The sequence below is a fragment of the Melospiza melodia genome, chromosome 1 (genome assembly GCF_035770615.1).
Source record: "Melospiza melodia melodia isolate bMelMel2 chromosome 1, bMelMel2.pri, whole genome shotgun sequence".
Classification (NCBI taxonomy): Eukaryota; Metazoa; Chordata; class Aves; order Passeriformes; family Passerellidae; genus Melospiza; species Melospiza melodia.
The window spans coordinates 51,424,042-51,568,220 of record NC_086194.1 but is presented as its reverse complement, the minus strand read 5'-3'; the positions used below and the strand labels follow the sequence as shown (position 1 = coordinate 51,568,220).

Here is a 144,179-nt window from a genome sequence, read left to right as displayed (position 1 = left end):
TTTGCCAAAATACTTGTACTGTTCACTAGATTAAGAAATGTCTGGGTGACCAGGCCAAGGCAGTGATGGTGAATGGATTTACTTCCAGTAAATGATCCACCATAACAGCACACATCACTGGGGTTCCCCAGAGCTCAGTATTAAGGCCATTTCTGTTCCTTCACCAGTGATGAGGGGATTGAGTAAACCCTCAGGCAGTTTGCAGATTGTTGTTTATCTGCTTGGGGGTTAGGAAGGCTCTGCAGAGGGAACTGCACAGGCTGCATTGGTGGGTTGAGGCTGACTATTTGAGATTCAACAAGAAACCTCCTGCACTTCGGTCACAACAACCCCAGGCAGTGCCACCGGCTGGGACAGAGTGGCTGCAAAGCTGCCTGGCAGAAAAGGACCCGGGGATGCTGGCTGACAGCAGCTGAACATGAGCCAGTGTGTGCCCAGGTGGCTAAGAAGGCCGTCCTGGACTGGACCAAAAATAATGTGGCCAGCAGTGATAGTTCCCTGTAGTCAGCACCGATAAGGCCACACCTCAAATCCTGTGTTCAGTTTTGGCGCCCTTGTTGCAAGAAAGATGTTGAGGTGCTGGAGTGTGTCCAGGGAAGGGGAATGGAGTTGGTGAAGGGTCTGGAGCACAAGTCCTGTGAGGAGCAGCTGAGTGAGCTGAGGGTGTTTGGGGAAAATGGAGGCTCATGGAGACCTTACTGATCCTCACAACCACCTGGAAGGAAGCTATAGTAAGGTGGAAGTCCATCTCTTCCAAGTAACAAGTGATACAGTACAAGAGGAAGCAGGCTCAAGTTACACCAGGTTTAGGTTAGATATTAGGAAAACTTCACTGAAAGGATTATGTTTTTAATGTGTAATTAGGATGATCACCCAAATATGAAAATTAAGGAAATTTTGATTAGCATGAGAGCCTATTTTTTCTGACTGTTGCATATCAAAGTACTGGTAAGATATGTTCTCTGGATGATTTAAGAAATGGATGAGCTTTGCATCTGTAGTAAATGTTTTTAAAGTTTAAAGTAGGTGTTAGATGTTTTATGCATGCCTGTTGCAAACATGAGCTAATTAGAAGCTTTGGCAGAGCAGTTTGTATCCATCACTCAGATAAGGAGCTATGTTATTTAACAGACTACCTGTGCATACCTACAACATATAAGTATTTCTTTCTTGATGCCCTAACAGGTGGAAAGATTGATGACTTTCTGTTTAACATAATATTAAGCAGTTTGACAATTTAAATGTTTCTTCTTATTCATCACAATAATATTTGCAATCAACCCGTATACTCACCAGTTCCACAGCCTTGCTTTAGTTTCCAGACATGAACCTTAGCCTATAACAGTAAGCAAATGGGCAGTCTTTTTGCTAGTCTTAGACAAAAGCTGTGGGCCTAATTAATTTCTCATTACCTTTCTTTTTGTCCAGTTCTGTTCAGGGTCTCAGCATTTGATCCTTGCAGTTCACATCCAGAAGCATAGATAAAAGTTGTGAAGAATGTAGTAGCACTTTCGGATTATGTGACAGTATTGCTGCTAATCCCATGAGAAAGTGAAACTTGTCTCTGCACTCTTATTTGGATATCTCCAAGCCATTCATAAGCTTAGAAACAGCAGAACAAGTAGTAAGATTCAGGATTATTGCTGTCTTTTGCTACAGACTTTGGTAAATATCATATGAGTAAGGTGGGATTTTAAATTTGTTTTGGCTTGTTGGTTGGTTTTGTTGTTGCTTTTCAGTGATTTTTTAATAATGAAGATGGTGATATTTTATCATAACTGTTGTGAGGCCAAGGTATTTGTGAATATTTCCCGTCTGTTACCAGTTATTACTTAGAATGTGCTATTAGTTAGATGTGCTATTTAAGGAAAACTTCAAAGGACAGTTTGTGAGACAACAGCTTACTGCCAGAGTTTTTGCAGAACTAAAGAAGGGCCAGTCTTCTTCTCCATTCAAATTGAAGCACAAAGAAAAATTATTACATGTTTTCCACAACTGTGAATTTTTCCCTCTGGAAATCTGTTCCCTTCCATTATCACTCATGTTAATGCACAGCAATGGACTCCTGTTCTTGATCTAAGTACATACATGTTTATGTGATATGCCATCTTACTTTGCTCTTCAATACAGGCCTATCCCCTGGGAGGAGAGGAAAACAGAAATGTTCATTTGATGCCTGCCTAAGAGCAGGTCATCATGGTTCACAGTATGACACAGACTTCTGCCTAGAGCTGAGTTCACACACTGATATGACAGTGGAGGTTGGTGGCCACAGTTTACAGCAGGATAGATTACAACCAGACAGGATTTCTCCTTGGAAAAGTTAACACATCCAATCTTATCAGCTCAATATAATTATTTTCTCTGCACCTAGTCACAAGCCATAGGATTCTTTGTCCACAGTGTGTTAATAAGGTTTTTTCATCTTTGTATGGAGTTGGCCATCCTAAAGTCCTTCCAAAATAGTTGGACACTGAAGGCACTTGAGTAGAACAGCATTTCTGTAGCTGAAATGGACAGACCCCCTTCTAATAATAATAGAGAATGAATTCTCTCTACATCTGGACAACAATTATTTAGTTAGGACTTCTCTCTTTCAGCTTTCACTTTTTACGAACCCTTCTACCCTCGTATTGTGACAATTATCTAAAATCTACTGCAGTGGCACTCACATTTGTGTTATGAGCTACTTTTCAGGTGCTCCTTTAAGCACCTTGGTCCCTCCTTCTCCTCACATAAGCAGCAGAGTGCACATGTGACTGAAGTTTAAGCTCTAATATTCTTTCCCTCATTTGGGGTGTACATAAGGCTGTCAAAGGATTGAGTTGTAAAAGTCTTAGAAGTGGGTGTGTTGACATATTCTTGTCTCCTCTTGGAGGTCCCAAACCCTCTTTTTGGTCATATGATGGATGACATTTGAGGGATGACTGACATTAAAGAAAAATTGGAAAAAGGACATGTGGACCCTCACCGGAGAGAATGACAGATGGTGTTTGCCAGAAGAGTTCATATTTGAAGGTTTTTGAAGCATCTCTAAAAAAAAGAAGATGACAAGCTTATGGTATATACGAGAAAAATGATTTTTTCTGGTAGGTTAACCAAGTCTGTATCTTGCAAATGCCTGAATTAATTTAGTCTCCATTTATGGCAAATGTTTGTTGCCCTTCAGAGGAATTTATAATTGCCACAGCTAGTTCATGCAGTTGACAAGTGGGTGTACATACCTTGCATTTCAAATATAATAACAGTCTTTCAGGAGAGCTATTTTGGGAGCAGGTGATTTTGCATACCAATAATAAGAAAGGAAATTGCATGCACCGTTGAGACAGAGGAAAGAAGAAAGAAGCAAAATTGATAAGGGGTGCAGAATAATCTTCTTGTATGGTTGGATTCTGTCTGTAATGACACAGAATGTTTAATAAAGGGGCCTACAGCCATGTCAGACCTGCAAGGTTCTCTCAGTATCTTTATTTTATTAGTACTCATGATGCCCTGAAATGGTCTTTTGTGGGCTTTTGGAAGGGGCTTGGGCTGTGCTGGTTTACTGTGCACCAGTACCAGTAACAATGGAAAGATGACACCCTTTGTGTGTATTATTTTCTCTGCTATTATTTCCATACAGGTTTAAATAAGCTGATAGCTTTTACAATCTTAGGAATTAGCAGGGAGTCAAACACTATAGCTTTGTAAAATCTAAAGGCAAAGCTTTGGTGTAAGCCTTTACAGAAGTGAACAGTTTTAACTCATGCTGAAATAGACAGCTTTGTTTTGTTAATTTTGTCCATTCATCTACATAAATTTGGATTTTGAATATAGAGGATTCTGACTCCTTGGAAGAAAAGAGATTTTATCTGTCAGAGATGATCAAGTAATTCGCAGCAGAACTGACTTTACCACAGCCATCTTCTTAGCTTTTTCATGTATCACAATCTTTTGGTGTCTAAGTCTCTTCCCACATCTGCTGAGTGTTTCAGACATACTCATTTGAAATGTCCACTCCATGCCAAATTTTCTAAAATTAACTCCACCAATTACATTTACTCTTGTTTTCTGTTTGTTTTTCTTGTTCACAGTGATCCTTCTTTCTCACTCCAAACAATTACCTTGTAAATGAGCCCTTGTAGGTTGTTTGTTGGAAGGAGGAAAAGATAAAATAATTCAGATACAAAGTTTGTTGCAGTCCTAATTATCAGTCAGTCTTGATTACTGCTCGAGTACGTGTATGTACTCAGAGGAACAAGCAAGTTTTTATTCTCAGAAATGTTCAGCTAACTGCACAAAAAAAAACAAAAAAAAAAAAAAAACAACCAAGAAAACAAAAACAAAAAAAAAACAAACAAACAAACAAAAAAAACCTCTATTTTTTTACCTCTGGTAAAGAACTTAGTTCCTCGGGTTAAAGTTTATGACTGTCTCAGCTCTGGGAGACACTGCAGTGGGCAGCGATTTCTACAGTACCCAGATGTTCCTCTGAATAAAGGGATTTTTCAGTGGAAGAATTAGCCTGAAAAAGTTGTGCTGAATTCCCTCATCCATTTCGACACATTGGAGATCACTCGTGAGGGACCTGCTTCATTATTGCCATTAATGCTTTTCCAGTATAGTGCCACCACATCCAAGTCCCTTCCTAGGTTGCTGGTGGTGAACTGTGACTTCAGGGTGGGTATGGTCAGCTGGGGAAATGTGCAGATGGCTCTCTCCATCTCGTTTCTCTCTTTCTGGAGTGGGGTTTTCTTAAAAAGGGTTCTCTTTGTCATTCACTCTGGCATATTTATTGGCAAGTGTACTATTTCTACTTCAGAAGTAGTCAAAAACTGACAAATGTAATTCACCTGGATCCCTTTTAAGAAAGAGTAACTTTTATTTGCAGCCTGGCGAGTAAAGTTCTCTTACAACACTGAGGTAATGTTATAAAGTTTGTTTTCAAATGTGCATAGATTAGAGCAAACAGATGATTAGCCACAAAGCTTCTATTTGAAGAGTTGGAGGTAAAGGAAAAAGAAATATCTTTTTCTAAAAAGACAACAGGGAAAAAAATCAGGCCTATAAACACAGTGTGTGCACATATATGTCTGCATGCATTAAAGAATTTCTGCATTTGAGAGAAAGAAAACGCATACTGTGGTATCTTCCATCTGTAATCAGACAACCTGTTTAGAAAAGCATAAGATGGTAAAGCTCTATCAACACACCTGTATTACCTCTTGTCAAGGAGCCCCTTCTGTGGTATTCACTTATCTTTTATCTTCCTTAATATTCACTGTAAGAGGCCAGCTGGTCAATCTCTTCTCCAGATTTCAGTGTCTGTAATCCTGCTGAGTACCCAGCCTAAATTTTCCATTTCTTTATTTCCTGTTGTTACCACTGTGGGTTTTTATTGTCCTCTTCTTCCTTAAGCCGTGGCTGATGTCATGAGATCAAAAGCTCTGTGGCTGTTTGAGGGAAAAGTTAAGCAGTCTTGCAGAGAAAACCTTGTCATTGTGATCCACATGTAATTATTACTCTCCAGCCAGTGTCAAACTAAATGCAAAGTGCCCCTTTCATCTGAACTCTGACTGCTGATTCCTGATCACATCCCTACTGTTTTATTATGGGCAGATCTGTGGTGCTGCAGGCAGACATCTTAATAGAGTCAGGACTGGCATCAGTGGGAATCTGCCTGACAAAGTACTCCACAATTTCATAAAAAGCTGGGTATTTCCTGGCTACAGCAGAGTAATAGCAACTTTTCCATCAGGCCAGCAGGTAGGTGAGTTACCAATGTTTTGGAAGCCCTGGCCAATCCAGGGCATGACAAGATGCTGAACGACATCTGTATAATGCAAGAACCTCCAAACTGATCAAAACCAAATGTTCCTCTCGTCCAGAATCCTTCCCTTGACAGTGTCCAAAAATAATAAAAAAAAAATGTGGAAAAAGTGTAAGGAAAGGGTCAACCAAATGTGCTGCTTTGAGAAGACTCCTTTAGCCACCAACAAACTAGGGCAGATCAGGGATTGCAAACTGGGACAATTAATTAAATTTCAGTCTTCTGGGAATGTTCTTACTGGGGTAGGAACTTGTCACTGTTCAAGCACTCTGATAGATCAAGCATCTAAATGAAAATATTAACTGGTGTTTTAAATTGTAAACGAATTTAGAAATCAGAAAAACAATTTGACTTTCCATGCTAGCCCCCAAGGCTTCAACATTCTGGGACTAGATAAAAGTCATTCTGACAAGGAAATATATAAAGATTTAACATGCAAGTAAAAGGCAATAAAGTGGTCACTGACTATTTTGTTGATTTAATCTTTGCTTTGCCATTTTCTTCACTAGGAATTTAGGAATAGAACAAGGTGTGGAAAGATTTTTATGAGGAAGAAAACCTCATAAAGAAATGCAAACAAAAAGAGTTAACTCATATCTAATAATTTTCTTGAAGGTGGTTAGATTGGGGGAGTGTATTTCACATTACAGAAAATTGAGTCATAGATGCAATCAAGGGAAGGATTCTTTTAACCAAGCCTGTTATCTTGAATGGGACTGTTTATGCCTATAGAACTGAGTTTACAAAAAATCTTTGCTGATTTGAGTGCTTTAGAGAGGCATTTAAAGACAAAAAATATTGCAAATTTTGCAGATTTCTTATAAAAAATAGTATTAATATTACCATGGGCAGATACAAATTAGCGAGACAATCATAAAGATTGTAGGAAAATATTCCTAGAGTAGATAAAGTATAATAAATTCCAGTTCTTTAGGAGAATTTAATGGAATTTTTCATCAGTGTCCATTGTTAAAATTAATGGCTTATGCTGCTTACAATGAAATGTTATCTAGCAGTCAAATTTGGTTTTGATTCAGAACTGATTCCAGATAATTCTAATTTCCTAAATGACCTTTTTGTGAAGTATACTGCAGCTTCAAGATTAGAGATATTTTTCTAAATTTTGGTGGAATTTTTAGCAAGTTGCTAGCTTATTCTTGTCCTTCTCTCAAAATAAAAGAAAAAAGATAATAGACATAGTTCCAATATTTTGTATTGTATCTACTAAAATTTACTTACAAATAATTAATCAAAATTACATTAAATTCACTCATAAGATGTTATATTTTTCTCCATCTGAACAGTTGTACAAAAATGAAGGGCATTTTTTTCATAGTCTATTTCTTTAGAATTCCATATTCCATATTCCATATTCCACATTCCATATTCCATATTCCATAACTAATTTTTTTGTCAAAGCTCTTTTTTTATTTTGAGGGGATGGTGTTGTGTTATTGGTTTTTTCTTCCAACATAATTTGAAGCTTATAGAAAAAAAAATTGTTTCCCAAATGCAATATCACTCCAGTGTGTGTAAGGAAAATTCTGAGTTAGGAAGATTGAGGATAACTTCATCACTTGCTCAAAGAAAGAGTTTATTTGTCACAAAACCATCCTTCCACAGCAGTTGCATATTTGTAAATGGAATTGGATGCTTGGCTGCTATGTCTGTGCTTGGACACAGTGAAGTTTTTTAAGGCCATAGTTTTACCCTTTTGAGCTGCTTTTTCAAAAATGCCAGAACAGTGTTGACAAACAACGCAGAGCCACTGGTGATTTAGAAATGCTCTGTCACATTTCTTCTTTTCTGTTGCTAACATTATTTTCAGTTGAACATATTAACCGAAATGTCTGCTTCTGAGAAAATAGAACCAGTTTTTCTGATTTTCCTCTTGATTTATAAGATCTGCAATGAGTACTTTTCTTTGCATTAACCCTTAAACCACAGTCTTTAATTACATAGATGCTTCTTTCTTAAATCCATTTATTTATGAAGATGTTACTGTAACTCTTGTGGAAATAAATTTGATTTTGCATTGCTTTCATTTTCAGACAAAAATTCTTAAGGATTGCAGCATGTGATATCAGGAATCTGTATATCGTTGCCTTTGATATGTGTGCAAAACTGTGTAGTGCAACAATTCAAAACAAGAAGGAAAAAGCTGTGATTCCTTCTTTCCTAGAGGCTTTCCATCATTTATATTCACCAGCGAAAGGTTGGCATGCACCTCAAGGACTAATGATAATGAAAAATGTTGTATTAAAGACGAGAACTCTTTCATAACTTGCATACTAACACACTGAACTCATTACAGCTTGTCTTACTACAGCATGCTCTTTTATGTCTGCTGTAATGCACTTCATTTTCAAGAGACTGTGACGTGCAGTGATTCTGTAAACACTTTTTCTCTTCCTTACTTTCAAAAGCTGCCTTTGGTTGTCATAAACCACTCAGTTATTGGAAACAAATTAGGCACTAGGGTGTTCTGCAGTTTCTGACTAATATCGTGATCTGAAAAAATATATTTAAAATGTATCTGGGGCAAGTAATTGTTTTCCATTTTCCTAGAGCAGAGTACTGGCTATGCTGTAGCTCAGGAACTGCCAGCAACCTCAGCAGTTTTATTAAATAGTGAGTTGTTTGTGGCATTGGCTGTCCTTTTTTCTGGTTTTGGTAGGATGTGTTGCTGGTGTGCCATTCTAGACATTATCATGCTTTGAGTAGTCAATAATAACCATATATTTATAAAGTGTTTATAGATAAATTGTAATAATTAACTCTAAGTTGAAATTTGCAATGCCTTGGAAGGGAAAGGTGGTTTTGATTTGTTACATACTATTTCTATAATGTAGAAATGTGTGGCATGTTTCTATAAGGTGTGGCAACATCTCTGGGGGTAGACCTCCAATATTTGCTATGACCCCTTAATTTGCCATTCAGTAAACTGTTCAGTTATTTAATTTTTCTCCTTTAAAAAAGAAATCAAAAAAACAAAACACCAATATTAATATTCCAAGCTGCATTCACTACAAGTATCACAATGAGTAATTCTTTGCTCTCAATGTGCCTTCTATTTCCCAAGCTACTCCCACTGAACTCTTGACTCAATAAAATACATAAACACATTTGACTTTAAACCAATCTAAAATATAGAAAAATAATGGAAAGGTTGGAAATGAGCCTATGAATGTCTGTAACATGGCTCTCAAAATTTTTTTCTGCAATTGATTTTAAGTGACCTGTGTCAAAATCTGGATGAAAATGGAAAAATGTCATGCAGAGGGACAAAAAATAAATTGAATATTAGTTGCAGTTTTGCAAAGAGCTCTGCTTCAGTAACTATGAAATCAAATTGCTCTGATTAAGTCATAATAAAAGTATGTTTAAGATATGAAATCATTCCATTTCAGTTGTCCTAGAGGACTTGTCTGTGAGAAATATACTTTGCATTTGAATATGTATTTTTACATTTTGCATTGAGTATGTCCAACTTGATTCTTTATAGTTCTGTGAACTCTGTGTTCCATGCCTCTTTCAAAGATAACAGAGACGGCTTAAAAGAAACTCAGCTACTTGACATAGTGCTTTAATATAATATTATGATTGACCTAGACTGCTGTTCTCAGTAGGAAAGTGACTATAAATATGATATGATGAGTTTTCAGAGAGGCAAAAATAAAATTCAAATTTAAGTTAAATAAAAGCTTACGCTATGAGAAAGCCATCTTCAGAACACTGAAAACTAAGTCTTGTTTAGTCTAATCTTAAACTCTGCAGGTAAGGTAAACATAATTCACTTTTTATTCCTATAATTGAACAAGAAGAAATCTACTTAAACTAACAGTACATTTCAACATACTGCATCAGAAGATACTTGTAACCTGCTTCCATTTTAGATGTCATATCCCTGAGCAATAAAATAAATTTTCAAGAACAATTAAGAAGTCAACATCAGTTGAATGAATAGAGTAATGGCAATAAATATCACATTACTTCCATTCAACATTGAAAAAAAGAGAAGAAAACAGTCAATAAAATCAGTAAGAACCTGCTTACCTTTTAAGAAAGCTTGGAAGAGAAAATATGTAAATGACAAAAAATTATGTATTCTTTGTACTAAGTGGGTAGTTTTGGTTGTTTGTGGGGATTTTTGGGTTTTTGGTTTATTTTGGGTTGACTTGTTTGTTTGTTTGTTTGGGTTTTATTTGGAAATAAAGGCAAGGGGAATAGAATGATGGAAAGAATAATATGCTAGTAAAGAGAAAGATTAAGCTATATGCAGCTGAGGGTGAAGCTCTTTGGAGAGGGCTTTGGAAAGATGTGGTAGAAACTTTTAGCATTAAAAAAATGAAACAATTATGTTGCCATCAGTGTTAATGGTGGTATCAGAGATCTGCATGCACAGGTTACAGAACACTTCAGAAATATCTGTTGTTGATACTATTGCACGGTTCGTGGCAGTATTTTTATGTTACTCAATGTTATGTCACTTTGTAACATCAAACACACTGTAAATTCTAGTAAATTGTGAATTTGAAACCTGCCTGTTTTCTGAGCCCTATGCCAAGACCAAACTGCCAGACAAGGCTCACCTGGATTGAGGTAGGATAGAGTTGTTTCCTTCCCAGTAGTTGGTGCAGTAGTAGTTCTGTGGTTTGGATTTTGTACAATAGCATTAATAACACACTGAGGGTTTAGTGGGGACTGAGCAGTGCTTACCCTAAGTCAAGGAGTTTTCAGCAATCTGGGGGGAGCATAGACAGGACAACTGACCCAAATTAGCCAAAGTAGCATTCCATCCCACAGAACATCACATTTAGAATGAAAACTGGGGGGGAAACTGGCCAGGAGCCATCGATCCCTGCTAAGGGACAGGCTGGACATCCATCAGTAGGTGGTCAGTAATTGCATTGTACATGACGTGATTTTCTTGGGGTTTATTCTTTTTTCTCCCTCTCCTTTTCATTACAATAATAATTATTATATTTTAATTTTTCCAATTATGAAATTGTCCATCTCTAAACTCATGAGTTTTTTAGCTGTTTTTCTGAGTCACCTTGGACTAAAGAGGAGAGGGGCAATTGAGCAGCTGCATGGTGAGGCTAAGCCACAACACAGATAAAGAAGAGATAGGAGGAGAATAGTTATGGAAGGAGAGATCACTGAATGTAGACAATGCAATCTCTCAATATCATGTGAGGATTGCTGGGTCTGGTATGGTTGCCTTTCTCAGTCCTGTCTGAACATTGTTCAAACTGGCTCAAAAAAGCACTGCTGTCCTTTGCAAGCCTGAATTTAAGGAAAACCAGAGCATATGTCTGTTTACTGTAAAGTGCTCTGTGTCTACTCTGGGAACTCAGAAGCTGAACAGTTAGCAAGCAACCATATTTGTAGCATACCCTTGGAGGGAAAACTGCACATGGTAAACTGGTCAGCCATCCCAAGCCTTACTTTGACTTTGTGAAGGCAAGTTACATTGTACATAGTCAGTTACTGATGCCAAACTGACCTTTGGATAAGTCAAAGCTACAGTCAGCATATTAACATCAGGTTTTATTTTAAAAAAACCCAAAAGATTAGGCAAGTGAGAGAACTGTGGGTCCTGCCATTCACAAATATCTCCTTTTTAATGATATACTTTATATACTTCACTAGGCACATTTTTAAATTCTGAAAATTTCCATTAAATTTTGAGCTCAAACAGCAAACCAAGATAGGGATTTAATCCTTCAAACTCTGATGATATTTGCAGGTCTAGGTCCTGGACTGACTTCTTTTTTTACTTTATGGAAATTGAATGCAAATCTTATTTTATTCCATGGGCTACATACCAGTGACACATCAGAAATAGTTACGATTTTTCTTTTCATTAAGAAATAGAAAAATCAGAATCTGAATTTAAATGAAAATACTGAACCAGTTTTAGGTATTTCTTCATCAGAAAGTAAAACATAAAATTATATCTTCATGTAAATGTAAATTTCAACTTCACATTAATGAAAAGTAATTTTTTAGCTATATAAAAACTTGCATGAATTTAGTATGAATCCAGCAAGGACATTTTAACAAATATGATGTAAAGCTCTGGTGAAATACTGGGTTTGCTCTAAAACTCATCATAAAAGAGCTCCTCTGAAATGTACTCCACTCTTTATTATAAACAAGTATTTACATCCAAATTAGTCTAGATAGGTGAAAGTAATATTATTATACAGGAAAAGAAACGGTCAAGATGCACTCAATCCCTTGTGTTTTTTTAGGAAATATAAAAAGACAATGACAGAAATTCATTTACTTTGCTCTTATTAATGTTGGACGTGACTGAATCAAGGTAAGGTACAGAAATGTTCCATCATTTTATGTGTCATAAAGGCAGGGGAACATATTTTTGTTAAACAACTTTGCTGATTGGAAAAACAATCAAAAAATGAGAGTGTCGTGTAAGATTGAAAATAGTCTGAATTCAGAAGGATAAAGCTGAATAATTTGCAACTATGAGAAACAACAGGACTGAAAACAAAACTGGTAAAAATTATTTAAAGAATATGTTGCAATAAGGCAAGGCAGAAGCTGTGTCTTCAGAGCAGTCATAGTTTCTTAACTGGAAATATTGAGTCACTCAGAAGCTCAGACTCCCCCCACACACACCCCTCCCTGCTCCTGCTCCCCACAAAAAAAAAAAACCAAAACAACAAACCAGCAACCAAACACACTGGTGTCAAGCATAATATTCTTTGTTACCTTTTTAAAAAATCTGTTTTATAGAATAACTGTGCAAGTGTAATTTCAATTTTTTTCTTTCCCTTAACATAACTGTTGGAAACCTGACTTTATTTTTTAATAAAAGTTACTTTTTCATGTAATACCAGGCCTGGGAATGAGAACAGCCATGCAGGCAGAGATAGGGCTCAGGGGAAAAGAAAAGCTAACTGCATCAATTAGTGTTGCAAACACTAGTGGTTCCCTTATTTTGAATTATTTTTCAAGCATTTAGAGACACTTTAAAATTGCAAAGTTGGTAAAATATAATAATAAATAAAAAAAAAGGTTGTGTTGGTAATTCAGTGAAAGGTGTTTAAAACAACAGAAAAAAAATATTCCTTGGTTCAAGATTACACATAACCTGACATAATTTTATTGTATCAGCAAGTAATGATACAGAGACTTGCAGAGATCACAGAATCACAGAATATCTCAGTTTGAAAGGGATCATAAATTCCAATTTTCTACTCCTTACAAGACTACCTAACACTAAACCGCATGGCTAAGAACATCATCCAGGCACTCTGAGCTCTAAAAGACTTGGGGCCATGACCACTTTGCTGGGGAGCCTTTTCCAGAGACCAGTGACCCTCCCAGTGAAGAACCTTTATCAAATGTCCAATCTGAACTTCCCTTGATGCACTTCATTTCCTCCCCTCATGTCTTATTGTCAGTCACCCAACAGAGGAGATCATCATCCCCTACTCTGCCCCTTGAGGAAGTTGTAGACTATGGTGGGGTCACACCTCAGTTTTCATTTCTCCAAGCTTATCAAGCCAAGTGATCTCAGCTTCTTCTCCCAAGTCTTGCCCTCAAGACTTTTCATCATCTCAGTCGTGCTTTCTGGACACGCTTTGATGACCGATGTTCTCCTTATACCGTGGCACCCAAAACTTCTCCAGCACTCGAGCTGAGGCCTCCCCAGTGCAGAGCAAAGGGGACAATCCCTTCCCTTGCCTGGCTGGGATGCTGTGCCTGATGCACCCCAGAACAGGCTTGCCTCTCCTGGATGCCAGGGCACTGCTGACTTGTGTTCAACTTTCCATCAACCAGGACCCTCAGGTCCCTTTTCATGAGGCAGCTTCTCAGCCTGTTGTCACCCAGTTTGTATATATAACCCTGATTATTGCATCCAAGGTGTAGAATGTGGCACTTGCTCTTAAATTTCATATGGTTGGTGCTTGCCCAAGTCTCGAGTCTATAAAGGTGTCTCTAAGGCCTTTAAGAAGTCTCTTCTACCTTTAAGAAGTTCACAGCTCCTCCTACTTCACTATCATCAGCAAACTTACCTCCTGTTCACTTGACTCCTGCATCCAGATTATTTGTAAAACTATTAAAGAGCGCTGTCCCTAAAACTGAGCCTTGGGGAAGCCCACTGGGAGCCAGCCTGATGTAACCCCACTTACTATAATCCTTTGAGCATAATCTGACAGCCAATTGTTCACTCAATCTATTATGAATTTGTCTATGGACTAGTACATGACACGTTGTGCCCAGAAGTGTACTGTGGGAGACAGTATTCAAACCTTGCTAAAATCCCAGACCACCACATTTACCAGCTTTCTTTGGTCAGCTAGGTGGGTGTCCTCATCATAAAAGGAAATTAAGTTGGTTAAGCAGGACATCAAACTGTGCTGGAAATGGCACATGCTTGTGTTACCTCTTATCTGTTTTTCACAACTGCTTGTAACTTCCAGAAAAAGTTTCTCCATAATTTTACCAGGTACTGAAGTGAGACTTAAAGGCCTGTAATTATCAGGGTCTTCTTTTTTATCCTTTTTGAAAACTGGGACAAAATTTTCCAGCTTCCAGTTGACTAGAAAATCAAGGCATCCCAATACTTTTGAAAAATGATAGAGAGAAGTCCCAAAATGGCATCAGCCATCATCATTTTGGGATGACAAAACAAAAAAAATTAGAGGAATCATTTTGAAGATTATAATATTTTTAAGAGGATAATAATTTTTAAGAGTATAATATTTAGGAGTATAATACATCATTCCTCCAAGTCAGTGATCTGGAATACCTTTGCCTTGATAAACAATCCTGTATTTGGCTTCATGTAACAAAACATTTTGTGTTAAAAAGTGAAAAGCTTTCAGGAGTAGCAGTGATATACCACCCTGAAAGGCACTAGCAATTAGCTGGAGTAAGAACAAGGGATGTGTCAGATAAATGCAGAAAAAGACACAGCATTGTTAAACTTGCAACATCTCCATGAATGGACAAATGGCCTCTCTTTGACAAGAACTCAGTGCTATGGATACATGTGATGGCTTGATGTCAGCCAAATTCCAGTGCATCTATGAAAATAATTTATTCATTCTCTTTGGCTATAGTTAAGCAGAGAAGGGGGAAAGAATAGTCATGGGGTAAGATAAGGATTAGGAGAAAACATTTTAAGGGCAAAATAGGTTCAAAACTTTAAAAAGTATAAAGGAAAAAAAATTATTAACAGAATTAAAATAAGACAATGAGAACTAAAATAAGCCTTTAAAACACCTTTCCACCCCCTCCCAGTCCTTCTTTCCTTCCCACTGACAGCTCAGGGAGACAAAATATGGAGTTTTTAGTATTTGCTGCTGAAGGTTTTTCTTCAGTTCGCTTAAGGATAGGAATTTCTTTTGCTATGCCATGAAGTCTTCATATGAGAAACATTTCTCTGTGAACTTTTCCAACATGGTTTCAATTTTCATGGCTAACAGTCTGCCCAGAACCTGCTTGCAATGTGAAGTTCCTCCCGTGGCTTGCAGTCCTCCCACAACTGCTTTTCATGGGCCTCTCTGGGATGCAGTTTTTAAGGATGAGTGGCTCTAGTATAAAAACAAGGGTCATCTTCTTCCTCTGAAAGCAAGAGTTCTCTCTTTGTCTGTTCAAGCCACCAGATCACAGCACAAGTGCCTTTTTCTCATGGTCTGTGAGTGAATACTGCATACTCCCATGCACTTAATGAATTACAGGGAAACAGTTTGTTGTATTGTAGTCCTCACCATGGCTTGCAGAAGAATCTCAGCTCTGATGTGCCAATTCTCAGAGCTAACCAGATATTGGTTCTGCCAGGCACAGAGGAAGCTGCTAGCAGCTCTTCACAGGGAATTACTTGCATGGCTGATTTTTTTCCCCTCTTCACCAAAAATGAATCATTGCAAAACCAGCACAACATCAAATCATAACATTGCATTCATGATTATATGGTTGTGTTTTTTTCTTTTTGAAGAGGACCTTTTTTTTCCTTGTCATTGGATAAATTTCTCTATCAGGAAAAAATATTTTTTAAGATTATGTCAGTGCTGAGAGAGAGCACTAACAAAGTTGGAGTGACCCAAAAATATAAGCCATATAATTATATAAACATATTTAAGAGAGGTGAAAATATTTTAATTAGATTTTGAGCATATAATGGTTGACTTACTTTAAATTGGTGTACAATAAATTTTAAAGTATTTTGCTATTTACATTTTTAAGGAGACAACCTGTTTGAGGGAGAAGTTTTGGGGTAGTTGAATCAGTTTGAGATATGGGTTTATTTTTCTTTAGAAAAGAAAGTATGTATTTATTTTTTCCTTAAGTTAATATAAGCTCTAAGAAGGACATGATTACATTTACTAAAGAAAAACAAAAACCCAAAAAAACTCCATCAAAAACAAAAAAACCCACCCTTAACAACCTGAACAAACAAACAAAAGCAGCTTCATCATGGTGTTGCTAAGACATTGATTTAGTGAAGTAGACTCTCAGAATTGCAGTGTCTGTTAGTGTCACCTGGTGAAGTATGATTGTTCTTCTGATGCATCAGCTGTTAAGAAAATGCATGGTCATTCATATTCACAATGGAACTCATCCTCATCTTTTTGTTCTTCTCTTTCTCATTGGAAAAGTGCTATGATATTATATGTGTGCATGAGTGTAACTATCCTTAATCTAAAGAGTTCTATCACTTGAATTATTTAAGGAAAGAAAGAAAGAAAATGTGATAAATTTGAGAGTAGTTTTGTTTCTCAGACCATATCCTGTCTCTGAAATGCTGATGCAGATCAGTAGAACTACTCAGTGTGTAAAATAAAATATGCATATAAGAGTGAGGTCAGAAGTTAGTTGCAGCAGCAGATAAAACAAATACATTTGACTTTGTACTGAAGGGGACTAGGAGACAGTGCATTGGCATTTACAGTTTATCAAGGGAAAGTAATGGCCAGCTAAAATACAACCACTTTTTGCTGACTGTGTCAAAGGCTCAGATGCTGCAAGACTAGTTCTTATTTGGATATTTTTGGATATTTTCATCTCACTAGGGTGGAAATCTAGATGTGAAGTAGCAAATTAAATGTCTTCCTGAATTTGCGTTTTCAGCTTCTCGGAATCAGTGTAATGCTGGAAGTAAGAACTAATAATTTCATTTTTGTCGCTCTAGAGCCACAAGTCTGACTTAGATGTCTGTCTTAGGGTGTGAGTACCAGTGATAATTGGGTTGCACATTACACTCCCCTTTGTTTGCGATTTGGTTTATTTTAAGTTTCTTCTGCTATGTTGCATATGTTTACAAGTAAAGGATAATTAGTCTGTGGTTTGTTCTATAGATAATATCAGGATCAGGGATATGCTGGCACAACAGAAAACATTAGCAGCAGTGACATTTGCTTTTTGTGTTTACATATATATAGTGAAAATAAAGATGTTCTGATTTCACTATAGCTGGTATGGGCTGTCTAATAAAGAACATCAGCAGACAGAGCAAATCACCATTTCACTGATATATTAAGTAACATGCCTAGTCTTTGACATCATGGCACACAGCATAGTGCTTTTGAATAGTGAGTTAACCATTAGAATTACAGATGATTGAAAGAACATATTCTAGTAGTGCATATGGTCTTTCTCTCTGTTTACATACACACACGTGCATAAAGCAGTAAACTAGCTTTAAAAATTCCTGTTGTTCTCTTGTTGGAGTTTCAGGTTCAGTGGAAGTATAGACCCTCTGTGTCTTTGAGGCGGGATGTCACTAATCAGCTCATGTGTGCTCAGCTTCTGGGAAATATAGTAGATCCAGAGCTGATCCCTTTGGAGGGACCTGAGAGGGACATTTAATTCCTACACTGAATCCCTGTGACAATATATAAACATCCTGAAATAGTCACACCAGTGAATTTGGAAACCAAAAATTTGCAGTCATGACTTTGCCCTTTGGTTTAGGGCAAGTTATATTCCCAAAGGATCCAAGTTTTTTAAAGGTCCGTTAGCAATTATGTCTGTGGTTGTCATGTGCACTGCATTCTTTTTCTACCTTTCTTTCCTTGAGAAGTATGAGTTTAGTATTTTGAAATATATTTTGATTGGGGCCTTCTTTTTCCCTCCAGTGGAAATGCTGCTAAAGGGTGTTCAAGGCAAATGAAGAAAAAGGTTTCTTACAGTTACAGAAGACATTGAGGTTTATGATGGCCCTAATTTCTCAGGAGAAACTGTTTCATGGTTTTGAACCACCTACCTGCTGAATGTCCTGTCTTATACAGGTGAGCTATATCTTTATGGTAGAAGGTTCTACTGCATTGGAGGAGAAAGTTTATGACTGAGATCTTTATCTTGGGACTGCAGGTCATCTATTAGCTATGCTGGGCTTATGCCATGAAGCACTTTAAGCATAAAGAATACAGTTTGAGACTGGGTCATTTGGTCTATCCCATCACATTTTTCCTGTGTAGAAAAAGAGAAGAACAATTTTTATTACCTAGATTTTAAATTTGATTTGACATTCTCAGGAAAAAATTAGTATATGAATGCAGCATTATTGTATATTAACTTGTATTTAGAAGTTATTAAAAGCAGCAACTTGCAAAATACCCTAATGTTTGTTATAAACTTCAGACCTATGCATGTTCAAGGATATGCAAGCAAACAGGGTGCACCATAAGTCTCCTGTAGCACATACACACATATAAAGATACTACTATATAAAGCATATTAAAATTACTGCCTATTCTAGCAAACACCAGGTTCTGTTATGCTATGCTAAAAATGCAGAAGACAGAAATATTTTAGTGGTTTTTCATGCCTGCACTGACCATTGAAGATGTATATAGAGGACTTTTGTTCCAGAAGAAGTATTCAGGATGAATCAATAAATCCTAATGTCATCTATGCTGCTTTCTGCAGTCTCTCATTGCAAGGTTGTTAGACTTCTGCATTCCAGCCAACTAAATTAATATGAGCAGCCTTTTTTTTTTTTTTTTTTTGTCTGACGAAGGCTGGTAATCAACTTTGGGAACTCTGAGAACACAACATCCTCATACTGGTACTGAGATTTTTATTGGCTCTGAATATACTCATTTGCTTGACAGTATTAATTATTGCTTATCAGATAAAGGATAGAATTTGCCTTCCAGTGGAATTATTGCAAAGCTCCTCTGGTAAATAATTAAACTAATATAAATTACCATTCTACAGAGGAAAGAAGGAATCAGTCTCTCATTTTCTTACTGCATTTAGAAGTGAGTTTCTGAGTCTGTGGTGAAATAATGTTAAATTCCTGCTACAGAAAATATAAACTGAATTTATGGGCTGCTAAAGGGTGATCTGGTATAAACTGACTATGGCATCAACAGTGCAGAAAAGCTAACATAAAAAAAAAAAGAAAAGAAAAAGGATTTACTTCAACATATACACTTTATGCAGAATCAGGTATTGTCCAGAATCTTACCTCTAGCTTGATTCTGGAGAAGATATCACATGCCAGTTGTTGTCTCACAACTGGCATGAAGCCAGGATAAAACCAATGCCATGTACAGTGGCTGATTTGACATAAAATGCAACTGCATTCACATTCCTGAACTAGACTGAATGTTCACTCTCAAGTTATCAATGTGGTTAAATCAGATATCAGCCAGTGTGGGCCATAGACTGGAAAGGACCATTCTTTGGCAAGAATAAAAATATGGTTTCACTGCAAGTAAAACTTCCATGATCTCAATAGAATTATACTACTGTTTTTCAAAACCTCTCTCAAAGACTGCTGTAAAAATGTAATGCTATTTTTTAACCACTCTATCCATACTCCAGTCTAACATTTATTTGAGAATCCTAACCTTGAAGTTTAAAGAAGAGGGGGAAAAAGCCCGTGATGTTTACAGTCATTTCCTTCCCATCCCATAAGAAAAGTAAGCTTACTATGACACAGAGCAGAGGGCAAAGTCTGCAATACTACCTGTGCACACACCTATCAATTTCAGAATCTGAATTGCCATTCTCTTGCAAAGGCAATAAACACAGTAATATGTCTTGGATGAAAAGCAAGAAATAATAGGATTTGCTAGGTAGCAGACAAAATATCTGCCTAGAAAACATGCAATAGGGTAATCTCATTACCAAAGAACATTCAGGAAATTAAAACTAAAAATGTAATGTGAATACGTTTAAACTAAAGACTGCTAACCCCCCAAACATTTGTAGCAAGAGTAAAATGACAAATGACTGTGGCAGCATAATTCTCCTTTTTCAAAAAAGTAGTGGTTTCTAGTGTTCTGTCAATTCATTTTCAGCCACTTGATTAGATAAATCTTCTGCCTGCATCACACAAGTCCTGTACTAAAGGTACATATATTCTAGTGGCAAAGTTGTAGAGGGGGAAGAAAAGAAATCTGAATAAAAGAATGTGTGTCTGTGTAGCTTAACTGCCACACTAAAAGGGCTCATGTAGAAGTTTTTTTATGTTTTGTAAGGCATATTGTCTTTGTCCTTTATTGAACACTAGAAATACTAAAATAAATAAAATGCTTATGACAAGAGTACCAACCACTATTTGTCTATGAAATGGAGTATTAAAAATTGTTGTCTTTACAGATTTTTTCATTTTTCTTTGTTATGCTCCTGTAAACGGAAACTTATAGTTTGAGTAACAGATCTTTCTCTTCTTGAGCTCATGTTGTCCTTAAAAGAAATAAAAATTCTTAAAATATTTAGAAGCAATTGCTTCTGCTTCTCTGTTTTTCCTCTCTCATTTCTTCTGCCTTAAAAAATTGAATGGTTTTGAAATGATTGACAGTTTAAGACAACTTAAACTGTTCTATTACGTTTAATATGGATTTAAAATATTTCCACCAGGAGCGGTATCAATGTGCTGCTTATCACCTGAGTCTGGGTGAGTCAGCAGTGAGTGGCTGTCACCTGTGTTAAAATGCTGTCATGGAGCCAGGTGTGTTTTCACCATCCCATGGCTCCCTTTGTTTGTCAGGCACACTGACCACTTCTCACTGTGCCTCTGTATAGGAATATTACTATTCTTGGAGCAGGAGTTTGTCAGCAGTATCTGAAGTCTCAGCTCCTTTCAGCTGGACAATGAAGTCCTCAGCAGAAGGAAATTAGGCTCCTTTTGCCCCAGCCTGTTGAAATGCTGTGTTGCTGCTGCACTGCTCCAGCCCTTGGAGTTCCCACTCTAGAAACAGTGCATTGTATACACAGAGATATGTATATTTAAACACAGCAACTATAAGTGTTCTTACTCCAAATTTTAAAACAAATTTTTCCAGCTCTGTAATGAGCCCTGCTGTAATGTTCAGGAAAATGTTGGGGTTTTTTTCCCACTTGTAATTCTGCAGGATAAGTCTAGGAGGACAGTGCTTTCCTTTCCAGATAGCTATAGGTTGTTTCTTGAACTCAAAAGTGGTGTTGCACAGCAAAAAACTTTTCCAAGAGAATGATTCTTCTCTATCTTAGGTAGTACCTACTTCTCTTCTGCCCTTCTAATGTCATTTAGTCACCTGGCAATGAAAAGCTAGTTTTGGCTGAAGATGCTGCTTCAAAAATCTTCTGCCAAAACTGCAAAATCTGCTTGGTAGAAACATGTCAGATATATATGTCTAAGGGTGAATTTGCAGAAATGTGTTAGAGGACACAGCAAGAGCTGGCTAGCCTCTGCCTGTATCTCACTGTGTGTCATGGCAACAGAGCTGCACAATGTCTAGAAGGAGCATACCCTGGGCAAATACCTGTGATCAGTGTCTCACAGTGAACGGGCTGGATAAAGCTTTGAGCAATCTGGCCAGGTGGGAGGTGTCCCTGCCCATGGCAGGGGTTTGGGACTACATGATCCATTCCAGCCCCTTAGCATTCTGTGATTCTCAGAACTGGCTGTAAGAATTAACATGCTTATCAATTCAGAGTAATTTTGCCAGTAAATATCATTTCAATGGATCTTAATTGTCCAAGAGGGTGTACAGGAGAGCTGGCGATCACTCAAGTTATCCTGTGCAAGCTGTTAAAGACGCACAACACTTCAGGCAGCCCGGGAAACAAATATTTGGGGATTGTCATTTCAAACAACAGCAGTGACTAACAGTTCAAAGGAATGGATGACCTTAGGATTCAGCTGCTTATCCCAAGCATTTCTTGCTGTGAATTAAATTAAGCGGAAAGCAAATAGAAATACATAAATAAAAAATCCAGAAAAATGTAAGTAAAGGATGAATAGGGATGGGAAAATAAATAGAAAAGAAAGGAAACTCCATGCTTATGTCTGTCTAGCACATGAGTTATCTCTGAATTTTCCTGTTCTTGTGATGTGGCTATCAAGCTTCTATATGATTACGGCAATAATTTTGCACGTACTTCATAGTATTCCTAGCCAAGGAGCATTGCTCTCACTCAACCTTTAATTTTTCAGACTGTACCATGGGAATAGATCCTAAACCCAGGATATCTTACACTTTCCACAATTTTTGGAACATGATCTAAACTCAACTCTCTCCTCTTTAAATATATCCTTTCATTAACCGAGACATAAATTGTTTATTCCTTCTTGTAGGAGCTAATACCAGAGGCATGACAGTTTTCACCTAGCCAGACAGACAAGGTGATGATGTCATCTCGCCTAGTTTAGACATTTGAAATGATAGGAATTTGTAGAGATTTGTCTCTTAGATACCTTTGGGTTCCTTTGTGAAAGAAGAACAAAATACGTATTTCTGGGGAATGAGTCATTTGCTTTATTTTAGACATCTACACTCAGATGAATTACTCTATAGGAATACTACTTTCTTTTAAGTGAGCATAAAGGGAGCCCAAGGTGGCCAGATAAGAGGTAGACATCTGCATTATTGGTCAATAAATCCTTATTTTAACAAATTTAACAACCACTTTCCCGTGGTTGGTCAAGCTTTCAGGAACCTATTATAGCTGTACAGAGCACAGCATTCTTTCCTACAGGTCTGGGAAATGTTTAATCCCAAAGCAAATCTTTCCTACATGTGAGCTTCAGAGTTTATGCATGTGCACATTAATCCTAATTGTTCAAATTAAATGATCAAAAGCCTTGCATTCACTTAATGGCAGGGCTTTGTTTGTAAACAGGCCCAACAGTGACCTGAGTTATTGTCAGATGCTGTGCTGAAAAGCAGGGTGCATTTCAGCAGCTCTCTTGCTTCAGTCATTCAGTGCCTCTTTCTAACAATGGTTACTTTTACTCTTTCTGGAAATAAAGGTAGCACAGGTTTTGTCCTGCTTTTGGTCATTAGATTTGCACTTCAGATTTTTTCATGAAAAGAATCTGTGCACTTACATGTGGTAGCATCTGCTGTCTTGTTTTTAAAGTGTAAGTTGCAGTTGCAGCTGTTATCTATGCTGTGTTTTTAAATGTCATGTAAAATTTTATTTAGAAACAGAAACAGAAAGATGGTGGGCTGAAATGTCAGTACATGAGGAAGAAGCACAAGGAAAATATAACAGTAAACAATATTTTTTCATTATTAAAATAGCATTCACGTCTTATCTTGAGAAGAAATAATGAGAACTTAAAATATATATATACATATCCATATATCTATCTATATATCTATATCTATCTATATATCTATATCTATATCTATATCTATATTTATATCTATATCTATATCTATATCTATAGAGATTAGATACAGATATAGATATAGATTAGATGATGATATAAATGATGATAGATATAGATATAGATGATACAAATATAGATATATAGATATAGATAGATATAGATGACATATATAGATATCTTCAGTTATTTTTCCTTTTCCTTTTTTCTGGAAATATATTTTAAAAAATAAGTATATAAGAATATAACTTCTTCCTCAGATCATGTCTTACTTCATAGCTTGGGCATTTCAAAAATATCACATTCCTCTTCCTAGGATAATAGCTAAATCTAGGTTGGAAATTTCAAACCAGGTGGAAGAATTTTATATGAAATAAAGGTTTCTAAACAAGTTTAAAATGATAGAGAGAAATGTAAAGACAGTTTAGGAAAAAATAAACAAAATCAAAATTAATGCAGGCGTATTAAAATTAGTGGTGAAATAACAACTATTATCTGGGAGGGCGACTGGTTGTAGGAGTTGTCTTCCAAATCTAGGCTGACAAACATCTTCATCTCAAATCCATCATTCATGAACACATTCTTGCCTAGAAGTTATTACTCTGGATATCCTCCCCTTCCTTTTTCTTTGCCTGCTTTACGTACTGAGCATGACACGACGTGGTCTGGGATATCCCTTTGGTCATTGGGATCAGCTGTCCTGGCTGTGTCCCCTCCCAACTTCTTGTGCACTCCCAGTGCTGGTGGGGTGAGGAGCAGAAATGGCCTTGATGCTGTTCAAGCCCTGCTCAGCAGGAACTAAAAAAAGCCCTGAATTATAAACAATTTCCACAGCACAAATCCAAAACACAGCCCCATACTAGTTACTATGAAGAAAATGCCAGAACCAAGACAGTTTTCATAAACTTTGTTTATGTCTGAAATTATACCAAAGTCTTGTACAAAGAGCCTGAAATTTGGTATGACTTAAATAGCACTGCTCATAAAAGCATAAAGTATTTTTAATTCTGAGAAAGCATTTAATTATTGCAACAAAGAATTATAGTTTTGTCAAACATTTTACTATAATGCATTCAAATAATCATTTAGAGGTTAATTAGACAGATACCTGTGGTTAATCTTTGTTAGTCTGGAAAATGACAACAAATAATTTACAGTTATTTTAAGTTGAATACTTTAATCCATCAGAAAATTTTCCAGTATTATTGACCATTACTTTTATCATGAAAAAAATAATTTTAAATAAAACTAGTGTTTAAATGATGAAAGGAATTATATATTTTAGCATTTGAATTAACTTTGACTCTACTCTTTTACTGAAGGTCATAGAGTTTAATTGACATTGATGAAGTCTTATATTCAAGGGACCTATGGTTGACACTAATAATGACAAAATCTTCTTTCTGGAAGAAGAGGATTACTGCGGTAGACTTTAAATAACTCAGCATTTTCAGTGAGATGACCTTGTTGTTTGCATTATTCATGGTATTTCTGATGGTAAATATAAAGGAATATAAAGAAGAAGTGATGACAGTGAGATGCCCAGGTCTGACAAGTGTTTAAGGGAGTGAACACTCTAGATAAGTGTACTGAAATTTGCTATAGCTGCCCATTCTAGTTAGAGAAAATTTTTAGGAGTGTTTCAGAAGCTTTAAATATCTTGGGTTGGGATTTTGTTGTTGTTTTTTTCACCGTCTTTGTTATGTTCAAAACTTGCAAGAAATAGAACTTTGATAATGTGAAATGAAGAGATTAATTGAGTCAGTGGGAAGAAGAGATATATTTTCATGCTTGTGTGAACACACTTTGGTAAATAAATGACATGAATACACAAAATATGATAATTTAATTTTAGCTGCATTACCAGAACTTAGTATCATGACATCATGGACCCTATGAGAGAGACATAAAGGGAGGTGATAAAGTTTTACAGCATAAAACAGAAAGCAGTAAGGAAGATGGCAAAGATTCTGGGAAGGAACAACAGTGGTCAGTCTTGGGGACCCATCCTGTGCTTGTTCAGGATGTATTGTGGCAGAAGTGACAGAAATGTTCACCTGTGCATTCCTTGAGTGTGTATATCAGTAGCATATCACTTTACTGGGCTTTGTTTTAAAAACAGTGTGGGGGCTGAAGGATAGTGAACCATAAAGTATATTTTGTAAATCCGGGCTTCTTCTTACTCCTAGAATATTTAGTGTGTGCTGGAATACTTAGATATTGAAAGATTTTCAGGGTTTTCCCTATAGCCAGAATACCTAGACATATTAAGAAATATAAAATTTAAAAATTCAGACAGTAGCTAGATGCTAGCACTGTTTATTTAAGAAACCATCAGCCATAAAAGTCACATAAGTTATGAATATGAGCATCCATATGCTTAGATGCAAATTACTGCTCCTATTGTAAATGTCTCTCATGCTCTTATTCATGCAAATGAAGTCAAAGCGAGTTTCGTATTTGAATTAAGAGAGAGCTAAGAATATATCCTCTGGAACAAAGCCATCATCATCATCATCATCTTTACATTTTAAACTTATATGCTCATCTCCCAGAAGTAAACACACTGATTCACACTGTCTCCTTGGAGCCTAGAAGTTAAATTCTGGGCATGAGATCAAGCCCAATTCCTTACACAGCCCTATTGTTTGAAAAGTACCAGTGCTGAGTAGTCTTCAGCATAAAATCTCTGCCACCATTACCCCAGGTTCTCTGTTTTCTGTTCCTCTGTATCCCCTCTCCTCTCTGTTATCCATAGGCATAAGCAAATCTGGAGGAAAAACCAGACTTTTGGGGAAAGTGCTGTGTTTTGCTAGTGTGCAAGGAATCTGCACACTGCAGTTGTGTCCTGCTGTGGAAATAAAAGAGTATCATATGAAAGATACAGGTATAGGCTCTAAGTTCACTACAGATAGAGAGAAAAGCAAAGAATGCTGTTTGAGGATGACCTCACAGTTAACCCCAAGAAGCAATATAGATAGAACCTTAATCTGCACACTGCAAAAGTAATGGAGCTCACATTTTCAGGGGACATTCACTAGGACCTTCATTTTCCCAGTATGCTAGTATCTGTCAAATGAAACAATTGTGATTTTTCTGAACACCTTTAACAAATGAATCTCAGTTGTGTAAAAGAATGTTGCATTGCCATAACTGAAAGGAAACCTCAACAGATCAAATACTGGCAAATGTTGAGATGTTTCTGTACAATGACTTAATCTATAATTAAAACTTAGTATTAAATTGCAGAGGAAATTCTGAGTATGAAAGAAGCAATCTTCAAAATTGTAGGAATTCAATACCTAGTCTGTCAGACAGAGGCTGGCAAGGACTTTCTTCTTTATAGAAGAAAATGATGCATTAAGATGGGTATATAGATAGATGTAACGTTTTGAGGTTGCATTCATCCTATACTATTTCCTTGTCATGCTTAGTTTACCAGCAAGACTACACATTATTTTTCATTTTTTTCTGCTATTCTTAGCCCTGGAGGGTCAGACTACTTTATGAAAATCAAACTCTACTGTCTTCTTGGCTCTATCTATTGTCATTCTGAAATTGCCAACATGAAGACGACCCTGATCATACAGTTTTTATTATCAGGTTGTTGTTGTTTATAATTTATGAAGCAGAAGGATACTGGGTATTTTTTTTGTTTGTTTGTTTTCCTCTCCATAAGCTTCACTGATCCTGCAGGTTTGAGAACAATATTAATTTTGACTGGTAAGCTGAATAAACACAATTTTTGTCATAGGTGGAGAACACTTATCAACACCAGGGTGTCACTTTGAAGAAGTAACTTTTCTAACCTAATACTTTGAAGTTATCTTTCTTTTCCAATAGTAAATACAATACATTGTAAATCTCAGGGTTGATTCAGCCATTACTGTTTACAGGTTGTGACAGCAGCATGCTTCAATTTTGAGGCCAATAATTCTGCTTTGGTGAATACCTGCTCATTTTTTATTATGTCTTTTTAGCTTGTAAACCTTCTGTTTGGCTAACAGCTTCCTGAGCTGAAAATAATTGTCCCTTGAAATGTTCATTGTCAGGCACTATACCGACTTGGCAGGCAGAACAGCAGTGTGTTTGCACAGGAGATGCAAGTTTGGGGAAGACAGAATCCCCTCGACTCTTAAGCTGGCAGATGCTAAAGCACAGCTTTCTAGGAGAGGAATTATAGAGTGTTTTGAAAGGAGCTGTGAAATACTCACTCATTCTGGAGCCATAGTAATCTTTGGCTTGGGACTAGGCTGCAGATCTTTAGCCTGAGGTCTGAAGCTCTCTGGGTCCCTTAAAAGATCCTACAAATCTCTTACTAATACCCCACATACTCGGTTGACTCTTTAGAACACCCAGATGGATGTACTGGCCAAACTTTTTCATGAGCACATGGATTGGTGACAATCTCCTCCCCTTGATTAAAATGAGACTATGAAGTGTGACAGAGAGGGAACTCAGGAAAAGATGGGGTACCTCCACTGTGATAATTTAGCCTGCCTTTGGTGCCTTGATTTATCCCAGGTGCCTTGATTATCCCAGGAAGTTTTGGGGCCTGTTGCATGTTGCACAATACACTTGATATGCTCCTGATTTAGAGGGAAACATTGAAGACCTCTCAGGTATCACACAACTTATGTGCATTTGTGTTGCAGACAACTTTTATGGAAAATCCTTTCTTTAGGATTTTTCCTCCTGAGAAGCTGAGAGGCCTCAGGAACAAAAAGTAAACAATGATTATCTGCTGCTGTGGAATGCAACAGATGGATCCGTGCTTGGTGTCATGGGGTTGTTTCTAATTAATGGCCAATGAGAGTCCAGCTGGCTTGGACTCTCTGTCTGAGACAGAAGCTTTTGTTATCACTCCTTTCTATTCTTAGCTAGCCTTCTGATGAGAACCTTTTCTTCTATTCTTTTAGTATAGTTTTAATGTAATATATATCATAAAATAACAAATCAGGCCTTCTGAAACATGGAGTCAGATGCTTGTCCCTGGAGTCTGACTGGACTCAGTCTTGTCCCTCATCCAAGAGCCCCTGTGAACACCGTCACACATTTACAGAGAATTAATTTGTGGTGAGAAGGAGGGATGGCATCTTACTCACCTTTGCTGAGAGAAGAAAATATTTGATTCATCCATGTTCATTATCACAGCATGGACAAGGCTACACATGTACATCTACAAATAAAGGCACAGACAGGTTACAAATTCACTCAGCCATTTATCAGAGGTTTCCTGAGGAAGTGTGACTTCTCTCTGGGCCTGATTCTCTTGGGTAGCACTCCATGCTAAATGTAACCGCAGGGTAAGACTATATCAATATGGGAGATGATTGTCTCTACACAATATAGAGCGCAAACGAAATGAAGATACCAGTGTATGTACCCACACAGACAGAAAAAAATTGTGCCTCACAAAATGCTATTGTGGTAGGTTGGGTGGGAGGAAATTGAGTCTTTGTCTTTGGTAAGGCCACAGATACTCCCAGAGACACACAGAAGTGTCTGGGTGCCCTGAAGGCTCTGAAGGTCTCCAGAGCTCCAACACAATTCAGTGTTCAGTCAACCCAAATTTCATTCCCCAATAAAAATGCTTCTCCATGAAAGAGTGCATGATTCTAACTGAAGGAATCTTGATTAGTTACTTAATTAAGTATTTAATCTTCATCCATTGTGAAATGCTTATTTTTTTTTCTCTTTCAGGAATTGCATGTATAGCAGTTACCAGCCCATCTTAAACACAAAAATAACATAGCTTTCTGAAATGTTTGTATGGAGAGACCGTCTGATAATACATGCTACTGTGGACTGATTTTTTTTTCCCTTTTCTTACTTTTCTTACTAAATTGGTAGGGATAAGAGAGGGCATCTGATAATAGTATTTGGTTTGTATGGTGGATAGGAGTTTAAAAAAAACAGCAAGCATTTTTCCTTGAAGTCTAATTACTTGCTGCCAAATTGTTGCTGGACAGTCTGAATTGCCTCAGTTACCTGCCACCTCTTAGAACAGATGTTAGAGCTAAAATTTATAGATGCCTTTGACTGACCTGGAGAGCTATGGGGACTGAAGGCCAAACATTGGAAGGCAGTGAAATTTGTGGCTGCAGTACGGATATGTGATGATGTTGGATGAGTAGTGTTTATGCAGATTTCAACCCATATTCCCGTGGCCATTAGTCAAATTAACTTATCTGTATCTATGAATTTGACTCCAGTTAGGAACAAGACCGGCTAGAACTCAAGCTCACCTAACACATGGATGTGCTTCAGATCAACAGGGAGAGGTATAAATGAGTGCAAGGAAAGGGCAGCAAAGTAGTACAAAATTTGTCTCAGCTATCTCCTTATCTGTTAGTGGCAGGTAGAAGAAGACAGTGACTTTAGCATCATGGTTTCTTCAACTTGCACTCCTTTTTTTCCATCTTGGCTGCGTTGGTGGGAAAGTTTTCTCTTTTCTTTTGCACTTCTGAAAGTGGTATCTACATGCTACTTTTCTTCTATATCCACAAGTCCACCATTTGATAAAGAAAATGTTGCCTCACCTTAATAAAAGCTACCAAAACTGATATGGATAATGTAAAATCAGATGGTAAAAAGAAACTTTCTTTCTTTCTTTCTTTCTTTCTTTCTTTCTTTCTTTCTTTCTTTCTTTCTTTCTTTCTTTCTTTCTTTCTTTCTTTCTTTCTTTCTTTCTTTCTTTCTTTCTTTCTTTCTTTCTTTCTTTCTTTCTTTCTTTCTTTCTTTCTTTCTTTCTTTCTTTCCTTCTTTCTTTCCTTCTTCTATCTTCCTTCCTTCCTTCCTTCCTTCCTTCCTTCCTTCCTTCCTTCCTTCCTTCCTTCCTTCCTTCCTTCCTTCCTTCCTTCCTTCCTTCCTTCCTTCCTTCCTTCCTTCCTTCCTTCCTTCCTTCCTTCCTTCCTTCCTTCCTTCCTTTTCTTTCTTTCCTGATAAAGCCCCTGCTTTCTAACATCTGCAAAGCAAGCTGGTGTTACTGCAAAGGAATTTTATGTTTAGCAAGTGTGCATTTTATTTTTCAGCTTCAGTAAGCAAACCAATATTTCTGACACTGAAAAATGTGTCTTTAACATTGTTACCTTCCCTTCTAAATGTACAAGTTTGTTATAGCTATCTTCTCATTTTTTACATTGGCCTTCTTTGCCCTGGGTGGAAAAAAATAGAGCCAGTAATGACATGTATTATAAAGATTAATCAACCATAAAGACTATAATTGAACACACAAGTGTAGTCATTACTTGATTAATTACTTCAATAAAATAATCAGTCTTCTACATACATCAGAATAATATTCAGCAGTGACTAGAAGAAAATGTGCAGGGACCAGGATTGCCTACAATTCTTATATCAAGCAGAATTTTCTACCTTTCCTTCTGTTTGGTTGCAGAACCTGCTTTGATTTGAATGTTTAACTTGAATGAACTTGCTCTATTTCACAGTAGAATTTTGTCATCCTAACTTTGCCTTTAAAAAAAGATACTGAAACCTCTTATGCGAACTTTTATATTGAAAGTTATGTGGTGACCTTATAAGTCTATGTGAAAAAATAATTTCTATGGAGGTATGTAGAAAGCGTCACCCATGGGATTTAGGCTGAAGTTCACAGAAAAAAAATTGCTCAATCTCCCAGACTGAAAGTGCTATTCAGTGAGTAATTGTTGTATGCTGAAGTTTTTATTCCTAAAGTGTGTTTCCTAAACTGAAACATGGCAATTCATACTGTAGTACAGAAGTTCATCCATTGCTGCATCAGGAGAGCTCTACTGGATCTCAAGGTCATGAGAATGTGTTTTCCTGCAGCCTGTAAGGGGGAAAGGTAGACCAAGACTGCATATTTACTAAAAATGTCATGATGTAAATCTAGCTCAGAAGAATTTGAACCTGAGAAGTTGTATGTACAAGCCTTGGTTCTTTAGATTAAGAGATATGTTCTGACTTGAGTTGCTGTAATATTTTCACAGAAGGAAGATTAATAACCCCTTTCATTCCTCAGGTGTTAACTACAGTACAGTGGTTAGCTAATAGTATTAACTAAGCAGGTTGAAGCAGATACTACATGATTCAGTGTTTGAGACATGGTCAAAACCATGGCTGAGCATCGAACCTGACGAAGAAAAGTAGCCCATGATGGTTGCTGCTTAACCCTGTGAGTTCACACCAGGGTGTGAACTGGCCTGTTAGAGGCCATAGGAATTAACTGACGTGTAATTTATACTCGAGTATTATGCTACAAAAAATATACGCCTTCTGCAGTTGGACATTGCAAAGCAAGCCTCAGTTGTGTATATTTGGAGCCCTAGTAAATTATTTATCTATGTCTTTAATACATGGAGTTCCTGGTGTACATATTTATGAGCTTGCCACACATCTATCTAAAATGTCCAGTGCAGGGAGTACCTATGTCAGTCATTATACATAACAGTGTACTCTACAAGATCTGGTTTTCTGTTGCTCCTGGTGATGCTATTCCTTAAATAATTTTTTTTGTACTAGCAAAACATGTTTTGTTTTTTCTTTGGGCTGACTGCAATCACCAAGTTCAGCTTTCTACAAGCATTCCTGTCGTTTTTTGAAGTGTTTTTTTGAGTTACTTAAGCACTAAAAAGTGCTGACTTTTTAAAGCATTATTGATTATAGTACAGAAAAATTATACACTGCTGTAAATTGATTTAGTACTTCAGAAAGCCGGAAGAAATATGTAAGAAAGGTATGTATCTATCTTTTCTTCAAATTTTCCTAGTATTATTTGGGTTATTAATAAATAGTTTAACCAGAGAGGAATAAAGAGTTAGTTCAGCTAACTGAGAGATATCTATGTGAACTCTGATAGCAGGGGCTGTTCACCTAAATGGTTGTGAATTCAGCATAAGTGAAGTTGTTCTGCCAAGACACATCTCCAAATGGAAATTGAGGATGCTAAAACTGCAGATGAGTGTGATTCAGCCTCCTCAGGGACTGAGTCTTTCTGTGGTCGAGTAATAAACCTAACAAATTTGATGGGGAGGATTTCATCTTGACTCAGATTTTACTCTTTCCTGAATATGCACAATGCAGGAAGCATCATGAATAGTCAGGCGTAGAGAATTCCTACTCTATTCCTTATGCAGCATCCAACCTGTGTTGTGAATGGGTTGCTGGGAACCTTCTGAGAAAAGGTTAACAGGATTCTATGTAGAAACAGTCTATGTTTACAAAAGGGAAGGCTTTAATAACTTCTGTGTCTGCATATGTGCATTGGCAGTAGCTGCTGATCTGATCTGATCTGTCCCTCTCAGAAGCCACCCACCATTTCTGTAGGAACAGTGCTCTTTCTTGCATGTTGCTATTTAGTCTGTTACTCATTTACTTTGGAAGAAAGGACAAAGGAAAGGCAGAAGAACAAAATTTCATTTTTTTCGTGGAGAAAGTATATTGAGAGAAAAACTGTAAAGCTATTTCATTTTGTGCAAGGCTTTTCTGTTCTTTCAAACAATAATGTGCTCCTTTGAAGTTTGACTCTGGTGGAGCCATGTTGTAATAAAGTGAAGGCCAATAATACCTCATGAGGCATAGATAAAGGTTGGAATATCCCTACAGCACAGCTGTATGACTGTCTTACTGGAATTCACCCTGCTTGATGCAAGCCTTATCTGCAGCACTTGGGCAGGAACTAAGAGTCCACTTTGAAGACAGGGAGGTTATTATTAGAGTGAGGAAATTTTTCTTCATATAAGTATATCACACATTATTACTTACCTTAAATCCTTGAATCTTTTCTGTTTGGTTTCGATAATCTGTACTGGCAGCCTTTCCTTCAAGGTAGAAGCAAAGAGGTGAACAGCAAAATCAATGTCAAAGATTAGGTCTCCATATTCAGGAAAGAGTAAAATCTGAGTCAAGATGAAATCCTCCCCAGCAAAATAAGGACAGAGACTGCAAAACTTTACTTTCATTGATGACTTTATGAAGTCTTTACAGTTGACAAGAGACATACACTGACTGGGTAAAATTCTGAAATTTGTTCCTAGGCCATCTTTGCCAAATATTATACCCAGCATGGCACAGTCGCAGATTAATTTCCTTTAAACTGATGTAAATGACAGGTGTCTGTGATCACTAAAGCAAGCACCTCAGAAGTGTATTGTTGGGGCAAAACAAGGGTATTGCCACAGTCCTGCTTACATTTTATAACAGAAAACAAATATCCTGGAAGGTTGTCAGTCTGCCACCTCTCATGAACAATGAATGTGCTTAAGAATATTAGCAGTGAATAGGAAACAACATGCTATTTGTTACCTTGTGTTACTTAGGAGTTGTGTATTATCACTTTTGCAAAGCATAAAGAAATAGATGATTAATAACTTTGTACAAGCAGAGCCTCTTATGAGCGCCAGAATTTGGCCTTGAGTGTTAAAATTCAATCTATTATTGAAATGCTTGTCCACAGAAAGCCAAGACCCCTGTGGCTATTTTTGTAACCTTAAACATAATAGCTTGTCAACAAATTTAAATTATGTTCACTACAGTTGTCATTTCATTAGAATTTTCTGAATGATTAAAATATGAAGAAATGTCAAAATTCAGCACTACTACTTAAGTAAAAATCTGTTCAGAGATTTGAAGCTCTACAAATATTACAGTATATTCATTCTTATTAAATCCTTTGTTGCCTCTCTTGTCTTTCAGCAAAATATGGAGTTGGAGGAGAAGATCTGGCAGTAGTTTGTCCCACACCAAAAAGTAAAAGAAGGAATCAGGTGCAGATATGCTAATTGTTTTTTGCAAAGGCATGTTGCTATTGATTGCTGAATCTGAATGAGATCCATGGAGTTGTGCATTACTTTAATATCTTAAGAACTGAGAAACAGTAGGAACTGAGTGGTATTTTCAGTTAAGATTTCAAATAAGTTCAATAATAGCATCAGGTCTTCTACAGAGTTTCAAGGTTCAGGTCTTATGTAAAGTTTAAGACAAGTTGCTCTTGTACGAGACAATAACAGCTACTTATAGCTGTTATATATAAGCTGTTATAGCTTATATATTTTTTGGTGAATATAAGAGAGAGTTCTGATTCTGTAAAATAATTATATCAATCATAAAGTTGCATCAATATATTTTAAAATCTAATTTTGTATCCTGATGAATGCTACTGAAATTATCCTCACAAGCCTCAGAGTGTAGTACAAAGATGGATTTTTATGTGTACAAGAGCAAACTTGAAATCCAAGGATCCCTATAGAGATGTCTTATCAACAGCTGGCTTTACAGATATGAATTCTGAATCCACTTCCTGTAAATCATTAATATTAGATTAACTTCATTAACTGAATTCATATTCTTCTCAAAAATGAAGCAGACACTTTATGTTTAACAGGTAGCTTTAATAATAATAATTCCTTGCATGTTATCCTTAGGCTTTTACTCAATTATGATGGCAAAAGTACAAAGGTGAAATTTGAGTCATGAAGTAAACAGTTATACTGTAAGGTATTCTCTTTCCCTACACTGTTGAAGAATCTTATCTCTCTTGATAAAAATTTCTTTTGTTTGACTTTTTGTGTTAATTTTTCGCGTGTGCAAAACCTGAGTAGTGTACTACACAGTAAGAATTATAATAAGGAAAAAACCAGAAGACTCTAAAGGACTTTTAGGCCCTTTCTGGTCTACCTACACAGTCAAAACAGAGGCATATTCAAGGCTGTATTCATTTGTTCAGGTCTTTGTCTGACTGCTGCGTGTCTTGTCTTTAAAAGAAGTTTTGAATAGGTCAGAGAGCTGTAATAGATTCACTTGCTTTGTACATATAAATAATTAAAGTGATCAGGGAAGAGTCTTATTTTACACATACATCAATAAAAGGTTAATCTTCCACTTTTCATCAGCTTGAGTCATTTAGATGCTCTGCCGTACACAAATCTCTTTCTGTACAAAGATTTCCACCTCTTGTTTTAAGATTGAATAGCTAGAAGGATAATGACAAGCTTACAAGGAGAGTGTGGAGCTTAGTGGTTTGGCACAGCACTCAATGCCAGATGGTTGATAGATTTTATAGATGTGATACTGAAGCCAACCCAGAAAGTAGTTACACATTTGCTAACCACTTCAATCTTTCCAAGTATGGTGGAAGGGTTTCTTCTATCCCCAGGTACAGCAAGCTGCAACCAGAAACAAGACAGTCTTGGAATTGGGACTAGGAGAAAATGGAAAAAAAAAAAGTTGTTGACATATATGATTAAGTAATGGAAAATATCGTTCTTTGAAAATCTGAGGAAAATAGAGATCATTCAACAATTTTTTGAAAATTAAATTCTCAATCAATGAGAATAGTTTTGCTAGTCTTCTACTTCAGAGTTCTTGGTAGGAATGCAACCTTAATTTATGCTTTGATGAACAAAAGTACTAAATTTGGATTCCTCAGTCCACTGTCTAATGGTCTGTTGTATCTGGTGCCAAATAGTGAGATATTCTCATTAGTGTTTGGCAGTCTATTTAGGAAAAGATTGCAAGCGCAATAACAAGGAGTATGGTAAATTAAAACTCTGCTCTCCAAGCTACATGTGTGTGTTCAGAAAATCCCTGATCACTGTATGATTAGTGTTGGATGATGTTGTTGATAGAGACATGTTCTTATTGTACTTTAAAAGGCAGAGTATTGCATCAGCTGGGTGTTCACAGAGTGTGCTAGGTGAAGTTTTAATATTGGAAATTGCAACTGTTCATGATGTTTTTGTTCTGATAAGAATTTTCCAAACTATTGTGCAGTTTAAGCTCTATAAATCCTATTGGTTTTCAATGGTTCTTGTGCAGTTAAAATGTATAGCTGCTTATGGTTTTGCTTATGTTTATGCCTAATTTTAAGGCTACTTAAAATATGTTGTTGGATCTATAGCAATGTTTTCAGAGGGGGCACTCAGAGGGAGCTGATATGTGTTATGTAAGCAGTGCCAGGGGACTTGCCAAAGTGAGTAGGCACAACAGTGTCCCATGGATGCTTAAATTTATTAAGGATGGAAATGTGTCTTGAAGCTGTCAGTACTTACATCTTGCTTTCTGATTTATTCTTGCAGCTTCTAAACATAATTTAAAAATAACATAAAATTTATGAATAAATGAAGTAAATCAATCAATCAATCGGTCAATCAATCAATAAAAAGTTTGGGCTGATCAGTAAGCACGTCAATTGTAATACGTTAAGCAGTCTCAGGAGGCAGAAGTTCTAAGAAGGATTTTTAAGCCCATATGTTCTGTATAAAGAGAGAGAGAGAAAAGAGTAAGAACAAATAAACCAAGAATGAGTCAGCTCATAAAGCTGATGAGAGAAATGTTTCTGTAATTAAATGAAAGGAGTTTGATAAGAATGGGAAAAGGAGCGAAACTGGGAATCAAATAACTCATGAGTTTTCTGTACTTCGCAGAAGATCATATTTCTTTATGGCAAACCAAAGTGTCAGAAAAAGATACTGAAATGTTAGATACCAGTTTCAAATTGGAAAGCAGTGTATTACAGCTTGAAAAGTAGACTGATGTAGCGAATTTCATGGAGAAAATTAGTCTGGTCTCAGGATTTTAATTCAAAACATTTAGTAGAATAACAAGAATGGTAGAAGCAGATGATTGTGGTGAATTCAGGACTAGAAATAGGATCAAATAACTCTTTGTGGAGGAGAAAATGGGCAAAAGGGGCAGGAGGAAAGGAGCTATGAGCCAAATGTAGAACTTAATGGAAAATACAGACAAGAAAGAAATGTTTTCTGCTTGCATTGATATCGCATGTTTCACTCCATAAGAGTCATAGGAAGAAATGTCTGAGAATAAATGGAGTCCACACCACTCATGGCCAAATATGAAAGTCACGGAAAAGTTATTAGCATGGTGAAACAGACATACTGGACTAGAGAACAGCTGAAGAGAGAAAGAGGACAGATCAGGTAGAATTGGAAGGGAGGGAAGATGAACACGATGAAGGTCAGATCACATAACCTTTCAGTGACTGAAAAGACAAACCAGTCTCAAGCTCCATACCTATCTCTTCACTTCCATTACTGTGTTTTTTACTTTTTCTGTTTGTCAAAATCAGCTCCTGAGCATCAGATAAAAACTCAAACGCTGAACCCAAACAACTTTCAAAGGCATGTTGTTTAAAATATGTTTGAAAAAGAATCAAGCAGCTTCACCAGGACAAAATGTAAGTGCTGTAATTGCATGACCCTAGAACTTTGCTTTTTCTCTAGGAGACAATTGCTCTTAAATTTTTCATTAATTGGTTGATATTGTACTGATATTTATGTTAGCCTTTTCTAATGTCTTATTTGCGGGAAGGAAAATTGTTACTTGGACAGGCTTAAAATCAACAATGGTGAAGTACTGCTAAGTAAAAGAAGTAGCTGCAGTGAAATTAGTTTCTTAACTAGCTAGTGATACCCTACAATGTGACAGAATGAAGAAAAAAAAATTGGTTTGGTCAGCAGTTTTTTTTCTCTGCCATCTTTGTGCCTTATTTTGTTTCCTTTTCTTGTAACACCATTCCTACAATCCAAAACAACTTGGCTCTCCTCCAGTGTCGGAATTCCTTGCATGCCTTTGCTGATTGTAGCATTCCCAAAAAAAAGGGAGAAATTGCTCCTGTAAGTATATTCTTCTGTAAATTTCTTCAGCACCATTACCTTTTTTTATGCCAAACACTATTAAAATTTGGAGTACTGAATTCTTTAGAAGCTTCAGAAATTTCATATATCAAATTGCAGTCTTTTTCCAGTTTTGTTCCTTGTATTCAAAGTCCTTAGCAACCATTTTGTCCTGTTTCCTTACACAGACTCAAATCAATGAGCCAGCTACCCTAGGCCAACCTTAAATTTTTTTCTCATCCACTTACTCCTTGTCTTGGCTTTTTATGTCCAAGTACTACTACAGCTGCTGTCTGTTCCTTGGCCTAATTAAGGTTTAGATTTTCCTTTAAAGCAGTGCTGCAGGCTTTTATGGAATCAAAGACTGACCTGTTTGTAATTGCTACTTTCTTCTACAGTCCAAATTTACGATGTGATCTTCCATTGTGACAAGTGGACAGCCACACTGGAAATGCATGGTGGAAAGAGTCAGGAATGAAATAAGGGAATAGTCAATGTGTGTGTTTTTTGTTGCCAGGTGCCTGTTAAAACAACATCCTTTGACTGGGCAGAAATCACAGGACCTTGTTTTTGTGGTCTCTTTGCAAAACATTAATGAATTTCAGAGTGATACTGTAATGTACCATTTTTAGTATTTAGGAATACAAAAATGGTTACAGGAAACTATTTTGGAATCCAGCACACTTTAGAGAGAAGTCTTTACATTCTGAATGTTTAATTCGTAATTTGCACAAAGGCCAACTATCTGACTCTTTCCTCAGAGTAGTCATTTAAGGAATAGAGTGAAAAGACAGTATGCTTAAATCACTTGAAGGCACTCTCTTCCAAATCTGTGTACATCAAAGTCGAAAGCTCCAGTGAACTATGGCATTGATATAAAGAATATTAAATATGTACTAGTTTACTTACTTCAGCTTCCCAGGGATATCAGGTATCTATTATTAGTGATATGATATGTGTATCTTTTTCTCATGCTAGGTAAGATTTAAAAGATTTTTTAATTTAATTTATAATTTTAGAAACTGTTATGTTAAAATACTAGATTATGTTTGATTTTTTTCTGGTGTTTTTTTGCTGGAGTTTTTTCCTACATAAATTTTATTACACCCTTTTATGAAAAGGGGTAATCTCAGCTGAGATTTCAGTATGTTCTTATTTATGACTACAAAATTTTAGCTAATTTTGAATGGAAGAAAACATGGATACAGGTAGATTTTGCCCATGACCAAAAAAATCCTGAAAGAAGCTAACAGGGTGTCTCAGATAAGAAAAACCTTTTCACTTACTGTTGAATTGGAGACCATATAACAGAAATCATATCAGAATTCTCAGCTGACAAACAAACACAAAACACATTCATAAAAGCTGGGAAAGGGAAGAGTTTATTCCTGGTGATTGTTTTGGTTTCTTTGCAAATTTAAACCAGAATGAGGAATTCCTCCTCAGTTGCTAATACAGAATAAAGACCTACTGATTAATCTTATTTTGCCGGTAAGGATGCCATTAAAATCTTATCCAAGCGTAATGAATATACCAAATTTTACACTGAAGGAAGTATCTGCTACATCTATCATGGTATTTTTATTTCTGCAGTGCTTAGCAGTGTTTGAAATCCAATACAGGATTTTCCACATGGTCCATACAAGAGTGGTTTAAAATATTTGCCTCATAGGAGTAAACTCTTAAAGCCTGTCATTCTTTCATAAAAATCAATTACTCATAAAGACAAAAACTTATCAGTGATCTTTTAATCTCAGGGACTGGTTCAAATCTCAAGCACTGGCCTAGTTCTGTGAGATCTACTAGTGGAAAGAAAATCTACTTTTAGAAGGGCCATTAATATAGAAACAGCCAGCATTGCATTCTGTATTTCTAATTTCCAAAATGCTATTAAAAATAGCAGTTTGGAGTGACAGTTCATCTACAGTCCTTGGGAAATCTAAAAATAAACAGCCACCTGTGCTCAAAATGCTAGTAACTCTACTTGTAAATCACTTAGATTACTTATTATTTGCAGATATTACTGTTTTTCCCTGACACTTATGTACTACACAAATCAACCTGGTATATACAAATCAAAAGTTACTCAATTAACATAAAAATAGCGGATGTCACATGAAATGTCATTTAATGTCAGGTCTGGAATGAGCAAATAAATTGCCTCATCAGTTTAATTAACAAAAAAGGTAACCAAGTCAAATTAATGTACTTCAAATTATATTAGATCTATTTTGAATGGGATTGCACTGTTGAATTTTAATTGGAAATTCACTTTATAGGACAAGGAAATACATTATTTTACTTTGATGATCAATACTGGACAGATAGGCAACAAACTTTTCCTGACATATTAGAGAGACTGGGATACATGGGCTTAGGTGTGCTAAGGTCTAGAGACTCTTATTTAATTATTATATTATAATACAGATCTTTTTTTTTTAATTTTTAAATCTAAATTCTTAAGAATGCTCTGTGACCTTCAGTGTTCTGATGACTATTGTTAATGTCAAAAGACTGAGCTTCATGATGCTAAGCACCTTACAGAGAGAGGAGAGAGCCTTCGAGGAGATCAGACCAATGGTGAGGAAAAATAATATTGTTCCTAATTGTGAAGCCAGCTGAAGCATGGACAACTCAAGTGACTTGACTGATTAACATAAGCTCAGGAGATATTTGGCAGAACTGGATCTGTGTGTCATCTTAACCTCAGTAACTTTACTGATCTGCTTGTAGTAATCTACTTTTCATTTTTCACTTGCCCTTCATGAGAGTAACACATAGAAATAAGCTAAGGTTGTTGGAGAGTTTTAATTAGAATAATCTGGTGGTGTCCTTTCCTGAATACTGTTCTTTGGCTGATGGGCAAATGGAAAGGAAAATCACTAGGTGGAAGGAAGTAAAAACAGTAAAGTCGTATTTGGAGAAATGCACAGACATTGTTATCAGCCACAGAAAGACCAGCAGAAAAAGAGATTTTCTCCTAGAAATGAAAAATTTCCCTCGTAGGATATATACAAGATACTTGATACGGAGAAATGAATTTATGTATCATTTTACCGTTAATCTGCCTGAATGATCTAAACCTGATGGAAACACTAATACTTAAAAATCAGGAAAAAAAAGAGATTGAAATTTTCCCAGTAATTAGTGTTGCCCGTCAGCAATATAATTTATATTTTGAATGCAAGCTCATATTCTGCAAAGGGGTAGCTCAAATCTTAAAAACTTAATACAATCACCTTCTTTCCTGTTTGAAGTGGGTTCAGTATTCCCTTTGCTTCTTTTTAGGGTTGACAGCTGTCTCAGAGAAATGAAAATGCATTTTCAGGTATTTAATGTAAACAGTTTACATTTAACCTCTCTATTAGAGGAGAAAAGGACTTAATCCCTTAAGGTGTCATTCCTTGTTCCACTACAACTGTAGTTATTACTAAATCAAATTACTTTCTGGAAAAAAATTGTTTGGACAATCAAGCTGATGTGTGTCTATACATTTACATAATTCAATTAATCAACAGAAGGTTGCAGAAGTGAAAAAAAGAAAAAGATACAGTCACTGTTATGGTAACCTCTCCTCATTACCTGGCATCCTGGAATATTTATAAAAAATGATGAATGGAATAGCACTCCCAAAGAATTCACTTAAGGCTTTTGCAAGTCTTCAGTAACCAAAGTAAATAATATATTGCTTGGATTTAGCATTATCAATATTCTAGATATTTCTAGCTAGTAGAATAGCAGCAGTGCTTCAGAGTCAGTATTTTAAATTGCCTCTTGAAAGAAAAAAATCCTGGCTTTTTTTTTCCGAAAAGAAATTTACAAACAAATGTGAGTTGATGATACATCATTATGGTCCTCTCTGGCTTTCTAGCTTAAAAGAAATAGATTGTAAGGAAGTGACTTTAGGATGCTTTACATTGATACAACTCAAATAATTTTAGCTGTGCTAACTTGTTTAGCCCAAGTATGATTTTCTTGCAAATACCAAGCCCAAGCACCTTTTCGAGTTATGGAAACCCTAATCTTTAACTGAGCCAGAAAAACACAATATCTGTTCATCCTGTCCAAATTTACATTTCAAATATGTATAAAGAATTGGATGTGTTTGTCTTTATGCTTTACCCCAACAATCAGAAAGTTTAAAACTGACCAGGAGATTATCTCATCCCATTATATTGTTTGAGGGTGTGAGATCTCAAAACTCAGTAAAGTGGATGCAACCTTCTCTACATCTCAAAGTATTTGCCCTTATTCATATCCAAAAAACTTATTTTTTTAGCATTGCTTCTCTTTGATAATATATAGGTAGTATAGAAACAATTGAAGATTTTTCATTGATATATTTTAATTCTCAATTTGTAGCTTTTTGGAATATTTCAGAATTAGCAGAAGATCTTACTAGAAACGATCATTGTCTGAATTAATTTATTGTTTGAAGAAGAGCAACTTTGGCAGGGTTGTTAAGCAGAGAAAAAATAAATTAGCTGGATGAAAATATAAACATATGTTGCTTTAAACTCACAGCCAATGATATTTAAATCCTATTTAATTCAGACAAAATTTCCCATAAGAGTAAGGAAGGAGAAAGAAGCAAGCAAAATAAGTAAACACAAAAATGTCAGATAAAATTCTTTATAGTTTCTGTTTACAGTGGCATGTGATTGCCTTCTGCACAGCGTGGTGTTGGCTATATAATTATGCTGCATGAATAAAGAGCTCTAATTGCTTCTCAGATGAAGTTGATTATTTATCTGCCTCTATGCTGAAGACATTTGATTTTACATCCCTACAACACAGAGGTGTGTGCAAATCACATAGCTTTCTGAAAGTGTTGTGTCACCCTCCTGAATTGTTTCAGCAGAGAAATATTTCTGATGCATTTAATGCTAGTAGTAATGGAACAGAACCTCCTCAAAATTTCTGTAAATTTATTTGGGACTCACTCTCTCTTACACTTATACCCTTCTTGGGTTTCTTCCATGATTCATATTGGGTAAAAGTACAACAGTCTGGACAAATCAAGGAAGGTCATTGACATGCACAGTTTCCCCCTCAAATACTGTTAGGTATGAATATGCCAAAATCAGAACAGAAACCTGTACAAACAGAGATCATAAAATTTTCATGAACGCATAACATGAAATGTGCAGATTTTGATCTGCCTACAACTATTTAAAAATGGGTGTGTTAGAGCATAGTGATGAAAACTGTATGGAAGACAGGTGGAATGGGATGTTGTCAACTGTACTCCCAACCAGGAACAGCAGAAAGAAAGGGGACAAAAAAGGTGGAAGATATGAAATTTAAGACTTGACATGCTAAAGGTTTTTGCTTTGAAAAAGAAATTCTTAATGAGACAATATTTCTATCAACAGTTGTGCAGAGAAATTTTTTGCAATTTTCTTTGTTTATGCCTTTTTGAGCACAAACTGTTCCTGAAGTTAGTCTTTTTAAGAGAGCTTAAATTATAATGGAAGAATTATACACACTTTTATAAGTTCCTATATTATAGTTCAGATTATAAATATGTTTCTTTTTTAGAAAAATTCCTTCTTTGGACATTTCTGTGATAATCCTGGTGTACATGGAAGAGCATTTTTATTTCAGTTGAGGATTTTGCCTTGAATATTCAAAGTTATTTACAAAGAACATATCAGTAACTCTTATCAATTATTCTTCATGTGCCTATTTTTTAAAGTATTAAAATATGTGTTATTGTTTTCCCTCTGTGTATCTCCAATATCTTCCTTCTAATTGTTTTCAAACTTAGGGGAATTTAACTAAGATGGATTCCAAGTCACATGAACATATACACAGCCATATGTTGCAGAGATTAAAATGCACTTGCAAGTAAGACAAAAGAAGGCTGTAAACATTCTGAACTAAAGGAATTTCTTTGGTTGCATATGCCTCACATAAATTCCATTAAAGTGTGTTTTATAATGTTAGTATCTTTTTTTCTAATGCATTAGGAAAAGGCAAGTCAGAGTTCCTGGTGGGTTGCAATACCAACACTTGGGCGACAGCTATTACATGGACAACCACAAAGGCAGAATTGTAAAGCAGCATACACTTACCAACCTAGTTCTTATTTTATGTTTTTTATGCTTGAATATACCTCTGCAAAAGATATTTGAGGGAGACAAATGCATTTAAGGGTGGTAATTCCCTTACTGAAATAAAACCAGATGAAATAAAGATGTTGTTTACTAGGTAGAGTATGCAAGTTTGGGAATTGATTATTACTGTAACTGCAATACTATATATTGTATTTGAAACTAATTTTTATTACAACTAACTGAAGTATTTAATCTGCCAAAGTCACTGCTGCGCCTCTACCCGTTCACTAAGGGCTATTTAAGTGAAATAAGCTTTGTTTACAGGAGCTTGTCTGTGGTTGTGCCATCACGCTAGCCGATCCTTCTTGTGTATTCAGGACATAGTTCTGGAAAATTTCAAAGGACAGAATGGCTCCAGAGCCTGCAAAAAAAAAAATAATATCTGGGCATCTATTATCACGCTTGGTTTTTCTTATGGTGAAAATAGTCTCTTCCTAACCATTCTGAGACTCTCCTCTTTAAACTAATCCTTTTCATGCCCTGCCCTGGATCACTTGGTCTCAATGGCTTCCCAGCTGGAGCTACTGCTTCCTCAGGCTGAACCAGCCCTGATCCCTCAGCTTCTCCTTGTACTGCAAGTGCTGGAGTTTCATTTACCCTGTGATCCATTTTCTGATCTTGCTCCAGGTGGTCAGCACCTTCCTTGTGTTGGGAGGTCCCCGCGTTTGACCACCTGTGTGTGGTCTAATCTGTGTGTTATCTAATGAGCAGGGGAATAATCAGGATTGCCCCAATGAAGCCCAGGCTTCTGTTGAAGGGCAATTTTGCTGGGTATTTCTGCTGCTGGGGGATGATGCTGACTCACACTCAGGAGTTGTGATCTGCCTGCCTGGGGTCCCAGGGCCTCTCTAGCCCAGCTATTCTCAGCCTGTCTTGCTGCAAGGACTTTATATTCCTGGGTAAGGATGAAGTGCAGGGTGGGGAAACACTTGAGAATGACTTTGAAGACCCAGCTAATCCATGTATCTTCCAGGTGTCATAAAAACCAAAAGTGGAAGCTTTCAGATGCTAAGGAAAAGAATTTGAGGTGTATTTACTGACAGCGCGTTGAGAAGGTGATGAGAAACCTGAATAGCTGAGTAGTGGTGGATGTTTGAGATAAATAGTATTACCTGTGTCATGTTATTATGTGCTGCTGTCTGCTTTGGAACAATGAGGACATTACTGTGTTTTTCCCTAGTACGTGGTCCAGAAAACATAAAAGTATTAAGAAATCAGTGGCTAGGTCTAGTGGAAGATTTGAATATTTTACTCTATTAGGAGAGTGCTTCCAAGGATTTAAGCGTTTTTTTGTAACCAGAAAATCTTTCAAAATGTGCTTCATATTAACTGTAGACATTGGCTCCAGCATTGAAAAATATCTCAGTTTGTAAATGGTCTTTCAAGACCAATAAAAACTATTGTCCTTTCTCAGCCCACTTACCGAGCCAAGTAGACGATACTCCGTGAAATCAGTAGGTGAATTTCCCTTTCTCCTATAATAGATACAAATTTCCTGTTGGTTTTCACATTGCCTTATATTTTTATCTCTCTTTATTTTCAAAATGGTGATTAATCGACCTACAGCTTTTAATATTCAAAGCTGCATGACTTCTTCTCATTATGCAATCAGTAAAATTAATGAACGACAGCTCTGCACCACCAGGAGGCCTAGCTGAATAGCAAAGGGACTATAGAAACAGGTTATTTGTGGGTCATTGCCAGAATGGATTTAATTTTATGGTACAGAATATTTCCTCTAATATAGAAAAATGTTTAGTGAATATTCTTGTGTTAGTGAAAACTGTTAAATTTATGCTACTTCATATTTGGCATAATTTCAAAACGTCACTGCTACACTTTGGTAATTTACATTTGAATTAATTTCAGCATGTAACAACAAGAAGGGAGAAATTAGGGGAACTTGAAATCTTGAAGAGTGAACCTGACGGCTCTTTGTAGTGGCAGATCAGTTTGCATTAGGCTATGGATGCAGGATACTCAGTGAAAATTCCTAATTTTTTCTCCTCTGAGTATTGCAGCAAGCCCTGTATCAAGATACACAGTTCACACCTTTTTGGTTGAATGTAGGGCTGATTCTCAGATGGATGGAAATGATCATTTTCCTCAGCATTTCTGTATAGCACCTTCAAGTTTCACAGATAGTGAAAAATGAATGTGAATGGCGCTCACACGTTCACATACGTGGTTCTAAATGCGCTACGCTAGACACATAAAGCAGAAATTCTGTATTGAGCACAGCTCAAATTAACCTTATGTAGTACCATCATTATTTTGCCTTCTGCCATATGACAGAAGGTAACAGTCTGTTCCCATGTGTTGGAGTCATTACTCACCACAGATGTACATAGATGAAGGGTGATGTTATGCAGGATGCCAGCTCCAGAAGAAAGCCAAATTGATCATCTGATTTATCAGTCCGCATGGTGTCACTGAGTTCGCCACTCCAAAAGTAGGTTAGATGAGCACAGTTTCTGGTGATAAAACAGTAGTATAATGGGAACATCAAAAATATGTTTTTTCAGAACACAGAGAAGTATTCAGGTTGCCTTGAAAATATCTTGGTATAACAAAAAGGCAGCCTGGAAAAGAGAAGAGGAATTATTCAGGATAGTCTAAGAAAAAAGGAGAAATCTCAAGGAATTGGTGAGAAATCACTTTTCTTGCAGTCCTCTCTGTGGCATTTAACATATTAAAACCAAATGAACATTATTATCATTGGATCTCTGCAACCTTCCAAAGGAAAAACTAACAAAATAACAAAGTGGACCTTTTTTATGGGATGAGAATCTACTTTCTCAGCACAGAAGCAGATGTCCTTGCTTGTGAAAAAAAGGAATAAATTAGCCACTATATAAAACTTTAAGGAAGACAAATTGCTACTAGGAGATTTAGGATTATTTATGATGGAAGAGATTACCTTGAAATTTCATTTCATGGGAGGGGCATGGGGAGCTGTTGCATGCTATAGCACTGTATGGGTGGTTTTAAGGAGCAGAGATAGCAAGACAAGAAAGGAAAAAATGAGATAATTATACAAAATTTAAAGAAACTAATCCTGCAGTCATGTACTTTGCAGTCAGCAAAATGAGTTTTTAAATTTAGTTATTGTTAGCAACCTAGCACAAGCAGATATTTGAATTGCAGTTATACTCACCTGTCAAAAAAACCCCTCATTCATTTAACTTCGTATCTTGAAGGTAACATAGAACTAATCTCAGGTTTTAGAAGAGTTCTCATCCTGCACTAATGCTAATCTTTTCCTTAGAAAATGGAGTGTCAATAGGCAGAATCAAGGAACTCTAATGGTTTTGATTTTAGAAGGTCCTTTTGACAGAAAACGAAAAATATATATATATTTTAATATCACATATTCTCTTAAGACTTAAAAATCATTTACATAAAGGCCTCAGTCTTAAAAAATTGTTCTCAGATTTATAATTCCTTGTTTCCATTATTCACCAAATGTTTAATACTTTTCAGGATTGCATTCAGAGTGATGAAAAGCAATTGAAGCTGTGAGTTTGGAGTCTGAGAACTAATAAGCTTCATCTTCTATGGCATTTCAGTAAACAAAACTATATCAAATTTCCACTGGAGCTAAGAGAAAAAAACATGTATAGATTTTATTTTCTTAACTTTTTATTTTATTTTTTTAAATGTTTTGTCTTTGAACTAAAAAATTTGGAAAATCAGTGAAGGTCAAGTCAAATCAGAATTTGACAATGAAATGAATACATTCACTCAGTTCAATTAAGTATTTCTATAAAATCTGAAATGAAACCTTAAATTTTTCCAATGATATAATCCTCCTAACAATTTTTATTTATATAAATTAGTTTTAAAAACAAAAAGAGCTACTTTAAGAGATGCATTTTAACTTTTTCACTATGAAAAATGTTGTAAGTACAATTCTGGACATTGATGGCTGAGAGTGTCTTTTTATCTTTACTCTAAGCTGCTGCAAAATTTGAACAGATTTTTCTTCTCTCTTTGCAAACTAATCTTTCCCTGTGAGGGAAAAAAATTCTCGGCTCTCCAATTTTATCCAGTTGTAAAACTAGGTGACTCAAATTCAGTGATCCTTTTTTTGGGAAAGAGAATATCCTGATCTCCTTCCATAGCTATTCCTTTGCTAGTCAATATAAAACACAAAAATAATCTGAGAAGATTGCAACACTGAACATGTTCTTCCTGGAAAAGAAAAGGGATTGTGCATCTTTCTGTTAAACCAGAAAAACTCATAGCCTGGAGGCACAATGTGCTTTTTGGTATTTAGTAATCTGGTCATCTTCTCAAATAAGTGATCTGCAGCTTCTCCTTTTGCTTCAGCATCTTTTTAAAGTAAGGCTGAATTGGGCCTTGGGTTTTAAAGAGTGAGGGAGTATTAAGAGGATTTTGTCCTTCTGACTCAGGGCTGCATAAGCTGTGTGGACAGGAGCAGTGTGTTTTAAGAGCCTGTGTCTGGCTCCAGTCTAGTGGTTCCTTCCTCAGCCAAAGGATGGTTTAGATCCAGTCCTGGCATGTTGCCGGGCTCGCAAGGGTTTTTCAGGGATGAAGAGAGAGATGAGAATCTTGACTCCATGATCAGAAGGCTGGTTTTATTAATTTATTATATATATGTTACATTATGAATATACTAAAAGGAATAGAGAGAAAAGTTCAGAAGCTTGCTATGCTAAGAATAGAAAAGGAATGAATCAACAAAGGTGCTCTCTCATTCTCTCAGAGAGAGCTTGGTCTTTGATTGGCCCTTAATTGTAAACATGGAACATGGGCCAATCACAGGTGCACCTTTTGCATTCCACAGCAGCAGGTAACCATTGTTTACATTCTTTCTCTGGGGCCTCAGCTTCCCAGAAGAGGGAAAAATCCTAAAGAAAGGATTTTTCACAAAAGATATCTGTGACACTGGCACATGAACAATTTTTCAAGACTGGTGTTTGGAGAGTTTTTTTTTTTATTGAGTCTAAGTTCTTGTCTTCACTGATCCACTTTGCAAAGTGGCTGTTACTAATGATATAGTAAATATGAAAGTTAGGAAAAAAATACAGAAACCTCTGTCACTCTCAATAAAGGACAAAACATTCCTTCTCATCTCTCCCATTCAGGAATGTTAGTGGTGGGGGAATAGTGGTTAGTATAGGAATGGTGTTTCTCCTGCCCTTCTGCTTCCATAGTAAGCTGGATGCAGAATCAGAATCATTTTTCTGCACATAAAATTGGAAAATTTTACTAACTTTTATATGGTCTTTTAAATTAAAAAAAAATCATTTTTCTTGGACTTTCACTTATTTTTAAAATATTTCTACAAAAATATGAAAGACACAATGTGTCTTAATTCATCATTTCAGGAGTTGTTTAATTTTGCCAGAGTTATAAAAGGAAGAATTCCTTCCATAAAATGTTCCCTAGAGCCAAGCCAATAAAAAAAATTAAATAGTTTATAGAGATGTTTACACAATGTGAGATTATAAGCTACTATAATTTGATTTAAAAGTGGAAGAGGAAAATACTGACATATTATGAATGGAATATGAAGGATATTATGAAGGAATATTATGAAGGAATAAACTTCCTACCTCTGACCCCCCTGACTCACCACTGACCCTACAACAGACTTGGTCAGTTCTGTGTTTTGTGGTTTTTTCTTTCTCAGAATGAAATGTGCATTTTCCATCTTTCTATAACATATGCTTATGCTTGCAGGTTTATATTATCTTACAAATGTGACAAGAAATGCCAGAGCAGCCTAGGAATGATCTACATCCTAGACAGAGCTAGTCAGAAAATCACTGTAGAGATCAGTGATTGGAAAATTGTCACAAAGGTTTGGATTACACAGGCATGCATTTTCCTTAAATTCACTGTTTGAGGTCTTTGAAAGTTCCCAAAATTCAGACAGTTTTTGATCCAAGGTTCTTGTTTGTATATATACACAACAGATGCTCAAACATAGATGCACAAGGAATAAATACCTCAGAATGTATTTAAGAACCTGGCTGATGGTGTTGAGGACAGTAATCTAAGTTTCCAGCTCCTGTCTGTTAGTCAAGAGAAGTACAAAGCTGTCAGAGGTTACTGAAGAGAACATCAGGCAATAATTATGGATCTGGAAGCAGCTCTGAGTTTTAGGTATTATTTATCAATGTTACGCTGTTACATTCTTGTCAAAAAGCAGGCAATGTGTTTGAAAGAGAGAACACAGCTTGTAATGCATGACAAAGCTTAAAGTTAGTGAAAATAAATTAAAATATTGCTGTTTGAAAAGAGTATGCAAAACAAACTGATTTCCAGAAATACTGTTGAGGTGGAAAGGAAGAATATGCTCCATTTAAAAAGCAAAAGCTGAAGAGCTCAGTAGATGTCATGATGTGCCAGGCTGGTGCAGGTCAGTGCATTATGCATGTTTTAATGGGCAGAGCAGGTCAGTTTTCTCTTGTGGCAGGGTCTTTAGGCCTCCAGGGATATGTCCAGTGATAGACTGTTACAAAATGTCATCTGACAGAAGACAGAAATGCTCCTTGTCTGTGGAACATGATCTGCTTTGCCTACCTGAGACATTCAGAAAACTGCGCAAAAGAAAAGAAGGCAGAAGCAAAGTAATAGAAATCAAGACGATGATCTTGTCAAAATATGCAAAGAAGACAGTGCAGGAGATTTTGCTTATACTCACATGTGACAAAGTTCAGCTCTAACTTGTAAAAATCTGATTATGAAAAGGGAGAACATATCCCACAGTACATGACTGGCAGAAAACAAGGAGCTTGTTACTCTGGAGTTGATCTACTAAGTATTTTTGTGTGTTGCTCATGAACACTTAAGTACTCACGGCAGGGAAAGAAATGTCCTATTGAAAAGGTGTTTTTTGCTAAATTGGACTTCCAAAAGGTGTTCAGCTATTCTGAATGGTGAAATATGTGAAAACAGCAGGTATTGTGACACCACAGCTGAGTGAAGAGGACAGTGTCATAAAATCAATGATAATAGATTATTGCTAGTAAAAAAAATCTTGGCCAGGGATGCACATTTGAAACATCTATGGAGACTAAGCTATTTTCTTAACCCCCTGAGTGTTTGGTCCTGTTAATGCAGTAATCAACATCAAAAAGCCTGCAATTTACCAATGGACCACTTGGTGAATACCTAATTTCAGATCTCTTATGAGCTTTTCTTCACCAACAGCTGTGGGTATTTTTTTAAAAGCAATACAGGACTTCAGGGCCAAATACAAGCTGTCACAATGTTATTTGCTTGCTAGAGTGCTTTCCTGACCACCTTTGAGCAGCATTACTTTTTTAGAAAATTTCTATTTTTATTTCTGTGAGAAATCTACAAAACTTAGCACTCTTTCTGTCAGAGGAGGGGTCATTCAGCTTGTCAGTGCAATGAGGAACTTCTAGTGATGTGAAACTATGCAAGCTGAAATTTAATAGACTAAGAAAGCTACAATACCAATCCAAACTCATATAAGCTAGGACAGAATCTATAAGACTTTCAGTAATGGTAATGATAGGCTTGCAACCTCCCTATGAGGAAATCCTGGAACTACTCAATGCAGGAAACAGAACTGAAAAAGAGAAATAAGCAGGGAGTTTTAGTAGAAAAATCCTCTAACTCCTTTTCATACTCCATATCCTTCCACTTCCAGATGTTGGAGGAAGTAGGCGTGATATGTCCAGTCTGCCTTAGTTAAACAGTAAATTGAATTTTATGTCATGATATGTATTCAGCTTCATTTCCTTTCAGCTTCTTTGTGAGGCTGCTTCTCTCATAATGCAATGCAACACCTCCTTCATTATCAGGAAGGTGCATATATAGCAAAGCTAGTCTCATAAGGATCTTACTCTAAGGGAAAAATGGTGAATTCAGGCTTCTGTAAGACTCATGCATTTAGAAAAGCAGCTTTGAGTTGAACTGACTTGAATTGTTTTAACAAAGAGAAGCAGCTATTTAAAAATACTTTACAATTACCAATTTCTAAATATGCAATGTTTCATTATTTCGATTTTGTTAAAATAAATTGGTAATAGATTAGTAAATAGGAACTTGAATTTGATTACAATATATATGACATTTTTGATATGAATGGGTAATGTAGTAATAGAATTAGAAATTCTTAGACAGACTCTGCTCATCTCTTCTGGAACTTTCACAGTACACCCATTACATAAATACATATATGGCTTTTTGCACTGACAAGAAGGATTATTTTCATAGGGGAGCCCTGGACTGTGGTTTTACACCTCATAGAGTTAATGCCTCCCTTTTTAAAGAGTTAATTTGTGGATATTCCATATTGTTTTGGGTAATAGTATCAGGGTCTCGGTACTTCAGTCTTCTGTTTTGAAAATGTGTGTGTTGGGTGGAAGGAATTTCTCAAACCACAGACTATTAAATTCCATATATTTTCCTAGTTTTCCCTGTGTCTGAGCTTTGTTGTTCATGATGACAGTTAATAATTCAGTATCCGTTATATGCTACTTATTGATTAGTAAAAATCTCTTCTGTTAAAAGAGAGTGACAAATTCTTGTCCCTCTGACATAAGATTTTCCCAGATATTTCCATTAACAAGTACGATCCCATTTTTCATAAAAAGTGAAAAATAACTTTGGACTGCAGTTCAGTTTTTGTAGCCATGTTGATGCATGCTTTCCTACCTCCAGGCCAGTTATAATAAAAGCTAAGAGGAGCCTTTGGCTTTGGCTCAATTTTAGTCTGCATTACCAAGACCATTATAGGGAGGTTGTTTCTCCTTGTGCCATCAAGAACCTAAGCAACAATATAACCAATGACTAATGCAAGAGGACAATTACTGGTTTCATCAGCTGTCAATTGAAGCCATATGGTCCAGACACCAGAGAGGTGCTAAGTGATGCACTAGTAATTCAGATGCAGATGAAACCTCTTTTATGGGATAACCTTCATGCAGGGAAATTATACTTGTTTTACAATTAATCAACACATTCATTTGCGTGGGGGTGAATGACTTTTCTGCAGTAAGGATTAATATGTCAAGTGTTTCTTGTTAATAATCTAATTCTAAAATACGACTTTTTTGTGTGTGTGTATAGTATTTTAAAATTGGATTACTTTTTAGTATCAGAGAATGCGAGGGTTTTGTCTTGCCAATTAATTAAGGATGAAAAAATATGAACAAATATGAGTCAGGTTAGACATTTTTCACCTGCTGCCTTTGAAAACAAGAGAACCCAGTAGAGTGGTTAGAATGTTTCTGTATTCTTTGTGCCTGACAATAAAGTCCTTGATAGTTACTCAGGGCAATAAAGATACGTATTGCCTTGAAGATTATTAATTGCAAACCAGTAACTTCTGTAGAGAAAAGGGAACCAATATCTAAGGACAGATTTCTCATTGGCATAAGAAGAACAAGAGGAAGTTTTTCATTTACTCTGTTAATTGAAAATGGCACTGAACAGCAAACCCAACTGTATCTCAACTACTTTTGTATCTTCTAATGGAAGATTTCCAGTGCAGAGTTTCAGTGCAGTTTTTTAATGCAATGGTAAAGAACTCTGTCTAGGTCCATGTGATTTTATTCTATTTGCTTTTTCCATGTGTGTTTTCCAATTTTTCCATGTATATTTTCACATCTCAAAGGCTATACGTGGTCATATGGCTGATGTGTGGGTTAGGGTAAAGATCTCTTACTGTAGCAGCCAAGTACAAAGGGGAGCCTCAGCTCTCCAGAGGGGCATCAAAGAAAAGTCTTCCCTCTGCACTTAATAGAGTAACAGCAACATTTTTTTTCCAACTAGCTCTTGCTGACACTCCTACCCCTCTTCTTTCTCCCTTGAAGCTTCCCATGCAGTTGATAATTTTTATTTTGACTACAGCTTTCTATCACCTTCTCCATTAAAAATTGAATGAATAGATCATCTATCCATCCTAAGGCACAGTACTTCTTAACCTCTACCTTGTTGGAAAGCTGACCACTAATCTTGTGTCGATCTGTACCTGTTGATTACTTATCAGTCTCCTCCTTAATTACTGGGCTGCATCTATAGGGCAGCCACAGGCCTTGAAAGCTTAGTCTGCTGATGAATGTACCTTTGGGGAAGATAGTGTGATTTCTGAGCTTGGGAAAGGCTCTGAGTGTATCTGGGGAAGTTGTGAGAAGGCAAATTAATGAATAGAAAAGCCGAGGACCTTAATATAACTGTAATGTATTGCATAGTTTCTGTGTGTAAATGTCTGGACTTTTATTTTTTTTTTCTTTTTTTGTAGAGAATGCATAACTCTGAGCTTGGCATTTGAATCATTTTCCCCTCAAGGAAGCCCTAAAGGTTAAAAGCTTGAGGGGGCTGGAAAATGTTTTTATTCTCTCTGATCTAGTATTTAATGGTGTTTAAAGTGGTACCACCGCACCAATATTAAATATCACAAGAACAAAATTTACTGTAGTTTTTAATTTGGGAGGTTTTCTTTACCATAGTTTCAGATGTAAATAAGAAAGAGCAAAAAACCCCAAGTTTAATGCTATTAACATTAAGTGTGTTTTGCTATAGGGATAAATTTTTACACCTTGAAAAAAGGATTTTACCAAGGTGTCTGGAAAAACAGAGCAATTAAACACATGCAGTATCATCTTCATTCATTTCTGAAGTATGAGGAGACCCAAATTAATCTCTGATATAAACCTACTGAGTTTAGGAAGGAGACTGAAACAGTAAAAAAAAAACAAAATGGAAAGCAAATTGTAAAATCAGCACATATTTCATACTCCAACTTACTGTTGATTAATTTCTCAATCCAAATTAATGAAACTGGAAATCCAGGTAAAAAATACTAGATTGGCTGTAAATTCTTCTGATTACTATCAAAACAAAATCCATAGTGATTATGTGTATTAATCATCCAGGGGATTTTAGAATAGGGACAGCAAGAGCAAGTCTCAAACTTGTGTCGTGATAGAAAGACATGTCATCAGGGGACACGTCTTTCTATCATGAAAACTTTGGTTTTGCATGGGAATACTCTTTTTTGAAGTAATGCATCCACCAGAAGTGTAATTCCCAATTTGTGGGGTGGTAGAAATAAAATTCCCATTTCATAAACACTTGTGGAAGTGAAAATCCAAAAATTTACTTGTGCCAATGCAAACATCAAAACGGATGAAACATTTTCTATTGCAAGCTTCCAGCTGTTGGCTTAAGTTTGTCATAGATTTAGGAGTTGAATCAGTCCTTATTGATCACTGTACAAGTTCTCTTTTTGAGTTACTGTTAAGAGTGAGAGTTCTGTCCTGCTGGTCTCATTGACAAGTCAAGACCTAATGAGAAGTGTTTAGCCTAGATGACTGCAAAAGGATTTCCTGAATGGGAAAGGATTTCCTATGAATGAAATTTCAGTGTGGGTGTGACTCTGCAGCTAACTTCAGGCATGGAAACAATCCATATACTCTGGAAAGACCTCATTACTCTTGGACTAGCCTGACATGTTCCACTCTCTCACTCCAAACAGCTCCCAGAATGGAGTTCAAACCCATGTAAGTGAGGTGGTTCTGCACTACTAAAATAGGGCTGTCAGGCTCACAGCAGTTTCAGCATTAGTTTGAACTTCAGTGCCTATTCAACCTTAAACCAGAAGTAACTTTGGACTTTGCTTGTTACTTGTTGATGCACACATTGAAATAAGAGTGGCATCCTGTAGCACCTCCTCTGGCTGAATTAATCACTCTGACATTAAAAGCTGGAAATTATGTTATTATACAACATACCAAATTCCTTTTTTGCTCCTGAAAATTACAGTGCTTCTAAAGACGAATCTATGATGAAATCAGCAGAACAAGTCTGAATTCACTAAAAAAGTACATATGTGTGATAGCTGGACACAGAACCTCTTCCAGCTTATTTGAGATCGATTTAAGTCTTGTTATGTTGTGCTTGTAAAAATATGCCTCTCCCTCTCCTCTCTCCCTCTCCCTTTTTTTCCTCTCTTTTTTCTTCAGTAGTGTAAAAGCACTAGATTTTGTGAAGTTAAATCCGACAGGTTATGAACTGCAATTGAACTCTCAACAGTTACTGAGGCAGTCACAATGGACAGATACTCACAGGCAAATTGGTGTAAACTCCTGAGGGTATTTAGTGATCTGCAGCACACTTCAATTAAGAACTTATCCAGGGTTAATGATGGTGGTTTCATTTTGGTTTGAGTTGAGGTTTTACCCCCCACTTATATCTGACTCTCAATCTTTTATCTTGAGCAAGTCTTTCCTGCTCTTGATCTGGCTGCCCATGTTAGTCCTTACAACTGACTTTGTTCCTGCTTCTGCCCTAGTATTAATGTTCATTCCATCTTTCTACTCTGACTCTTATCCTGAGTCCTGTGCCTGCTTTGGTTCCTGCCCTTACTCCTTCTGAGTCCCTGTCTATTTTCTTGCTTTTTGTGTTTTCTCCTTTTTTTGGATCTTTTAGACAACAGAGCTGCTTTGACCCAAGACTGAAGACCAAGGAAATAACCCTTGGGCAGAAGTGCATATCCATTTATGTTTGATGCCAGAGCAGGGAGTAGTGGCTGTATTAGATGATTCTGTGTGGTCTCTGGTGGCCAGTTTTATTTGAACACAACCCTACCCTTCTTACATCTCAGGGAGCTTAAAAAATGTCAGCAGTCCTGGAGGGAACATCACATGATGTGATGTGAGGCAGCTGTAGTTGTAAATGGGGTCAGCTCTGTTCCTGCATGTTAATCTCTTCCTGATATTCCGGTCAAATCTGCAGAACAACAACATGCTGGAAGAAGCGAATGGCAATTCACAGACAAAAAAGAATTAATCCCCCCACACCCCAGTAGGACTCCCACCCCTGCAGGGCTGATGGCAGTGAATCAGCAGGAGAAGGGAAAGCGTGCTGCTGCAGGTGAGCTTGAAGGCAGCAGTATTGAAGACCTCTTTAGAAGTACTAAATCTTCATAATAGCAAGTGCCTGAAGCTGCCGAGGCTATTAAGAGCTCACAAGTCACAAACCACGCTATGTACTGGCCACTTTCCAAAAGCATATGGAAAAGTTGAGGCACAAATCTGTTGCTGTAAGAGCTCTGCTTGCTTGTCCACTTGCTGAATTAGCATGTGGATCCTCAGAGAGCCAAGGCACAGAACTCAACCTCAGGTGCCTTAACCTTTCTCAGAGTGTTCCTTGGAGTTGTTTCAGCATGGGACTCTTTGTTAAAACTCCATCCTATCTAGCTGATGGGCCTGAAATACAGTGCACCTAGAGAACCAAAATAAAAGCTAAAAGCTGTGGACAGTGCAGAACAAACTCTGTGATAAAAAGAAGGTATTTTTCTCTCATCTATGTGCACAAATAAAGAAAATGGCAAAGTGTAGGGAACACAGTGGGGCAATTAGCGTGCAATCACTGATAAAAAGCAATCATATTTATCTCTTCTGAGGGATCAGACGCTTTCACCTGACACAGATAAAACTCCTGCTTATGAGGTAGAAAAACTTATGCCACCAGTGTTGCTATGGTACTGTGTGATAGGTAAAGTTGCTGTATTCATAGCCTGTATTAGAAGACAGGACTTGGACAAACCTTTGGCAGCTCAAAAAGTTTTGAAAAAAAATTCCTAGGTTATTCCATATCCTTAGAGAGTAGGAGGTAGTTTTTACTGCATATCTCATATGAAACTTCTTGAAACAAAATGTAGTGTAACATGGCAATTGCTACTGTAAGAGACTTTGCTGTTACAGCTTTGAAAATAGGGTTCAATGGTTCATGATTCTGAATAATTTAATTTATTGCAGACAGTGACTATTGGCATCCTGAAGCATGAACTTAGAAATTACTTGAACCAGATATTTAATTCAAACAACAGGAACTGGGATTGTTGTCTTTGTTAGAACTGCTAAAGGTTGAGAAAATCACCTTAATGGGGCTAATCCTCAGAACCCTTTCTCTTGCCCCATTTCTCCAGAGGATTATATGGTCCATGGCTTTAATGAGATAATCATAATTGTTCAGGTTTCTTTGTTGGGGTGATATTCAGCTTAAATGGTCTTTCAGTTCCAATTATAGATATTAATATGGCAGTTAAAGGTCAGCAAGTGCTTCAGGCTGCTGCTTTGTCTATCTTAGACAGTACCAATCAAAAAATTCCTTTGCCAATTCCAACGAGAGGTGTTCAGACAATGGCTAAAGGTCAGGAGAAATGCTTCTATAGAACAAATTAGTTAGAAAGACAAGCAGATATAAATAACACGTGCTAATGTTTACATCCATTTAGTTTAGAATATACAACTGCTTAACTAGAACATTTTGAAGCACGTTAATTTCTCTTAAATAAAGAATCAGTACTCAGATTTAAGAGGAACAGATTGTCTTTCTCTCCTTCTCTGAATTACTACTTCTGTGCAACTGGAGGTTCTTCCATCTACTTCTCCAACTCCTTCCATCATTTATTGCATAAGGGAATCTTTCTGTTGCTTCATGCCCAAAAGAACATCAGGCAGCTATCTTGGTTTTTAATCTTTGAAATCTTTGAAAATTTAATATAAAGTAGGAAATAGATAACAGATAGATCTGTTTACCTTTATTTTTTAAAATATCTTCATATTTGAAATGTACAGCTCTTCTCAATAGCACTTAGGCTGGAGTAGTGGCTGGACAGTGCCCTGTCAGATCTCATTAGCTGAAATCACATTCACTTTTTTCAGAGCCCAAAAACCAGGATTGTGGTTGCTTTTTTCATAGCTGATCACACCTGTGAAGTGTGGTGTGATTGATAGGTCTAGTGACACCTTTACTATGCAGATCTGCTTCAGCCTGGCTTGGAGTTGGAGTTTTGTGAAGTCTCTTGGGACCCCAGTCTGGTGCATAATCTTTGCACCATCGAGAGATTTGTTTGTCAGACACAAATTTTAGTTTACTGGGGTCTGTCTGTTGCAGATACACAGAGGTATTAAGAATATAATTCTCATTGGTCAAATGCTGACTAGTCCCTGCTTAGACTACTGCTTGCAGTGCATACAGTTAAAACGTATATTGCCCACCTCTTCTTGTTAAACCAGTATGCCCTTGTCCTACTTTAAAGCTTATACCAATTTTAGAAGTTGGAGGACAGTGCTAACAGCTCTGAGTGTATTGTGATATGAGGCCCAGGGGCAACAGTGCCATCATCCATGGATATCATATAGTTGAAATAGAAGTGACAGAATCTCCATGTCTGAGTTAGCAAAATGCTGATTAAACAATTCCAACTCCCTTATCCCTCTTGCAACTTCCCATTTCACAGCCAGTTAACTCCAGCGATTCACTGGCTGTGGAGAGGATCTGTTCTCAAGTGCAAAGGATAACTTTTTTCATATCCAGCCTTCTGTGCAACTTGTGGCTTTCAGAAGGCAATATAGCACTTCTGCTGTGGGTGCCAGTAGAAACAAAGTTTTCCTGCTGCTAGGCAGTTAAGCACAGTTTGAAAGGCTTCATAAAATTTGGGCACTGATTTAGTGACTTGAGTTTGTACTCAGGCTGCCCAATAGAGGAGGCAGGAACACCTACAAAATAACCTCAGGATTCATTTTACCTCTCGATAAACTCTGTGTTTTCTCAAGCAGTGCAATTTTACAAAGTAGGAATAATTTTGCCTGGAGTAAAGATATTGACAGACAGTAGATCTACGCCTTCAACACTGTCTTAAATTATAACACATTACTCATTATCTGTCTCTGCTCCAGTACTTACATTCTCAGGAATTCTTCTGAATGAGCTCAAGGTGAAGAGGAAAAACAGAATTGCACTCCAACATTGTACATATTTTTGAAATTTAAATCACTGCTTCATCCTTTTCCCTATGATTAGGATTTTAAAACTGTTTTTTAATCAATGATTCTTCTAATTGGAAATATGTTTATACATACACAGAACTAATTTCATGTAGTCATTTGCAGCATGATAAAGATATCCAAAAAATATTTTTCTTGTGGTCTTCCCTTTGTGGATATAAAGGCAGGTCTTTAGAAAACTGTAACAAAATTGCCTTTTATTTTATGACCACATATTTAAAAGGATGAGGAAGACCTTACCACTGAGTCCTGAGGTTCAGAGTGCACCCTCTTGCTTTCTAAATTCCTTATGGAGCTTAGGTGTGTCTAGGTCTGATCTTACTCTCAGATTTTTCCAAGTCCGAGAGATTTGTAATAATTTATATAATTTTATATATATAATAATATATAATTTGGTCTAATATATTTATCTATACAAAGTTTTTAATAATTAATATTGAGTAGCTACCTGGATTAGAATTGTTTCATTATTATTAATTCAGCAGGCTGTCAGTCACTTAGGAAAGATCTGTTCCAAGCAAGGGAGAGTTACCAGGTGTGCAATCTGTCTGTTATTCAGGGAAGGCTCAAATTGGGCTCATCCTGGTGGTAAAATTTATAGACTGGAGTAGTTGTCTTCCAGTCAGTAGTATAGACAAGATAGATGTCTTCGTTTTAGCTCTGGTATCTTGTTCTGTATTTTGGTTATCTTGCATTCAGCTTGCAGATTCACCACAGGAGATGAGAATTTCTTCTCCTTTATAATTTTGGGGGTTTTTGGCTCTCTAGAGATTGGGATATGTCTCAGAGAGCAATGGAAAGCATGGAACTTTGTGAAAGGTCTGAAAAATCGAGACTGTCAAAAAGGAAAAATTGAGGGAATCAGTCACAAGTGCAAAAGTGCAGCATTGCATTTAATCTCATGGGACACTGCACCAGTTGCAAGCAGTGTGCCAAGTGTCTGGAGAGCTGCCAGAAGTGAGAATCCCATTTGTCTGACATAGGGTCAAAAGAAACTATATTATACACATTTGAAAAATGAGAAACATAGCTGAAGAGACTTATTAGTTGAACACCTGTCTCTTTATTACCTGTTTCTGAACTGTAGTTGACTTAAGTGTTGACCAAAACTTACACATGCCTGGCACATAGATGGAGTTCACTCACTTTTTATTATTCTTGTATTTTTAGCTGGAAATATTACCTCTCATCTGAAAAGACTACAGCAGGTTTAGTGCCTTTGCATATATAACAGAAGACTCTCCACAGATCCATTCCTAGTCTTATATTTTAAAGAATACTGGAATAATGTCAGTGTTTTAGAGACTGGGATTTAAGCGCAATTCTTTTGATTGCAAAACATCTCTCTCTGTTGGCAGAGTCAGTCATGGGACAGATACCTCCTGTGCATTTAGAAAGGAATATTTCTGAATCTCTACTATCTCTATCTATTCCATCTACTAATGGAATATTCCCTTATAACTTCATACATTTAGTCATTAAACAGAGCAATAAAATTGCAGGTTTATTCTTGGAACCTATTAAGGCATTGTACTTATATGTGTATGCAGAGGTGGCTGAGTACTGAAATAACATTTCTTAGTAAATCAGAAGTACTTATGCCCTGTGTTCTTGTTCTACTGAGCTCATGTGGTATCTGTTTGAATAACACAGTCACTGTGAGAAGAGATTTATTTGAGACACCAAGGATGGTGGTAAAGATCCTCCCAAAGAAGGAAAGTGTACATCTGAGCACCTGAAGTGTTTCACTTGTGTGGTAGCCACTGTCAAGGTGCAGGTTTCTCTTGCCCTCTGTAAATGTCATGAAAAAGAATAAAATAAGATTCTTTAAATAATGCCTTCTCAAACAGAAGTTTAGCCTTTCATTGGATCTTTTTTTCCATTTCACCTAGGATTGATTTGATTTTATAAGTGTCCCATAGAATTTCAATAGAAAGAGTATTGTTTTGATTTTATACCAGCATAAATAGTGTATATATATAGTATAAATAGTATATATAGGTGCTATAATTAGAAAAAGCATTTGAATGTGACAGTAAAAAAAGGAAAATAGAAAATGACAATTTGTATTTAGAAATAGCATACTGAATTAGTTATTGTAGAATCAGACAAATCTTTATTGTTTAAGCCCCTAATAAAAAAATAAAGGCGTGCAAATCAAAAATTATGATGTAAAAATGTAAAAAATCTTATAATTCTAGAAAGTAAGTAGAGTTTGCCTTCAACATTTGTTGAGATTCCATTTTGAAAGATAGGATGTTTTATGTTACAATTTTTTCCCATAATTCCTACTTAGAATAAGATATAAACCATGTCACTCTTTAAAAGCAAAACCAAAAAACCCCTCTTGATATCGAATGATTATATTCCTTCTTAAATTACTTTTTGTCAGTGATGCCATCCATTTTCATACAGAAGACACAAAATTATGAGGTGAACATGAGCCAGCAGTGTGCCCAGGTAGCCAAGAGGGCCAATGCCATCCTGGCCAGTATCAGAAATGGAGTGGCCAGCAGGAGCAGAGAGGTCATTCTTCCCCTGTACTCGGCACTGGTGAGGCCTCACTTAGAGTATTGCATCCAGTTCTGGGCCCCTCACTTTAGGAGGGACGTTGAGTTACTTGAGCGTGTCCAGAGGAGAGCAACGAAACTAATAAAGGGCTTGGAACACAAGCCATATGAAGAGCGACTGAGGGAGCTGGGGTTGTTCAGCCTGGAGAAAAGGAGACTAAGGGGTGACCTCATCACTCTCTACAACTTCCTGAAGGGTGGCTGTAGTGAGCTGGGGGTCGGCCTCTTTCTCCGGGCGACAACGGATAGAACAAGAGGACACAGTCTCAAGTTGCGTCAAGGTAGATGTAAGTTAGAAGTAAGAAGAAAATACTTCACAGAAAGAGTGGTCAGAAACTGGAATCATTTACCCAGTGAGGTGGTGGAGGCATCATCCCTTGAAGAATTTAAAAAAAGACTGGATGTGGCACTTGCTGCCATGATCTAGTTGAACAGTTAGAACATCGGCTGGACTAGATGATCTTATAGGTCTCTTCCAGTCTTGAAATTCTGTGATTCTGTGATTCTGTGATTCTGTAATTGATTGTTCCCAAAATGCAAATGTCCTTGCTTTGAAAGTCGTATGTGGCAGTCGCTCTGGTTTTAGAGCTGCCTTGGCATATAAGCAAGAAGGTACAATCAGTCAAATAAGCTGAGTGCAACAGCTCCTCATTAAATAGGACATTTTTCTCTTTGACATCCAAAGTTTGCTGTGCTGCGGAGTGGAAGTTTATGATAAGAGTGCATAGCACGATGTTAAACCCAAAGTTTTAATACATTAAAGTTGTGGTGGTGATGAAAGATAGTCAGGTTTTCCTGTGCCGCCTCCCTCACCCCCTCCCCCTTGGCAGTGTCTCTGATGGGCAATATGATATGCCCTAAGATAAGCACTCCAGGCTGGAGCTGCCCTAAGATAAGATGACCAAGTGGGAATTGCAGAAGAAGCTCTCTTGGGGATGACTGCATAATTGATAAATTCCAGAGATGGGGGAGATGTGATGATTACAATTGTCTTTGGCAAACATTGGCCTACAAAAAGGCAGAAAATGCTGCTGGAGGCTGGGCCAGCTGGGCTAACTCAAGCCTGGTCTCCCAATATTGCAAATAGCCTTCAGGTAGATCCCTCCACTCTGGCAGGGACAGCTCCAAGGTAAGTGCAGCTCAAAGACAGGCAACACTTACTTTTGGACAGATGAGTAAAATGGCTAAGAAGCACTCACATATGGAGATAAACTCCTAAAGCAGCTCCAGAGGTGCTCCAGTGCTTTGAAATTGTTCATTTGATAAAGCCAAAGACTTGGACATTTCTAACTAAACCCTCAATTATAACCCTTTAGACCTATGTCCTGGTTTAGGACAAGCTGCTTATGTTATATACTGCATTGGCAATATTTAGATACTGTGTTAGCAATAAATATAACCATAATCATTTGCATAATCAGTGTCATATTTATTTATTTCTTATGCCTGACCAACAGTCTTCTCTCTACCACTCTGCTACATAAATCACAGAAGATTGCTTACTGTCTCCAAAGATGGTCCCAATGTGGGGCTTTGTTTGTTTGAAACTAGCACATAATGAGAGGACAGCCATCTCTGTACCGATTATTTTGCACACCTTCTCTTTTGTTTTCAGCAGCCTGGATGCTGACTCACCTTGCTCAGGGGCTGTTGGAAGGCAAGCCATGCACAGCGTTATTGCCTTTCACAGAAGTGTACCATGTAAACACGGGATTTAACGTTGTGCTTTTGCAGAGTCAGTTTCAGAACTCCTTGACAGACCTTTCCCATAGGGCAAATGCTGATGGACAGTATCATAGAAATGGCAAGAAATTGATTTAGCTTCTTGGGCAATCTAAGTAATTGGGTCAGGGAGAAACTTAAAAACAGAAGTGAAATTCTGTGTGATAGTCCAGCAGCTTTTAAAGTTATATGTAATCTGGGAATGTGCAAGATGGGATAATTTCTTATATAAAAACAAAGACATGCCTTTGAAGATTGACAAACTTGCACATATTTTGTCTGTGCATACAGGTTGGCAGCAGCAGTTCAAGAAAAAACAGGTGTGAGTTGGTGTTTTATTTGGATTCATATTGTTTTTGTTTTTTACAGTGACAACTACATGTCATTTCAAGTACCTGAGACATTCCAGTGATATACAATAAACTGCTAAATTTTAAAATTTATTTTAATGAATTTGGTGATAGTTTAAATTCAATAGGTAGTTCAGGTCCCCTTTGGAAAATACAAGGATTCTTTTCAAACTGGAAAATACATCTGAAAAACACTTTAATCTATCTTTTAGAAATTATATTTCTACACACAACTAGGTGTTGTTCTAAAGCTCTCTATGTGTTGTGGTGTGCTGTATTGTCCCATTTTGGCCTTCCAGGTCACTTTCCCAGGTGTGTCTATGCTCTCTCCCTTCCCCCTTGCCCCCATGCTGAGTGAGTCCTGTCACTCAGACTTAACATTCCAGCAAGGCGTCGTGTGGTTGGTCAAGTTCAAAGGATGCCCCTATGCCCAGAGGTCATTGGCCTGTCTGGGTGTCATCTTCCCCTGAGACCCTGCCCCTCTCACCTGGTTGGTGGCTCACCTGTACCTCCCCTCCCCCTGTCCCTGAGCTTAAAAAGGTGATCAGACCATGCGGTCTTTGTTCTGTTGGAGCAGGTCCTCACGTTCAGACCTCTGTAACCATGGAATAAACCTCTGGACATTAAACCCTCCAGCAGAATCCATCTCCTTTTTCTCTTCACCATCACCTGAAGCTATTCCTCCTGAGGTGACGGGGTTCCTTACAAGCCAGGACTTGTTCAGTGCCCAGCTGCAACCACGAGCAAGCCAAGGTATCTCTGGGGTGATACACCGCAGTTGCTGCCTTTGGCCCGGCAGCAAGGGTCAGACTGGCCCAGGCACAATCTAACTGGTAATATTGGGAGCTTTTTTTCCAATATCTATGCACAAATGGATATAAATGTATGTGCCAAAAAAGGATATTTAAATATAGGTTAAGCTATTTATGTGACTATGTGACCTAACTTAATGAAAAGTGTCAAATATATGCTACATGATCTAATCTACATGATCTAATGAACAAGTGGATGGCAGTCAGGACAGATGGGTTCTAGCTTTGGCTCTTTCACTGACTTATCCTTGAGGAACTGAACTCAGTCTACTGTCTTTTTTCCCCATTCTGTCTGTCCAGCCTATTTATTCTTTTTCACTAGGTAATACACACCTGAAAGCATTCTGCTCAATGGGTCTCCAGTTTGACTGGGTGCAGTAGGTGCTGCTGGAATGCCAATAATTGTCACTGATATAACAGAGAATGGAGAATTTTTCACAGAAGTGAGTACTTTGTAGCTGTAGTTCTGGGGATGCAGTAGGCAGTCTTTGAAAGCATGAATCATTCTTTTTTCTTTAACAGTGCCTTGTAAATCAGAATGTATTTCACACTGCAGTTCCAGTCCCCAGTCTGAAGCACTGCATTCAGCATAATAATTTTAAAAAGCAAAGTAAAACTATGCAATAGAAGACTAACATATCAGTCAACTTCTTTAATTTTCCATATGTGAGATCCAAGTTCTGGATTAACCGCATTTTTTAAGGCCAGATGCCTTTTCCATGCATTTTCATGAATTTCAATGGGTTTTCATGTGGTTCTGCACAGTAAAAACAGGTTAGTCCAACAAAAAATTTAAAATTATATATTGAAATGAGTTTCTTCTCATGAGACACAAACTACATAGAATACCTTTCATCACAGAAAACACCACTATTCCTGATAACTTTTTACTTTAGTCCTTGTCCTTTTATGAAAGTATATATTTAAATATAGCAGTAGTGCTTCATTAAAATTCAAGTGACAGTAGGTGGGCATCAGTAGTAGTAGTTCTAGTAGTAGTAGTAGCAGCAGCAGCAGTAGTAGTAGTAAAAAGTCAAAAACTTCTGCAAATGCAGAAGTTCAGCCTTGATTTTTCCCACTTCTACATGTGATTTTATCCTGGATTGTGATGAAAACCTCACAATTTTTAAGTTACCACTTTTTAAGTTACCACTTCTTAAAGCTGTATATAGTCAGAGGGTAAGGCATGAATCTGGTATCTGATCAAATTCAGAACACTAATTTTTTGTAATATGTTTGAAGAGTTTTCAACAAAAGGCCTTGAATAAGGGAAAGAATGGCCCAGCAGTGCTGATGTTGGTCTATAGGAGAAAGGAATAATTTTGTCATGTGAAGCTCATGTAGGATAAGTGCAAATTTTAGTGACCCAAAATATTAATGTGATCTATACCAAGATCAAATTGAGCTTAACTTTAAAAAGCATGAAACAAATTACACCTAACTTTTTGTCCTCGTAACTATTTTTATTATTAAATCTGACTCAATTCCATATATGGAGGAGCTAAACTTCTCAAAGTCTAAACAGTCGAAAAATATTTCATAGCTTTAGAGAGGGGGTTTTTTTGTTTGTCTGTGAGATATCAATTTGGACAGTGTAATCTCAGGATTTTGAGCAGGTTTAGTTTAACTTGTGCTTGATTGAATATAAAGGACCTGCCGTATTGCTCTTTCTGTAGAGGGTCTCCCCCCTGCCCCCAAACAGAAAAATACTTCTTTGTAATTATACATTGTATAAATCCAGTGACAGAGCACAGCAGGAACTGAGAAACTGAAGTGGTTTTCTCACAGAAAAATGAGCGGGAAAAAAACAGACTCAAGGATGAGGTAAATTAATTCTCCTGATGTTTGAATAATTACAGAAAACTCACTCTGACAGAAAGTTTACAACTTTAATATCGCACCATTACCTCACCATTTGTCCTGAAGTTTCCCACATTCAAGAGCTCAACAGGCTGGTTTAATTAATTAGAAGAAAAAGATAGGAAGACCATCAGATATACCTACTTTAGTTACAGAAGCTTAAGCAATCCTGAATGTGCTGTTAGCATTGGGTGATTCCCTTCCACTCCCCACAATGCTCTGTTAGAGAAGTCTTTTTTGGCTAAGGATAGAGCACACAAGAAAATGAAAGTACTTTGAACTCAAAAGGAAAAGAGACGGCAAAAGAAATCAGAGCTGTAAATAAAATGTACCCAGCAGTGAAAATGCATGTGCCATATGTGGCACTGAAGAGAATACCCTGCTGCAAATCTTTGCTATGTGTAAAGATATTTTCTTTTTTTCCTCCAATCCTTTCACTATTTCTGCTAGGGGCAAAAGTCTTAGTGGCACATGTTCAGCAGGAGCAATCCTAGGTGTCCATTTTCAAGTACAAATGAATTTTTTGGGCTTGGAGTCTTAAGTTTAAACTTTTGATTTTGAAAAGCATAGAAACTTCTGGGTGGTTTTTTATCTGAGGGGTTTTTTGACACTGAACTGAAGAATAAATGCCAGTCTTTCTGGGACACCTTATTCAACAAGTGATTAGAGGTGGCAGGATGTTGTGTTTGTTTTACATGCTGGTCTTATTTGACTGTGTGCACTATACAGACCTCCAGTATCTGAGCAGTAGTCAGTTGGCATTCTTAATTTATGTTCACAGCAACCTGTTTTTTAAAGGAGGAACATAAAACCCTAATGCTATTGCTGTGTCATAAAGGGGCAGTTACAGCCAGGGATTAAATGTTTAAGGAGGTATTAGGACTCCAAGCCAGAGGCGAAAAGTGGAATCTTCAAAGACTTGTGTAGATATCTACAGAAAATCTTTTTGCCTGATATTTTGAGGCAGAATGGTAAACTTAATAATATTGAACTTTAAATAAATAAAAAAGTGAAATTACAAAACTTCGTGTTCTACTAGGTAGCAGACATTGGCTTAAAAGCCTCATAGGATGCTAACCTTGTCAAAAGACTGCTTTTAATGAAAGAGCAAGTAAGAAAATATTGAAGGAAGATTTTTGAAGATGTTCAGGAGAATTTCTAACAAAATCTAAGAAAAAGTAATCACTACTGGTATCTTTCTTGTTCTCTGCAGGGCTAAATAACTAAATGGCTCTACCTTATACGTAGACTAAAATAAGGTGAATAATCATAAAATAAAGATATCTTTCCTTACCTACAAGGGGAAGCATTCTAGGAAAGAGAGTTGGTGATAATGGTATCATTTTATTTTGTTTTCCTTGACATATTAAGAGGAATCTAGCATCGCTTTGCTTTACATTACTTCAGCATTGGTCCCTTCGGAAAAATGTTGCTATGTGTCTATCTAGAGCAGCAGTCATAGTTTGCAAGCAAAAAATAATGCAGTTATTTAGGTGTGATCATTTTGAATGGCAGAACCAATACAGTTTTGAATTTGCTGAAAGGAATTCAGTAAATGTCCTCTTTGTGCCAAGGAGACTTTTTTTTTTCAGCAGGAGGGTATAATTTACAGAGTTAATCTATAACCCTGGGTTAAGGCTGTTATTTTGTGATGAACTGTTTAGACATTTGACAGAAGCTTGGTGATGAACATTTGACAGAAGCTTGGTGATGAACATTTAACATCCTGATTGTACATAAAAACATGACTTACTTATATAAAAACATAACTTAGGAAGCAAAAACCTTTCTGGTCTGTGGCATGACATGAGTGACAAATATTCTAAGGATAAAACCTTTAACACAAAATTTAAAGGTTTTTGGCACCAGTTTGGTGGGACAGCAATATCGATTACTGATTGTTGCTATGTAGATGAATTTTCTGTAGAATTTTAATAAGGAACCTGAATGGTTACTCTCACATTGTCAGAAAAAACCCAAAACATAATAAGTATGATTAATGCACTCTTTACTGAATGGGTTATCATAGAATCACCACAGAACGCTTTGGGTTAAAAGTCACCTTGAAGATTACCTAATTCCAACCGCTGCTGCCTGCCCTTATGAGTATTTGAAGCGCTGCACAAGTGGGAACATTTCTTGTCATTGAGTTCATGATTGGCTGGGGAAGGCAAACAATGGGAAAAATGGGAAAATTTTGCTGGAACCAGTGTGGACTGGCTGCTGGTATTTGGTTGACCTCATGTTAAATGATGCTGGTCAGAGGGAAATCATCCACTGAAGGACAGGCCCTTTGGCAGCAATCCTATTAGATTAATTTCTAAGTAACACATGCATCAATTTTCAGTAAGAATGAAATCACACAACACTTATTCAAAGAACATAGTAATCTGGAATGTTTTCTGTGTTTCAAATGTGTTCTTGTAGCATGGAGTTACTGTTTGCTAAGTTACAAAGAAACTGGGAAGGAAGAACTTTAATGAGTTTTACTTCCTTAAAAGGCATTCTTGGCATCTATTTTTTAGATGCCAATTTCTTAGTTGCATCAGTCAACATGAAGATTAAGGTAAATGCTGTCAGTATTGAATTTTCTCTAACATAGATGACATTCACAGTTTATTCCCAGAATGACAGCTTCTTGCCAGACTCATAAAGTTGAGGTAGCAAACAGAAGTCTTCTTCCTCCCCCCTCCTCTTCCTTCAGCTTCTAAAGTACAAACCTCCCAATGATTTTCCTCCCATTTTTATCTTCTTTCTTCTTTTTACTCATTAGAAGTGATTTCCTCTTGGTAAAAATGCAAAATTGATGAAGTATGGACCACCTTTACTGTCTAGAGTGGCAATTATAGAGCAGAAAAGTCCAAATGTCTATTACCTATGACTTTCCTCCTAATGACTACAATTTCCTACTGTAATTCTTCTTCCAAAAGGCTTAGAAAAAAAAAAACAAATTAAATGCTGGCTGTCAAACACTATTTCATGATACCCTGCTTCAGGTCGTATTACTTCTATGAATCTTTCACGGGAGTTCAAGGCAAGTGTGTGCCACCCAAAAGGTGAAATGCTGATCAACCCACTGCAGTGTTATTAGTTCCACTTCTCAGTCTCAGTTCTGCTGCTGCTCTCTTGATTCCCCACCAGCAGTATAATGTGGATTAGACTCTGGATCCAGGTGGTCAGTGATTTTTCTAGATTCTGGATCCACGTGGTCAGTGATTTTTCTAGACTCAGTCTGCAAGGGCTGATGCATGCCATGTTTCCCATGAAGAACAGCTTTACAGCACTGGCTAAATAGTGAGCTTTACCACATTACTTACACATCTCTGTGCAGCTCTCTATATTTTTCAATCAAGCTTCTTTAGCAGAGCTAAAATCCAGTTTTTGTGCATGCAAAGCTCTCCATTTGGTTAGCAAGATGCCTATTTGACTCTAGAAGTTTTGGTTGCATTTTGAAAATAAAGATTCTGCAGAAATCCTTCTAGAGAAGGAGATGGTACAGAATTCAGTGCTTTGATGATCACAATGCTTGTTTATGTGCAGAATAAAGAAATCATCCCTTTGTCTGTAATAAAAGCACCCTGATTCAACGAGTTCTGAATAGGTGACATATAATAATAAATCTTACATAGCAGAAGAATAGATTTTTTATGGAAGATAAACACTGAAACAGAGGGCAGGAGTATAACACAATTTATATAAAGTTGCATCTCTTTCAGGGTTTGACTATGCTCCTCTTGATTTGCTTAGGTCCCCTAGGATATGATGCCTATTACTCATAAATATGGGTTTCAATCCAGCATTCCCCTGTAAAACCTGCTTTCTCCCATAACAGCAAACTTGAAGTCACTACAGAGTGATAATATTTCACTGTGTCAATACAACAAACATGACCAAACAGTGAGATGAATCATGCAAGGTACTGGTCTTCTCACCTTAACCTTGCACAGCTGTATCCAAGTCCCTGGATTGAAGTACTCACCTGCTTACATTTGTGCCTTGCTTGCACATTCTGTGGGGCTGGAAGACTCAGTGTCATCTTTAGACTGCATGATCCAGAAACAGTGAGCTAGTTATCAAAATGCCAGTGGAAGAGCTTTAAGAAAATAATGTGTAATTTTTCCTAGACTGTGTGTACTCACCTACCCCATATCAAACAAGGAGAAAGAAGGGAAAATAAATTTAAAAAAATGTATGGTTAGTGTATGGTTATCAGTATATTTTCTTTTAAGATTTCATTTCATATGAAAACCTAAGACTGCTCAAATAAAATTTGTACCATGTTGTACAATTATAATACTTTTCAAATAAGAAATATTCCCATAAACGAAACCTATGAAAGAAGTCAGGAGGTTCTTGGGCGGCATTTTGGTGCAAATGAATTATTCCTTATAATAGTTTATTTAGAGATATTCCCTTTCTCTGTAAATGATAATGGGTTTTTAAATCTATTGTTTTCTTTTGTTCTGAAATGTATTTCTCTTGTACATCAGGATGTGACGGATGGAATCTCTTTTACTTGTTAATTTGTAGCTGATTGTGGAATTTTTACTGTGTTTTCCTAAATAAGTGAAGACTTCCATGTTCTAAAACAAAGGTGGATTAGACACACACTCTGAAAGGGTTTTTCTTTGCTCCTGAAGAAAAGAGAATCCTAGAACTCTTGCTATCTTCAAGAGAGCATGCTCAGGCTGGCTGCTACACACAGAGCAAGCTCCTTCTAGAGTAGATTAGTTTATTCACACCACACTGAATTTGTGCAGCTGTCCCCAAGTCTGAATTTTGAGAGTGTGTGAGTGGTGGTTGTAGGGGGTGAGGCAGGGAGGGACTTTTCCTGTTCAAAGTGTCTTGAATGGTTTTTAGATTGTGCTGCAGCTCATGACTGTGGTATTTTTTTTACCATGAAATTCCAGGTATGTGTTGTATGAGGTTTGTAAGGCCTTTTGAGGCATTGTAATAGGACAGTTAATTGGCAAAACTGATGTAGATGATTGTCCAGGTTACTTTTTGGTAGTACTTTGAGGAATATATATTCCCCAAGTTGTGCATGGACACTACCTGTTCTGGAGAGAGCTAGTTGGGATGGTTGAAAACACATCAGTTAAATAATATTTAATCAGGAAGACAATAATTGAGTCAATCTCATTTTCTTTTTAAGCATTTCAGATGTAGCCTGCGAGAGGACACTGCATGCAGGCAGCTCATGGTAAGAGCAGAGATTATGAGGCATAGGAATTAAAATCCAATTAAAGCCAAGTCCAATTTCACAAAAAATGGAAAGATTTCACTGTTCCTAGAGACTCAAAGAAGACTTTGTAGGGCTTGTTGCAGCTAGGAATCCACTAAACCATTGATGATCAGATACAAGTGTAAGGAAAGTAAGGAGTACTAGGATAATGCTTGAGGCAGGAAGGACATGACACACTTCTTTGAACCCCCAGGACCCCATTTTCTCTTGCTTGAATCTTTTTTTATGCTAAATAAGAAAGAATAATCATTTCTATTTCTGTAAAAATAAGGCCAGTACACGGTACTGAGGCTGCTGTGAAGAAAGTTAGCTCCATCCCAGATAGACCCAATATGAAAACAATGTTAAAACCCAGCTTTAACAAGCTCCTTCAGACAAAAAGTAAGGATTAGTAGTAACACTGCACAATATGAAATGATGATGAGTCTGAAGTGTCAATAAATTGCTGCTAGGTCTATGCCTCAACATGATTTGACTTGATGAGCTGTCAGACTCCTTTTTGGCCTAAGAGGAGCAAGTTCAGATATTCTGTATGGAATAATAAGAGTGATAAAATGGTCAACAGTTTTTTGCAATTGCATATAACTGTGAGGAACAAATAAATCAAATAGGCATTTAAAGACTTGTACCCGTTTTTTTCTTAAAAAAGAAAAAAGGGCACTTGGGAAGCTGACTATTATGAATCTATCTTTCTTTTGGTCCCAATTTATAGTTATGTCTGTAGCCTCATGCTGGAAACTTACAAATCATGAAAACTCTGAAAAATATGAGTATATAAAATATTAGGTAATTCTTTTACAAATTATCAGGTTATTCTCAGTCAGCATATAATACTGTGTAAACAAAAATCTGGTGGAAGGATCATACTCTGATTCCATTTTCATATTATGGACCAAGAATAAAATTGCCTCAGAATTAAAATTGTTGTATGTGAGGATTATAAAAGCTGATGGTGACATCTAGACGCACAGTGGCACTCAAAACAAAGGAAAATACCACAACTGCTTATTTGACTTTGAAAACCTAAACACTGACACAAGGATAAAAACAGCAATGCAGGCTGTGACAAGTTTTGCATGCTTTTGCATCCTCTGTTTTTTCTCTTGGAATTAAGTAGCATATGTCCCTATTCTTCTACTGTTTAGGGAATATTTTACACATTTATTTTCAAATTTAAAGGAAAGAAAAGCTCTGGAAAGTGCTGAGGGTACTTGGTACCAAACTTGGGTTGTTATTTAAACGGCCCTCTCCTCAGCACTGCAATGCCATTCATGTAGACTTCAAAAACCTAGTTTTCACTGTTTTAAAATTAGCATAAGGAAAAGCACTTATCTACTGTGTGCTCTGTGTAAGTAGTGACTTGATAAATACTTTTTGTTTATCCTTTTGTGTAGAAAGTATTAAAACTTGCTGATGCAATACATTAGAGACATCATAATATAGTCGTGCTTTGGGGAAATTTGTCTGGGAATCATAATATATCTAGGAAGCTAAATTTATGGTTATTTTACGGCAGGAAGAGAGAAAATGAGCTCTAAGTCTCCTTTGAAACCAGTATCTTGTCAGGAAATTTGTACCCATTTGGATATGCTTTGTGTGTTATGATTTAGCTGCTGAATTTACTTATGATGTCTTTTTGCAAAAAATATCAAGTGGAGAATTTTGTGCTCTTGGTGCAGAATAGTGAATTTGATTAGCCGTGTTATTTTATGTTATCTGTGATTTTATCCCTACCACAACTACTGTGAAGAAGCACTTTGAGATGCAGAGAGCTCCATATCAGTAATCACAAGTAAAGAGCAAAATGACTTGATTAGTTCTGCGGAAATGGTCTAACTTAGGCTGTGTGTTTGCTGGGCTGCAGGGATTTCTCACACAGTCAAACACATTTAATTGTATGGCAGGAAGCCGTGAAGGGCATTGCAGGTGGGTGGACAGACAGACTGCATCTCCTGTAAGATCCCTGAAGTGTGGATGATCTGAGGAGGAGAGATTTGTCTCTCAGGGTCCATCCTTAGGGAATGCTTCTGTCTCCCCTAACCATGGACGAGGGTGCAGTGCAAAATGCCATGATGGCTATGCCAGGAACCCTGCACTTACTAACACTCTACTGCAGCTTTAAAGCCCAATCGTGGGTGAATTTTGGCAGCTCTGTTTTGCTAGGATCAGGCTGTCCAAGGCATTGTTCTTATATCTAGCCAGGTTATTGGAGCAGCTCCCATAATTCATCTCTTCTTTCAAATTCTTTGTAACTTTGGTCATATTATTTTTAAGGTTTTCCCTGCTGTCAGAAGAAATTAATCAAAAATCATGACACTGAAGTTCTGAAGAAAAAGACAGTATCTTCAAAGAGGTACCTTTGCGGAGGTACCTTTGTGGACCTCTTCAAAGAGGCTCCAAAGTGGAGCTCATGTATAGCTTTTGGCAGCATTCCCAGCACTAATTTTTTGATATGTAGTATAGCATTAAGTTTCTTTCAGTTCCAGTTTAAAACTGAAGTGGACCAATTTAGCAAATGTATGCAGTGATGGAAGGTACCCAGTTTATGATTCAAACTTTAGTATTCATTCTTTTCAAAGAGCTGAACCTTCTGAAATTCACAGCTTTTTGAAAGTGTATGTTGAATGGGAGGAGAATAGAGGAAGAAGTGTGGTACTGTTCAGTTGTTTTTAAGTCTTGTCATAGTGGACTTAATATATAAGAGAATCATAAAATGTTGTCTCTTCCTTCTTTCTCTGTGCTCCGTAGATCTGTCTTACCCTAAAGCACATATTCTAAATTTTTACCACTGGTTTAGACTAACTCTGCATTATTTTCATGAAAGAGTATAGACAGTGGCTAATGTAAGCCTCTCAGATTCCTCATTAAAACCCTCTAATCACAATGTTCTCCAGGTACTATTTGAGACAGCTCTACCTACTGCTGTTTCGTCCTGTGCAAGTAATCCTAAATAAATCAGCAAACCTATTTGCTTAAGTAAGAAAATAGATCTTATTTTCCATCTAAAACCAGTGCATGACATTTATCTAGGTCTTTTTGAGTACCTCTCCTAGCAGATTGAGATGCATTCAGGACTACAGACTTGCATCAGGCAAGGGGATGATGCTAAAGAGTCTAAACTACCTTGCTCTTCTGTAACATGCATAGCCATATTTTGTGGCCTAGAGTCAGCAGTCCTTTGAGAAACCATGTGATAAAACCACATGCAGGTATGCTATGCTCACTTCTTCCTTAACTTGTACCTTTGCTCACTTTCTTGTCTTCTTCATGCCTTTGGACTTTAGAATTTTCAGGGCAGTAACTGTGGTTATTTCATATATGCTGGTCATGGGGCATGTTCTCTGTCCATAAGACTGGATACTCAGTTTTGGATAAAAGGAACAAATGTTTCTCCCCTACCCCTCAGGCATGTTGGACCTGACAACAAACTGGAATACTGATAGCTGAGCCTTGGAAAGAGCTGAGCTAGTTCCTCGGGCTATACTTGAAATGCCTTTACACCTCAGTGCAGAAAACCCTGTTCTGAAATATTTTCTGCAACAGAAAAGTAATCATTACAGTCAAAATCAATAAAAATGAAAACGTTACATTTTGGAAAAGTAATGTAATATATTGGGATATATTGCTTATGTGTTTGTATAACATTTTTGTGTTATAGATAGAAAATTTAATCTCTATTATCTGCATACAGTAGGAAGAGATGTTTCATTAAAATTTGAAAATACTTTTAAAGAAGTTACCTATAAATGAAAATACCCATGGTAAGAAAAAGTTTCTGTTGGTTTCAAAACATTAGAACTAGTATCTATTGAATGGAGGAGTCATTTCAAAAGCTTCAGATAAAATCATTTTAGGTGAATGAATGGAGAATTGGGAAATAGTGTGTTAAAAGTGGGTGAAAATTATTAGTAATTTGAAACTGAAAACATTTGTCTGCTTAGTGCTTTGTTTTCTACCTTCTGGTTCATTTTCAGATTTTCACAACTTTTTCAGATTCCTTTCAGCTCTCAGTGTTTTCTGTTGGGGTAGCTATAGAAATGGAAAAAGATGGTTTTTGCCCCTGGTTAGCAAAAAGAACTCATGATACTATATCATTCCAAAAGCTGCGTGTATGCAGGCAGTGAGTGTACAGTGAACCCATTTTGTTATTAATCATTTGCTGGAGCAAATACACTGCTACAGCGAGGGCTATTCAGAGGCATAAACTGCATAATGTTTATTATAATAAATCAATCTGTACCAGATACCCTAGGGGATCCCAAATCATTGGAGGAGATCCAAAAGATTCCAAGTAAGACATCTTACAAATCTACTGACAACTGAAAAATAAGGTGGAAAAAAGCTATTTGTGCCAAATATGGGAGACATATAAAAAAGCAGATTTATATTGGAAACCCATCATAGTATGTATGTTCATGAATGAAATCCATTTCTCATTTATGAGTTTTTTAAGTCTGTGATGGACCATGACAAGAGACAGCATATTTGAGTTTCAGCTTGTAGCAAAAGAAAACCATTCAGTTATTTGATTAACTATATAGTTAATGCAACAGAAAGTTGCATATCATGTCTGTTGGAATAAACAATTATAAGTAAAAATGGCACATAAAACACAGTGACATAAGATCAAAAGAAATGTGAAATGTGCTTACATAGCTTAAGCTGTAGTATTTTGTAAACTTAGGTGTAAATGTCTGAAACACACCACCTGGCTAATCTTTTCTTTGTTGTTTTTGTTACTTAATACTTGTACACTCACAAGCATATGTGGAAATTATTTTAAACTACGACTTTTAAAGCTAAAGAGTCACTTATTTATAAGTCTGGAGATGCTAAAAGCTAAATAAGGTTTTCTATGCATTGTATCTTTCCACCTTGTTCAGGTTATTTATGCAACAGACTTTTATGATATGATGCCACAGTCTCTTTTCTCCTGTCTCTTTAGCCAAGTCCTCACCCATCTCACTACCCTTTGCTTCTTTCCACATAGACTCTCTAGACTGCAACATTCCTGTTAAAGTTCTGTCCCTGAATTCTCGTCCCATCCACCTAATCCAATTTGTTTCCTTCGTCCTCATGTTTCCAATTTGCTCTTCTATCCTTATCCCCTCCATCACTCTTCCTGCACAATTTTCTCTGTCTACTTCCTTCACGTTGTCACAGCTTATCAAGGTATTTATCTCTTCCTCTCTTGTACTAACCCTGTGACAGAATCTGTGCCATTTCGGTCTGATTACCTACATCAGTTCCTTGTTATACTTTCCCTAGTTTGTCTTCTACCAGCTAAATTCCAGGATCTCCTCTCTCCTATTTGGTCTTTGCCTTCCTTCCACATGAATCTTAGTCTCTGTGTAATCTTTGTTCCAGTCTACTTCCCTCTGCTGAGCCACCCATTACACACTTTGAATTTAAGCAAAATGCTGAATACTTCCAAAATCAGCTCTAGATAAAATACCTGATACAGGATACAGTCAGCCTTTTTTTTTTGTGCACTGGGTTAAAAATATGTAATTTCTCTGTAAAGGAGGCTCTTGCATATTATACTGATTGAGTCTGAGATTATTGGTACAGTCAAGCATTTTCAGTTAATGGAATTATTTTAGACTTCATTCACTAAAATGGAATAAAAATATAGTTTTAACATGGAAAAACTCTATTTCACTTCCTCAAAGATCTAAAGTTATCTAAATCTGGGGACATGGTCACAGGACCAGCAAAAGCACTTCCACAGCATCTCTGGTGTACAAGCCATTTATTCTTTCGAATTTTTTCATTGCTGTTAGGAGAAGAGTTCTAAGTGTTTTCAGAAATGTGAGAAATGACAGGCAAATGGGACAGCTGGGGCATCAGCACCTCTGCCTTTCGTAGCATCTTTTTAACGTGGCTCAGTTTGGTGAACCTTACTAAGTCTGTACTCTGAGCACATACATATACAGATACTTCACCTGAGCAGGTTTTTCCAGATACTTTACGATCCAGAACTAGGCTGGATGATTATTTTTGTAGCTGTTGCTGTGGTTGGTTGATTGGTTGGTTGGTTGGTTAGAATATTTTTGTTATTTTGGTTTAGGTTGGGTTTTGTATTCTACATCAAAAATGGTAGATCTAAATGGCATTGGCTTTAGGGAAACTTGCTTGATATTTTCTCATTTAAAATCCTGTATCTACCTTATTGTAATTCTGCTCCATTTAAACTATTCAAATTGAAAAGGCCCATGTACCAAAATTTTTTCTAGGTATTTTTAACCAAACCATTTTAGTTGTTTGTGAGGCTGGGGAAAGGGAGAAGGACTATGGTAGCATGTTAAACACATTTATTTTTCCTTTTTTTGGAGAATGCAAACACACTAAATTTGGTGCAGGGAATGGGAAAGAATTGCCCTTGCTTCAGGGATGTGGTGTGGTTCTTCAGTGAAAATTTGCCTAGATGTTGTTACACACTCAATGAAGAGAGTAGAAGCTCAATTCCTTAGAGCTCACCTTCTCCATTCCATCCCAGTTCTTGCTTGACAAATAGACTGTCCACCTCCAGTACTGCTCCCAGAGTGACCATCCTCAGTCCAAGACTGCGTGGACTGCAAGGCCTTGGACTTTAATGGAGCTTTATTGTCAGGAATTGCCTTATCACTTGCCATTAAAAAATAGGACACAATTTTGTGTACAAGTGTAGCAATACCAGCTTAACACATTGCAGTCCCTTCAGGAAGGATTGCTCTTCATTCACACTCCTCTTTAGTGCCAATGAGGATCTATAAAGTTGCTTAATCTTGTGTTTTTGAACATTAATGAGTCCAATTATGCCATTCACAGTTTGGCGCCATAGTTGTCATGATATTTGTTTGCAAAAATCAGGAGGTTTTATGCTTCCTCCAGACAGACAGAGGTGTAGGGACAGGAATTATGTAATGATTCTGCCACATCTGCTTCTACATCTATAAAAATTATGGAAACAGATTAAGGAGTCTGTGGCCTGTACTGTCAGTGTTTTTCCAGGTGGTTCCCAGGCAGCAAGGAGGAAATTACTTGTGTCAAAGGTAGACAGGTGAAGAATGAGCTACTTAAAGAGGTACAGGTACTGTGAAAAAAATTAACTGAGGAGAAAATATTTCTCCTGGGCTTCTCAAATGGTTCAGGAAGAACCAAATGTCATCCAGTCAGGTAATACCATCAGGCTGAAACCACAATTGTAGGTTTTTTTTATTTTTCAGTGCCAGATCTTGAAATCTTGTGTATGTGTGTGTGTAATACATCCTATCAGTTCAATTCCTTCTACAACTATTTTGATTTATGAAAATTTTCTAAGAAACACATCAGAAAGAATGATCATAAATGAAACAAAATTCACATGACAGTAATACCACAGTGATGCTTTAAGGATCACTTGGCATACACTAGACACAGACTTTATTTCATGAAAATTATAGTCAGTATCATGTATCAAAATAGGTAACTGCAGGTTGATGCCTGAGCAGATACTTTTAAACTGAGAGATGCATTTATTGTAGTAAAAATGTGAGCAGCATATCTTTCTGATTTGCCATCCTCCTTTAGCTTTTCATGTCTTCCTGACTCATCTTCTCTGCCAATTCCTGCCACAGTTTTCTAATCCATCATAAAAATGTGCTTTTTGTGGCTACATTGTGTAATATGAGCACTACCTGCAAATATTTTTAGTCAGATGTAAGGCACCTCATCTCTGTAAGGGATTCTAAAATCCCATATTAAAACTTACATCCTTCAACAATAGCATCATTTTTGTTTGGGAGTCCTTTTTATGGCACATCCTCTTTTTTTATGTGGCTCATTATACCTAATTTGAACATCACTTTTAAGAACTGCCATATGGTGCCAATAAATTAGTCTTTAGAGGCTTTCACTTATCTTCTAAATATGGTTCAATACTGACTAATTAAATCAATATATTAAAAAACTCCACAGCCTATACAAATCAAGCATCTTGAACTGGTTATTTTAATATTTAGATCCTGCCTTATTAAGAACTCCTTGAAGATACATCCTTCAAGAGAGAAAATGAGCTATATCCCCATCCCTTAGCTTTTATTTTATATTGCACTACACAGTTTTTATTGTATAATGAACTGTATTGGTATTCTCATTTTTTGCATTTATCCATGTTTTCAGTCTCAGCTGGGGTCCCAGCAAAAGCTTCATTTACATGCCCTCCCAGCAAAAGCAGAATTGGAGATTATAAAAGGGCTCTCCTCTTCATTCCCTCCTCTCCTCTGCTTCCCTGTGAGGTAATTTTGTGAGTGCTGCATTCTAATATTAAATTGGATAGCAACTCATCATCTAAGGGAATGATGGCAATGGCTGATTCAACTCTGTTCTCATCACAGACACAATTTGTATCCTTATGTCTGGCACAGAATGTATTCAATGCAGTAACTCAGAACTTGGCCTTGACTAAATCTCTAGTTGCTCAAAGAGCACTTTAATCTCTCATGGTAGAGGTTAAACAAATGTCACCCGTGTCTGTCTTAACAAGAATTAGATTTTAAATGGGTAATCATCAAGACATGAATTCTGTATATCTCACGGGCCTGCCTGGAATGCTTTACATCTGATAGAGCACCCATCCTATTCCCTCCTTAGTTCCTGGGAACAGAACTTGCTCCTTTGACTTTGGAAAATACAAGCCTCCAGCCCTTTTACTTTCCAAAACATCCTGGATTCACACACCTGTGTTCTTGCCTTAAATATTTCTTTGACACCTTGCTTGTCTAGGTAGAAACAAAGTAATCCCATAAGCATTAAATGTAAAGTTTTTCTCTTTTAGACATAACTGCTCCTTCCCTCTCTGATGACTCTCAAAGACTGATTTACAGGGCTGTGTATGAGTAGTTTGCTACAGCCAACCATCCTTCACCTTTGTGACAAAATAAGCTTGATAATACCAGAACTGATTCTTTCTATGCACTCTGGTAGCCAATCTAAAAACTGCACTTAGATACACAGGCACTTGTTTCACAGTCATTTTCTAGCAGCCCTTTTCATATCAGGAAGACATGAAAAACTAGTGAGCCCTTTTGGATATTTTGTACAAAGTTAGGAAAAGAAATTAACAAGAAAGTCAACTTCCAAGGCTCTGCATAGCTCTGCTTCAGTACTGATAATCAAGCAGAAATGGCTATTTAGAGCAGTGATTTCCAAAATGGGTGTGGGTGTCTCAGGGATAGAGCTAGAAAAAAACATATTTTATTTTGTTTCTAAAAACCTATGTGATACGTATTTTGTGTTTATATCACTTTTTAAAATGTTTTTAAGATTTTAATGTACTGTGGTATTTTCGGGGTCCCCTGTCATGGGGAGGAAAGATGAATCTGACTCCATGTTCTTAGAAGGCTAATTTACTATTTTATGATATTATGTTATATTAAAGAATGTTATACTAAAACTATACTAAAGAATAGAGAAAGGATCCTACAGAGGGCTCAACAAGATAATAATGAAAATATCGTGACTCTCCAGAGTCCTGACGCAGCTGGCTGCGATTGGTCATTAAATTAAAACAATTCACATGATGGATAAACAATCTCCAACCACATTGCAAAGCAGCAAAACACAGGAGGAGGAGATAATTATTGTTTTCATTTTTCTCTGAGGCTTCTCAGCTTCCCAGGAGAAGAAATCCTGGTGAAGGGATTTTTCAGAAAATATGACAGTGATAATGTACATAATACGTAAGCACAGTAATGCCTGTGTCTGGTTTATAAATAAATCTATATAAATATATGTAAGTGATATGCACACAAAAAGTCTTTACTAATAGGGTTCAATGATCAAAAGATTCTGGAAGCACAATCTTTTCAAAAATAAAAGTATCAGGAAACAGTTAAATGACTACAGGAGCTAAATTAAAAAACATAAACATATTTTAGCATTTATTTTCCACAACAAAATAAAATATTGCTCTTATAATTTTTCAAAAAGTCATAGTATTTATTAGAATGCTTACAAATGGGTTGCTAAAATGGTGGCTTTAACATGAGAACAAGAATTTAGGCAGCAAAGCAAAAATGGGCAAAAGAGGGAGAGAACTATTTATTTAAGAACATTTTCTTCAATGAGAAAAATATTAAGTTTCAGCCATTTCTAGGAAAGAAAGGTGCAAGTGACAAGCTGGCAAGCGATATCAGGTAGTGGTAATTCTCTGAGAGAATGATTTGAATAGAAAGGGAATTCCAAGAAAACTGAATTTGCAGATAGAATTTAGTAAATTCTTTGGAAGTTTGAAAATATTCCTTGGGAGGCAATACAGTATCTGAAAAAGGAGCTCCCCTGTCTTCTTCTTGATTATAGCATTCATATGGCTCCAAAACATAAAATCACTCTGAATAAAGTGTTTTATTTTTTTAGTTGCCTAGAAGGAGAAAAAATCATGACCTGAAAAAAAGTATTTTAGGCACAGATTTTGAGGAGATTTACAACTAAGTCTGGGCAGCAAAACAATAATCGGAAGTGCCTTGTAGCAGTTTTTAAATAAGCAATGGTATTTTTGTGGTTCAGAAATAAGTACATTCACAGGGAGCAAAATCTCTTACATAACCTTAAATTACCACTGGAGCTAAAACCAAATACAAGATTCAAATACTCATCACCCACAAGGTATATGGGTTATGATGCAGGTGGGAGAGAATGGTATGCGAAATTGGTTTAATAACTCATGCTGTGAAATTTGCCAAAGTCCAAGAAGAGTAAATGAAGTGAAAGCTCATCATTACAGAGTTGAACAGGTGAGAAGACTGATGAAAAACAGCGAAGTTATAAACATAATCCTATGTGCTCTCACAGAGTGAGCTCAGAGAGCTTAAAACTCTGTTACCCTATTCGGCTGAGTGCATCCCTCCCTTTATAATGATTTAAGGTAATCTGCAATTTGTTGCTTCAAAGCATAGGTGAATGGCTAATTTCAGCAATTGTTCACTACCATGGGTAAGCTGATCTGTGGTAAAACAAGGCTGGTACATGGTAAATGGAATTGCTCAAGCTGTCCATAGCAATGTGCCTCATACTCCCTCTGTGTCGCATGATATTGTTTGACCAAGTTGAATATAAAGGATTAATTAATATCCAGTGAGATTTAACAGCCCTCAGGTTAAACAACACGAAGTGGGGAAAATATATAGAAGCAATGGAAAAGTATGAAAACACCAAGGATATACAAAATTTCAGGAACCAAGCAATAATTTTACTGTTTTCAATATGTTGTAGTATGTATTCTGGTATTTGGGACTATATTAATTACAACCAAAGAAAGTCTAATGTGGGTTCAGAAAAACTAGTTTAAAGATGTCTTGATCTGATTTGGTTTATTTTCTGTCTTTTTTCTGAGTTACTTCCTTACAGATGCTTACAGCTGTATATGGCATTTGGAAAGTTGCACTGTGTTATGTAGATTGGTAGAGTACAGCAGAAAAACTTTTGAGTGTAGATGTATCCCCAAGGAAGTTTAAATGTTCAAGATGAGACAGCAAGCCAAACCTAGTGTAATAAAGAAGAAGTTGGGTACCAAAAGGCTCTTGATGAAAATTTGCTACTTACAGAGCATAAAAGCTGTTTAAACTTAATACAGCTGATGAGATTACAGCTTGGTGTGCTTCAATTAGGAGAAACAGCTTTTAGGGAATCCTTGAAATCAATAGTTGCACAGTGATGTGTGAGTTACGGAGGGGATATAGTCAGTCACCTTCCGGAGAGGAGGAGATAAGGAAGGAAAGGCACAATCCAGGCTTCAAATGTGAAAACGTTTCCTGCTTTCTCAACAAAGGAAGAACATACTGACCTCTTACCCTCCCAGCTACAAAAAATGGGTAGCAATTAAAAAATAAATGAAACATAAGTAGCAAAGCGAGTTCAGAGAATATATGAAATATGAAGCATTAAAAAAACTCCAAAAAATTAAACTACTATCATTTAAAGTAGTTTTCAAGACCAAAAATTTTACAGTTTACAAAGCTTTATGTCTGATAATTATTTAATACTTTTTAAATAATGTCTAGAAATGCCAAAGACACTAGTGGTCTAAGATGCATTGTTGCTGCAAAATTAAGTGTTTAATTCCTTTCCAAACATAGGTTGGAAAAGATAGGTTCAAAATTATGCATATCAGATAAAATTTGGAAGAGAATTTCTGTTCAGAAAGGGGAAGTACAGGAATCTTTGGAGCCTTTGGCTAGAGTCCCAGAATGACTGTGTCAAAGCTAGGTATCTTTTGTTTTGGATAGTATAATAATCCTAAATAGAAAAGTGTTTGAGAGAAATAAGATTATAAAAGCTAGAGACAAAATTAGACTGCATCATAATTTAAGTTGTTTTCAGCCACTTGTTGAACTTTTATGGTCTGCCCTTAGCCTCAGACATTCTTACAGATCCTGTGGTAGTGCACCTCAGACTTTTTCATGTCACTTTGTCACTTGCCCCATTGAGCAGCAGACCCACATTTCCCTCAGCCTTTCTTCTGTTTCCGATGTACCTACACAAGCCCTCTTTATATCCTTTGCTAGTTTGAGCAACATGCGAGCTTTGGACATTTCCACCACAATCTCTGCAAATACTCTATGTTTCTCCTGGGTAATTTGTCCCAATTTCTTACTCTGTGTGCATCTTTTTTATATTTGAACTCAGTTGGTGTTCCCTGTTGAATCATGCTGGCTCTCTGTAACATTTCTGTTATTTCCAGAACATTAGATTAAGTCATTCTTGTGCTCTGAGGAGGTTGTCCTTGAAGATCAGCTGGTTCTTCTGGTGTCCTTTGCCCTCTAGGGCAATATCCCATGAGATGTTACCAAATAGGTCCCTAAATAGGTAGAAATATGCCCTCCTCAAGTCCAAATTTGGGATTTTGCTGCTTGCCTTACTTATCTTGATTTTAATCTGCACAGTCTCATGATTTTACCAGCCAAGGCTGTTCTTGAATTTCATATTTTTATGATTTATTTACTGATGGTGAACAATAGTTCCAAGAAAGTATTTTACTGAATGGCTGATCAATCACATGGAACAATGAATTATCTTAGACACACACTAGAAATCTCCTGGATTGTTTGTGCCCAGCTCTCCTGCCTTTACAGCAGACATTCAGATGTGAATCCTTATGAGAGCCACTTTGTGATTACATGTCTTCTTTCCAGCTGGTTGCAGGCTTCATTTACCTCTTAATTTCTTCTTCTGCAGCACAAACCTGTGCTGCCCATGACAGTCTCTTCTCTAAGCTTAAATATAAATTCTCAGCAGACTTGTCACCATTTCCTCCAGTGGTGATAGCTCTGTGCACTCCAGCCATTCCCTCGTGTACAGCAAAACCCTTCCTCCTCACCTTTCCAGCCTGTTTCTCCTGGAAAAACATGCATCAGATCACTGGGATGCTCTGGTGAGATCTACCAAACTACATCTCTGTAAACCTAAGTGGGTCATACCTCTGCAGCTCCCATGTATTTGCCAAAGAATGGGCTTTCTCAAGGGTAGAGAAGAGAAAGAATGAAAAGATGCACATTCCATTCCCCTCTGGTGCCCCAATGCTTTTTCTACTCTCCTGTGCCGTGCTTTCTCTTTGGATTATGACAACACTACTCCAATATACTAAAACACGGTTCTCCTCTCCAGGTTAACAAGCCTGTTTGCAAAAACACTCTTGCCCCATTTCAAAGTACTCGTTCCTCTGTCACAGAGGCCAAAACATTACCTGTGCTGTACTGATACACCCAGGTCTTCATCCCATGGGTATGCTCACACCTACCTGAGCCTTTTCTTTCACTGTGAAGACTGGCACAAAGTTTCTTGGAATAGCTAAGCTTTCCAGAGACTGCCATTTTAAAGCAAGAACATTTGTATTAAACTGCTAGAGAGTCAAATTTTTTGAAGTGCCTTTGTCAGACACAGAACATCAGGTCTAATAGTCAGGCCTTCTATGTATTAAAAATAATTTTATTACACCAGAAAATAATTTATTCTGAAGGGTACCTAGACACAGTAATAATGTATTAAGGTATTTCATACTTTTGTAATAATGGAAAATGGAATTTGTGGTACTTCTGTATGAATTAATTTTAATTTTTCTGTTTTAAGTTAGATACTTTGTTTTTCTTTGAAAAAAAGTAGATACCAAGTAGACGATGATTTGTTTAAAACCACAAACCCTCATTCAGTTTTTAATTAAAAAAATGTAAAGTTCATTTCTTGTCAGTAAAACAAATATTTGTTATTGCTAATACATTTTAAAGGAAAGCATAGCATTTTATAGTGTTTATAGGAATAGTGTATGTAGTGCACTGCTTCATCACGAATTCATGTCAATCATTTCACTGTTGCAATAGAACTTTTCTGAAAGCAAATACATTACCCAGTCACAAGCAGGAAATTGAATTCTGGTCTATGAGAATTCAAGGGACACATGGCCATTGAACCATCAGATTCACAAGTTAAAGTAACATAGTGCCTTTTCTTGTGCTGCAACTGACATCAATCACTTCTGAAGTACCATAATATTTAAAAATTCAGCCAAAAATGCAATTAAAATGGACAATCTTATTCACTGTGACAATCACTGTCATAAGGCAAAGCAATTTTGTCTTATTTCAGACAGATTTCTGGTTCTATCACTATGTGATATTCAGTAAAGAAACTACTACTTTATCATGAAGAATAAAGTCTGTCTTGTTTCAGTTCTCTCCTTGTTATCTACTAATATGGTTTGATGGATAATATAACTGGTTATTTGTTTGATTTTCAATCAGCAAAGAGGACTAACACGTGATGTTTCCAATATTTGTACAGACTGGTGATGATTGTATCTATGTTATTAGAATGATATGTTTTCCTTCTTTGGCTTCATTTTAGAAGGGCTGAATGTAAATATTATTAATATCCTCTGTATAATTTATACTCCTTTTGGCATTTGAAATGGGTAACTTGACTTTGAAGAAAGTTTTCCCAGTAGTTTGTGTAAAACTTGGAAGAACTGAAGTCAGAAAGCCTGATGTTTTATTTTTTTTTTTTTTACTGTAAGGTTTTTGGGGAGCTTTTTTGGCTTTTATTGAGACTCCCAATTTGTGGCAAACTATCACAGTGAAAACTGTTGATTGAGACTCCCAATTTGATTGAGACTCCCAATTTGTGGCAAACTATCACAGTGAAAACTGTTGGTATAAATGTTTTTTCTTTTCACTATAATCAGGAACTCGTTGTCAGTGGTAAACCCAGCTGAGTCCTGATATGCTTAGATGGGTCTGGAACTTCGAAAAGTGCTGTCTGGATGGTCCGCAGCAGAATTTACAGTTCAGGTGCCAAAAGAATCAAGTCATTGTGAGAGATCTGCAGTGATAAAAAATGATTCTTTGCTTAGGAATAGGCTATAAAGTTATTAAAATATCCTTATAGTATGGACCTCTCAAGCTTTTAGAAGTTTTTAGCTTTAATTGTCTGGATTTAAGAATATGCTTAGGAAAAAAAGAATAGCTGTATAATTCTTGGGGAAAGCATCTTTGGAATCCATAGTTTTTGTCTACAGCTTGATGTATATCCATGTAGTGGATTCTACCATGGCTTTTTCTGTTGTCTAGAGTGGGGTGATCAAAGCCTGCAGAAAATGATTGGAAGTAGACAAGAAATATTCATTCCCTCTAAAATTTCCAAAGAGATGCCTAGGATGTGAAGAGGAGAAAATGCCATGGGAAGGGGAATAATTTATTTAAAAAATGCTGCAGAACAATCTATACAAATTTTTTTAATTTCTCTAAGGGGATGATTTTCAAGAGAAAAATTACTTATGAATGTTTCTGAGAAGTAATACAGTCACCTAAAAACTTGTGGGTTCTTTTGTTAAAATGCTTGTACTAAGCCAGTGCAGGAGTGAGACCATTTGCAGCCAAAGTTTCTGTTTCTTAATTTTTTTCCCAAATGAAACAAACACAACAACCAAACAACCAAGAAAAAAAAAATCCCCAAAGGAAAAAAAACATCACTCAAGGCAGTCTCAATAGGACTGCAGACACTGTTCATTCCATCTGCATTTCTGGTATAATTTTTTGTGGTCATTGACACTACTCTTTGCTTGTTGTATTAACTCCTTCAATGTCACTTCCAAAGGTACCCTGATTTTTAAATGAATGAGCTCTCAGAATTGCAAGCTCCTTCATATGCACCTACGCTTTTGCAGCTAAATACTAAATATGATGTTCAGTCACAGAAGGCTTATTTCTTTTTTTCCGTAAAACTAGCAAGATTTCTGACTAGGGGATCAGAGAAAACGGAGTTTCAATATACCTGATATGAAAACAAAGTCATGCCTCTTCTCAGCAGACAGATATTTTTTCAAAATTCAAAGAAATTTTTTAAGGTCTGAAGAAAAAAGTTTTCTTTCTTCATACCTTTTTCACCCCTGAATATTGACATCTTTTCCATCACTTTCATTGCAGTCCCTCATCCAGCTTTGAGGTTTATTCAGTACCTGTGGAACCAAGAGGAACCAGAAACAGAAACCACACTAGAATAAATATACATTTCTGTTTCTCATGTTAATGATCTAGATGGCAAACTCGACTGCTTCAGGTTTCTGATGCAATATCTGCTCATTTGCCCTCTATAGAAGTCATCAGTATCCTATTGAATGGAATCAGATACATTTTATTTCCTTCTAATAGAGAGGAAAAAATCAACTGCTGGAAGAAAATAACATATTTCGTGAGTGGTTGGCTATGAGCTTTGCAAATTACCTTTATTGTATGTATCTCCACTAGACAAGGCCTTGAGCAACCTGCTCTGACTTTGAGATTAACTGCACTTTGAACAATTTTTGAAAGGGCCAGGACCTCAGATGGGCCCTTTCCACCCATATTTTTCTATAACTTTATATGTGTAATATGTATGCATTTGTAGTCAACATACATGTGCTCATCACATGGATACATGTAAATGTACCTGAATGCTTTGTTCTTCAAAATACAAAAAAAGGGTAAAATGACGTTTTTGATACCAACATATGTATGCACATGTATGCACACCCACACTGTAAACCCATGCTGTGTAACTCATTCTTCTCCCACTGCATTGTGGCTGCTGTTGTTGGACTACTTGTTAGATTGCTTTTTGGTGCTGTTTTGGGACATATGTAAGTTTTATTCCCTATAGCTATATTCAGATTTTATGGAAATTAGCTGTAAAAATCTAACCTACTTCAGGTTCTTTATTACCATTAAAAACTGAGCACTTCCTGGAGTCTTTGTGTTTACAGGAGAACAAGGGTCAAAAATCAGTGAACATCAAGCAGAATTAACTGCTGTCTCCCAGAGCTGTTGAATTTCTGGGGCCACTACATGGCAGCTCACCAAGGGGCACCTGCCCAGCTGAATATTGCAGTATAAAAAGTCAAGATGGAGCAGAGCTCTGCTTGCTAAAGCCAGGAATTTCTTAATGGTCATGTTTCTCTTGTGAGGGAGAGGAGCAACCAAGCACCAACAGTGTGTGTACAGAGAAAGTGAGTATGCTGATAAGGCTGGAAAGTGTTTGGAATAAATAGCTGTCCCTAAATGACCATCCACCATGAAGGGGAAATTTAGTGTCTGATGAGGCAAACTGCATCAGTGTCCCATCTACAGGGAACCCAGTTAGAGTATTGTTGCTGCAAATGTGGTTGTAGCTGTGTCTTCCCTTATTCATGGATCTTTTGCTCTAAAAAATGAAGAAAACATAGCAGGTTTTTGCTAAGTACCAACAAAATCTGCAAGTTAGTCCAGAAAATGGAAGAGAACTGATATAGGAATGCTTAAAGCGTTTTATCTCTTACTAAAACAAGTGCAAACAATTCCAATTTTTTAAATTTCTCCTTTGGGTACTTTCTTGCACATTCACTTCCTCCTAGTGTGCAGTTTAGGGAAGCATAAATAGTTTATTTTTTCTTCTAAAATTATTCTGAATGGTTGAGTTATGCTATGTTGAAAGTGTCAGAGTCTGCTTGGGATGCTTCTTGCCTCTCTAAGTGGATTAAGTTTTCTTATACTTACATTCAAATTTTCTGACCTTAAATTTCAACCAGTGTGTTGAGTCCCTTCTGTTGATCATATTCCACCTGATTCTGTGCAGAAATATTTGTCTTATTGACTAAACAAAACAAAAAAGGAATGACGCTGATGCTTAAGCTATCTTTTGGTATTACTCATAGTTATCTCCTGATAACAGATAAAGACAGGAGTAAAATACAGAATTTTGGTCATCCTTTTTTAAAACATAATTGTTCCACCTACAAAAAAAAAAAAAAAAGACCTAAAAGACCTGAGGTTTTAACGCGCAGTTTTCATACAGCATTCTCCATTTTCAGAGTTCTCAATTGTTGCATCCTGTTATCCAGTTATGGCTAATTTATTGTGTGAACTTGGTGAAAGTTTTAATTGAGCCAAATTTATAGCACTTTAAGACTGATAAAATTTCATGCCTCTTTTTGGTTTGCACAATATTACTGTACCTCTGGTTTCCTCAGAAGACCCATTTTTTAATTCAGGTGTTTGACAATGAGCTAACATTCAAAATGCAAACAGAGACTTTACATATTGACTGCAGTAAAAAAGCATTTTCTTCTTATTTACAATATATGAAGTAATGGGGGAAAAGTGATCCCAGTACCATTCTAAAATGAATTTAAGTTATCTAATATTGCAGGAAAAATGGCAATTTAAAAGAAAAATCTATAGCAAACACAAGAGAACCGAAATAGTCTAAGCTATTAAATTTTTTTTTAAATCACAAAATAGAAATACATAAAATGCTAATAAATTGACCAAATGGAATAGGACAAATTGAAAAAGATTGGTTCCATTTCCTATAAAAGAAATTTACATAGGCAAAGTTCTAAGGAATGCTTGTGAAGTTTCAGGTGAAATTTCAAATTAAAAACATCATCTACTTCCATTTTATTTTCCAATTTGCTATTTAGGAAAGCACTGCTTTCAGTAGCTTTATTACTATGTCAGCTCTTCCGTAGAAGTTGAGAAAAAACGCCCAAATGATGTTGAGATTTTTCACTATCAAAATAGCCAACACTGAAGTAGGGATGTGAGTTGAGAGCTGAAACAATTTTCTACAAAGCCTGATCAGACCAGGGTTGATATTTCTGAGAAGGAAATATCAGGCATCACAGAGATGTCTGAGGAATCAGATTTCAGGTTCTGAGCTCTGTGCAACGACCAACAGCGACTCTAACAACTATCAGCTCACCAAGGTTTCCTTTTTTAGAGTTATCTGGGTTCTTAAATGAATGGCTATTTTTGTTTCTGGGTTGCTCTCCCAAAGCACACTGATTGTCCATAGTTATGTGTTTTGGTGAATATCAGGAAGCCACATTGTCCTTTTGCAATCACTTTTAGTTTTACTGTGTGTGGGTGTGTTTCTTTGTCAACAATATGGGGAAAATTGCCGAGGTTTTGAAGGAATTTAAGAAGCAGAATTTTCCTCTGTTACACCATGTACATGCTATAGAAAAGCGAGAATATTTTATTAAGAGATTGTGTCCCCAGATTCAAGGGAGAAGTGTAAAACAATCAGCTTCACTTTCCTTGAGCTAGTTTCTTTCTTCTCTGATGCAATGTTTTTTGTCTTCAGGATTAATCTTGCTGAAAATTTGCAAACTGAAATCTTTTCCAGTTTGAATACAGGATTACTCAGCCTTCCATAGCTGTTTTTATTGAGACTAATGAGACAAGAGGCTGAAAATTGTCCAGACCCTGCCAAAGGTTAATCTTGTTCTTAACCCCACTATCTCTACAATGTAAAATGCATAGTGGTCTTTTCAATTTTATATTGAATTTTGTATTGCTAAGTAATGTGACACGCTTTGAACTTACAGGGGAGACTTGGGAAAATTAAAAAATAAACCAAATTAAAAATGCAGTTATCTTACCAAATTATATGAAAAGTATGTAAGCAAAATGAGGAAAGTCTGGAATATTCTATGAAATGAAGGAGTAGTGGGAAATTCTACAGTCCAGGCTTGAAGAGTTTGAATCATGTAAAGGAATAATGTATGTAGCCAATAAAAATGTATTGTAGGAAGGAATGTTAGCTGAAATTTGCAAGTGCAGTGAAACATAAAAAATTTAAAATAGAGGAGAAGATAGTCATTACTGGAGGAATTCAAGGAAGGGAAGATACTGATGGAAAATATGTCAAGTGCCAGGGTAATAAATAAAAACTTTTGAGGCATTTTCGTTAAAAGATTATAGGTATGACATTATACTTGTATCAGTAATATTCTCAGTTAGAGGGAGTCAAAGAAAGTGTTAAAACCAGCAGTGTTTTGTCAAAGAAATATAAGTTTTAACACTGGAGTAAATCACTGTGATAGTTTAAACACCAGACTATTAAAAAAGCTCTGGGAAGATATGACAGAGTGTTAGCATACATAGTCCAAATGTCTGGAAGAGGCCTTTGTGCAGCAACCTGGATAGAATACTGCAGCACATTTCAACATCTATTACAGTCTTCATCATTCAATAATGGTGTCTAATGCTGAAAGCTGAATTACTAGGTAGCTGAAATAAAATGCTCTGAACTCCAAAAAGGTTTAGATTTCACACATTTGATAGCACACTGATATTGCATAATGATTTTTCTCATCTCACAACACTAGTTTCTTGGTGGTAATTCAATTATAGTGTTTTATAAACATTTTTAGTTCTCCTCTAGCATCAGTTAGGCTTTAGTTATAATTAGTTTTTCAAATATATAGTAAAACATGGAATACAATTTGGAATCCCAGTCAACCTTTACATCACTGTGCTGTGCTCTTTAATCTCTAATCTAATGCTTTCAACGCATGGCTTCGAGTAAATGTAGATTCCTTTTTATCGTTGTCAAACAGAAATTATGTTTAAATCTGAGATGGAATATATTGACCTTATTGTTTACTATGTTAAGTGGTTTCAGAAAAACCAAAAAAACTGTTTGTCTTACCAAATCTTAATCGTATATGTCTAATCAATTTCATTTGTTATAGAACTAACTATAAAAATTAGTTGTGAGTCAACTCTGGTTAAACCCAGTGGCAATATGGAGTTATGTTAATCCAATTCTTTGCTCTGTTAGCTATCTTCCATTCCTATTAAGGCTCAATATAACTCAGAGACAACCTTTGTTAATCCTTAGTCAATTTATATTAGCCCAGATTTGTTTTTATTTTTGCCAAACTTGCATTTGCGTTAGGTGGGACTATGACTTTCTGCTGTGACTGTGGATTGTTCCTATTCTGCCTCCTGAGATGCCAGTATGGGACCAGAAGTAGCAGTCTCTGCTTCTGCATTTAGAAATACTTGTGCCAGGAGCTCTGCCTCTGCCGCTTCTCCACCTCTCATCTCCCCAGAATGGGTCCATGCCACCTCCCCTTGAGTACAGAAAGCAATTTTTATGGATTTTATGGCCCTTTTTGAACTCTGTCTATGCAAAACATCACAGCTAAGGCTGCACAGCAGCACAGAAGGAAATCCATCAATGGTACTTTAGCCTAGCATGATGGCAGTACTACACGGTCAGAGAAGAAAAGAACCACATTATGGAGTTCTTTGAACAAAAATGCTTCAAGCTAAGATAAATGGGAGAAGTGACTTCAATTTGGAATAATTAAGTTGTTAAAATATTTTCAACATAGCAGGATGCAACTTAACCCTGATTGCCAGTACTAACCAGCCTCCTTTAAAGAAGAAAAAAGTATTTATTTTGGAAAGAGATTATATGTAATAGAGAGAGACAAGATCTAAACCAATCAAAATCTAAACCAAACACAAATGCTTTAGAGAAAAGGAGTGAAATTGTCACTGGACAAAAGGGCTGCCTGACTACTATTCAAAAAGATCTGGGCTTGAATTTATTTGTACATGAACTGATTTATGTAAGACAGAGATTCTCTTAGGTCTCTTAATGCATCCAGTAGGCGTTATTTTTTCAGGTCATGAATGTTTGTGAGGGCAAATGTTTCAGGTCAAGAATGTTCGTGTGAGCTTTCAAACTACCAAATAGTAACATAGATTTTTGCAAAAGCCTTATAGCATCTCTGCAAATGCTTGCAGTGTAATTAAAATATGTACAGGAGCCAAGAAGGGGAAGAAACTTCTATACAGGCAAGTTTTATTCTTGTTATCATGACAGCACAACCTGTGACACTGCTGGAGAGTTTCCTGCAGACCATATACACTTAATCATGATATAAAAAGTATTAACTTAGTCTAGTAGCTTCTCAATTTGATGATCCTTTTGCTGTTGTTGTTTTACCAATAATGCTTATTTTCCTTATTTTGGGAGATGCATGTAGTCTTTTATTATTCATTGCTAACATGATTTTTAAATTTTTATTGCCATCTAATTTTTATTGCCGTCTTAAATTCAATCTAAAATTATTTTCTGCATAAAACAGCTGTTAATGACCATGAGACACAGACTTAGAGAATCTAGAAATTACATTTTCTTTCTGAGTTGAGAGCTTTAACTCTGTTTTCCCATGGCATCAGTATTTTCAACACTTTCTCTTTTAGCAGTTGATTTAATTGTCTTGAGTAGAAGGAATAATAGATATGATATCAGTAACATTTCAGCTGACTTGTTTTCTAGAATTTTTTGGTCTGAATTTCTTTTAATTCTGTGAATCAGAAGTCACAAAAAAGACACGTCTCCCTACTTCCTAAAGTAGAACTTCACAGACAATACTTTCCACAAAGAATTCTATTGATGGAAGAAGTATTGATGGGCTTCTAAGATTCTGTGGGGGAAAAAAAAAGTGCTGGAGACCGGGTTTGTCTTTGTTTTAGGCTCTGTTTCTTGCAGCATAGCTGAGAGGCAGACATTGTGGGTTAGCAGAAGAAAGAACAGGTCCATGGCCTGAGAAGTTTTGGGCTGTTTCTCTTCTTTTTCAGCTTAAGATAATAGAAATACTGTGAGATAAAGATGGCTTAATTGTAATATGTAAGGCTCATTCAGGACAGATTACAGCTGTCTCTTACTTGGAATCAGGAGGAAGAACATAATTCGTGAACATAACACTTCAAAAAAACCTGGCTTCCCTTTCCTGATATGAGAAGAAACAAAACAGAAACAAACAAACAAACAAACAAAAGACCCCAAAAAAACCCTCAAAAAAACCCAAAAAAACACAAGCAAATCACATTTGTGCTATTAAATGTAATTTTTCTCAAACTTTGGGCAAATAGCCCACTTTCTTTTGTTATAATTCAGAATGCCTTTGAAGCAGAAACCTCCAAGGAGGGTCTGAAACATTTTCCAAGAAAAAGACTGTAATTACTTTTTAGTGCTTTGTTCAGTGAACTGAAACAAAGCCCTAGGCAAGGGAGAAGTTGGTGCTTGTCTTCCTGTAAACTCCACATGTGTGTGGTGCCACCACCCCAATACCCAACTGCAAGGTGTGTGCATGATGGTCCTTATCTCAACTCTGATTCGTTCTGCACATTTTGGTATTGCTGCATCATTCATTTACCCAGGGCACCTGTTTTTATGCCTCTTTCTGTCAAATTGGCATTTTCCAGTAGGTTCCAAAAGCAACAGCAAATTACTGTGTAAGCATATTTCTTGGAAAGAAATAAAAATGAAAATTCAGTGTTGAATTATCCCACATACAAGACTCCAGCCTGAGTGTTGCTCAGGATCTCCTGGAATGATTTAAATTCTTAGCCCTGTTAAGAACAAACACAAGGTGTGTTTTGAAAACACAAACTATGAAAGAATAATTCATTCACTATGCTTTCAAAAATAGCTTCTTTTCAGTGCCAGAAATGAAATTAGCTCCATATAGTTCCACATAATGAGACAGCAGTCTTTTTCCCTGCCTCCTCCCTTTTTCCCTCTTTAGCTGGAGAAAAGTACCCCAAAAAAGAACTTGTTCCTTCTGCCACGTTGTAAATGCAAAGCTCTTCTGTACCAGAAGTTAAGTCCACATTAAGGAAGATGTCTTTTAGTCCACAGATTTATAATTTGTCTACAAATAGGTAAATTTTAGGAAAAGCATCCATATTAAAGAAGTGGGTTATTTTCCACAGCTTTAGTAGTTAACCATTTAAAAAAACAATCCTTTCTGACCAAAAGGAGAGCACATAAAAAACTAATCACAGAGTTTGTGCAGCAACTTAATGTCATTTCTGGCCCTGGCTCTAGCAGATGTGCTGTAATTCCAGAGGAAACGTGGTAGCTCTTCAGGAAACTCCATGACTCCTTTTCCCTCGCACATATGTCTGCTTTGAGAGAAAGGAAAGGGGCTGTCAGGAATAAAAATGGAAATTTTAGATGAGACATTACTGAAAAAATAATTGAAGCAGTTGGTTGCAAGCCTGAGATTGCATTAGAAGTACAACCAAAATTGATTTGAATCTGTGCTATAACATTATGATAATGAAGTCTATGGCCTTACCAAAAGATTATAAACATGACTTTTAAACTCCCTGTGATATTCTTATTACAACTGCACTTAAGTTCATTATGAGTTGCTAGAAGGTCATCTTGTTACAAAACATGCACAGTTGGCACAACTCAATATGCTGTAGTTAGTTCTGAAAACCAGCTGAGTAAAGAAAAACATTTGAAATAAATATACTGGAAATCAGATCTTAGCTTCCATTATACTAAGGGGGCAATCTCAGTTTTGATCCCAAAGCCTCATCAACACCATCACAAATTCCATTTGCTAACCATATTGTTCATTCTATTATAATAATGTTTGTTCCTTTCCACAGGACCTGGATCTTTTGTTCTCAAATGTACTCATCTTTTAAATTTGCCGTGTCAAAGGTCACTTCAAACTTTCATATTTTGGGGAGTTTATCTTTGATTTGTGGATTAGTTGAATAAAAGATTGCTTGGATTTACCTGTAGTGCTAACCAATACCTGTGTTTGAGGTTTCTTTTTTTATTAAAATCTGAAGGAATGTAGAAGGTCATAAAAAAGGCATACGTTTCAAACAAATTATTTAAATGTATTTCTGAGCTGCTAAACTAATTCCATACAGTTAAAACATTAGTTACTGGTCTGGAAAAGGTAAAATTTTTAAATCCCTATTTAATATTGATTTACTTACTCATAATAGTCTGACTGCTTTGTAAGACCATTGGAAATAAAGCACTTTTTACAATATTATAGTTTTTTGAGTATTTTAGAGAGTATTGTGAGATAACCTTGTTGCATAAAAAAATTATTTAAGAAAGTTGCAAGGCATTTGACGCAGGATATTCATACATATAGGAACTGCTATTGTGCCTCCTAGTACTTGTAGAAAGGCAATAGGCTAAAAGATGTGTATGGTACGCAATATTTAGGAGAATCCAGTAGGTATCTAATATGAAAACAATATGCACGAATGTTTAGAAAGTCACATGTGGGAGTTGAATAAAGTCTTTGTGTTTCTTCAGGAGTTTTATTTACAGATAAAACTATTCCAAAATAGTTTTTTGCAGACTATTTAAGCAGCAGGAGTTCTTCATGTTCTTAGGAGCGTGTTTTTCCTGGTATCTGTCCTGGTATCTGCCCTGGCTCCTAGCAGTGTCAGCCAGGCTTTATAAAGGTCCTGAAATCTGCAGAAGGTTCTGAAGGTTGAGAGAAACTGAAAGCCTTCAATAGTCAGCTCAGTAGTGCTATCTTCAGCCTTCCCCACTTCCCCTTTCAAACTGATAAACAACCTAAAGACACATGGCAACTTTTAAGGCAATGTCTGAGTGTAAAAATGTGACTTGAGGTAGCAAAACACCATCTTTAGATACTTATAGATTGAGACAGACTAATGTGGAAAATTCAGAGGAACTAACAGCTTTAACTGATTTCTAAAAGCAGCTTATGATGACATACACACGTCCTTAGGGAAAGAATCATCATCTGTTTTTAAAGAATTTGCTGGATAAATTCTTTGGAAGTCCTATTGTAAGCTTCAGTTTTCTCCAAACCTGAAAAAGTCATTCAGATTATCATATTTGATATCTACCTGTTTACTTCTATATTAATAAGAGATGAATGATCAGATGAGGTCGATCCTCATGGAAGGATGTAGGAGGTTGCTGCTGTAGAGGACCACAGGAGCTTTCCTTGTCAGGCGTGAGACTAGAAAAGTTGCAGGAAGGGGCAGGGAGATAAAGAGGTAAAGAAATGCACCCACAGCCTGCATCTATGAATACACTATTGCCAGAAGGAATGATGGACCTTGGGCCTTGATGTGACAAAAAAAGTCAATGCAGAAACATTCTGTAGTGTTTCTGTATAACACTCTGCGTAAGAAAATCTGAAGCAAGGAAACTCTGAGAAGACAAAGATTTTAATGTCTTAAATGTCTGTCTTGGTTTAAAAAGTTAAGTATTCCAATTTTTAGGCTACTAAAACCAGATTGATAAAAGTAATTTTATATTTTAGGATATTCATCATAATGAAAAATTTTAAATAAACTTCCTCAAAGCCCTGTCTGAATCTGGGTTTTGTCACAAAGATCTACAAGTGAAAAATCCTTGGAATATAATCAAGGAAAGAAAGAATAATATTAATAAAATACATATGTTTCATTATTGTTTGAATTATATATTTATTATTATGAAATATATGTGAAATAATATAGGTTGCAAAGACCATGCAACTCTTCAAAGCATCTCATCTTGCTTTAGCACAGCATCAAATTCAATTTGTATCACAGCAAAATTAGCTTTCAGACATTAGGGCTTGAAGTGTGAGAGTCAGAAAAGGATGTAGGTAATTGTCTGACAGATTCTCTGGTCTCCAAAACTCCAGTGTAACCTCTTGGTCACTTGTGACTTGTCATTCAAAGTCTACTGAAATCGGCAAGAATAATTCAGTGAATTTCAGATTGGTTCAATATTACATTATTACTCCTGTTAGATTATCCAGATGTAGAAAATCATTACAGTCTGAGGAAGTGCTGAAGGGAACTTAACTGTCTGTACCACATTATCAGGAAAATAATGGAAATTCTGGGAGCTGCTAACAATAGAATAGTGATAGACCCCCAAACTGTTCTTTATAATGGGAATGTTATTCTCTATGAGCAATTTAATTAGAGTGTTTTACTCTGCAAAGGACAGTCATATTGCATAGCTTTAGGATGTTTCTACATGGGCAGTTTGACTTGCTCTTTATTCCATTTCCATTTTGCACACTTTGCATGTATGCTAAGTAATTTCTGAACTCTCTTCTAAAGCAACTCAACTACTTCCCTCAAAGACAATACCTGATCACAGATGATGGGATAGTATGCTTCAGAGCCTCTACCAAACATATCCATCAGGGGTATGGTTTATTCCAAGTTTGGCTCCCCAGCTGCTACAAACAATGTATATGGAGATTTTTCCCTTCAAAGGCCGCCTGCCTTGCACAGAAACTCTGGCATTTTGTACAAACACTGCTCTGGTGGGATGCAAGAGCAGTTATTTTGGTACAATGAAATGAGAAACCACGAACACAGACTTTTATCTCATGACTACAAGAAGTAAAGTATGGTTTTGGGAAGATATAGACCAAATGCTAGGGGAAGTAGTGATTCCAGTTTGCTAGAAAATGTGACAGCCTGTGAAAATTGGAGATGAGCCAGCTACCAGCAATTCACTAGGGACTTGTGTTCTAATTAAGAGTGCTAACAGTTTAGAAAAATATTTAATAATTTTATAGGGATTTTTTACTTTGAAGTATAGCAGAGATTTTGAGATTCATTGTGAATTTCAGAATTTCTTGCAGAGCCAAGTGTTCAAATTAATTCCTACTGGATTAAATTTTTTTAATTTATATATTTCATATTCATATAAATTAGTTTAATATGACATGGTTGTAACAGCTAAAATGTGGAAACATCTTGCTGAGCTGCTCACACAAGTTTTACAACTTTGTGTATGGTAAAATGCACTATAGGTGCAAAAGCTTACCCATATGTCTTCATCTAGAAACACCCTCAAACTGTAATCGCCTTAATTTAGTAGCTTCACCTTTACTATGTAGATTTTAATAGCAGCTGGCCTTGTTTAGTAGCTGCACTTATTTAATAGCTGCACCTTTACCATGAACCTTTCCCATGCAAGCTGTAGGGCAAAGTAATTAAATGTAATGAAAACTGTGCTTTTCAAACAAGGATACATAGCTAGTCCTTTGAAATGGTCAGCAGGCAAAATCATTTGTGGAGAAATTATCCACAGTACAAAGGTTAAGGTACTGCAGATCAAAATATGAATTAAGACTATAGCATAAAGAACAGGAATTGCAGGATTTCCTTGCTGACAGCAACAGAGAAACCATTCCCTCCCAAGGCTTGTATGTCCCTGCAAGCTGAGGAACCCATGAAAGCATTATTGAGTGAATGAGGATGGAGCCTACTCTCTGGAGCACTGTGGAAATGCATGGCTTTTCAAAATAAGCATCAAAATGAGAATCTGATTCTCAGATTGCTTCTCCTTGCTTCTCCTCTTAAGGGTGCTCTTAGTAGCAGTCTTTGCACTCAGGTCCTGAATTATGTTAGACAAGGACAGACTTCACAGCTCTAAGTGATTTAAATAATAGAAAATAAACTAATTTATAAAAATAAAATGAACTATTGATATACTAGGAGAGACATGATAGCAGAAGAAATTAACAAAAGAAAATATTGGTCTTAAAATTCTCACCTTTTTTATAAAAATGATTTAAAGCCCTTTCGAAAAACATTAACTTCATTCTGCAAGTGTTGTTTTAATACAGCGGCAGTTAAAGATACATGACCTCACTAAAAGGATAATCTTGTTTCAGCTTTCTGATCAAAATGGATGAATGGAACACAACAGTCATTTGATGGTGATGGGTCACAAGAAAATAAAGTTTTCTTTTGTTTTCTAAGGGAAATAAAAAAAACCCCATTGTTTTTAAAAAAGATATTTTCTTGATGTTAATAAGTTGGCTTTCCACTAATGACAACATTAGTACTATCTCTAAATAGTTTTTCACCTCAGAACTTTGTGTTCTGGGAATGTAAGCTGTGGTAAAACCTCTTGGGATTTTACTTATTAAAAGGTTCCTTACTATTTCCATCACAGTAGCATAGAAGTTTCATTACTGGTATTGTTGCTACTTAATATACAAAACATTAATGGAACCATAACACTGTGAGATTTTTATATGTTTTGAATTTCAGTTCTCTCATATTGCTGTGCAGAATGTGCGAGCTTTTCCAGTAGATAAAGTGATATACAGCAGCAGTGAGATAAAAGCTGCAAACAGCAGTTATGAGATGCTTTTGATAAAAAAATGTACTTTATTTGAAAGATAAGCCTCAGAAATTCACCTCAGCTTGTAAATGCACAAAAATTTATTTCTTTGTTGTACAGCAGTAGCAATTAACTGAGAATATATTTATTTGAGTTAGTAGTCCTCTCTTTTCTGAGAACTGAAAATACTAATTAAGATAACCCTACATGGATACTTTCATTGCTGTGATATTTCTGCTTTAATGGAATTTTAAAAAAAGGGGAATTTTTACTTATGTATATCCTTGGGAAGCCTGATATTACTGTGTTTCTGGCTGGTAATGTGTAGAGAATAATACATTCGGTTTAATTGTTTTAGAAGAATGTATTGCAGTTGCTCGTCTTCGCTAGAATAATAGGAATATTTCCCTCTTCTCCTCAGTTTTGTAGCAATCCTGCTTATGTCTTGTCTCCTCATCCATGCAGTGTGCAGCCCTTGCCTAGCCCAGCAGTTTCAAGTGCAATGCAGTGCTTTTCACTGGCATTGCAGAATGGGCCTTGCCCTTGCTAAGAGCGACTTCTTACCTGACTGCCTTTGGTGGGGCTCAGGATCCATGAGCCCGTGCTAAGCAGCCCTGAGAGTCCAAGAGCTCATTCCTCCTTACAGACCATGCACATTTCCATTCATAAGAAGGGAATTTCTGTGGTGGGTGCAGGAAATGCAAAATGTTGCGTCTCAGTCGTGTGTTTGCTCAGCACAGACCACCTTGCACATTCTCTTTTGCCACAGGCGGTCATTTCATTGTAAAAGCAGCAGTTAGTGGCCCCCTTAACACTGCTGCCCTGCATAACCTCTTCACATGAAATGTCTCAAGAGAAATACTGATCTACTGTACCATGACAAATGTCACAAACACTGAATTCTTGGTAAGAATCTCTTGTCTCATTAGGACTAGACATTTCATTCTGGGCTAATAAAATTCTCTTCAAAATAAATGTATTTCTGTGAAATGTTTTTCATTTTGACAAGTGGGAGTTCCCCATCCACTCATAAGAAATGCATTTTGTCAAAAAAGTTTTGGTCGATTCTATCTGAGAGTATTCATCTATCATTTACCTGGTTGTATCTATTTTTCTGGGGTTTTTTTCTATCATAAGTTGCTATTTGGTACACCCTGTCTCTCTGAAAAAAGCAACATTCTGCTTCAAGGCCAGGTTATAAATGTGAAGATGAAAAGAAGCAACACAATGCACTTTAACAGGTTTGCTGTATCCCCTGTACAGAGTTGCAAGCATTATCATAGGTGCCCTAACCTTACCTGCCCTAATCCATTGCAGCTTAGCTGTCCATGCCCAGTTCTGATGTCCAGGCCAATAATACAAGGGCTTTTTCACCTTCCTTTCCATGGCTGCATGTAAAATACAGCTGAGGTAATAATGAGGCCCATAAGATGCATTATTACCACAGGGCTATGAATATGTTACAGATTTCAGAGACAAAATAATGAAAACAAGGAAAGAAATTTCTCTTGCTATGGTAAATACTGATTTCCCTGGTCTTTTTGAAGAAAAATTACACAAGAGTAGCTTTAATCACACTGTGGAGCCATTTTCAATAATTCTTATCTGCAAAATCCCTTTTTGCAGCTGATTTTTATAGTGAACATGAGTCAGAACACCTTGTTTGTGAGCAGACATCTTTTCTTCTAAATGTGAGCTTACTGACAGTCTTACCCGCGGTCCCTGAAATGCAATTTGTGAGTCTTGACGAGGGGAGGAAGAGGGAGGAAAATACTATCCAGTCTAGATTTTATTATCACATATTATTCCACAGCTCCCAGCTTGGGACAGAACTGGGCTTCCCATATGAAGTGGAATTTTACACACATGGTTTGTGTAGATGCCTCAGAAGAAGTTTTAGTTTTGAAATATCATGGGACAATCTTGTCCAGCTTTAAACCAATTTTCATACAGAAAGAAAGTGGGAGATTTTGGCCACTGTGAACATGCAAAAGCATTAATAAAGGCAGCTTGCTAGAACTTACAAGGAAAGGATAATGTATAAATGAACCAGGCCATGAACTTTGTTGGTTTTAATATTTTTCTCTTCTAACAATACACCCTTTCATGAATGAGCAATACCATTGTTTTGAAGAACCTGATTTTGGAGAATTTAATCAGTCACCTTCTAAGGAAAGGCTGTGAAGGGGTTTTGGGCATATGTAGGCCTGCCTTGTTATTGCAGTTGGAAGGAAGGAGGGCTTGCAAAAACCAAATTGAATAGTATATGAGTATAGGACTGTGATCTTTCATCAAAATATAGCAGTAGTCCTTAAGGGGGAGAATATAATAGTGGTTCTTACTGGGGAGACCAGAGTTTCAGGCTGTCAGCTGATCCGAGTAACTACAGTAGAGTCTTCCCTGACTTTCTTCCATTCTCAACTCACTTTTACACTATTTCTTTGTGCTTAGGTGGAGCTTGAGGGACTCTGTCTATACTGATGGTGTAAAGTTCCTTTGAATTAAAAGAAATTAAATTCTGTAAAATAAAGAATCATTGTCACTGACTGGTGTAAAATCCGCTTGCTTTGCACTTAGAGGTCTAGTCAATTAAATACAGAGCATATGCTCGGTGGGGAGTGGCTGTATCTTGGGCCAGGTAACTTTGGGATGGAGCTGTGCTTTAATATTGCAATTAGGTTGTAATGAATCAATTTCATCTGAGGAGAGTGATTTTGCTACTGTTGCTGGCTCGGCAGCAAGATATCTTCTCCTATCCCGCTTGACTGACAAATGCTACGCAGTTTATCAGCTGCAAAGTCCTCTCTCTGCAAGGATGTAAACAATCTGTTCCAAACTCCCTTCCATCCCCCTCAGCAGGTGCTAAAAGTTGCAGATTGTTGGTGTGGGGAATCATCATGGTTTTGAGCATGCCAAGAGCATTCCATTCAGGAAGCAGCAACTGCATTTCACCCTATAATTCCCACACCATAATAACTTCTGTTAGGAAGTGAATATAACTACTCAGTTTCCTCTAATTTTACCCCTAGCCATCTTTTCACATGAGAATTCAACAAAACCTGAATTAGCACTTTCTCTCTAGCATTACAATTCAATTACCCCCTCAAATCTGAAGTAATTTTCAGGAGTCTGTCTTTTGTTGTATTTTCAAAGTGTTTTAATTGAATATATTAGATATCTGTAACAGATTACTTGTGGTTAGCCAATAGTTCACAATTCTCCTTGGGGATGTATGTAGATTATTTGATAAGTGCAAGGGAACCCTACACCACTGTAGCCCTGGTGTTTTGAGGTTATTGGAGCACATAGATGTGTCTAGACAATTCAGCTTTTCTCATGTTCTTTTTAAATATTAGTAGTTTTATCTATTTAGTAGCTTAACTATTAGTAGTTTTATCAGACAAGGAAGTGGCATAAGTTTCATTTTATTACCCTTAGAGATGAAATATATAATATATACAGTATAATACAGTTCTGCACCTACATGCTGAACATTTACAATTAACAGTGTAACAGTGTATAAAAGAGTAGTATTTAATGTAATAAAAGCTTATAATTCTAATCTATGAAAAATTTTATATTGATAATTTATTTGTCATATGGACTATGATTGAGCACAGTATTGTCAATACACATTGCTTACTATATCTATTCATTTTATAAATGGTGACAGTAAACCCTCAAAAAATTATAGAAGACAAAATAGTAAAAAGAAAGAAACAAAACACATGAATTCATGTCTGTTAAAGTAAAGGAGAAGGTTTCTTTTGAATTCTATTTTCTTTAGATTTAGTTTCTGCAAATCAGAGTCCTTGAGCTGTGCAGAGTCTCTGAGGTGAACTAAAGGACAAATACTGTTTCAGGTAGCTGCTGCAAAACTGTCACAGAATTCCTGTTCAGTGGAAAAACACTTATGAAGAGAATTTTAATCCCATGGTATCTTAATTCCAGCATTGAAATTATAATCTATCTGTGACCCTATGCCTAAGTATTGATCTCTCTATTTGTGAATCTATATTTGAAAATTTTGACATGATTTTAAAAATATGCTGAAAATCCTAAAGGGCAAGACTGAGTCCTTCAAAATAGTTATTAAACTGCATGTTTGTTTGCAGAATTAAATTTTATATACCTATATATAGGCTGAGTATTTCTAGTGTATTTGGTTCAGTATTGCCATTTAAAAATCAGTTCCTATTATTGGTGCCCTTGTTTTAGACATTATAGTTTGTGTTTTCTTTACATAGCAGTATTTGATAGTTTTTGCCTGAAGTAAGCTGAATGCAGATGATCTGTCAATTCATTGTGCTAGTTTTAAAATTATCCTTGGGCAAATCCTAATAATTCTACAACTATTTAGATTTTCTTTGGGTTTTGATTTGTGGGTACTTTGATAATTTTTATTGAGCAAAAGAGCGTCTGGCAGTTAGCAAAATGCATAATAACAGATTTGCTCTTTTAGTTGCAGAGTAGTGTAAATGTTGCAATTTTCATTCACCAATCTGGAGATCAAACTCTTTTAAAGATAATGGATGTGTTGAGTTAAATTACATGGATCTGCCTAAGGCAGTTTCTTCTTGTATAAAGCAATGAAGTGTGTATTCTAAAAATTCTTATGTCTGTTTTAGTCCTTTCATTGCTAAAAAATTGTGGTTTCTTTTTTTTACTTCTATGAATAATTCTATCAATGTCTTATGTAGTACTGATAGTTTCAATAAAGTGTACCAGAAAAGTACAATATCACAGCTCAGTGTTAACCATGTCATAGTCAGCAATGAGATATATTTCCAACTATAAATAAGAATTATAGCCTTTACTTGCATTGCACATTTTTTCTCCCCCCTTCCCTAAAAAGCTCTGAAAGTCGGCTGTCAATATCTTGGTTCAAGTCATGACCCCCCAAGAAATTTAGAAAAATAAAAAAAAGGACTTTTGATATTATTTATGCTGTACAATTGGATAGTGTAAAGTGATCTAGGTCTGTTAAAGCTGATAGAACCACACTAACAAATCTTGGATAAAGATCATGGTATTCAAGCACCTTATTTCTGCTTAGTTGAAAAATCACTTCCATTCACTTTGCTGCTTTTTCTTTGTCTCTAATTCTAAAAATAATTTGATTTATGACTTCTAAGTAATCTGGTTTTTTGCTATTTGCTAGCATTGCCAAAGAAAAACCCTTTTTAAAATTAAATATGTGGTTGGAGGTATAAAAATTCAAATAAAGACCTTGTGACACATTATGCATAAATGTAGAACATAGCATGAGCAGAGAGAGTGAAACATTTCTCTGTGGGCTAAGGACATTAAAATGACAGAAATAGTGAATAAACTCATCCCTCCCCACTTCTCATTTTATTTTTATAGTAAAAATGAAACTATTATGAGGGCAGTGCAAAACAACCTGTCTTACTTTTTACACAAATTTAACAGCAAGGAGTGCACTCTGCAAATGCCTTTGTGTCTTCTCCATGTGTCAAATTTAGATGAAACCATAACATATTGTTCAGGAGTGCCATGCCCAGTGCTGTATGATGTCAGGAGTGTTAGGATTGCCATGAAGCCATGCCAGGAGTATTGCCATTATACTTCCTGGATGGTAGAGTTAATTTTTCCTTTCTTTCTCAATCACATCCCTCCATCTCCATTTGTGGGTGGGACTGACTGGCCTGAGTTCTTACTGGTTTAGCAGTTGGAAACAGGCAATCATTCCCAGTGATTACACTGAAATGAATTCTTCATGCAGGATCTAAACCTCCAAGGCATTATGGATGAAAAACAATAGGTAGCCTTCCTATTGTCTAAGTGACAACATTTTTTATGACAGAGGGTGTAGTTTAGTAACAAAGGAGGCCAGAAACTGGAGTAAAAATGTAAGAGGAATCTGTCAGACTAATATCCAAGATAAGTGCATATTAATAAGTGGCCTCTTACTAAAAATCTAAAAAAAAAACCCCAAAAAAAACCACAACCCCCCCTTTTTAATTTCAGTTCCTACTGTAGAAATATTTTTGCAGTGATGCTCGCTATCCACCATCCAGCCCCTCTCTCTGAAGTCCCAAGCTTCTTTCAAATAAATTTGACTGAATGCATGGAGTTACAGACTTACAAAATTCTATGCAAATTTATGGAAGATGGTGATGATTCAGTTGTACTGATAACAGATTTCTATCTGAGAGAAGAGTAATAGAGTTATTCAGAAATATCTGATTTTTAGCTAAGTTCTGACTGCACTCAGATGTCTGACTAGATCAGTGGCAGCTGAATTCAATATAACCTATGATCAGTGGCTGATCCTTGGAAGGGGGACACACATCCCAAACACTTGAGTCCAACATTCAGAGGAGATTTGAACTAGTTGAAATTATTTCAATATGTTTATGTTGAAATATTTCAGTATGTCTAAATGCTATTCTGACATTAAATACTTGGAAAATGCTAAAATGGAGAGGAGAGGAGAGGAGAGGAGAGGAGAGGAGAGGAGAGGAGAGGAGAGGAGAGGAGAGGAGAGGAGAGGAGAGGAGAGGAGAGGAGAGGAGAGGAGAGGAGAGGAGAGGAGAGGAGAGGAGAGGAGAGGAGAGGAGAGGAGAGGAGAGGAGAGAGAACTGGGAGGGACGTGCAACAGCCGTCTGATTCAACTGCCTGACTTCAAGGCCAACCAGAAGTTACAGCATGATGTTAGGGACATTCTCCAAATGTGTCTTAAGCACTAACAGGCATGAGCCATTTTCTACCTCTACAGGAGATCTTGCAAGGTTTCCCCACCCTCTGAGTAAAGAAATGCCACTTCACATCAAGTTCAGCTGTCATGATGGATGCAGCTTTGACCCATTCCCACATGTCCTGGCAGTGGGTAGCAGAAAGAAGAGCTCAGTGCCTCCCCCTCCATTTTCTTAGGGAACTGTGAGGTCATCCCTCAGCCTCCCCCTCTCCAAACCAGACAAGTCCAGAGTCTTCAGCCACTCCTCAGAGGACATGACAGCTGATTCCTTCTCCAGCCTTGGTGCCCTCCTCAGGATAGGTTCATGTACCTCAAGATACTTTTTAAAAGGTGAGGCCAAGAACCATGTTGAGCGCCAGGGAACACCAGTGGTCACCAGGCAGATGTAGACTCATTCTTTGCAACTCACTGGGCCCTGCCCTTCAGCCAGTTCTTCCCCCAGCGCACTCTCTCCTTGTTCATCTCACACTTGGACAACTTGTTCAGAGGATGCTGGGAGGGACAGTATCAAAATCTAGAAAAACTGCATATCCTGTCTTCTCTTCATTCACTAGGCAGGTGATCTAATCAGAGAAGTATATCCATTATTTAATATATAAAATATATAAATATGTATTATTTCTTAATATTTTATTATTATATACTATATGGTTAATGATAATAATTTAAATATGTATATTTAAGTAATATTTTCTCCTGGAACATACACATATAGGCAATCATGAATCTCTTCCTTTAGAGACTTACACAGGGGTATTCTATATAGTACCTTGTGGCAGGAAACAGACATGGTCCAAAGGAACTAGACATGGCAACACAGAACAGCCCGGTCAGTGCTGGTGTACCTGTCCACAAAGGAATGCAGAGCTCACTTCACAGATACCCACTAGCACAATGCCCATTGTAAAGCAAGCTGGGCAGATTCAGTCACAAAGCTGATGTCTCAGAACTGGACAAAGTACAAGCATTTTACTTTGACCTCCAAAGCCTCTGTCAATGACTAGTTGGCATTATCTGTCCTCTGTAAACTTGACAGTAGCAGATGTCTTTGGGCTGCTCATACACAGGCAGGTCAATCACAACAGGTCTGCCAGTGCAATAACAAATGGATTATACTGGCAGCCAGTCCTGATCTCCCTGAGATAAGAGTCAGTGAGCTTGGCCTCATTATGGAGGTTTAGCCTCTGGTTTAGCCTCTTGTCTTGCTTGCTTGCTTTAGCCATGGCCATGTGCAGGGACAGCTGATCTGGCTAATACAGAATCAGATTGAAACTAGTTGCTCTGAGTTGGTTTGGCCCTTCTGTGAAGCTTTCTCCTCCATGAGATGCATGCTGGTAAAGAACTCTGTGTTTGTTCAGCTCTAAGCAGAAATCTTTTAGATAATTCCCACTTTGAAACTCTCTTTTCAGGCACAGTAAGAATGGTAAACTGCCCCCATAGACTGGTAGTTAAGATCTTCAGTTGTGAAATTTCTCCTTCTATCCCATGTCCCACTGTGGTTATGGCTGCATTTAGGGCATTTACCTTGTTTTGGAAGCAGCTCTTCCACTCACAAAAGGACCAGAGAACTGCCTGCTCACAATAAGAGCAGCATGAGACTGATTATTGAAAGGGAAACATATTTTGCCAGCAGACATTACTTGAAGGCCAGATAGAAGGTAACTATTTTTAACTAAGGAATGTATTCAAGATTAGAACTGAAGCCATGTCAATAATTTATTTTGAAGTTTAATAGCTAAACCCAAACTCTTTCCCAGGTTCATGTTCACTCTCTCACTGATTCAGAAAGAGAATTTTAATGTAAGTCTCTCATCTTCCAGAATAATACCTTAGTCTTCTCATGGGCTATACTGTATTCATAAACATTATTTTCTCTCCCATTTCTGCTCTTCCATTCTGCAGCAAACAAATAAATATTCATTTAGGAAGATCATGGAGCTAGCTGTTCATGAGGAATCTGCTTGGAAGCAAGAAATACAAGTCCAAAACCCTGCTCTAACACAGAACTTGTGGCAGCAGCCCTTTGGCCGCAGAGAACAACACACAACTCTCCAGGCATTGTGTCCTGGGAAAGGCTGTGAGAAGATCAGAGAAAAGAACAATAAACAATTATCTTGACTTGCTGCACCTGTTGTTGTGAACATGGGGAATGTTATGGAGATTTGTTTACCAAAGGGTGGTTTCTTAATTGGCCAATGGTGATGGTGTTTGGATTGGAGGACCAATTAGGTCCACCTGTATCATAGCAGACTAAAAAACCCAATATGTTTCTTAAGAAGAAGAGAATAAAAATAATAAAATGATTTATCAGCCTTCTGGAATCATAGAGTCAATGCTAATTATTACCTGACCAGGGACACCATGCACAAGACACACAAGAACTCAATCCTAGACCCCAAAATCCTGAGGCTTTAGGGCCTCAGCATTTCATTTACTTTCAGCATTTCGCTTGAGGAGTGCTAGACTCCTATAGTTTACTGGTGAGACCCCCTAGGAAGATAAATGTGAAAACATATCTACTGCTGGTATACTTAAATTCACTATACAGGGTTTGCTGCTCAGCTGGACAGGGCTGTAATGCTGAGAAGATAATGAAAGTAAAAGTTATTTTTAGAGGGAAATTTTTAATGAGTAATTCTCAGAGGTATCCACTCTCTACTCCCTGACCCCAGCACAGGGATTTTGAATAAGAAAACACAGAAGTGTACCAAGGATGCTGAAGGGTCAGCTTCATTTTGGTCACTGAAAAAGAATGGGGCTTTTGAAAGTTAAAATGCTTTCTATGTAATTCTTCTTCATTCCAATTGAAAGGAGCTATGCAAAGAGCTGAGGAATGCAAAATTCACTGGAAAGCAGATCAACAGAAAGAAGTAGTTGCATTCAAATCTATATTAAATGTTTTCTGCTGAACCTGCAGATAAGGTATATTCAGGGAGGACTATTTTATTTGTGTAGATTGAAAAAACAATTCAGGAGAGTAGATGATCCACCTCATAAGGTGTCACCTGATAAATTTTGGAGTTAATAATATATGTCATTATAAATAATTTAAACACAGGATGGGAAATAAAAGTAAACCTACTGCAATGAATAAATGATCTATAATTCCTCAAGTTTGTGGAAGGTAGTTTCTTGTTCCAAATACTCAGTGAGAAAACAAGAAAAGATGGCCTCAGGTTTTTTTATGAGTAGAGGAAGACTCATGTGAGATGTAACAGTTGGGACTGTCTCAGCCACAATCATCCCAAGATTGTTGAATTTAGAGTTTGGGTGTGATAAGCAAAAAGCTCAGTAGAATTGCTGTCTTGGATTTCAAGAAAGAAAACTCGAAGTTGGTCAGAGAGACAGTTAGCACTGTCCCCTGGGAATCTGTTTTTGCAGGCTAAGGTGTCCTTGTGTGGTGGGCAGCTTTGAAGAACTAGCTTTTAACAAAGGATCAGACAATCCTGTTGTGCCCTAAGTCAAGAAAATGTGACAGAAGGCCAGCTTGGCTGAACAGGGATTTCCTCTTGGAAGTCAGAAGGAAATATGAACGGCACGATGCTTGTGAGTGAGGTCAGGCTTTGCAGAAAGTTCACAGGTGGTCAATGCCCTTTGCCTGTCAGTGTCTTAGAGCCATTTGGACAATGCCCCTAACATTTGATCATTCTTGAAGTGGCCAGGCAGTTAGACTAGATTATTTTAGTAGGCTTTTTCCAGGTGAAATATTCCTTCCTGCAAATCTGTGCTTTTCTTCTTCCCCTTTCTCATTTACCCACCAGGATGTGCTGAGGCAACCTCTGATGACATTTCCTCCCAGCCCTGCACTACTAGAAGGGACTGAGTAGCCATAGCCATGCCCCAGCCTAGGCATTGGCTCATGGATAAAGACATGCATCTTGTGATGGGAGTGAGAGCTGTGGGTCATCTTGAGGTCATTTGACCATCTGTGCAAATTGGCAAACACCAGGTGCAAAGTGCAGTTTTTGAAAGTCTTCTGTGCTCATCCAGTTTCTCTAGGTTCCCTCAGGATGGAAAACCCCCACATCTCAAGCAGGACATGATCCTGAAGTAAATGTTTAAAAATTTTTGGAGTTGAGCAATACCTGTTCATTACCCATGGAATCTTTTTTCTCTTCTCATACTCATTTTTAGAAATGTGTGAGCTGTTTCCCATGGAAAAATATACTAAACTACAAGAGCCAGAACAGCAGCACTCTCTCAAGAGGGAAGGTCCACCTGGTCCAATACTCTGCCCCCAAAGTGGACAATCACCAGTCTCTTAAACTGAAAATAAGAGCAGCAAGTCTACTTCTGTCAGGGTTCTGGGGGTGAGGGTCTTCCTCCCTTGGGACCTCCATTTCCCGTCTCTTGCCAAGGATGCAGGGACCTTCAGTCCATGGCTGAGCCCTGCTGTGTGTGTGCCCATCCCTGCCCCTGTCTCCTGGCTGGGCTGGGACCTGCCCTGCAGAGCTGCTCTCGGGGCTGCAGCCCTCAGACCTGGGTTGTAGCTTGTCATGTAGGGCTCTGGGAATAACATGACTGTCCTTTCTGTTCCATTCTGTTCCCTGAACTCACCATGAGTCAAATAACAATGAGCCTGTTTCTTGATTGAACTTCCAGGGTGTTTTCAGCTCCAAACAAAAAACCACTTTAAAGGACACAGACAAAAAGTAGAAATGGAATTTTATTTTAATTTTCTGGATTTTTTTCAGAGGTCCACATCCAAGGGGAGGAAGATTGGTAGACTCCCAGGGTAAGCCCCCAGGGTGGGTCCTTGGGCCAGAAAGGTTGGCCATTTTCAGACCTACAATATTTGGCTCCACACCCAAAGCACAGCCAGGCGAAGGATAATTCTTCCAAATGGGGAAAATACCCCCTTGCTGCTCTCATTTTCACATCCTCTTGTCCCACTGAAACCAACGTGTTTGAATCCTCTATTAAACACACCCATTTGCTATGGTTATACAGGATACTAAATGCAATTCAGACATGGGTTAAAAACTTTCTCAGCTTATGACTTCAATCTTTCTGAGAGATATTTGCTTACCTTTATTATTGCAAAGAAGTTAAAATCTTTTCTAAAACCCTAGGAAGTCTTTCTTTCTTTTAGGATTTAGTATTTTGTGCCCTGAAAGAATAAGGAAGGTACTATTTTGTGCCATTTTGCAAGTTAGCACCAAAATTCATCTGTATGTTCAGACTATGTAAATAAGGGCATTTGCACCCTATACATTCACTGTTTGATGTCTGGAGCTTTGCAGAGATGTGGAAAGCATGCAGGATTTCCTCACCATTCCTTACAATACACAAAGAGAGATTTGCTACTAAACCCCTTATGGTGAGGTCTTCTTGGAAAGAAGTACAGAATTGTTATGTCTTCTTGACCAATGTTTTCCATGCATTTTGATAGCTCTTTTCCTCCTTTGGCACTCATCCTTGATATCTTTGAAAGGTTCCATCCATTCCATTCCATTCCACTCCATTCCATTCCATTCCATTCCATTCCATTCCATTCCATTCCATTCCATTCCATTCCATTCCATTCCATTCCATTCCATTCCACTCCATCTAGAATTGCAGTACTCCAAAAGCATGTATTCTATTACTCTCCTTTAACTTACCCTGCATTTTTCTAATGCATTTTGCATTATGTAATGTAATGTCACTCTTAAAAGAGCAATTAGTGTGCGTTACTAATTAAGCCCATTTAGCTATTGTAAGAGTCACAGTAGAAATGTGACATTTTCCTCCCCAGCTCTCTCTGAAATGTTTCTTCAAGTATTTGTTTTAAGAGAACTATTTACTTTCATATGCTATCCCTTCAAACATGTGCCAATTTGTGGTTGTTAACTTTCTTCTCTAACCTTTGGTAAGTATCAAAGTGCATCTTTTTATGTGTCCAGAATATACAATGAATGATTTACATTTTCATTGCAATTTTTTTTTCATTATACTTATTTAAACAGTTCATGTGAAAATTCTACACACGAATCTTTTAGGTTTTTTTCATTAAATCCATGTCAATATCCCTTAACAAAATACATGAAATAAAAAACAGCTGCTTGCTGTATTTTCTTAGGGAGATTTAGAAAGCTGCAGTCCTGATTCTGCAAAAGGTGAGCATACATATCTTAACATTTAGATATGCATAGAATTCTACTGAAGGAGTTCCTTAAATAAAAATCATGTGTTGTTTTTGACATATATATGGAATTTATAGTAATTAAAGGAACTCACTGCACCCTCTATTTTCATGTTTACATTGTTTCCATGATGTATATTTGCAAGAATATGGTGCCTGGCTAAGGCGTACAATCATCATTGTTTTGCTGTTCCATTCCAAGTTATGCTAAATATTTTTGGTATTTGGCCCTTTCGAATTTGTATTACCTATAGAAAACTTTGCAGGAACTGTTCATTGCACAAATATATCTCAACCAGACAAGACCTGGGCTTGTTCCAAATGCATTTGTTCCACTCATGGAGAGGGAAAGAAACAAGACTTCTAAGCTTTCTACTCCTCTCCTGCAGACATAAATGAGCTTTTAGTGCTGCAAATGCTGGCAGGGGACTTTTCTGTGGGCCCTGGTTGTGGACCTTTTCCATCTGGAGGAAAGATAAATTCGCAGTATAAGAGTTGTGATAAGAATTCACCTGCACAACTTCAACTCCAAAACTAGAGAAGGATTTTATTGGTAATTCATGATGAATTTGGGGCACATGGAAGGAAATTGCAAACAATTTCCCCTCAATTGTCAGGATTTGACCAATGTGCCGTCTGCTTGATTTTTTTATACCAGTGACACTATTTTACTTTCCTGTTTCATCTTAATGGCTAATAATTTCTTTCATAACCAGATAAAGAAATTGTTGTGGTTGAATAGCATCTCCTTTGAATGGGTTGCACCAATGCAGCATTTTCTAATTAATATTTTGTTCAGTGCTCTTCATTATAACATTTTGTTGTGCTTAGCAAAAAAGACAATAATAAATTTTCCATCAGGAGAAATCTTTTGGTGAGTGCCAAAGCCATTTGTTTGTCCACAGCTGGTATGTGTTACAGTTTAGCCTTCAGAGGCACCATGCCAGCAGTTTCCTATGGAGACCTGGAATAGTTCATGTATATTATGCACTGAATATGCCATATACACATGGAAATTAATTGCTCATTTCCTCCTCCCCCTGCAAAAAAAAAAAAAAACAAAACCAAAAAAAAGTCTTGATTGCTCCTTTTCCAGATTAATTCAAAAAGCAAGAAAAAAAAATACTGAGAATTTCCACAGTACATGAGTGCCTGAAATCACCTTGTAATTGGGGCTGTAGTACAAGGTGTTGGCAAGCTCAAATATGTTATGGAATGAAAACAAACCGGAAGGTAAGATTGTGTGTCCCAGTATGACCATCGTGGTCATGTTTAGAACCCTGAGAGCTGTGTATTTTCATTCTGTTTGATAAATTGTTCTCTGCTTGACATAAAAGTGCCTTTGTTTCTTCTCTGGCTTCTTTTTATTCCATTTGGAATCAAAGCAATACATTTATTTTATTTTTATATTGAATATTAAGCTGTTTGTGATTGCATCCAATGTAAAACTTGGTGCTTTGGCTCCAACATAATTTCAGCAAATAGCTATTTTTTATCTTACTACGAATGCAATTCTTTAGAAAAGCCATCTGGCCCACCCTAGGCATGATGTGCCAAACTTGGAGTGCGACAGAGTGGTGTTTGAAAGATAAATGAGTGACTGTGTGCAGTCCTCTTGGAATTTCATCATCTGCAATTCCTGCTTAGTATCCTCTTTCCCAATTATTTTGATACCTATATAGCTGAGGGAAAAAAAAAGATTTAGAGTCATAGATTCATAGAATGGCCTGGGATAAAAAGAGAAAGATCATTCAGTTACAGCTGTCCTGCCATGGGCAGGGACACCTTCCACTAAACCATGTTACTTAGAACCTCATCCAAGCAGACCTTGAACACCTTCAGGGATGGGGGGTCCACAGCTTCTCTGGGCATATCTACAGTTGTGCTTTAAAAAAAACCAAAGCCCAAACCCCCTTGCTCATTTTATAATCACTGTCATTGGGACTCTTGACCATCTTCTGTGCATTTGTAAGCCTCCAGCTTCTTTTTATCAATTTTTGGGAGTTCAAGAACATTTCACATTCAGTGGTCCCAAGTACAGTTGTCTTTTATGACTCCTCCATCAGTGCATTGTTCAGTTTACAAGATATTGTATTTGAATGGAGTAACTGCCTTGTGCTTAATGTAAATCAAGGATTCCATAAATTCTCATCCATTGAGTGATTTTTTCAGGCATTTAATTTCTCTAAAGACATTAATTGATTACATTGCTATAATTTACTTATTATGAAGAAGGATTTTCCTTGGAATCCACAGCAGCTGAACATCTGTGCTCCTGGTGGGTGGCATTAGAGTGAAGATGGTGAGGAACTGACTTGAAGAGAGTGAAAAAACATGGAAATAACTTACGCTGACCATCAGAGTTCTGCTTGTGGTCTGCCTCTGCTTTTCTCTTCTTTTAAAGGTAGCACCTGTGCATTTCCTGAGAAGAAAATGAATTGATGTGCTCTTTGTTTAATTCTTCTGAAATAATGTGACAAGCATTAGTCTTCACAGCAAGACTGATATTCAGTACTTGCTATTTCCAAAAGAGTCCATAATCCTGAGGTGCAGCTAATGCAGTCAATTTGCAAGTGATAGAAACCACAGAAAGAGTAGGGTCCCTGTTTTCAAGGTGTCATTTTCACTACTACAGATTGGAGAGGAACACATCTAGTCGTTTTTGACAATTAACTGGTCTTCTTATTTTGACTGTGTATTTTTTAAGCAGCTCACATTAGGAAGATTTGGTCTGAATGATTTTCTCTTTTAAATATGCAGTTTTGTTAAGAACAGCAGCTGAGAATAGGGAATAGTCAGCTCTGAGCTGACCATGGTATGAAACTGCCTGATTATAGTACTTAATATCACCAAATAAATCAGGAATTTTAGGTATTTTTTGAATGTTGTTTTCATCATATGCTAAAACAGAAGGCAACAGGAGTGCAGAAGAAGAAATTTAAGCTCAACAAGAAATGAGGAAATTCTCATTACTTTTTCTTAAAATTATATTTATTACCTTACCTTTAACTTCAAAGAGACAAAAGGAAGAATCAGGACTGGGAGGAGCCTGTTGTGCAAGGTTCAGTCACAGTAGAAATCTGGGGATCTTTCTCCCCCCTCATTTATTCTTGTAACCAGAGATTAGGTTCCATTATAGTATTTGAGCGAAGGGAAATTGAGTAAGAAAATATTTGTTTATTTTATTTTTATTTATTTAAATAATCTTTTATAGGGGGCAAGCAATTGCCAGTTACTCAGTGATTTACAAGTCAGAATGAGGCTATGATCTTTTTTGGCTATATAAACAAATTTTGCCACAATGTTAATGCAAACCCAGGATTTCTCTTTTTCTGCTGTTTTAGTAGTAATTTTCTGTTATTTATTCCAGAGCATATAATTTTAGGAAAACCTCAATCAAAAACACTGGTATTGGTTTTCCTCAGGAAAAAAACCCCAACAAAACAGCAAAAAATTTGCATGAATTTGACTGCAAAAGCATCAGCCCGTGATATCTGGTTTTTTGTTTTTTGTTTTTTTTTTTTTTTTGTTACCAGTAGTGGTTTGAAACACTTTGGTAGGAAATTAATGAAGAACAATGAGATTCCCTGGTTGGGTAAATATTAACACCAATGAGAAGATGTCACTGGTAGAGATTCTTACATATATACATTAAAGAATAAAATAAGAGTGCAGATTTCTGAGATGGAAATTTACAGAAATAATTAGAAGGGGACGAGAACTCCCAAACCTAACACTAAAAAATCAGCAGAAATTATGAAAAAATAGTTTAGATACAGAGATTATGGGAGAAAACCTTGTCAACATTACCTGAGGACCAAGTTCTTCCAGGCATTGACAGAAGGGCACATGCAATAATAAAAATTAAAACCAGCTTAAAACTTGTCATAATTAGAATACTGTAATTTATAAAGTGCTATCTACTTTGAAACATTTCTTGTGTTTACCAGGTACCCTTAGAATATATTAAAATTATAAATGAGTTATGATATTATTCTATCCCCAGCTGTAGAATTAACCTCATCACCCTGCTCAGACTGTTGGGTTTCTGTTATCATAAAAACAGGACTTTTGGAAATATTCAGAATACAGAACTTTCTTAAAATTACATTCTGCTGACTGGCAGTATTTAGCTCATAGAAGGGATTACTCTATCTGGACTAATTATAATACTGCTTATTGGAATTGTTCAGTGCTGAGTTCAGTTTCACACAGGAGGGTAATAAGAATCCCAAATGATTTTATTGATGAAGACACTCAAGTGGGGCAAGTGAAACCATTTGCCGTCATCTCAGAGCCAAAGCCAGTAAATCACTAACTTATCCACTGGAAATTTGCAAATTATACTTAAAATCTCCTAGCAATGCTGGGGGGCAGTTTGAAGATTGCTATGGTAGCAAAGAAGTTTTTGAATGCCTTTGAAATACTTTTCACAGCCTATAGAAAACTAGGGGCTAGGGGCACAATTCTGGCTCTTCTCTTTCCTTCCTATTGCTGCACTGTATTAGCAAGCAATAATTAATCTTAAGAATTTCTTTTGTTGTTTTTAATGGCTGCAGTTCTCCAGAGAGCAGTGTGTACAGCTATGCATCAATGTAGTGACTGAGAAGATATTAGTCCTTTCCACCTTGATTGAAGTAGGTAAATTCAGGGATATCTTTTACCAATGTGTGATTAGCAATTTATGATCAGTTATGATCCAAGCTATAGAGCACTTAGGAAGCTCTTAATTTTGTATTCTGACTGGCTGTATCTGTATTTGTCAGATCTCTCTGTCCTTACAAATCTACTTGTTCAACTGCAAAAGCTCTGATGGATGTGATGCTGCCAAGAATGGAAATTATCACAGAGAAAAAGAACACTTAGGGGAAATTTAATGCTCCAACCATCGTGGCCAGTACTGTGGTAAGGAGCTTGACTTATTGTTGAACACTTTTAAGGAGCTTAACTAATGAAAGTTGTTCTTACCGGAAAATAAATCCTGCTTGTGAATTTCTCTGGATAATTATAGGTATTTATTTGGCCCCAGACCAATCAGATAGGCTCACGGAAGACAAAACTTTGTGAATTTACAGTATCGCTGCTCCTGACACTACATGGCTCACGCGCCACCCCGTGGACAACCGTGGAAAATTTTGTATTTCTTTTTACTGCTCCTGGTAATTCATTCATATGCTCGCTGCGTTCCGGGAGAAATTTCTCAGACCTTCCCTTTGTTTTTTTTGGTTTTTTTTTTTTTTTTTTTTTTTTTTCGAATTATGTGCATCAGTTCTTTGGTGCTGTAATAGCCTTAGAGGAAAAGTTGCTACAATGGGTAAGAGAGCATGTCAAACATTTTGATTCTATAGTGCCCTTCTATGTAGCACTATTCTGTGTGCCTTCTTTGATGTAGCAATGACTTTCCTACATAAATGAAGCAGCTTTCTATGCATCTTACTTAGTGACAATGCTTTTCCTGGTAGCACAACTTCTCACTGCTACTGTGTTAAAGTACTCACAAGGAATTGAAGAATTACATTGGGAGATCTGAAACTTCCATTAGCAGTTTATTATTTTTATTGCCTTTCTTTCATGTCAAACTTGCTAATAACACAAGCTAGATTGTCATTTTCTCTACTGCAATTGATTATCTTTGAATGATTTTTTAATAAGAGGAAAAGGAGCCATCTTTAATGGAAGGCCACATTCTCTATTTGTTGAGAGCATATGCCAATACTCTTATTGAGAGTAAGGATCATCTTCAAGAACAAACTGAAGTCAGCAGTGATGTGGTGACAAAATCTGTTACGATCTTATTACTCTGGACTATGAAGTAGTACATATTTCAAATTTGTTGTACAATGTTGCTTTTCCATTGATATTGCACCTAGTGATCTGCATAACTTTATGTCTTGATAATTTTTCTTTTGAAGTAAGAAAAAATTGTTAGGTTATGAGGTATGAAACATAATACTTCTGATGAGAAAAAATGAGAGAAGTGGACAAAGTGACAAATCACAATATTAATTTCACAATTAATTTGACATGGGGATGTCATAAATAGAATACAATTTTTTTTATCTCGTTGTGATAGAAATCAATAACTATCCATGGGGAAGCATGAAGGTAAAAGGTAAGCAGTGTTTTATAAATAACAGTAACATCTGAGTCTCCTTTTATTACTAAAGTTTGAGAAACTTCCCTGACAGCAATCAAATTACACCAGGAATAAGAAGAATCAAGATCTCACAAGAACTGACTGATAAATGGTTCTAAACCTATTTTATTCATGTTTTCCCTAATGATGTCAAGAAGCATTTGTATAAGTAAGGATGGCTAGGACAGAAGTAGAAGCACGTTGTAGAAGCTGAAATTTTTAAAGTTTTAGTGATTGACTAAGATCAATTTTTCTTTTGTCATGTAAAACAGAACACTTCTAGCAGTTTTTTATATGATCATATTTTAATATAATGGCAATAGTTAATTTTAGGGCTGTAATGTACTTCTGACCAGAGTAAGAAGTTATTTAGTTTTATCAATCATTTTGTACAGTCAGAATCAAAGTCCTTATGTTGTCTGAGGAAAATTTTCAGCCTACAACAACAGATGTGTACGGGAAATGTTCATCGGTGTCTGCAAGATGTAGGTTGTCTACTAGTAATTTCTTTCTTTCATTTACTACTCTTGGTGACTAGTAAATTAGGGAGAAATTGGTTTTAACACTGCACATAAAGAATATTTTTTACTTTCTTTTCATTCCATGCATAGAACATGTACAGGGATTTTAGGCTAAATCCAATTCACCTTCTCAAATGCATGAATTGCTGTTTGTGTCCAGTGAAATCTTTAGCCTCAAGCAGTTGCAGTAATAGAACAGTATTGTGAGGAAATGGTTAAAAATGAGAGAATGGTGAGGAGGATGGTAAATGAGCTCAACTAACCTTGCAGATGGGAATGCCAGGAATTTCAGGGTGAGAGAACTCCATTTATTATGCCTAGTGTTGTTCATCCTCTGCCTGTTTCAAAAAAGTAGAGTTCCTGTGTACATACTTCCACTGATGTGCTTGGGCCTCATGCTGGGAGAGAGAGATCAAAGGCTCAGGGGTTATTGAAACACAGTCTTTTGATAAACTGTGCATGCATGGAGCCCTTTGGTGCATTGGGGCAGGCAGTGCCCCTCCTGCCCAGGAGGATGAACTGAGCCCAATGGATCCCTATCCCTGCGTGTCTCTGTCCCCAGGATGAACCAAGCCTAATGGAGCCTGTGTCCCCACGTGTCCCTGCTGCCTGGCATTGTTAGTGAGGGAATGAAATAAATCTGCTCTTGGCATTTCAGCTCTGGTTTGGTGCATGGCCTGGCTACCTGTATGTGCCAATACACACAAATTACCCAATCTATTAAAATGCAATTTCAGCTATAGGATTTCTTTGGTTTGGTTTGGACTTTTTGTGCTCTGGTGAACCACGGACAAAGATATATGCTTTTGGAGATACAGAATTGTGGGACACCATTTTGAGCAGGTTCTCAGAAGTAAACCAAGACAGACCCCCAGTTCCTCACCAAGGGTTGCTTGGTCCTGGTAGGATACTTTGGTTTATGACCTGATAAATTATACATTTTGCTGCTCATAGTTTACACAGTCCAAAAGTTATGAGAAATTAACAATCTTACAGGGTGTGGAAAGCATATTCTTTTCCAATATTACCATTTTTTAGTAAGGGGACAGCATGCTTGTTTAATGTAAAGATTAAAGACACAACAAAATTGTGTGATTATTTCTATCACTGTTATGAAAGGAATCAAACCCTATCTGAGAGAGTTGAGATACAAGCTGAACTGAATAACCTGTTACCCAGTCCTTTTCCTACCTGTGGCTGCACAGAACATCAACAATAAATATGGGCACCTTAATGTATTCATAAAATATATGTCATAAAGCAAAAAGAGGGAAGAAGAGCTTATAAGCAGATTCTGTGCTCCACATATACCACATTCTGCATGTATTGACAACATAAAAAGTTGTCATTTTGAAGTAAAATAAAATTAGACATTTAGTGCATAAATACTCCACGGATATTTTTCCCAGTGACACTTGTAGAGTGGACCTGCAATCCCTCCTCCATCCTCATCCAACAGGATGAGAGTATTTTTGCCTAGAATGTGTAAAATGAATTCTTTTTATGGTTTTCATTGGAAACACAGGTACTCAGAGTAATTCAAAAAGCTTTCACTTGGAATGTTCATGCTCCTGTACAGCTAGGCAAACTGCAGGAAAGCAAACCCAAACTGAAGAGAATATAAAAATCTTTCATAGAGTTTTCATAAAATTTTACCTTCCTATCTGCTTTACCATGTAGTAATTGAATTTCTCTTGCCCACAGACCTTAGCTGACATGTACACAAGGTGAATGCCACCAGTGACCAGATGAGCCAGAGGAGTCATTTCTCCCTTGCTTTAAACATTAAGGCACCTGCATGAACTAATAAATCACTCTGGAGCACGAAAGCTGAATCCTCTGTGAGCAGTTTTTTACTTTGACACTCGAAAAATACAAAGTTTTGGTTTCCAAATAAATTAAAGTCTGATCCTACCGTTTTCATAATAGCTTACCTTACACTAGCATCTTCCTTTGAAATGAATAGTAGTGACAGAAATGTTGATTGGGTATCCTGAAAAAGTGGACTGAGATGCTTAAGAAAACACATATGTAGAACTTTGCAGAACTGAAAGACAGCCTAGTTCTCATGTGAAACATACATCATTCTCTAAGCACAATATTTTACACAAAAGAAAATGGCCCTGAAAGTGTCAGTTTCTGCTAAAGAGAAGATTAAGACATATGAGGAGTTAAAATATTTTGTGTTAATTTCTAGAAAGACAAGAATGGTTTTCTGTACAAGTGTGGTTCTGCTTTTCTATAAATGTACATGCTGTTGTGTTTCTTGAATTGTAGCCATAATCACTGTTGGACATTTTAGGGTCAAACAAATATAGTGAAAACCCCAAGAGCTCCCATTTTCCCCTCAGTGTGTTTGAAAGGACACCAATGTTTTTATTATTATAAATAGCAAATATGCTCATTTTATTTAAGCCCATTTTTCCACCCATATTGCAACCAAACATTTAAACTCTCAACAATTTTTCTTGTGATTAATCTGCCTGGGACTTAAGAACAATTTCTAGATAAGGGGTAATGTTAACACAAGAGAAAATGCATATGAAATATGGAAAAGTTAAGAAATTTTAAGAGGGAATTCTTGAAACCAAAAAGGGTTGAAATTGATAGATCAGGAAATTTCTTCTGGTCTTTGATTCAAATCAGGAAATTATTGTCCTACATATGGTCTTGTAGGATTTTTCCACCATCTATCAGCCTTATTACTTTCTGGGTAACTAAATTTATGGTGGGTCTGGATGTACATCAGTTTTTCTCAGTGCAATTATGTACAGATCCATGAAGCAGACTTCTTACTCAGTAGTCAAGCTTCACATTAAGATGGAACTGACCAAGTGAGAAGTGTGTGTTTTCCAGAGAGACTGGAAAATAGAGCTGGATGACCACTTATCATGAGTGTTTTCCCAAGTGCTATCATAAACTATGTCAGTAAGAGATAAGCAAGACAATATTAGCTCTACAGGATCACAGACTGTGCCCAGCTTGCCATGAAGCCAGTGAGGGATTTGGCCACTGACAAATAAAGGAAGGCAGAGTAGACTATAAAAGGCAAACCAATCCAAATGCTCTCTCTCTATACAGCAAACATTGGCTCAGTGTAAGGAGCTGTGATTTTGCTTTGGTACAGCAGAGAGTGTCCATCAAACACCATTCCCATCTGTCAAAGGAATTTGGAAATACCATGAGTATTATATGAGTACATAAGATTTTAACTGTTTTTTTTTCCTTGCACAGGCTGGAGAGGGAGAAGCAATTGAGCATATCTAGTCTGTCACCAAAAAATGAAGGAAGGGTTTATTGTGCATCCATGGAGGTGAAAGTTGTTCTGCTCTATAATTGTCAGTACAGCAGGGAAGGGTTGATACTGGAGTCTTGTTAGGAAATCAAATTGCTGTATTTCTTGTTGTTCAGCAATCCCTCAGAGCCAAGGATCCAGTATCTCCAGTTCTTTTGTGTTTTACTTTGAGAGTTGACAATAAAATAAATGGAAATGTCAGAAGACCTCTTGAGGAGAGAGTAGCCTGGCACATAGATTGGTATAGCATGACATTTGGGTTTCTGAAAGAAGACACAAAGACCAAGAAATTTTCTTTTGTTTAAATTTTGGAAGCAAAATAGAGATTATAATTAAACACCAGGAGAACACACATGATCTCCTTGAAAAGATTATTTATTTTTTTTAAAGTTAGCCTTTTGTTTCTTAATTTAGATTATTTGCAAGGTGTTATTCCAAGAAATAATCTGCAATTTTGGTGGGATCTAGCCATATAAAAATGACTGTATTAATGCTTTTGTCCACCCAGTATATGCATTAATTACAGGGAATTCCTTTATTTTTATGGTTCTTATATTGCTATTGTGATTAGATTCAATAAGTTACAAATTATGATAAAAAGAAAGAGAAAAAATAGACTGAAAAACAAGGAAAAACCAGCACAACTGTCTCTCTTCTTTAGTTTCTTGTATGGGCTGCAAAATTGTAGAGTACCTATTATTTTTACTACTAAGAGCAGTATTTTCTTTGATTTGTCCAATGATCATATTTTTTCTTCCTCTCTGTTACTTACATTGTGAAGCCTTCTTAGTTTTGTGGCATTTTTTTTAATTATAACTATTATTGGTATTTATGTAATTTCTGGCTAACTACAAAAGTTTAGTCTTGGTATTAATTAGCAAATTTAAAATCTGGGCCATATTCTTACTAGGCAACAGCACTTGAAGCACCTTGCTATGCACCATGCTTCACAATTTACAATTTGACCCCATTATTTTCCATGTGTTTATCCTCATCTCAATATGAGTAAGCCAGCACAGTGTTTGTGGGTAGACACAGTGGTAAAGCAGAGTGTGTGGAACGACAAAATTTCTGTTCTAAGGCCAATGTTTCACTGTCTGCCACTCTGCTAGGTACTCAAAGGTCTCCCTGTAGGTAAAGGAGAGGAACTTTGATGGTGCTTGACTCATCTGATCATGTCCAAACGTCTAGTTTAGGGTAAAATGAATCTTATCTGAGATGATACTGGCAATACTGGCTAGCTCTCTGTCAAGAGTAAAGGGAGACTAAAGTGACAAGTTCAAAGCTAGGTGTCTATTCAGCTGTACCATTCCTTGATTTGTGAGGGAGAAAGATGCTATCCTTTTTTCCTTCTAACCATTTACTTGTTGGAATCCTATAGACTGCTAGCTGAGCAGCAGAGCGAATGTTGCAGCAATCAAGGTTTGAAATAAAACCAAGGTCAACCGAGCTGAACAGAGCACTAATGAACAAAAGGTGCAGTTGTTCTGGGAAGAATGGATTTTTCAATGTGAGTTGTCAAAATATCCCCTTTGACTGTGTCTATAAATGCTGTAGGTGCTTCTGAAGCATCATCAGAGCTGCCAGTTTTGCAGATAGCTGGATTGAAAGAAGTGTGACTAAGACATGTCCTGGAACTGATAGCATCAGTATATGCACAGTGGGTTAAAATTTTCCTCCTGCACAACCTCTAAGCAAGAAATCCACAAGCTGATGGAGAAACATCCAGGTGGGCGGAGAGCACGTAGAAAGCAAGTGATATTGTATTTCAAGCTTTTCACAATGTTAATGACATATCCTACCCCTCTCATATAGAGTGGTCTTTGCTAGAGGTAAAAGTGGAAAGCAACTAAATTGCTGCTGTAAGATGGGTGAGTATAGAACAGTGTTTCAGTCTTTTCATTGAATCAAAAATTCTCCTACATTTGCAGGCATGTCTGTGGGCAGAACAATGAGACCTTGCTTCCTCATGAAGTTGGAAACACAGTAGGATTCAGTGCTTTTATCACAGCAGCACTCATAATTAGATTGCATTCCTTTTGGTTCTTAAGAGATTGCATTCTTCTTGGTTCTAAATATTTACCACAGTTCAAGGTTTTTTTAAAGTGGAAATAAAATAGTTTGCTCTTCATCTTTCTTTTGCAGAGTGCAGTCATATGGATTTCAACACATTTCAAGGTTTTTTGCTGGGATATTGAAGATTTTTCAGTGTTCAAAAGTTACAAGTGGTTCTATTAAATTCCTCCCTGCACTCAAGTCATTTCTACGAAATGCAGAAATTTCTACAAAATAACACTCTATCACTTCTGAATGATGCGCAACAGAAATGTGTGTACTCTGTAAATTATGAACATTTATACTACCAGTTTCATCTAGTTCACCTATAACTCTATCATGCTTTTTTATGGGTAGCAAAAGGCATTAGCTGGTTAGCTGCAGTCATCAAGTTCCTTTGATTCCTTTTAAAGTACTTTTCACTTAGGTTCTTCTGCCTTTCCCTCTTGGAGTGTGTTTCTGATGATTAAATCTTTCATACTCTCTTCTACTCTCTGCCATCTCCATCAAAGTACTAATGGAGCACTTTCAGTTCACTTGCCTTGATAGGGCAACTTGCCCTGTAGGACAAGAGGCATAGCTCTTGCTGATTTGTCTGTCTGCCTTTAAAAACTTGTGTTTGGTCTCAGAGCCAGTGAATATTTTTTGCAATAGTTGGAATATGGGTGATTTTGGACACCACATAGATTTGTGTTCTTGTTCTTTACGCAGATATAATATTTACTTGTCTTGTTGGGAAGCTTAATTCAATATTTGTATGATGCTTAGAAATCCTTAGATGCTGTGAAGAATAAATTATTGTTCATTTATTACATGCCACATTGTAGTGAGTAACTTACTGTAATTTAAGTATTTTTTAATGCCAATGCATTTAGAGCTAAAAATTTGTGCACCATTTTAGGACTTTGGTCTACCTTATATGACTTTTGCCTAATTTTTAATTAGACAATGAGATAAGATCAGTAAGTATAACATACTTCTTGTATAAATGTATATTTGAAAAAATTCATGTATTTTTCATGTTTAATGCTTTCTAAAAGCTAAAAAATGTCATAAAGCTAAGTGATTTTCATTAGCCATACCTCACAAAAAGTATCTCCAAATAACTCTATATTTCATTAATACTGTAAAAAGGATTTATGCTCAAGAAAAGAAGAGAATTTACCTCAGAGATAAATCGGGCAACTAATATGACTTGGGTGGTCCTTTTCAATCTTGTTTTCTTATGAATGAAGACAATCCAGAGCATATTTTTATAATAAGCTTGCTCTTCTGTAATAAATATTTGCAGCTTGCTTTAAATATACATGACTTATTAAACACATAACATTAGGTTTTTATTTGTGTGAGTGAGTGGTACATACACGTACATACATAGTGATATATAATTCTGGGCTCCAGGAGATAATAGAACTCTGTGGTGGGATGCTACTAAATCCCTTGGTATGCAAAAAAGGCAGCTTACCCACAGTCTTCTTCATGATTCTGTGCTCTCTAATATCAGATCAATTTTTGGGGTGTTTTTTAGAACCCTCTTGCCTTGGTAAGGGAGACTTCTCATCTCCAAACTAGGGGAAACATGCTCAAAAAGTGTTTCATGTGACACCAGAGTGGATGGCACATTTGGAGTGCATTGTGGTGGTTGTTGCAAGTGTCATCACACACAGGATTAATATGGTGTCTTTTAGTTTGCCATGAATGCTGTCGGTCTGGCTGCACCTCTCCTACTGCTGTGTAGCAAGGCACGTGAGATTTTATTGCATTACCTATTGATTTCAAAAAAGACTTTACAATCATGTCTTTGATTAGATGTTTCCTAACTCCAGGCAATAAACTCAGGTTGTTTTGCAATGTGCAGATTAAAATCTAGAGATATTAAATCCAGAAAATGGCTGCTTATAAATTAAGCTGGAGTGGTCTTTATGAGAGGCCTCTGCACTATCAAATATGCTGAGAAGCTGCATGCCATTAAGGGTGGTCACAGATGCAACTTCATACATCACAGAACTCTTCATATTGTGTGCCTCCTGATAAGGCATCCTCTTTGCTTTTGAGGCCTCAGTGTTGAAGGAAGAATGGAAAAAAATATGGTACAACTCTAAAATTTATACTTTGACATCATTCCCTTATCACTGCTACAGAGGTAATTTCATTCTCAGTTTCATCCTTACTTCCAAAATGGCTACTGAGATATCAAGGGCAATCGTTTGTGCTCACAATATTTGTACGTGCACTTTTGTTACATCTATGATTTTATTGTATATTACTGCAGTCTGCGGTCTGATTTCCCTGGTAGAAGAGCAGGCAGACTGGAGTGGCACTACTCTGAACAAGGAATGAATAAGCCACCTTTTTTATTCAGGACATAACTACTACAGTAGTTGCAATTTTTATCAATATGACAATAAAACAAATAGGGGCTTTCAGAACACCACACAAGCTAACACACAATCTCCTTCACCAAAAAGCTATATTGTCTATTTTCCCACTTAAAGTAGGAGGGTTGGTGGCAGTAACGAAAACCTCCAACTGGTCAGTGGGAACAATCTTCAAGGCATGAGATAGAGCAGCTCCACTGTGAGCTGCAGGCTGATCTGATCTGGCCAGGCTTGGCTGCAGCTCTTGCACAGCTCAGAAAATCCACTGAAGCCCAGGGAGTTATTGCACAGTCCTGCTGAGTGGGGCTCACTAAACTAAAGTTAGCACAAAGCTCATCTAATCATTTCAATTTTTTAAAAAGTAGCCAGGATGCCAGTCTTCATACAATTGATGTTCTTAATGCCAGACATTTTCAGAAAAAAAGAAAGAGAGAAAGAAAGAGAGAAAGAAAGAGAGAGAGAAAGAGAGAAAGAGAGAAAGAGAGAAAGAGAGGAAGAGAGAAAGAACGAAAGAGAGAAAGAGAGAAAGAGAAAGAGAGAAAGAGAGAAAGAGAGAAAGAAAGAGAGAAAGGGAGAGAGAGAGAGAGAGAAAGAGAGAAAGAAAGAGAAAGAGAGAAAGAGAGAAAGAGAGAAAGAGAGAAAGAAAGAAAGAAAGAAAGAAAGAAAGAAAGAAAGAAAGAAAGAAAGAAAGAAAGAAAGAAAGAAAGAAAGAAAGAAAGAAAGAAAGAAAGAAAGAAAGAAAGAAAGAAAGAAAGAAAGAAAGAAAGAAAGAAAGAAAGAAAGAAAGAAAGAAAGAAAGAAAGAAAGAAACCCACAGGAACACAAGGGGTGCATGGGAAATTATCAGGCAGGCAGGTGTGCAGACAGGCAAAGCAGTATGCATTTATCTTTAGGTATAATTGTATTTGGGTATTATGCAGGAGCTTCAGTCAGGATTGACACCCTGCTCTGCACTAGATGCACTGTAGACACTTAATAAAAGGCAGTTCTGAAGTCATAACTAAGAATTACTGGAGCTTCATGTTTAACTGAAGCACCAAGTACCTTACCACAATCAATTGCAAGAAAGAATTTATAATATGGTTCAAGAGGACTCTGGATACTCCTAATATAAGACAGAGTACATGGTAGTATTTTAAAGGACTTTTATGGTCAAGTATCCATATGTTATCTGTAGTAGGAGATGAAGATAACTGGTTTATTAGTGTGGTAATTGAGACTGAATGATGTGGACAATATAAGAGGGAGGCAAATATATATTTACTCAGAATGCTTAAATGCTTCAGTAACTTTAGTGCATTACTCTGGTAACCTCTTCCAATCTGTTAAATATGCATTGAGTAGATAATGAGGCTATATCCTCAGTAACACAAATTATTTAAAGTAAAGCAGTGGTTTAAAGCTACTAGTTGTGAATTATTTCAAAACCTTTCCTGAAGAAGTTCCCAAGATGAGGGCTGTAGATCACTGTCAGTTTAAGGAAAGAAATTGTGTTAAATTATGCTGGCTCTTTCCCATGTTTTCAGCTACTAATTTGCATTAAAATATGGCTAAAATTACATTAATTTTTCACAAATATTAGTTTGCTGTGGAACTATTTACTGTATTCTCCAAAGTGTTGCTATGTACTTGTCTTGAAAATACCTTCAAGTCACATGAAGTCTCTTCATCCAGACATAAATGATAGCCTAAGAAGAGCTGACAGTCTCTTCTCTGGCATTTACCTTGCAGGCTGTGCATTAGTGAAAGGATGCCTTTTTTCCTGCCCCACAAACAGCAGATGGAAATGTTCCAGATTGAATTTGATTTCTCCTTTAAAGGTGACTGAAGTATCTTCAATGTAATTGCAATAACTTTTGATAATATTACTATAATTCACTTTCTGGGCATTTTTTCAATATAGAGCTTCTGCTATGCATTCATGGATTGCCTATGAAATGGTCTAAACTGAATTAATAAGAAAAACTGAGGCCAGATATGGTAAGGAAATGAATCAACTATAATACTCTTATGTTAATGAACTTTGAAATTTAGTCTAGCAAAAAGATATTTTCCTTTAGCAAGGCTTTTCTTTCTCTACATGCACTTAAATGATGCACCTAGACAATTATTTAGCCCTAGAATCATGGAATCTGCTGACTTGGAAGGGACTCACAAGGATCACGGAGTCCAACCCTGGCCTGCACAGGACATCTCAAGAGTCCAACTCCATGTGCCTGAGAGCATTGTCCAAACGCTTCTTGAGCTCTGTCAGGCTTGGTGCCATCATCACTTGAATGGGGAGCCTGTTCCAGGGCTCAGCCAGCCACTGGGTGAAAGACTTTTTCCTGATATCCAAACTAAACACCCCTGACTCAGTTTCATGCCATTCTCTTGGGTCCTGTCACTGGTCAGGAGAGCGAAGCCATCGGTACCTGCCCCTCTGCTTCCCTTTCTGATGGTGTTGAAGACCACAATGAGGTCCCCTCTCAGTCTCCTTTTCTCCAGGCTGAACAAACCAAGTGACCTCAACTGCCCCTCATAATTGTTTGTCAAATTGTTTCATATACAGTGCAGATTAATAGAGAGCAAGGTATCACAAAAGAAATTTCTAAAGGTAGATGCTGTCTTAAGCAGATGTTTAGACTACAAAAGATACAGAGACATGAAACAGAAAACTTCCGAACATCTTCAATTTATTTTGATGTCTGTGTAAACATATATTTCCATTTTTTATCTTCTTGTTTTAATAAAATTACCATAATTAACTGATGGTCAAGACAAAAAATACATTCACTTCAAAATATAATGCTGTATTTTTAGCTGCGTGGAGCAAGAAGAAGATACCGCATTTTTTCTGCTAATGCACCTTCATCATCTTTTTCAGATGCATTAAGATTAGGAAAGACTTTCCTTGCATTTCTGGAAAATAAGTATTTTCTTCAGATCTTTACAACTTCTCATAGGCAGATGGATCAAAATATTCATGTGATCCCTTCTTCCTCAGAGAAATATCCATGAGTATCAAGAATCCCAGCAGAAAACCTGACATTTTTCTTAATAAACCCAAGACTTCCTCCAGTAATAGAGCTGTCCATTATCAGGCATTTCATTCTGTGCATGTGACCATAAAGCCTTGTTTGGTCATAATTTGAAAGATATATTTAGCATTCTAAAGACTTGGATGGAAAATTTTGCTATAGATGACTTTTAGAGCTCTACCATGCAAGAGGGCTGGGGAAACCAAAAATAATAAAAGGGAAAAAATATTTTAAAATGGCAGTTTTTTTAGGCATAAAAAAGCTTCATATTTACTTTTCAGTATTAATTCTAAAGTTGCATGTTCTTTTTCAAGCTGACTCATTTTCTTCTGTGGAAGCAACTTATGTTATTGGATGCCATTTGGTCCCACCAGTGTTTGAAATTCTGAATTACCCTTTCTAGCTTTCTGACATTGTATTTTCCCTCTTGACATTCACATACTGTAAATATAGTTCTATCCAGGATGAATTCCATTTAGCAGACATTGCTTGACAGCCATAGTAAATTTAGAATGATCTATTCATTCATCAATATGTGTGTACAATTTCCATTAAGCTCAATAAAATTTGTGTACAGCTGTAATAACTGGAGTCTTTTAACACTGTAGTGTCTTTCTAATTGCCAGGGAGGTTTCACCAGTTGACTGAGATATCTCTCTACTGTTTAATGCTTTGGGAGTGTTAAAGCGGTCGTTGGCACTGGTGAGGCTGCAGCTCAAATTCTTTGGCTGGTTTTGGCCCCCTTACTAAAAAAAAAAAATATTGAGGTGCTGTAGCATTTCTAGAGAAAGGCTGGGGAAGAGTCTAAAGAGTAATTCTTAAGAGGAGCAGCCAAGGGAAGTGTTTAGCCCAGACAAAAGGAGGCTCAGGAGAGACCTTACCACTCTCTACAACTCCCTGAAAGGAAGGTTGTAGCCAGGCAGGGGTCAAGTCTCTTCTCCCAAGTATAAAAGCAACAGAACAAGAGGAAATGGCCTTGAATTGTGACATGTTTAGGTCAGATATTGAGAAAAATTTCTTCATGAAAAGGGTTGCCAAGCATAACAACAGACTGCCCAGGGAAGTAGCTGAGTCATCACTGGAAATATTTCAAAGATGTGTGGATGTGGCACTTTGGGACATGGTTTAGTGGTGGCCTGGCAGTGCTGGGCTAGTGGTTGGACTATACAATCTTAAAGGTCTTGTCCAACCTAAACAATTATATGATTTTGTGATCTGAGAAATGAAAATAAGGGACTCGTATGGGAGTAGCTTTGATGGAAGATCCTCCTTCTGCACCTCTTGGCTGGTGTGGCTGTCCCAGTGTGCTGTGACACTTTCCTGACCTATGGAGGGGAGAACACTGTTGACCCAAGCTGCAAACACTTGACATTTGCAGGATAGGGGTGCTGAAGCTTGTAGGTGCCCTGCTGAGACTGCAGGCATGTCTCACTGCTTGCTGAGAAACATCCTTACATTTACACTCTGGAACAGAAAGGTTAGGAGAATGAGCAGAAGTATCTAATAACTTCATATTGTGACCTAACACAATCTGACCATGTTTTCATTGCAAAGGTTAATATATTCAACTTGGATTTGTTGAATCATGTAAAGTAATACTTCACAACATGCTCCAGGAAAAAGAAAGGGAAAAAAAAGACTATATATGGTTAGCTTGTTTTATAGGACTAAGGAATGCCTGAAGATCTTTGAAATGATTTTTGTGTGACAGAATCAGTCAAAGTTAATGATTTTGCAGGCCTCGCTTGTGGTTATATTAAAAATAATTGCATTACCCTTGCACAACTCATTTCTGTTGCTATATAGTTTAAATATTTTATGCAGTTTTTAAGGACTGATCCTATTCCGAGGTAGGGAAAAATGCAATAAGTGTGCCATTTCTTCCGTCTCAAACCACAAGGAAATTTTCTACTGTCACCATTATTGAAATATTCACCAACCAGCCTGCTGGATCTTCCTGTTTTGAATTATTATCTTATCCTCTATAGCTGTTTTTTTTTCAATGTCTATCTACTTATGGTCAATTTGAGCACATTTTTGAAAACCCAAATCCTAAGATGCTAAACAAGTGTGAAATATGAACAACTAAAATCAAGTCAACGTTCTTGTCCTGTGGAGGACTTGATGAGGTAGGTGATATACAGGTATATAGGTATAAAAGTATGAATGGGTGATGAGCAAGTATGTTTTTTGTTGTGCTTCTTGGAAGAGCCTTCAGAAGCAGAAATTTTGTTTGAAAAATGGTCTGCTGAGCCTTTAAGTACTTACTCAAATAAACTGTTTATTACTTATTCAAATGAATTATAAAGGCCATTGAACACAGAAAGGGTTTCAAGAACTTAGAATGAAAGTGGCAGACATTTTTGCATGTCATAGTCAGTCTTTTTTCTGTGAATATTTGCAGACAGTTTGTGGTACTATATCAGCTCTACCATTTCAGTGGTAGCTAAAGAGAAGAAAATGTAGGTTAACAAACTTGAAAAATTGTGGGATATAGTGCGGAGGGGAACAGAAGATGTAAACAAGAAGGAAGTTAAGAGGCTTTTTTGTACAAGTTTAATGTCACTAATCAATATTTGGTTCTTAGGTAATTCCCAAAAAACTCACATATCTTAATGATTACTGGACATTAAAATGTATCTGTGGGTTATAAAGAAAGGGGAGGGCATTGCAAAGAGCTCAGGATAATGCAGGGAAGAGGTAACAGAGTCTCTAGGGAAATGTTTATTCTTTCAAAAACAGAAATAAGTATAATGAAACTTATTCATAGTGCACTCCTTCATTTCACATTTGCTGTATACATATTGGCATTACTTCTATGAAAGCATTTGAAATATTGATATATTAATACTCTTTATGGATAAGGCAAGGCAGGGAAAGCCTCAAGGAGGAAAAATTATGGCAGTTGGACAAGACTACAGAAACACTTTTCCCAGGACTGGCATTTAAGCTTTGTCCTGGGCTATGCTCAAACCTCTGGGCCACAGCTCTCCTGGGATATCACATATTACGTATGGATGAGCTTTCAAAGTGACCTAAAAGCCAGGCACTGTACTCCCTCTGAAAGGCAATAGGATTGAGGATCCTAATATCCCAAGGCCTTTCTGAAAATCTCATTTTACACACGGTCTTAACCACTTCATCACAGTCACTAAGTAACAGCAGGTACTTGTTAACAGCATGTGTATTAGTCACTGAAAATAATTTATCCCTGCTTTGGGGCTCCTCTAAAGAAATTATGCCTCTCCATTTCTCAGCTTTCTCTATATAACACCTGAGAAATAATTGTTTTCATTTTTCTTTGCCTCATTGATTGTAGAATAAATAATCCATGAATAACTCCCTATCCTCATTATTCTACCGTATCTGGTGAGCAATAACTTTCAGTTCAGCTGTTTAAGGGCAACGGCAGGAGGGATGAAGAGGGATGGAAAAGAAGAGTCAGACTCTCGCCATCCCTAAAGCATAAGGCTGGGATATGGCCAGGTTGTCTCCGTCATCTCTTGTAGGTGAAAACCACAGTGAAACTTCAATGCAGCTTGCTTCCTGGCTCTCTCTCGGGCTGAGAATTAATTACAGAATGGCAACATCTGCATTAGCGGCTCCTGCAGCCCCAGCTCTCTGCAGGCGGGATGATGCTCGCTCCCCACCAGACCTAGGACGGCTCGGAGGACTTGCCTGCTGGCCACCTGTCTCGGATCCCCGCAGGCCGGAGCTCGGGGAGCCGCGGTGCGCGGGGGAGCGGCGGGGAGGGCGGCAGGAGCCGGCCGCGGGGCGAGCAGGGACGCCGCGCCTCCGCTCCAGCGGCACCGCGACACCGCCCCGCCGCTCCGCTCCGCTCCGCAGCCGGCCCCGACCCCCATCCCCATCCCCACCCCACCCCATCCCCATCCCCACCCCCATCCCCATCCCCACCCCATCCCCATCCCCATCCCCATCCCCACCCCATCCCTATCCCCATCCCCATCCCCACCCCATCCCTATCCCCATCCCCATCCCCATCCCCATCCCCATCCCTATCCCCATCCCCATCCCCACCCCATCCCCATCCCCATCCTCACCCCATCCCCATCCCTATCCCCATCCCCCCTGGCCCCGGCCCCGCTCCACCTTCCCGCAGCCCCAGCCCCGATCCCTGCACTGGCTCCCGCCCCGCTCCGCCCCAGCCCTGGCCGCGATCCCCGCCGCCGTCCCCCGGCTCTGCATCTGAGCCAGGCAAGCGAGGACGATCGGGGTCCTGGAGGCTCGAGGGGCGCAGAGGAAGAAGGAGGAGCTGGAGGAAGCGAAGGGAAGGGGAGGGGAGCGCAGGAGAGAGGATTTTCCCATCTCCTGTATTTTTTTTTTTTTTTTTTTTTGGAGGAGGAGGAAGGTTGCTGCTGCTAGTGGCAGCGTTTCCTCCTGCTGGAAGATGATAAATACATGAGGAGAGAGGCTCTGAGCCTGCTTCTGTGCTGCGGGAGTGTCTCTCTCTCCCTCCCTCCCCTCTCCCTGCTTCTGTGTGAGTGTGTGTTTGGCTGCCGGGCTGTGTGTGCGTGTACACTGTGTATATATATCTGAGCTGGGAGGTTATTGCAAGCTTCTCTCAGCAGCGCTCCTCTGTACAGGAAGACGGGCTCAGCTGCAGTGGTAGCATCAACAGCAGCATTAGCGGCACCAACTGCTTCATTCGCCTTTCTTCCTTCCCTTCATCTCCATCTCCCTTTCCCCTCCCTCCTCCCACGTCTTTTAGGGGATTGATCTTCATTTTTTTTAAATTATTATTTATTTTTCTACTCTACAATCCTTGTTATTTGATACTTCGTGGCTTTTTTTTTTCTTCTTTTTTTTCTTTCCCCCTTTCTCTGAGAAGGAGGCACAGAAACAAACACGCACAAACACAGAGAAATAAGGGAAAGAAAAGTACCGGGACTTACCCTGCTGCTGCAAACCCAAAGATAGCAGACGAAGAGGGGGTTTGGCTTCTACCCCAAGGTAAAGCCCTGCCCCCTTTACCTCCTCGACACCTCCTCCGAGGAAGAGAAGGAGAGAGAGAGAAGGGGGCCAAAGTGGAGAAAAGCAGGTCTTCTGCGGCTGGCATTTGGAGTACAGGGAGCCAGGAAGTGAAGGATGGTTGTGGTTACCCGAGCTGGCTGCAGGGCAGCTCTCTTCCTCTGGATTTTCATCAGCATTAGCTGCAGAGCCAGGACTGCTCTGCCTGCATCTCGTAAGTACCCTTTTCTAAGAAACGCGCACAATTTCAGCTCTGAATTAAGGCACAGGGAAATTCCCACAACTCCGTGAGGCTGATTATTTTTGCTTTGCTGATGAACATTGTGTTTGATTGTGTTTGATTTTTCCTTGTATGCATATGTGTGCACTGAGGTCTGATACTGTTTGCAGTGCTCCCCATCAGATCTTCCTTGGTGATTTCAGTGGGAGCTGGAGTGGAAAGTTGAAAGAGACCTGCTCTGTGATATAATCTTGGTTCTGCAATGGAGTCAGAGGGGGAAAGCAATCAGAAGCTTTTCAAAGTTTGGGGATAGTTTTTGTTTGCCTGGTCGGTTTGGTTTGTTTTGGTTTTTCCCTTCTTCCTCAGAAGGAATGCAATTTGTATTTGGAAGCACTTCACTTCCACAGTTTTGTGAGGGAAAAGAGGAGATGTGAGCAGTTTCCATAACCAGTGTTTTATCGAGGAGCAGCAAGAGAAAATTCTGTCTCGTTTGAAGAGGAAAGAATGATTGTGAATTGATGAGAGGGAACTGAGCCAGGACAGCTTTTCTTTAGAGCAAAGTTTTGCTGCCGATAATAGAATGAGCAAAGGTATTTTAGAGGAGACCATCAATTGCCCTCCTAGTGAGGTAGAAATAGTGGAGAAATGATCAAACATCTGCTGAAATGCTGAACTTCAGACTAGAGGGGTGTAGAGCACCTGTACAGAATCCGATTCTGTTGTTAGTATAAAAATGACAGTATATTCAATGATTTCAGTGGATATTAGACCAAGTCTTTAACATTGCACTGAGTTGTAGTTTTGAGGAAAACATTTTGCAAGTCGATGTCAGTACTAAGTATTTAGTTGTTTCTCTTAAGACTGCGTAAAACATTTGCCAATGGCCAAGTTTTTTGAAATGCATACTGAAATGAAACAGTGCATTTTTATAGTATCATCATCATCATACTGCTGGCTTGATCGGCTGTTTATAGAGGAAGGAAGTGTCCTGAAATGTTATGGATAGATGTGCTGGGATTGCATGCATGTGAATGGGGGTTGATTCTACTGACCAAGTAGGGAATTGCATAGAATGCAATGTATAAACTGCATAGAGATCTATGTAGATCACTCTATTTATTTATTTGTTTAATTGTTTCCTTGGGGGCTGGAATGAACAATGCAATGATTAGGTAATTGGAGCACTGCTATGCTTTCTTGGTGGGTTTCTATCTGTTATCATCTAATACCTATTGAAAAACAAGTATTATTCCAGGATTTACTTCCACCTGCACATTTGTTTGTGTGTCAACAAATATGTATAGCAGTGTCTGCATTGTTATCGAGGTCTCAGAGGCTATAGGATGTTCAGTTGTTTTCCTACCTTTGAATTAGGAGAAGTATTGATCCTGAGGTTTACTTCTTAGTTTTGATCAGCTATATAATTTTTCTTAGGAGTATTATTTCTTCATGGTCCTCTCTCAGGCTCTGCATAATAGGAATGTGTGGGGGAGACGATTCATGATTTAGGTTGTCAGAAATCTGTTCTTTTGAAAACAAAGTCCCTGCTTTTTTCTATGAGGGTTTTGGAGCTTTTTTTGTTTGTTTTTGTCACTCAGCAACTAATGGCTATAGTATAACTTGAATATTACCTACAGTGGGTTATTGATTTCCCAACAAACAAATCTTTAACTTTTGAAAGAAGTTTGTTGAGAAGTTAATAGTTGTAGTAACAATATACCCAGAAATTCCAGGAATGGGGGATATATATAATCTTAATTACAGTTTAGTCATATATATTCCCATCTTGATGATTAGCTACTCAAAAATTTCTTATTATCAATTCACCTTCTAAGAGCTTATACATTATACTTCTTATGTAGTGAGTGGCATTTCATTTCATTTCTGACTCACTTCTTAAAGTGAAATGGAGCTAGATTTGTTTACTGGAAACATAAATATAGCTAGAAGTACACGCCAGCCTTAAATTTACAAAAGGATTGTTCACATTGCAGCACATGTTGAAAATTGTTGTAAAGCTTATGGATGCTTGGGTGCTGGTGCCACAGTGGGAACTCCAGTGCTGTGTCACACTGTTTTGGTGCACCACTTTGCTGGTTATTCTGTTGCATGCTTTGCTATACAAACTGGTCACTGTACTGCATTTTGTCATTGTGATCTATTTTCTGGAGTTGTTTGTAACTTTGTCTACAACTGACTGGGATTGGAGAATTTTTGTGAAAGGGATTGGAGAATTTTGTTCACTGTTGACAGGATAGTATACCTAGTTTTCATCATCCCTTTTTTTTTTTTTTCTCCTCCCCCCCCCCCTGTTGATTTTGAACCTCATATTCAGAATATTTCTAAAACAATTAAAAACTGTGTGAAATGCAACTGTGATGTAAAACTTATTTCCAACCACTATTTCATTTTCTCCTCCTCCATTGTTACTTTATGTTTTGGCTTTGAAGTTATTAACAACATCAAATTTATTCTCTACAGTATTTTTTAAGAAGTATGCAACTCTTATGGTGTACAGTGCATTACAAATCCCTATATGAGCTTGCTATTCTGTATTTTCTCACAGTCTGGTCTGCTAGTGCTGGCATAGGAAAAGATACAGCTTTCAGAAAGAATAGCATTGGATATTGCTGATGTGAATATGCTTTATCTCAAATGTTTGTTTATTTTGCAAAGTAAATCTATCTCTAGTTATCTCTCAGTAGTACTGATTCAGAAGTGATCGTGTTGAAAGCTTTTACTCTCATTTAGTTTTATCTCGAGATGAAGTGGGTGTTGAAAGCTATCCTGTAGTATAATCAACATCCACTGTGATACAATATCCCACCCATTAATGCTCAGATCTTACCGTCAATTCTATTCATGGTCATGTTTTCATACCCAGGCAATAAAATTTTAATATTCCTGCAATTTTTATTTTTTTAATAAGCATGGAAGGATGAAAACACCCTTCTGGAATCAAGGCTAATGAACAGCTCAACCAGGAGAGGTCATCACAAGATAAAAAGTAACACATAAAATACAAATTTAGTGCTTTATTGTCCTTTACGTGGCTAAGATGGAATGATAGGAATATGCATATGGGTAGACTAACTCTCATTTGTATTCCTATAAAAACCCCAAACACAAAAAGCAGTAACATTGTTTCGTAATAAAAATGTTAAAGGTATTAATTATAGGATTGTCTCCTTCTCTCTGAAAGGAATTCACTTTACAAGTAATTATATTTCACAGCTAGGGGTTTTTATCTCTTATCTCATATCTCTTTTTATGCAATGCAAACCTGATGAGCACAAAACTATTAAAACTTCTAGTTCTGATACTTGTCATACTTATGTAGTATGCCCCATACCACTGCTCAGGTTGAAGTTTGAGCCCATTTTACAAGACCTGGGGCAGAAATCATAAGCGGGGGCATGTATAGTAAATCATTAAGATACATAAAAGAAAGAATATACAGCTTTTACATTTGGCTTCATGGCACCCATATTGTCCTGGGAAAAGTACTGAAAAGGAGTGATGTGCCTTTTGAAAGAGCAAAAGGCTCTTGTACAAGAAAGTCCTTTTTAAGAGGCCAAGTTGGATGAAGCTCTGAGCAATCTGGTCCAGTGGAAGTTGTACGCCCATGTTGGGCATATGAGGTGTCATATATTCTATTAGATTCACTCTTGGGGAATATTTCTCCTCTAGATAATGTCTCAGACATAATAATAATTTTGGAAATCTGATATATATATATATATATATATATATATATATTTTTTTTTTTTTTTTTTTTTTTTTTTTTTTTGGTATGGTAACTTATTAACCTGTTGTCTTGAGGTTAACACAGTGGTCTCACAGAATTTAGTTTCAAGTACACCAAAACATTTTCATGTGCATTTACCATTTAATAATTTTTCTTACCTTTGGGGTCAAAGCACTTAAAAATATACTACACTTTTAATTTGAGGGCCTGGCTCTCTTTTAAGTTCATGGAATTTCATAACATTAAACATATGATTTCTCTTTTGTTCTTTTAGAACACTTTAGCTAGAAATTAGAACAAAATTTACATCCATCATAGTACAATAGTATTATTATTTAGATGCTATTCATCACCATATAATAAAATTCAGGTTCAACAGACAAGTGACAGCATTTAACAACATTGCACTGAGTTACTGAGCTACTGTTATTATTTAACAACTTTGCATTGAGTTACTCATCATGACTCTTTAAATAAATTGGCTTTTTCTTGAGCAATATGTTAACTTATATGTGAATGAATGAAACAGTATCAAATAGTCTGCTCTAATTTCAAAATTGGTGGCAGCAGCTATAGCCTGTGTCAGTGCTGAAAATCCAAAGTTTCAAAGAGTCTTTAACTCTTTATGCAACATTGCATAAAACCTAATTGCAGACATTCATCCAGGTAGAGCAAGTCTGATTCAAAGTTTGGTGTCAGTGGGCATTGAATCAATTGTAAATGCCATTGAACTACTGTTTTAATAACTGGCTTTTGCTTGGGCTGGTTTTGCTTTGCTTGTGTGTTTATTTTTTTTTTAATTCTGGTGTAATAATATGAAATAAGGCATAAAAAGTTCTTTATTAAGTAGTCCAGTTTGAAAGAAAGAAAGTTTGAAGGTGAAGTTGAAGACTTCAAATTGAAAACTTCTTTCTGAACATTGGTTGTTTCTTTTGCAAGGAGTATTTTTTTATTTTCTCTCTCTCTCTTTTTTATTTTTTTTCCACTCAGGTACTTCTAACACAGGAGACTACTTCAGTTGCTTCAGTTGTGATAGGAAATTACGTATATATAATGCATTAGACCTCAGACTGTACCTCTTCTTGAATAACTCACATTACAATGGATCTGTTACAGACAGTAAATTTTCCTATAGAAGTTCTTCTGGACTTTTACCTTGGATCTCTATGCCTTTAAAACTGTCAGATATCATGTTTACTGTTTAGGAGTTTTCAAGACTGTAGTACTTTTAATGTCTGGGACAATAACAAACTACGCACAAACAATGGGGGAGTTTCTGCATTTCCTTTTTTCTAGATTTCAAAAGCTGATCTCACTCTACATGATCTGACTCATAGGTCAAAATAAGATAACTGGTTAAATTTTGAGGTCTTCCCCTACGCATGCCTATGTCCTGAATAGCTGTCATGCTCATCTTACAAAAGCACATGGACTTGCAAATGTGATCCAGTCAGGTAGGAAACTTCAACTAGGAAATTTTAGAGAAGCAACAGGAGTCTTCTTCAGCAGATGAGATGATGAGTGACTTTGCAAATTCTTTAGTCTTAACAATTTTATATAATTTAAAATTATAGCATTATTTCCAAAATCCACATAGAATTGAGATCCTTCTTTAAAAGATCAGGAAGACTTGCAGGATAAAGAGAGCAGTCCACTAGTTTGAGCTGTCTTGCACTGAAGGAAATGGAAGTTGTGCCACAGATTATAGGAACAGTGTGGTTATGTTTTTTGTCGTGAGTTCATGATTCAGTCCATTGGTATGAAATACTAGAAATTATTAAACTGGTTCCTCAGACTTCAGCCTTTGAATGAACATTGATTTTATCTGTATTGTACTTCATTTATCCAGCAACTTCATTGGCATTGCATAGGTAGATAATCCAAGACCACTAGGTAATTGCAGAACATGTTAAATCTCTAAATTTGGTGAAGTAGAAAATTGCAGTAATCAGTAATCGATTCTTTTGAGCCACTTGCATTTCCAACTTTGAAGACATTATAGATATAATAGAATTCCCAAGTCCTGTGCTTAACATTTACAAAGAACTTGGGCACTCGGTTTTGATAGTTCTGCAATTTTGAAGCAGCTTTACAAAGCTGAGACCTTTCCTACCTCAGAAATGGTCTCAGTATTCATTCACTGTAGTAGCAGCCAGCCTTTTCCGATTGGGTCTTTAAGGTTGAACAGCAGATAATTCAGAGCAGAAAAGGATATTGACATTCACATTTACCTCTTTCCTCTGCCTAAAAAAGTCTAGAGATTTTTTTTGACTTTACAATCTCCTGGTGGAGATATGGTTCTTTCAGACATTTAACTTAAGCAAGCGGTCATGCCAAGTCCATTGAGGGACTGGCAAACTTATTTACACGTATGGTTTGTAACTTGATGTTAATATTTACCACCATTTGAAATATTTATCAAATATTTTATTTTAAGCTGTGTATGCACTCCAAAAATATGTTTTAAATAAATCAGCGACTAAAATCGACTCAGTATAGCTAGGAACTTTGTTGCCAGTTTTACATTTGTATTGGTAAAAGCTCAAGTTGGGTTACAACTTTTAACATGTAAATAAATTAAATGGCTAAAAATACTTTCTAGAAACCAGACAGCATTTGAACTGTTCTAACCAAAGGATTTTCAATCCCACAAACAAATGTGATGTTTTTGAATGAACATTTATTATTTTTATCTAGAATATTTAAGTCTCAGCTTAAAGGGAAAGAAATTTTTCTTGTAGAAATGACTGTCTAAATATAACATAAACATTCTGTTTGATTTTGAAAAACTGCTATTCCATTTAGTATTTTTTAACCTTTGCCCAAGGAAGTCAGCTATACATGTGCTACATTTCTGCTTTCTGTTTCTACAATGTAAGAATAATCTGACTGAAAAAAATAAGCTTTTTTTTTTGCTTTGTATCAAATCTAGAGAGGTGTCGCTGTCTGGGTTTCTTAAATCATCTAAATATTGATAAAAATGTATCTTGTTTATTGCTTAATCATCTTGTATACTTGAAGTGGTATTTACTGAGAACCCAATGAAAACCTGGAATTTATAGGGATGCAATACAGAAGATCAGCAGATGAGCTGAGGAGACTGCAAGGGTCCATTTCTATAAGGGGCAGCAGAAAGCCCGTGATGGAAGCCTTGCCAGAGAAGAAAAGGAAGAATTATTGGCTAAGGGCCTAATGCAATGGGATAAAACACAGCAGGAAAGGCAACCTCAATATATTTAGGGTTTTATGACATTTCA

The 144,179-nt window shown here is 37.0% G+C and overlaps 1 protein-coding gene across 1 annotated transcript in view; it reads left to right on the top strand.

Annotated features, from left to right (window-relative positions):
* The first annotated feature begins 136,329 nt into the window (after nucleotides 1–136,329).
* CNTNAP2 (contactin associated protein 2) overlaps nucleotides 136,330–144,179 on the top strand; it is a 1,021,890-nt gene continuing 1,014,040 nt past the window's right edge. Inside the window, exon 1 of the mRNA XM_063157997.1 lies at nucleotides 136,330–137,168. Within this exon, the coding sequence (XP_063014067.1) occupies nucleotides 137,072–137,168 (97 nt within the window). The 5' untranslated portion in view covers nucleotides 136,330–137,071. The remainder of the gene's footprint in view (nucleotides 137,169–144,179) is intronic.